The 102635-nt window shown below is 50.5% G+C and overlaps 2 protein-coding genes and 1 non-coding gene across 14 annotated transcripts; 2 read left to right on the top strand and 1 right to left on the bottom strand.

Moving 5' to 3' along the window:
• Positions 1 to 5424: 5424 nt before the first annotated feature.
• On the bottom strand, positions 5425 to 20019 carry LOC102459563 (uncharacterized). 12 transcript variants are annotated; one of them, XM_075913961.1, is made up of 5 exons: positions 16756 to 16870; positions 16091 to 16150; positions 12760 to 12931; positions 8419 to 8508; positions 5426 to 8179 (listed from the first exon to the last, which is right to left on the bottom strand). In XM_075913961.1, the coding sequence occupies exons 3-5, from the start codon at positions 12896 to 12898 to the stop codon at positions 6792 to 6794; spliced, it is 1617 nt and encodes a 538-aa protein (XP_075770076.1). In that variant the 5' UTR covers positions 12899 to 12931; positions 16091 to 16150; positions 16756 to 16870; the 3' UTR covers positions 5426 to 6791. The 12 variants fall into 12 exon arrangements, with proteins under 12 accessions (XP_075770066.1, XP_075770067.1, XP_075770068.1 ...); XM_075913957.1 differs by having other exon boundaries at positions 5427 to 8179; positions 12760 to 12983; XM_075913956.1 differs by having other exon boundaries at positions 5427 to 8179; positions 12760 to 12983; positions 16091 to 16234; positions 16756 to 16868.
• Positions 20020 to 22693: 2674 nt separating this feature from the next.
• LOC102457120 (butyrophilin subfamily 1 member A1-like) lies at positions 22694 to 82791 on the top strand. Its single transcript, XM_075913376.1, has 15 exons — positions 22694 to 23196; positions 28651 to 28761; positions 33794 to 34141; positions 41096 to 41374; positions 44668 to 44772; positions 46689 to 46709; positions 47939 to 47965; positions 56302 to 56819; positions 64555 to 64728; positions 67252 to 67347; positions 67631 to 67861; positions 71870 to 71892; positions 73438 to 73553; positions 78520 to 78594; positions 80097 to 82791. Exons 2-15 carry the CDS (start codon positions 28656 to 28658, stop codon positions 80612 to 80614), a joined length of 2637 nt encoding a protein of 878 aa, XP_075769491.1. The 5' UTR covers positions 22694 to 23196; positions 28651 to 28655; the 3' UTR covers positions 80615 to 82791.
• Positions 76522 to 76603, top strand: TRNAS-UGA (transfer RNA serine (anticodon UGA)). Its single transcript has one exon. It is a non-coding gene; the product is annotated as a tRNA-Ser (tRNA).
• Positions 82792 to 102635: the final 19844 nt, after the last annotated feature.

The following is a 102635-nucleotide window of genomic DNA, read 5'->3' as shown; positions in this document are numbered from 1 at the left end:
CACTGGCCCTTTTCCGGAACAGGGACTTTCCGTTTCAGAGTGTGATGGGATGGCCCCCCATTTTGGGTGCCACTGGATGTGCTGGGCTCACACTGAACCCACCGGTCTCTCCACCTGGGTTTACATCACTGTGTGATGCTGTGACTGGCTCTTAAGCCCCTTTCCGGCACGCGCACCAGTAGGAAACCCCCCAACTGTAAAATTACACACAAGCTGATCACCTCTGTGGGAGGACTCAGCCTGGGGAGTGGCCAGCCCACCTGTGCACACCCCCTCTGGAGTGCAGCCCGCAAATTACACTCTCTTATAGGCTGTGTCTACACTGGCCACTTATTCCGGAAAATCAGCCGCTTTTCCGGAATAACTTGCCAGCTGTCTACACTGGCCCCTTGAATTTCCGGAAACGCACTGACGATCTACTGTAAAATCATCAGTGCTTTTCCGGAAAAACTATGCTGCTCCCATTCGGGCAAGAGTCCTTTTCCGGAAAACTGTTCCGGAAAAAGGCCAGTGTGGACAGCACAGATTTCTTTTCTGCAAAAAAGCCCCGATCGCGAAAATGACGATCAGGCTTTTTTGCGGAAAAGCACGTCTACATTGGCACGGACGCTTTTCCAGAAAAAGTGCTTTTCCAGAAAAGCATCCTGCCAATGTAGACGCGCTTTTTCCGGAAATACTTATAACGGAAAACTGTTCCGTTTTAAGCATTTCCGGAAAATCATGCCAGTGTAGACGTAGCCCATATGTTTATATCCCACTGTCTCAGTCAACTCTCTTCCAAATTTGGCAGTCCGTCTAAGGCAGTTATAAAGGCTTCATTTCTCAGTGGTATTGTTTATACTGGAAATTAATTACGCCACTACATTCCTTGGCCATACTACACACGGAGCTGCCTCGTGGGAGGGGGTTCAAGCGCTCAGGCTGCATAGGGCACCACAATCTATCTGTACAGTAAGCCCTGTGCCTCCACAACTGTGTCTCTGAATCCAGACAGTCGCTCTCCTCTCTGCTGAGCTCACACAGAAAAGCCAGCCCGCTAAGTTAAATTTTGCAGGACTTGCAAGTGGGAGGGCTGGGTAGCCGGTTACCTGGATGCAGAGCAGTGAAGTTCAAATGGCTGACCAGAGTGACAGATTGGGAATTATGGGCCACTTCCTGGAGGCCAAAATCAGCAACAAATTGTCTCAAGCTGCATCTTTATCAACAACACAGGGAGGGGAAAAGATAAAAGTCCCGTGTGGAGCTAGGATTTTTCCCCAACAGAAGTCACATAGCAGTGTGAACACTTATGCCGTTTTGTCACCGGAGGCACTTTTCCTCAACAAACCTTGCCAAGATAGACAAAACCTGAGACAGATAATAGAGAATGCAAAAGGCGTAAGGAGGAGCCCATTACAGTACATTGCTATGATTGTTTTTCATCTCACATGTGACAATGTAGTACATGGACTTGGAAGATTTGCAGCGCCCGGCATGGCGCACTCTACTTGTCTTTGTCATTAAAATCTGCCCTCTCCAAAAATTACCTTTTGAGGGATTTCTTAGTGTTTTCAGACAGTCCATTGGTTTGTGGGTGATATGAGCAGATGAAGCTTTGTTCAATTCTCATGTTTTGGCAAATATCTAGATTAGACTAAAAAAATAAATGGTGCCATAAACCCTTCACTGGACTGTTAACAATCCCCATTGGTGGATTAAACGAAAAGAAAATGTTGACACCAGCCCAGGTAATTAGTTAGCCTGGAAGTTACATGATCCAACAGAATAAAGTTCTAAAAAAATAAGAGAAAAAAGTTAGAATTAAAAATTACAGTAAAAAACCTAGCAAGTGCTATACTAGAAAAAAAAGTCACTCCTAAAACTATTACTTTTGTTCTTAATGTTCTTATGTACTAGCAACTAGCACTGTTGATTAATTGCATGCCAGTAAGTCACTAAGATTAATCACACTGCTAAGCAATAGAATACCAATAACATTGACTATTTTGCATGTTTTTCTACGTTTTCAAATATATTGATTGTATGCGTAAATACTGTGCTTTTAATATTTTTTATGCCCGTGACCATAATGATACTGCATAAAATGAGGGAATGATGAACATTGAATTATGGGAAGTCGATCCCATGACCCATTTAGGCCCCAGCATGAGTTACCAACAGTTCCCAAAATACCCATGCATTGCACTGTGAAAATGATAAAACAAATAGCATTTTGCAATTCAGTTTCATACAGGTGCTGCAGTGCAATCTCTGTATGGTGAAAGCATTGCTTACAAACCGAGATTTTTTGGTTGTATAGTTGCACTCAAAACCAAAACAACAAAACTTTAGCACCAACATTTCCCCTCACTCCTCCTCCTTGGTTCAGCCATTCTCTCAGCTAAACCAGAGCACCATTACACTTTGCAGGTGATCATGCTGCCTGCTTCCGGTTTGCAATGTCCCCTGAAAGTGAGAACAGGTGTTTGCATGTCACTTTTGTAGCAGACGCTGCAAGATATTTACATAGAATTGAGTGAACTTGCAGGCTCTGAAGTTGCATGTTGTTTTATTTTTGAGTGCAGGTTTGTTTGTTTGTTTGTTTGTTTGTTTGTTTGTTTGTTTGTTTCTTGCAGTTCTACATTTGTAAGTTAAACTTTCATGATAAATTGATATTAGGTGACTTGAAAAAATACAATTTTTTACAGTGCAATTATTTGTAATCAAAATAAAACCGAGTGCCGTCCACTTTGTAGTCTGTGTTGTAACTGACATTTTTGACAGTTTAGAAAACATCCAAAAATATTGAAATAAATGGTGATCTATTATGGCTGCCAGCATCATTTATAGTGCAATTAATACTTTAATCACAACTGTTTGTCAGCCCTGTTAATAACTATTTATTTGTAAACATTTTCAATCAGTATTTACTATTAAAACATACATGAAATAGTAGAGTGACATGCACCTGCCGAATAACAAGAAAGGGAAATGATGAAGTGCGAAGAATTATAAAAACAGCATTTTCAAATATAAACAATTCGGAGCCAAAGTATCCTTCCAATGGCCTACACGAAAGGGAGAGCAACTCAGGGAACGCAACAGCAGATAAGACATTTTCTTTGTGAAGGACTAGGAGACTGTATGTAGACTTGAAGATGGAAAAAGGGGTCTTTTAAACATTCCAAATGTGTGACCATGTTGAGGGGCGTGTGTAAATAGTTAATGGAACGCCCCAATAGGCTGTACCAGAGCAGGTCTCAAACTGGATAGGGACCCCAAGGAGGGTGGGCAGCCCATTTTAAGGGGGTCACCAGGGTCAGCATTAGACATGGGGACCCAGATTACCCTGAAACCCAAGCTCCACCCTAGGGCTTTGGGTCCCTCGCCTGGGGTGGCGGAGTTGGACTCGGACCCTCCCCAGAGGGCTGGGTAGTGACTCACTTCCAGAAGGGGGTGGGCACCCCTCCCCCCTGTGCTATGAAGTCTGGGACCCTCTGTATGAGCGGGCACTGGGATTTCCAGCTCTTCGCAGCCTGCATGGTGCCATCCGCCCTGGGAGAGGGAAAATAACCCCCCTCCCCAACCTATTTTTGCATACCCCTTATTCCGCAGGGGTAACTCCTACCCCCCCTTCCCCAGGCAGCCCCTTCCCCTGGGGTTTTGCCCCAACAGTGCCTCCCCTGCCCTTCACCCAGCTCCCCGGCACCCTGACTCTGTCCTTCAGCCCCCCCCCTCCTGCCCCTGCCCCTGGCTGCGCTTTTGGCCCTGCCAAGAGCAGGCAGATGCTGGGGAAAATCAGCCAGACACTGCCCCGAGCCCGCCCCTCTCCTCCCGCCGCCGGGGTTGGACTTCCCAGGTCAGACGCTGCTGTAGCTCCAGGAACCGGCTGATCAGCTGCTCCCCACGGAACCGGCCCGGCTCCCTGCCCGCCCTAGTCCCGGAGCCGCAGGCAGCAGGTGAGGGGCGAGCCCCGGGCAAAGGGCTGAGCCGGGAAGCGACTCTGCTCCCCCCGCTCGGCCCCTCCACCCCCCAGCGCTGCTTGGGGGTGAGGGGGCGAGCCTAGTGCTGCTGCTCCCCAACACCACGTACAGGAGCCGATCCATCCTCGGGAGAGCCACCCAGCCAGGCCCGAGTCTCCCCGTCCAAGGGGGGGGGGGCAAAGGGGCAGGAGGGAGCCGGGGCAGAGCCTGGGGCAAGGATGTCAATTTTTGGTTAACTGGCTCATAGAATCACAGAGCCGGCAGAGACCTCAGAAGGTCGTCAAGTCCAGCCCCCTGCCCAAGGCAGGACCAACCCCAACTCAATCATCCCAGCCAGGGCTTTGTCAAGCTGAGACTATTCAATGAGTCGATAAGGGGCGTCTCTGCCTTTCAAATGTAGCAACATCCCCAGGGCTGCTGCTACATTTCAAAGGCGAAAGCCCCAGGGGGAGCACAGGGCCAGTGGGGGAATCAAGCAGTCCCCTGCGGGCCCCGTGCTCCCTGCGGCGTTTAAAAGCAGCAGCGCCGCAGGGAGCCCGGGGTCAGCTGCTGACCTGAGGCTCCACACCGCAGGGAGCCCGGTGTCAGGCTCCACGTGGCATTTCAAAGCGGCAGCACCGTGTGGAGTCCCCTGGGACTGGCCCTGGGCTCTATGTGATGTTGCCGCTTTTAAGCGCCCCCCCTTCTTCCTCCCCCCACTTGCTGCCTCTTTGTGATAGAGTCAGCAAGGGGGAGGGGAGAAGCAACTAGTCAACTAACCTATCGACTATCCGATAAGCATTTGCTTATCTTGTGCAAAAACTTGCTGGGTGTCTACACTGCACGCACGTTCTTGCGCAAGTAAATTTACAGTACAGCGTCAGAAAACAGGGCTTCTTCTGGAAGAGTTATTCCTCTCCCCACGAGGAATAAGCCCTCTTGCACAAGAGCTCTTCCACAAGAAGGCAGTGTAGACAGGAAACTTGATTTTCTTCTGCAAGAAACCCCTATGGCTAAAATGGCCATCAGAGCTTTCTTGCGCAAGAGAGCATCTACACTGCCATGGATGCTCTTGCGCAAAAGCACATGGCCGTGTGGACACGCTCTTGTGGAAGACTTTTTGCACAAGAACTCTTGTGCAAAACAGTTCTTGTGCAAGAAGCCTGCAGTGTAGACATAGCTTAAGGGTATGTCTATACTGCACCCTTCTTTTGAAATAAGCTTCGCAATTTGAGCTATACAAATTGAGAAGCTTATTTCGAGTTAATTTCTAAATAGAGCACTATTCCAAAATGTCCCTTAATCCTCTTGGAACAAGGTTTACAAGGACGTTGGAATAGTGTGCCCATTATTTTGTAAGCTATTTTGAAATAATGGGTGCGCTTTTAAGACATGGAAAATGCTATTTCGGGATACTGGAACTATCACGAAACAGCACCACTGCCTAAATGTACCCTAAGGGACATCCCAAAATAAACAACTGAAATTGACTTTAAATAAAGAAATATTTATTAAAGAAAGCAAAAATCAGAAAAGGATAAAGTAACTGAATCAATAAGGACAATGTGAATGATATTTGCCTTAAGACAGGTCAAAGAAATGGGTGATAAAATGTAGCAATTGTTAAAATAACCTCTCAACTAAACTTGAAATTCTTTAAAAAAAAACCAACAACAAACCCTCCCCCCCAAAACTTTGGTTAACTATATAGTGTTATACGACTGAGTATAAAACTAAAATCTATAGACATTACATTTAATGATATTAATTTAATTAAACTTCACTGGTAGTTAAGCATTATTAACACAATTCAATAAGACAGAGAAATAGTATCAGATGACCAAGTATGAACTCAGAGACTAACTAGATTAAAAGAAACTACTTAATTTGATATTAAATCTTTTCAACTAAAACATATTTGGACAAAATGAGAAATTGGATAGGACAAATTGAAAATCATGTAATTTTAACAAAAGCTAATGAAACAATGACTTCTTTTACTTCTGTATTAAGAAGATAACTTTGTGAAGCTAAGCATTATTCTGAAGGTAAATTCAAATGTACCTAATCACTATAGCTCAAAACTCAGCATTGTTTAAACACGTTCCTAGCTAGAAATGGTTGCAATGAAACATACAAAATCTAGGGGTACAAGAATGATCCCAGGGGACAATGCAACAGTACCAAACAGAGAGGATTAGCTCAGATATGATGGTATTAGTAAGCAATGGGGCTGAGATCACACCATTCTCATTGGCATGAACCATTGGCATTTGTGAATCACAGTCTACATACCTTTCTCCCCCAATCCCTTATATATAGAGAGCATAGGCTGCTAACTCAGGCTTTGGGGAACCTGTGATTTTTCTAGGTGCCTAAAAGTTAAGCATTTCAATTCTCAGTGTCACAGTCCCTTGGAGCATTCAGGTCTAAACCACTATCAGGTATAAACCAGAAGTCACATTCTATAAGATGAAGATAGTTCTAGGTTGGGGTAGTCAATAGATGGACCATGTGCCAAATCCAGATCACCAAATACTTTTGGCTGGATTTCCAAATCTTTGTATCTTGAACCAAAAATAATTGATAACATCAGAAGTAAAAGTAGTAGGAGATGGAGGATGTTCACCATTTCTCGAAAAATCACAATCAAATGCAGTCACCATGTACGACTCTTATCTCAGCCTCTTGCTCTGCATGGCTCTGTCCCAGGAAGACGATTTCATTTTCTGCTTTAATAAATATTTCACATCTTAGTTATATGGCCACTCCAGCCTGGCCTGACCCTTTGGAATTCATGGGAATTGGAAAAGGTGTCTTGCACTTGGCCCAGACCTAGCCAGGACATTTCTACGGTTTATGCCCTCTGTGGATTTTCTTATGTGTACTAAGAGTTGAGCTGTGTCGGAAGTTCTTCCCACAGTCAGTGCACTTGTAGGGTTTCTCACCACTGTGGAGTCTTTTGTGTGACAGAAGGTGCGAGCTGCCTCTAAAACTTTTCCCACACTCATTGCACGTGTAAGGTCTCTCATCTGTGTGGGATCTCTGATGAAGAGAAAGGGATGAGTTGTTATAGAAACTTTTCCCACAGTGAAGACATTTGTAGGATCTTTCTCCTCTATGGATTTTCTGATGTTCGGAAAGGGAGGAGCTTGCACGGAAGGTTTTTCCACAGTCCGAGCATTTATAGGGTTTCTCCCCTGTGTGGATCCTCTGGTGAGCGGTAAGTGTAGTTCTGCGAGTGAAGCTTTTCCCACAGTCAGAGCAGTTATATGGTTTCTCTCCTGTGTGGGTTGCTTGATGCGAACGAAGGTTTGAGAGGTAACTAAAGCTTTTCCCACACTCATTGCATTTGTAGGGTCTCTCCCCTGTGTGGGTTCTTTGATGATAATTCAGTTCCTCACTGTAACCAAAGCTTTTCCCACAGTCCAAGCAGTTATAGGGTTTCTCTCCTGTGTGAATTCTCTGATGCTTAACAAGGGATGAACTTTGGCTGAAGCTTTTCCCACACTCAGTGCACTGGTAGGGTCTCTCTCCTGTGTGGGTTCTCTGATGTGACAGAAGGTTTGAGCTCTGAATGAAGCTTTTCCCACAAGTAGGGCATTTATAAGGTTTCTCCCCTGTGTGGGTTCGCTGATGTGACAGAAGAGATGAGCTTACCCGGAAGTTTCTCCCACATTCCCTGCATTCATAAGGTTTCTCACCTATGTGGATTCTTCGATGCTGAATGAGGGTTGAGCTCCGAGTGAAGCTTTTCCCACAGTCAGAGCAGTTATAGATCTTCTTTCGTTCGTGGACTGTCTGGTGTGTAATTAGGGCTGAGCGTTGTTTGAATCCTTTCCCGCAGTCCAGACACGTGTAGGGTCTCTCCCCTGTGTGGGTTCTCTGGTGTGTGGTAAGTTGTGATCTGCACCGGAAACTTTTCCCACAGTCACCGCACGTGGAGGGTGTCTTCCCAGCGGGGACCCTCTGCTGAACTGGGTTTTTGCTTTCCTGAACCAGTGTTTTCTTGAGGGAGGATTTACACTGTCTCTGCCCCTGCTGGTCTTCCTGCTGCCTCACTGGCCTGCACTGACTCTCGCATGCATCTCGCTGCACAGGAGTCTGAGAAACCGCCCCTTCGGATCGTCCTGATGTTGTTCTGTGTGGCTCCGATGGCTCAGGATGTACCTGATTCTCCTCCTTGTTTTCATTCACCATTCCATCACCTGCTACGACAGACAGAATCCAGTCAGTCCCTATGTGGGGGAGAAAGGGGAACAGCGAAGGGCAGAACAAATCCAGGGCAATGCAGGGGAGACTGAAATCGGAGTGGAACCCTGCGCACCTACAACCCCTGCCCCAGCAGAGAGAGAGGAGGGGACCTAGCATTCAAACAGAGACCGAGGCAAGGGCTGAAGGGTCCGACATGCCTAAGTGACGTCTTGTCATGAAGATACAATCACTGGTTTTCAAAGCAGTGTAGCTGATTCCTCACCTGTGCTGGGAACTCTCAGGATCTCCCATTCCTGGAGCTTCCCCCCTCGTTCCAACCAGGAGGTGACACTGGGTTTGGAAACTGGAAACCCTGTGGGGAGGGGGACGACAAGGAAATAAGTGTTGATCTTGTGCAGCCAGCTCAGTGCAATTACTGCGTTGAGCCCCAGGAGCTAAATAACCAGCCCAGAAAGGCTCCTGCCTCTCCCCATCCCCACACTGCAGGAACTGGGCTGTCACACACGGTACGTCTACTCAGCGACATTATTTCGGAATAACTTAGTCCGCGTCTACACAACAGGCAGTTCTTCCGAAATAGTGTCAAAATACAGTCACGCTGGAGGACTTCTCACGCCAACTCCCGTAGCCCTCATTGTACGAGGAGTAAGGGAAGTCGGGGGAAGAGCGCTTTATTTCAAAATAAGTGCCATGTAGATGCTCCCAGTTTTGAAATAAGCCACGCAATTGACGTAGCTCAGTTTTGCATCACTTATTTCAAGTTAAGCCTTGCTGTGTAGATGCACCTTTGATCAGCCCCTGATAGGCTGGTCCAGACCCCTCTGCCTAGCGAATTACCAACATGTAGTTCTCTAGGGGTGTATCTAGACTACAGGGTTTTGTTGACAAAAGTGGGCTTCTGTCGACAAAACTATACCTGCGTCTACACTACCACCGAGTTCTACATAACATCGACTGAACGCGGCAGTTTTGTCAACGGCGGTAAACCTCATTTTACGAGGAATAACACCTTTTGTCGACAAAGTTCTGTCGACAGGTGTTATCGTATCTACACTGTCCTTTGCGTCTACACTGTCATGTTAACAAAGCGGCTTGCTTTGTCGACAGAACTGGATGTCGTCTAGACGCTTTGTCGACAGAAGCTTTGTCGAAAGTATCTGTCAACAAAAGCCGGTAGTCTAGACGTACCCTAGGAGCTGAGCAGATGCTGCTGCTTTCTAGACACGGGGACCATAAAACTTCCATCACTGTCAATTACACTCCCTCCCACGGCACGTGCCTATCGCTCCTTCCCATTGGGACCTTGGGACCTTGTTGGGCTGCGGGTTGTCTCATTGTGTCTCTGTGCAGGGCTTGGCACTGACCACGGCCTCTTGAGCCCTAAAACGCATTGTCAGGAAACAAACAGAGGAAAACAACTCTAGCCCCGGGAAGAAGGGCATCACATCCTCGCCTCCAGGGCAGAGAACAAAGATCCTCCCCCCATGGCATCAGAATGGACTCGCCCTAAGGCCCTATCCTCATGCCAATCACTGGCCAGTCATCCATTCTCTACCCCTGCAGGCACTGGGCTGGCTGACTCTCCCTGTGCCTCAGCCTGCAACAAGCACCAAACACCCAGGGACACCTATTCCCCTCCCACTACAGCTAAACACCTTGCACACGTAGGGCCGCAGGGACCTTCAGTGACCAAGTGCCAGCTAAAGCCATATTGGCCTCATTATTCTTCCGACCTTTCCTTCACCTTGGGACAGTTTGCTGCTGTGCCCCAAATACTGTCTCTGTGAGAAAGTGCCAGCTCTCCTGAAGCCCTGTTTCTTGTAGGCTACGTCTACACTAGAGGGCTTTGCTGACAGAGAGTATGCTAATGAAGCACTCATTAGCATTTGTCGTGCTGTCATTAGCATATTCTCTGCCCAATGCTTTTTGCGCAAGTTGTTTTTGCACAAAAACAAGCAGTGTAGACGGATCCGTTTTGCACAAAAAAAACCCCAAAACCCTTTTGTGCAAGATCCTTATGCCTCACAAAAGTAGGTATACGGATCTTGCACAAAACGGATCCACCTACACTGCTTGTTTTTGCGCAAAAACCTCTTGCGCAAAAAACCTCGGGCAGAGAATACGCTAATGATAGTGCGACAAATGCTAATCAGCGCTTCATTAGCATACTCTCTGCCAGCAAAACCCTCTAGTGGAGACATAGCCTTAGATTTGCTTCCCATGGGATCGCACTTAGTAGCTCTCTGAGGGTATGTCTAGACTACATGCCTCTGTCGTCAGAGGCATGTAGATTAGGCTACCCGGCTTAAGGAAATGAAGCCGCGATTTAAATAATTGCAGCTTCATTTAAATTTAAATGGCTGCCACACTCTGCCGACCAGCTGATGATCAGCTGTTTGTTGGCAGATCAGGGCAGTCTAGACGTGCCGCAGTTGACAAGGAAGCCTTTGTCGACCGGTGCAGGTAAACCTGGTTTCACAAGGCATACCTTGTGATTCGTGGTGGTTTGATGAATTCTGCCTTGAGTCCAAAGACACGAATGATTTTCCACCTAACATACAGATCTGCAAACATACATTCTTACGGTGCATCTACATGGCATCCTAAACTTGAAATAAGATATGCAATTTGCACTACTTAGTGCGAAATAGCTTATTTTGAAATTTGGCGCATCCACACAGCACCCAATTTCAAAATAAAGCACTATTTCGAGCTATCCCTTACTCCTTGTGCAATGAGGTTTACTGGGCTGGCGAAATAGTGGGCACGTTATTTAAAAAAAATTTTCAAAATAATGGGCAGCTTGTGTAGACATAAGGTAGCTATTTCGGTGTAAAGGCTAGTAGGGAGTATTATGAACATCTTGTCTGACCTCCTAAGCCAGTGGTCCCCAATCTTTTTGTGACCAATAGCACATGCATGTTTTCAGAAGCGTGTGGCGGGTGCCAACAATTTTTCAAGGCTTATTTTGTATTTTACATTAAATAATACGAAAAGCATCATATTTAATATTACATAATACATGAATCCATAAGATAAAAAAGGTAATTTTACATGTAAAAGCTATTAAATTATTTGGCAATTTATTCAGCCCCCCCCTCCCCCCTTGGAGAAAAATAGAAAAAAGGCGTCACATGTGCAAACTGAAGGCTATTTTCATATTAAATGTGAATTGGGTAAATTTGATAGAAACAATTTCGTTGGATAATTTTTATTTTAATGATATTGTAATTCATTTTTAAACAAAATTCTGCATTCATAAAAAGGGGGGATGTCCAAATTTTGAGCAAAGAAGCACCCCCCCCCCAAAAAAAAATCATGGCACCTTTAAATCTTACACTCCCCATCCCCACCATCTGCTGCCATGTCTCCTTCCCTTGCTCCTTCAGCCTGGAAGAACTGCCCGCATCTACACGTGGAAGTGAAATGGGAGTTGAAGTAAAGCCCTTAATTCGAATTAGCTGTTAAACCTCATTCCAGGAGGAATAACCGCTAATTTGAGAGAGGGCTTTACTTTGAACTCCCGTTGCACTGCCGCATGTAGACATGGACAGTTCTTCCAGGCTAGTCAATTTCCAAAATGGTGACCGCCCGGGAACATGCTAATGAAGTGCAGGATATTTAAATCCCACGCTTCATTTGCAATTTTGGTCGCCCTCATTAGCCTCTTTAGTTCGAACTAGGGGGCTAGTGTAGACATACCCTCAGAGAGCACCTATACAGCCATTATTCCGACTTCTGTAAACTTGATTCTACGAAAAATAACACTCGATTCCGAAATAGCTATTTCGAAATAAGGCATGTGTAGACGCTCCACTGCTGCTATTTCAAAATAGCCTAGGGCTATTCTAAGTTATTCCTCCTGGGGCTCTAAATCGAGGTAACGTGTCTACACCAGAGGAGCCTGCCTCAGACTAATTTTGAGGTTTCCCTGCAGTGTAGACGTGCTATTTCAGAATAAGCTATTTCAGAATCACTATTCCAGAATAGCTTATTCAGAAACAACTGTGCAGTATAGACATAGCCATGTAGAGAAACCCTAATGTCACTGAAACCAACCCCAGCCCCCAGGAGCAACAGCCTCTTTCAGAGAACTCAAGCTACTGGTGGGAGAAAGAAGCCGTAGGAGAAACTGGCCCCAGCAGGCTGGTAGGAGAATGAAGAACACTTTGGTGCCTCCTGCTAAGACAACAGCCTGAGACAGATCACGGGCAAAGTGCAAATCAAGCTTCTGTGAGAATCTGGACAGGTAGGCACAGCTGAGTCGTGAGACACCGGTCCAGCCCTGAGATTACAACCTGCTCCAAGGACGGAAATAACCTTATTTTAAGAGGGATAAGGGATCTTTCGGAAAAGGCTTTATTTTCCGAAAGATCCACGTCTAGACTGGCGCTTTTCTCCGGCAAAGCTCCGTGCCGAAAAAAGCAGCAGCCATGTTTATGCTAATGAAGCGGGGGAGATTTAAATCCCTGCTTCATTAGCAATTGCAATGTGTCTAATTTGCATCCCTTTTACGAAAAAGATGCAATCTAGACGTAGCCTCCAGGTACTTTTAAGGCTCCTACACCCAGCTCCTGATACCAGAGAGGACAGGAATCCTTACCCAGTGAGGCCACGGTCTCATAATTCTCCCACATCACGTCCCTGTAGAGGGCTCTCTGACCCGGGTCCAGCAGCGCCCATTCCTCTTCAGAGAAATACACAGCTACCTCCTCGAAGGTCACCGGCTCTGCCACAGCCATTTCCTTTCCTTGTCTCTCCAGGGACCGGATGACCTGGAGCAAAAAGTGTCTGTGGTTCTGCCGCTGGTCAGGGCAAGACGCGTGCCTGGGGAGGGTTCGGAAGGGATTTAGTCAGACCCTGATTCCCCCAGACTTTCTCTGTCATCCTAGGGCAATGCTAAATCAGTAGCTGGAGTTCGGATGTAGGTGTCTAAATCATGCGCCTGTACTGAAAGATCCTGGCCTTCGTCCCTTTATTTACAGCCCAGACCTCTGACCAGAACGAAACCCACAGAGAGCTTTCTTCAATCCTCTCCGCCACAGGGATGAAGTGAAATCAAGGGGCCCACAGGGAAGTTTGACATTAAACACTTGGCTGTTTATGGAACGAGATCCCAAGGTTAAATTAAATAAAATTCATGGAGATTGCCTATCTCCTAAAACTGGAAAGGACCTTGAAAGGTTATTGAGTCCAGTCCCCTGCCTTCACAGCAGGACCAAGTATTATCCCTGACAAATTGTTGCCCCCAATTTCTAAATGGCCTCTACAAGGATTGAATTCACAACCCTGGGTTTAGCAAGCCAATGCTCAAACCACTGAGCTATCCCTCCCCCCATGTTAACATAGTTTAACATGAAGGGATCCCTGACTCTTCCAGCCTGACTGTCTGTCAGGGTGCACTTAACTTGAAATCAGCTATGCAGTGAGCTATGTCAGTTGTGTAGCTCTGTGGTCGCCTGCCAGTAGATCGGGATCTACTGGTAGATCCTGGAGCCTTTGACAGGGGATCCTGACAGGTTTGGCCAAGAGGCTGTCAAGTGCCGGCACTTCAGCTGCCCCTCTCAGCACTGCCATGCTGCTCCTGCCCTCTGCCTTGGAGCTGCCCTCCAGCCCTGGGAGCCTCTTGCTGTGCAGGGCACGGGAAGAAGAGGAAGGGGCAGGAGTGCTGATGTGAGGGTGCCCCTCCCTCCACCCTGTATCCCATCTCCACAGAGCAGAGGGGGGCAGGGATGGAGGGAGTTTGCTGGCTGCTTTTGGGAGTGGTGCAGGGCCAGCAGGGCCTTGGCCCCACTGCACCACCACCAGAAGCCACCTGTGGTAAGCGGTGCCCAGCTGGAGCCAGCATTCCAAACCCCAGCCCAAGTCCTGAACCCCCTCCTGCACCCAAAAGCCCGGAGTCCCCCTGCACCCAAACTCCCCCTCAGAACCTGCGCCCTGAACCCCCTCCTGCACCTCAACTCCCTGCCCCAGGCTCAGCTCAGAACCCCTCCCACACTCCACAGCTTTTAGCTCTAGATCAGAGACTGCATCCCCCTCCCTCGCACCCCAGCTCTCTGCCCCCAGCCTGATAAAAGTGAGAGAGGGTGGCGGAGGGAGGAGGATGGAGTGAGCAAGGGTGGTGCCTTTGGAGACGGGGCAGGAGGGAGGCGGGGCTGGAGTGTTGGGTTAGAGGGGGATCCTGGATTGCACTTACATTCTAGAAGTGATCTCTTGCTTAAAAAGGCTGGAGACCACTGGCAGAGCTTATTTCGAAATAGGGAGTGTCTACACAGCACTTATTTCGAAACAGAGCTCTCTTCCTCCGACTTCCCTTACTCCTTAGACCAGGGGTGGGCCCTTTTGCTCCCCCGCCCCCAGGCCAATTAGGGCCTGGAGGCAGGGGAGCGTGAAATTTCCTCCCGCCCTGGCAAGACCACACAGCGCGTTGAAGCGCCATGCACTCCTCGCAGGGCGGGGGAAGGGTGGGAGGAGGCTTCACGCACTCCTCCCGCCCCCAGGCCAATCAGGGCCTGGGGGCGGGGAAGCTGCACAAAACTTCCTTCGCCCTGCCCTGGCCCTGCGAGACGTGTGCGGCACTTCAAAGTGTGACGTGCGCCTCGCAGGGCGGGAGGAGGTTTTGTTTGGCCTGGAGGTGGGGAAGCGTGCCAGCCCTCTTCCCACCCTGCCAGGGGCATGAGTGCCTAGTGGGAAGGGGGGATAAAAGGGCTCACCCACCCCCACATCAATCATGGCCTGTGGGTGGGGTATCCGAGAAGCATCCTGGCCCTGCCACTTCCAGGGCGACCCGGGGCCACTTCAAAAATTTTTGAAGTGGCCCCCAGCCAAAATTTATTGCCCACCCCTGCCTTAGACAATGAGGATTACAGGAGTCAGAGTCAGAAGTCCTCCAGCTTGACAGTATTTTGACATTATTTCAAAATAACTGCCTGCTGCGTAGACGTGGACTAAGCTATTCCGAAATAATGTTGCTATGTAGACGTTCCTTCTGAGACCATCCACTATAACCCAGTTAACCTGCATCAACCCCAAAGACATCTTTGTCCAAAACATATGATCTAGAAGTTATCCAGCGAGGATCTGAAGAGACCAAAGTGGTGGATTCTCCACATCTTGATCATTTCTTCCTGTGCTTAATCACTTTCACGATTCATCTTAATGCCTCCTTCTAATCACATTTATCTGCCTTCAGCTTCCAGACACCAGGGCTATGTCTACACTGGCATGATTTTCCGGAAATGCTTTTAACGGAAAAGTTTTCCGTTAAAAGCATTTTCGGAAAAGCGCGTCTAGATTGGCAGGACGCTTTTCTGCAAAAGCACTTTTTGCAGAAAAGCATCTGTGGCCAATCTACACGCGCTTTTCCGCAAAAAAGCCCCGATCGCCATTTTCGCAATCGGGGCTTTTTTGCGGAAAACAAATCTCTGCTGTCTACACTGGCCCTTTTGCGCAAAAGTTTTTCGGAAAAAGACTTTTGCCCGAATGGGAGCAGCATAGTATTTCCGCAAAAGCACTGACAATCTTACATGAGATCGTCAGTGCTTTTGCGGAAATTCAAGCGGCCAGTATAGACAGCTGGCAAGTTTTTCCAGAAACGCGGCTGCTTCTCCGGAAAAAGTGGCCAGTCTAGACACAGCCCAGCTCATTTTAGGCCTTTCGCCACAAGAGAAACAATCCGCCCTCCCCGTCAGTGAAATGCTTGGCTAGCGACTCCCCAGAAGCATTTCCACCGACAACTGGTCCAGGGACATGGGACTTGGGGAGACCCAGATAGCACAGGACAGAACCAAGCACAGAGATGGGGGGTGGGGATCTCAAGCCGGCTGCATCCCCTACATCAGCCTGGCAGCACCCAGAGCTCTCCAAGCCTCGGAAGGGGCAGAGATACCGGACTGTTAGCTGCCCACTCCTGCTCTGGCCACCAAAACACTCACCCAGGGCTCGGCCTGCCCAATATGCGCCTGTCACACTTGGGCCTTCAGACGCTCCAGAACCTACACACGGAAAGAGCCTGGAACCGTCACCGTCTGGCTGCAGCCTGCACAAAGAACCTTTCTTGCTCCCCACCGGGTTTGCCCCTGAGGACACAGGCCGGGTCAGCAGGTCACCCTCCCCCCCCCCTCAATCCATTACATTTTTTTTTAGCCAAAAACAGACCAGGCTGAGCGCCTCCCTGTTTCTCCCCGGAAGGATTTTTCTCCCACCCAGGCAGCCTGTTGGGGGCTGTTTCCTGCATGCTCTGCAGCGAGGGAGGGTCTGCCCGAGGGCGGGGGGATTATCTGCCAGTCTAAACACCCCCCTTCTCCCCCTATTCTTGAAGCAGGAGAACCGACTGGCAAAAGGAGCCAGGGGTGTGCAGGGGGGGGGGGGGGGGCTCACCGCTTTCTCATGCACCCTGCACAGTCACGGCCCAGGGGCTGCAGGCAGGGGGGGCTGGGAGCCGGAACCCCCCCACGGGTGGCTCCCTCCTGCCCCTTCCCCCTCGGGCTGGGAGACTCGAGCCCTGGCTCTCCCGGGGCTGGCTCGGCTCCTGCACGCCGGTGCAGCCGCGCTAGGACTCGCCCCCCCGGAGCAGCGCTGCCCGGGGCTCGCTGCTCACCTGCGGCTCCGGGGCGGTGATTGGGGCGGGCTCTGCAGCCGCCGATCAGCCCTCCCCGGCTCCCCCCGCAGAGGCAGCCGCAGCCTGGGGCTGACCCGGGAAGTCCAGCCCCCGGCGGCTGAGCAGTGGCAGCGGCTGAAGCCGCCGCCCGCCCCCTTGCGGGGCCGGCACCGAAAGCGGAGGGGGGAGCGGGACGCGACCAGGCTGCCCCCGGGGTGTGACATTGGGGGGAGATGCAAGCCAGGCTGCGGGGCTGGGGTCCAGGCAGGAGGGTGCCCCGCAGCGCCCCCTGTCTGAATGGTTCGGTGTCAGTAGCCCCTGCCCACTCCCGGGCACGTCTACACAGCCTGGCTAAAGCCCAGGTAGGCAGCTTGAGCCAAGGGTACGTCTACACGGCAAGGCTATGTCTGCACTGGCACGATCTTGCGCAAAAAACTCTTCAGCGCCGGAGTTCTTGCGTTAAAGTAGTTGTGCAAGAGAGCGTGGACACTGGCATGTGCTTTTGCGCAAGAGCAGCCATGCCAGGCTACGTCTAGACTGGCATGATTTTCCGCAAATGCTTTTCACGGAAAAAGTTTTTCCGTTAAAAGCATTTGCGGAAAAGAGCGTCTAGATTGGCACGGACGCTTTTCCGCACAAAGTGCTTTTTTGCGGAAAAGCGTCCATGCCAATCTAGACGCGCTTTTGCGCAAAAAAGCCCCGATCGCCATTTTAGCCATCGGGGCGTTTCTGCGCAAAACAGTCCTGTGCTGTCTACACTAGCCCTCTTGCGAAAATGATTTGCGCAAGAGGGCTTTTGCCCGAATGGGAGCAGCATAGTATTTCCGCAAGAACACTGACAATCTTACATGAGATCCTCAGTGTTCTTGCGGAAATTCAAGCGGCCAGTGTAGACAGCTGGCAAGTTTTTCCGCAAAAGCAGATGATTTTGCGGAAAAACTTGCCAGTCTAGACACCGCCCCAGTGTAGACGCTCTCGCCCAAGAAAGCTCCAATGGCCATTTTAACTATAGGGCTTTCTTGCGCAAGAAATTTATGTTGTCTACACTGGCCTCTTGTGCAAGAATAGTTGTTTTTCCGGAAAAACACTGACGGTTTTACATTAGATCGTCAGTGCTTTTCTGGAAATTCAAGGGGCCAGTGTAGACAGCTGGCAAGTTATTCCGGAAAAGCAGCTGATTTTCCGGAATAAGCGGCCAGTGTAGACACAGCCCCTGTGTGCACAGTGCCTAAAGCCAAGTTAAGCTATTTCGACTTAAGCTACGCAATTGACGAAGCTGAAGTTGCGTAGCTTAATTCGACTTTAGCCCTGCTGTGTAGAAGTACCCCTACAGTCCCTGTCCTTTCTCCCTTTGTAATGGCTTGTGTTTAAAACTTATTTCACTCCTGCTTTGGTTCTTAGCACTCCTTCATTTCCCTCCATTAGGCCTGTCCAGATGGATGCCATTTTGTCACTTCAGTTTTTGCAATACATCATCGTAGCAGTGATTTTATTAATATTAGTAAATAAAAGTTGATTGTACAGGTTAAACCTCTCTAGTTTGCCACCCTTGGATCTGACTGGTGCAGAACCAGAGAATTTGCCAGGTCACAGCATTAACAGTACTTCCACTGCTTGCTGGGCTCTTACACTACATCTAGGTTACGTCTACACTGCCATGATTTTCCAAAAATGCTTTTAATGGAAAAGTTTTCCGTTAAAAGCATTTTCGGAAAAGCGCGTCTACATTGGCAGGGTGCTTTTCCGGGTGCGATCGGGGCTTTTTTGCGGAAAACACTACTGTGCTGTCTACACTGGCCCTTTTGCGCAAAATAAGATCTCCTTTTTTTGGCACTGGTGAGGCCACGTCTGGAGTATTGCATCCAGTTCCGGCCCCCCAGAATGGTAATCCATTTTATTATGTGGACACCTGGCTGAGGGATCGGTTTGCCTTTTGTCTCTGAGGAGCTGGTTTGTCCAGAAAGGATGTGGATGCATTGGAGAGGGTCCAGCAGAGGGCAATGAAAATAATGAAGGGGCTGGAGCACATGACCTACGAGGGGAGGCTCAGGGATTCAGGCTTATTTAGTCTGCAGAAGAGAAGAGTGAGGGGGGATTTGATAGCAGCCTTCAACTTCCTGAAGGGAGGTTCCAAAGAGGATGGAGAGAGGCTGTTCACAGTAGCTAGTGATGGCAGAACAAGGAGCAATGGTCTCAAGTTTCAGTGGGGGAGGTCTAGGTTGGATATTAGGAAAAACTATTTCACTAGGAGAGTGGTGAAGCACTGGAATGGGTTCCCTAGAGAGGGGGTGGAATCTCCATCTCTAGAGATTTTTAAGTCTCAGCTTGACAAAGCCCTGGCTGGGTTGATTGAGTGGGGGTTGATCCTGCTTTGGTCAGGGGCCTGGACTCGATGATTCCTGAGGTCTCTTCCAATCCGAGGAGTCTATGATCCCCAGAAATGTGTGTATTGTACCACCCAACTTGTCCTGGACAATACAAGCACCTGGAAGAGAGTGACCAACTAGGGGCAGGGCTCTCCATACTGTTGGGGAGGATGAGCTATGGGGCAGGCACTGGGGAACAGAGAGAATTCGAACCCAGAGCGAATTAGGAGGCAGGTAAGTAGTCCCCTCCCACCAAACCTCTCTCCCCAGCCCTCGGCCACAGAGGGGAGCCTCATTCGCCAACAGACCTCCAGCCAGAAGCCCTGCCTCCCCCCCCACCTCCGGCAAGGAGTCACCCACCCACTGGCCTGACCCCCCCCCCCGCACACAAAGAGTTGCCTGCCCTCCAGCTGGTTCTCAGCCAGGGTGTGGCGGGCCCTTCCCGCCTGTCCCCCCAACACCATCTATAGCTGGCCCTTTAAGCATGGCCAAGGCCCTCTGGCCTGAGTCCATAGCGCAGTCTATAGCTGGCCCCTTAAGCAAGGCCTAGGCCCTCCGGCCTGAGTCCACAATGTAGTTCAGGGTTATAGCGGGGCACACCCCCGGGTAGGAGGACCTGGGCCCACCCTACTCCACCAGGTCCCAGCCCAGGGCCCTGTGAGCGACCGGGTAACGGGTCACTCCCTCGGCGGGGCAGTCCGGCCGAAACGCACCGAGGTTCCCTGGGCGGGAGAGGCGACTCCCGCTCCTGCCCTGGGCAACTTCCTACCCAGTTCCCGGGGGTGCCTTCCCCTGTACCTGCCCAGCTGGCTGCGAGCTCCGTGCCGGCGTCCCCTCGGTAGGTAGTCCCGGGATTACCCCAACTCGCCTCCGCGTCCCTTTCGGCCTCTCCTGGTGTCCCCGGCAACAGCTGAGTGGGACCTCCCTGCCCCGGTCCTTCTCCTCTGGCTGTCTCTCTCAACTGAGTCCTTCCCCAGGCTTTTATAGCCCCGCTGCAGCCCGGGCGTGCTCGGTAGGGCTGTGGGGGAGGAGCCTCTACAGCCAGGTAACCCTGGCTGGGCCCTGTAGGTTCAGTGAGGGGCTGCCTCGCCCCGTCACACAGGGGTACACATGCCCCTGGGTTACACAGAGATCTTCTGGGATGCATCAACTCATCTAGGGTATGTCTACACTACAGCACTAATTCGAACTAACTTAATTCGAATTAGTTAATTCGAACTAAGCTAATTCGAACTAGTGCATCTAGACCTAAAAACTAGTTTGAATTAGCGTTTTGCTAATTCGAACTAGCATGTCCACACTGAGTGGACCCTGAACCGGGGTTAAGGCTGGCCGGAAGCAGTGCCGGCAGGGCATCAGGTTAGGACTTAGAGCGTGGAGCTGCTGTCTCAGACTAGCCGAGGGCTATGCTTAAACGGATCCGACCACAACCCCGGACAGACAGTTCTCAGGGATTCCCTGCTTGCTTGTCTAACTCAGTGAGGGACAGCAAAGCAGTCCTGGCTTGGAGTGCCCTGAATGCCCACACTGGGCACATCACAGCACTCGGCCATCAGACCAGCTGCACTTGCCGTAGGCTGCCATCCAGGGGAGGGACAATCGGGGGGCTGCAGGAGAGCTTCCACCCCGAGGAGCCTGCAGAGCCACCCCAGTCCTCCCCATCGGGGGCTCGTACCCCATTCCTTCCTCACCTCCTTCCACTTACCCCTCCCTAGCCCCCCTTCCTGATGTACAAAATAAAGGACACGTGTGTTCAAAAATAGAAACTCTTTTTATTCAACAAAACTCGGGGAGACTGGGAAAAGGAGGTGGGAGAGGGGAAGAGAGAGGGTGGGAGAGGGGAGGGCCAACAGAAATGATCAGGGATTTGGAACAGGTCCCATATGAAGAGAGGCTAAAGAGACTGGGACTTTTCAGCTTAGAAAAGAGGAGACTGAGGGGGGATATAATAGAGGTCTATAAAAGCATGAGTGGTATGGAGAGGGTGCATAAAGAAAAGTTCTTCATTAGTTCCCATAATAGAAGGACTAGAGGACACCAAATGAAATGAATGGGTAGCAGGCTTCAAACTAATAACAGAAAGTTCTTCTTCACAAAGCAAAGAGTCAACCTGTGGAACTCCTTGCTGCAGGAGGCTGTGAAGGCTAGAACTAGAACAGAGTTTAAAGAGAATTTAGATAAATTCATGGAGGTTGGGTCCATGGAGTAGTATTATCCAGGGGGTAGAAATGGTGTCCCTGGCCTCTGTTTGTGGAATGGCTTGGTCATTGTCTTCGGTCCATCCCCTCCAGGGTCCCTAGGGTTGGCCGCTGTCAGCAGACAGGCTACTGGGCTAGATGGACCTTTGGTCTGACCCAGTACAGCCATTCTTATGTTTTTATGTTCTAAGGTCAGGGCTCAGGGTTGGGGTCTCACTCGATCACCTTGATTTTCATGCAAACCTGCTCCTGGGTGGCCAGGCTGGCAGCTATCCTGCCCTAGGCGGCCACTTTCCTGTGCCTAGTGTGGCGGTCGTGGATGTTGGAGGCTTCCCCCAAACCTCGATGAGGTCCACGATGTCCGCACTAGACCAGGCAGGCGCCCGCCTCCTGCAGCCCTGGGCAGGCTCCTGGGAGCCGCCAGCCTGGTCCCAGGAAGAGGCGGAGGGCTGGGTGGCAGCAGGTGGCTGGTTCGTGCCGTGCCAGGTGCAGGGTCTGCTGACTGGGTGCTGACAAGTTTGCACCTGGCACGGGCACCGTAGCCAGACCGTGCCCCTTTAAGGGCTCCGGGGCTGGGAGGGGGGCAGACAAGTTTCCCTGGTGTTGCCCAGAGTGGCCACCAGGGCAAGCTGGGGAGGGCTAGCCTCCCACTAGTTCGAATTAAGTGGCTACACAGCCCTTAATTCGAATTACTTAATTTGAACTAGGCGTTAGTCCTCGTGCAATGAGGTTTACCTAGTTTGAATTAAGCGCCCCGCTAGTTCGAATTAAGTTCGAACTAGCGGTTTGCCTGTGTAGCGCCTATCAAAGTTAATTCGAACTAACGTCTGTTAGTTCAAATTAACTTTGTAATGTAGACATACCCCTAGATATTTGCCTCCTTTTATAACAGGCAACCCAGCAAGCTCCAACCAAGACAAAAGAAACTGAAATTCCATAAATGACTTGTTTAGACTCCTCTATATACTATACACTGCAATGTTAGTACACAATTTATAGCCCCATTGGTTTCTTTTATAAGAATATGGTAAAAGGGGAAAGTCAGCCACCCCAGCTGTGACGCTTTTCTATGTCTGATTTTGGAAGCAAGCTGTTTTCAAGCGAGGTGAAACTTTATGCAACACAAGCCTGATTCCTGAAAGGGCCCAGAACAGTTGGGAGGCACCAGACCAGCCACAGACCCTCACCCTGCAAGGGCCTCCTCCCAGCTGGGCGCTGATATCCAAGTCAAGCCCCAGGGGCCCAGCCCAGGGGCTGACTGCCGATTACAGCTTTACTGGAATGTTTGTTTGGGGTTTTTTTTTTTCACAAAAGCCTCCAGGACTGGCAGGTTGCCAGGGGGACTGTTCTTCCTTAGCAAACTGCAGAGTCAGTTTCCAGGAAGGGAAACACACCCAGGCGCTCACTGCTGCAGGCGGGACAAATTTCACAGCTCAGGAAAGTAAAACTAAAACCTGTTACACTGTCCCCCGGGAACCCGGGCTGCAAAGAACCCCGGGGATAAACCTCTCGGATGAAGCAAGTTGCCCCGTCTGTCTGGAGTAGTTCACAGACCCAGTGACCATGGACTGTGGACACAACTTCTGCCGAGTCTGCAGCAGCCAGGGCTGAGACAGACTGGAAAAAGGTTTTGGCCTTGGTGCAGAAAATCTGCTCCGGCCCACCAGGCAGCTGGCAAAGGGCCTAGAACTAGCCCGGCAGCTGAGTTTGCAGGCAAGGAAGGGAGCTGGAGGGGATGGGGCTGTGTGGGGAGCCCCACAAAGTGTCCTGTGAAGAGGGCCAAGCAAAGCTCCGTCAGCCGGGTGTATGGCAGAGCTCAGGCTGCCAGTGACACTTCGCCGGAGCCCAAGGCAGGGGACTGCTGTCCGCTTTAACAGGTGAGAGCTTTGGATTTTAATCCCAGGTTAATTCATTGCCAGGTGCCTGGCCCAGGGCTCACGTCATTGTTCAACCCTGCCCAGCCTTCCCTGGAGGAACGTGACGAAGTTCATCCGGCTTGACAAAGCCCTGGCCGGGTTGATTTAGTTGGGATTGGTCCTGCCTAGAGCAGGGGGCTGGACTTGATGACTCCTGAGGTCTCTTCCAGCTCTGTGATTCTATGATTCTATGAACGTTTCAAGGCCATTGGTTGTTTTTAAGTTGTTTCTATGAGGAGTAAGCTCCGGGGCAGCGTGGCAAGAAGGGCAAAAAAAAAAAAAAATGGAGCCTGTAAAGATGCCGGCGGTGGAAACCGCTGCTTTGGGAAGCAGAACCTGTTCCCGGGTCTGTTCCTATTCGTGAAACAAGGATCCTGCCCACGCCGCAACAGCTGTTACATGCTGAGCAAGGGTTAAATCCAAGCGGTTCGGCCACATCATGGGGCAGTGACTGCGACCTTCTCCCCGGAGAAAGGGAAGTTACGAGCTGGGGCCATCACACCAGGGGCTCAGACAAACTGGAGTGTCCCCTTCCCCTCCCCCCCAGAGTGTGGGGCAGCCACTGGCCCTTGGGGGGAAACGCAGTTAGCACCCAGCCCTAGGAGCCCTTGGCAGGGCGGGGTCTGAGGGCAGCACTGTGGTTCTTTTCAGACATGAAGACGCTCCCTGGTGGGTGACCGGCGGTGGGAGATGTGAGGGGAACCCGGCGGGGTGCGTGCAGCAAGGGCAGGTGCAGTTATAAGGAGAGGGCGGGGTTCCTGCCACGGGGGGGGGGGGGGGGATGAGGCGGATGGGAGAGGAGGGACAGTGGGGATGGGAACAGGGGCCATTCCCCTCCGCTGGGTGTACCAACCTACTGCCCAGTGACCTGCGGGGTGGGGTAAGGGCAGAGCTGAACCCTGACAGCAGCACCCGATTGGCAGAATGCCGGGGCCTGGTTTGGTCCACAGCTTCTAGAGCAGTGTTTCTCAACCTTTTTTTTTATAAAGTACCCCTTTAAAAAAATTTATAAGCACCCCCCGTACCGACAGTTTTCAGACACACAATTTTTTTTTCTACCATTGCAGCACGTTTGTTTAAACAACTTAATCGTAGCCGGGCGGGCGATTGTAGTACTTAAAAGAAGTACTCGGGATCTTTTTCAGAGGGATAAGGCAACATGCCACATTTATTGATCATACATAGAATAATCAATACTTATCATATGCATATGATACATCACACTCATGCACTCTCACACACACACAGGCACACTTCATCTTGTTGTTACCAAAAGTTGCTCCCCCTAACTGCACTGGCCAGGTGAGTTAGATGGGGGAGGGAGTGGAGCCGGGCTTCTGTCGATCCGGATCGATGCGCCCATGTTAACAAGACGAAAACCCGGGGTCCCTCTGCAAGATGCCTCCTATTTATCCCTCTCATGCAGCCAATTAGTCATCACCTCGCCTTTCTTAATGCTTCAGAGAGACCTCTTTCAAGGGCAGGCACTTGCTGCTTGACTTCCAAGGAGTCTGTGTGTCCAATCTTCTTAATGAGCTCACTTTACAGCTAGGGCTCGTCTACACTGGCCCCTTTTCCGAAAGGGGCATGTTAATTTCACAGGTCGTAATAGGGAAATCCGCGGAGGATTTAAATATCCCCCGCGGCATTTAAATAAAAATGTCCGCCGCTTTTTTCCGGCTTTTAGAAAAGCCGGAAAAGAGCGTCTACACTGGCCCCGATCCTCCGGAAAAAAAGCCCTTTTCCGGAGGATCTTATTCAAAGGGCTTTTTTTCCGGAGGATCGGGGCCAGTGTAGACGCTCTTTTCCGGCTTTTCTAAAAGCCGGAAAAAAGCGGCAGGCATTTTTATTTAAATGCCGCGGGGGATATTTAAATCCTCCGCGGATTTCCCTATTACGACCTGTGAAATTAACATGCCCCTTTCGGAAAAGGGGCCAGTGTAGACGTAGCCCTATTGTCTTAGATCTGGCTCCCAGACCTTCTCCACCCTTGCAACTGCTGCCATAGGTGCTCACCTTTCAGTCTCAATTCACACCTCATTCATTTCAACAGGACAATCAAGGAAAGAGAAAAGCTCAAAAGATTTTTTTCTTACAAGATCTATATATCTTAATACAAAGTTATAGGAGAAATGTTACAGAGATTCTATAAGAACACTTAACAAAGATAGATCTAAAAGGACAAGATCTTAATACAAAATATAATATTACAGGGATTTCTCCACACGATGAAATTTTGGGGTGTAAAAAGTACAAAAAAGAATAAAGCGCTGTAAAACTTAAAACAAAAATTCAGTTTTCTCCAAATTTCAGTTGTGTTGACGTACCCCCCAGACTTCTCTCGAGTGTCCCAAAGGGTCCTCGTACCACTGGTTGAGAAACACTGGTCTATAGAAACCCAGCCCAGGAACAGGAATTTATCCATACATCTGGGATTCACCCTGCCCTGCCCCTCCCCACCTTCCCTGCACCCTTCATGTTTGACTCGACCTGTGGCATTCAACCGGGCTATTGGCTGTCTACAGTTGCCTGAGTAACTCCTGAAGCCCACTAACAACTTGCTAATTAAATGCAGGACCGTCCCTAGGAGGCGCAGAGTCTGTGTGAGCCTCTCCCCACCCTAAATGCCCTAGGCATGGGGCCCAGAGCAGCCCCCCTGCCTGTCGCAGGCCCCACTCCTGCCCTGCCTCTTTTCCACCCCATTCCTCCTCCACTCCTTCCCCAGGCCTGCCCCACTCCTCCTTGGCCCCTGCCCCCAAGTAACATGAGCCGGGGGGTTATGGGGCATCAGCAGGCATCAAGCTCCCCCGCCTGCATTAATCACGGTGATGAGAGCCAGAGCGGCCCAGCAGGCTGCTCCGCCCTGTCCCGCCGGCCTCCCCCCAGCCCGCCGCCTCCCACCATGGCTGCCTCAGCCTCTGCTGCCGCCTCGCGCCAGGCCCCCACAATTCCCCGGGTCCCTCCTATCCATACGACGGTTGAGGCAGCCACTGCAGAGCACCCCAAAGCACCAGGCCTTTGGCAGCCTCCCAGACTCGCCCTATGGGCGGGATGGCTCTGGTGAAACAGCGGAAAGCTCAGTTAACGTAGAGCTGGGGCGTAACGCCCGAGGTCCAGGATGTGAAAGCTCCCTTCCCTGGGAGACAGACGGACCTCACCCCCGAGTGGAGACAGCATAAGGGCCACAGAATAATTTCCCATTGACTCAGCTACCAATGCAGGGCAAGGAGGGTCACCGGCACCCAAGGTGGGACCTTCTGTCTATGCAGGGAGCATCTACATGGAAGCACCACAGAGTGGCACTGGAAGGGTAGCCCTGTGAGGGTACGGCTACGCTGCAGAGAAGAGCGGAGCTGCCGCTGTGGATCTTCCTAGCTGGGCTGGCCTTACCATGAGGCAAACTGAGGCAGCCGCCTCAGGTGCCCGACTGTAGGGGGGTGCCACTAGGACCCAGAGTGTAGAAAATTGTGTCTGCTGCTGGTGCGTGTGTAATCTCTCTGCTGCAGATGCACAGAGATGGTGGAGTGCTGTGCTGGAGGAAGGAGGGCACAAGAGACGTAACAGGCAAGCAGGAGAAAAGGTGGTTTGGGGGCGTCATTTGGCCTCAGGTGCCAAAATGTTGTGGGCCGGCCCTGCTTCCCAGGTTCGAATTAGCGGGTCTAGTGAAGGAACACTAATTCGAAGGGAGAGGGGCAGTCCAGTCGATGCCGGTCATCCCACATCCACAGGAAGTAAGGGACGTCGAAAGGAGAGTGTTCTCCTTTCGACTTCCTGCAGTGCAGCCAGCGCCAAAAGTCGAGTTAAGCTACTTCGACTTCAGCTACGCAATTAACATAGCTGTCATCAGGGCCGGTCCTAACAAATTGGTGGCCCCGGGCAACTGCGAGGCTCACCCGTAGTGTTGCCAGATGGTTTCAAAAAAATACCAGACAAAAATTTGTTGAGCAAACAAACAAAAAAGGGTAGTCAGGGAGTAGGGGAGTATTCAGGAGGTCAGGCCAAAATGCGGTCATGGCCCACCCCTAAGACCAGCTCTGTCGGTGGCCCCTTGAAAATGGCAGCCCCTAAGGCCAGCTCTGGCTGTAGTTGCATATCTTAATTTGACCATATGCCATGGAAGCGTAGGCCTATCTGAGTGTGGACTAGGCCTCGTGCTGTCTTTTCACTCCCTGCATTCACTCCCAGGCTACGTCTACACTGGCGCCCTTTTCCGGAAATGCTTAAAACTGAAAACTTTTCCGTTATAAGCATTTTTTGAAAAAACGCGTCTACATTGGCAGGATGCTTTTCTGGAAAAGCACTTTTTGTGGAAAAGTGTCCGTGCCAATGTAGACACGCTTTTCCGCAAAAAAGCCCCGATCGCCATTTTCACGATCGGGGCTTTTTTGCGGAAAAGAAATCTGGGCTGTCTACACTGGCCCTTTCCCGGAACAGTTTTCCGGAAAAGGACTTTTGCCCGAATGGGAGCAGCATAGTTTTTCCGGAAAAACACTGACAATTTTACAGTAGATCGTCATTGCTTTTCCGGAAAAGCAAGTGGCCAGTGTAGACAGCTGGCAAGTTATTCCGGAAAAGTGGCTGCTTTTCCGGAATAAGTGGCCCAGTGTAGACACAGCCCTAGTGTCTGTGTCACTGTAGTGGTTAGTGAAGAGGCTGCCTACGTCAAAGGGCGAGCTGCTCTACCTGCCCCAGATGTTGTCTGAAGAAGCCCTCGCATCGTCCTAGCCCTGCCTGCGCTGGGAGCTGAGCTGCAGGAACTCTGCTGTTCAGGGGCAAGGAAAACCAACACAAGCCTGTAGTGCAGATCAGGGCTCAAACACAGGCAACGTCTACATCCGATGCCACCATGTTGCTGGAGCTATGCCAGCATAACCACGGAGCATAGACAGAGGTCTAGAGAGTCTACACCTGGAATGCTACAGCGGCTGTTTCTTCACACCTGACCCGATGTGGCTATGTCCACCTGACTTTTCAGTGTAGGTCAGCCGTCGCCTGCTCCCCTGACGCAATAACATGCGCATGACATTTAGCAGCTGCTTCACACTTGTATGCAGCACATGCTCTAAGTTTGTACTTTCCCCTGCCCACGCAGGACACCTCACGTCCCTCCTGCCAGTTCTTAGAGCAAGAGACCCCTGTGATGTAGTGGGGGGCTGCGGCTTGCTTTTTCGAAAGTGCTGGTTGTAATCTAGACTCTCTTTTTCGAAAGAGGCTTGCAGTCTAATCTGTCTTAATTGTGCACCAGCTTTTGTTGCTCTAGGATGTCAAATTGAGCCTGCGAGACCCTTTAAACATCTAATATGTCCTGTTTATAATCTTCTGTCTCTTAATAGCCCCCAGTTTGCTTGCCACGATAAGTGTAATATTCACCTGCCTTTTTTTTCTCCCTCCCCCGCTCCCGTTTTGCAATTGAAGTGACGATGAAGATGAAGGTTTCCTCATTCCGCTGCCGCTGCATAGCCACTGCCTCTCTGCCCGGATTTATCATTTTCTTTTTGGATTTCCACATTCACCAGCTGGTCTCAGGTAGGAATCCCCTGCAACACCCACTGCATGCTCGACCAAACATGGCTGGGGGCTCCTTTTAAAGGGACAGGTTTTGGGGTGGGTTTTTTTTTTTTGGCTTGACAACTTTTCCCCCCGGCTCTTTCTGCTATATTCATAACTATTCTGGCTCTTTGCCTATAATGGGTTGGCCACCCCTGTAATAAACTATCTTGTTAATCATTAAAGTGCTATATGACTGCTTTTTTTTTTTTTAACCAAGATCAGACTAACATGGCTACCTCTCTGTTTATTTTGCATGGATAGGGTATGTTTGGTTTGATTTATGAAACTGGCTAATTCCCTACTAAAACCAGCCATCGATTGGAAACTGGATCTGCAGACAGAGACCCTCTGAACCGTGCCAGGACTTACTGCACGTAACTCTCCATCCCTGACAGACACACTCATCATCTCTCACCCCTTTCTGAAGGGTTTAGGGAGCCGCCAGGCCTGGCAACACGGTGACCCGAGGAGGGTAACTGAGTGCTGCCCTCCAGGACTTTGCTGGGAAAGTGCCCTGCCACCATCTCCCTCTCGTGGGGGCTATTAATTCACACCCTCCTGCTGCCCTTGGCTGTCAGGGAACACTGAGGGGAGGGTTCTGCAAATTAGCCAGGACCAACCCAAGCGTTTCTTTATCTATCAAAACCAAGCCCCAGGAATATAGTGGGGGCAGAGCCGAGCCCAGAGGAAGCTCTCCCAGTGGGGAGCCAGGCCAGATAATAGGGAGCCACGGTCTGCATCTGCAAACTCCCCAAGATGTGGAACCATCAAGAGAGGAGAGAAGCTTCTTTGGGCCCAAGATGCGCCCAAGCTGAGAACCTGGCTAACAGCTCTGGTCAGACTCCTGTGCAGACTGAGGCAAAGGTCCCTGAAACCAAAGGCTGCTCTGGGGGTGCAACTGGTTGGTGCTCAATGCTCTGCTGAGGTTGTGAGTTCAAGTCTCTCCAGAAGCCCTTGCTATAGGATCCCAGGGCTGGCAGAGACCTCAGGAGTCCCTGAGTCCAGCCCTCTGCCCAAAGCAGGACCCATCCCAGCCAGGGCTTTGTCAAGCTGGGATTTAAAAACCTCTAGGCTCTGTCTGTACTGCCCCCATTTTGGGCCCAAAATATGCAAATGAGGCAAAGCATGGACTAGCGCCAGGCCTTGTTCACATAATTAATGAGGCTCCGTTTTTGCCCAGAGGCTTTTGCGCAAAAAGGAGCCTAATTAATTATGCAAATGAAGTGACGCAATAGTCCATGCTTTGCCACATTTGCATATTTTGGGCACGAAACGGGGGCAGTGTTGACATTGCTCCCGAGATGGAGATTCCACAATCTCCCTAGGGAACCCATCCCAGTGCTTAACCACCCGCCTAGGGAAATAGTTTTTCCTAATATCCAACCTGGACCTCTCCCACCGCAACTTGAGACCATTGCTCCTTGTTCTGCCATCCATTGCCTCTCTCCATCCTCTCTGGAACCTCCCTTCAGGAAGTTGCAGGCTGCTATCAAATCCCCCCTCGCTCTTCTCTTCTGCAGACTAAACAAACCCAAATCCCTCTCTTTCTCCTCAGAGGTCATGTGCTGCAGCCCCCTCATCATTTTGCAAAAGCAGCGAGGAGTCCTGGGGCACCTAATCATTTTGGTTGCCTTCCGCTGGACCCTCTCCAATGAGTCCACATCGTTTCTGTAGTGGGGGGCCCAGAACTGGACACAATACTCCAGATGTGGCCTCACCAGTGCTGAATAAAGGGGATTAATCACTTCTCTAGATCTGCTGGCAATGCAACCTAATATGCCGTTAGCCTTCTTGGCTACAAGGGCGCCCTGTTGACTCATATCCAGCTTCTCATCCACTGTAACCCCCAGGTCCTTTTCTGCAGAACTACTTAGCTGGTTGGTTCCCAGCCTGTAACAATGCTTGGGATTCTTCCGTCCCAAGTGCAGGACTCTACACTTGCCCTTGTTGATATTCACCAGGTTTCTTGTGGCCCAATCCTCCAATCTGTCTAGGTCACTCTGGACCCTATCCCTGCCCTCCAGTGTATCTACCTCTCCCCCTAGCTTAGTGTCATCTGCGAACTTGCTGAGGGTGCAGTCCTCATCCAGGTCATTAATGAAGATGTTGAACAAAACTGGTCCTAGAATGGATCCTTGGGACGCTCCGCTAGAAACCGACTGCCAACCTGACATCAAGCCGTTGATCACTACCCAGTGGCTCTCCATAACCCAACGGCTTTACCCCCATGTTTGGCTTTTATAGCGTTTGGAATTCCAGCCCAGTGAGGAAGGGAGGAGTTAAAATGCCCCTTTCATTTCTTTTTAGTTGGGGTGGGTCCTGCCTTGGGCACGGAGTGGGACTTGATGGCCCCCTGAGGGCTCTTCCAAGTCTGGGATTCCATGGAATGGCTTCATTGTCACCTAGGCTATGTCTAGACTGCAAGCCTCTTTCGAAAGAGAGCGTCTAGACTGCACGCGGAACTTTCGAAAAAGCGGCTTGCTTTTTCGAAAGAAAGCATCCAGTGAGTCTGGATGCTCTCTTTCGAAGAAGCCCTATTTACATTCAAGAACGCCTTCTTTCGAAAGAGGAACTTTCGAAAGAAGGCGTTCTTCCTCGTGCAATGAGGTTTACTGCCGTCGAAAGAAAAGCCGCGTTCTTTCGATTTAATTTCGAAAGAACGCGGCTGCAGTCTAGACACAGGTGAAGTTTTTTCGAAAAAAGGCTACTTTTTTCGAAAAAACCCCTGAGTCTGGACACAGCCCTAGTGGAAGCCACAGCCCCAAGCCAGGCGCCCAGAGCGAGACTCACACAGGAACTGAGCGTCCCAACACCTGACTTCCAGCCCGCCCCTGAGCTCACACTGCAGGGTTAGGGGCCCTGTTCAGTGTGGGGTGGCACCTTCGAATGGAATTCCCAAGGGCCAGCTGGCTGAAGCTATGTCTAGACTGCAGGCTTCTTTCGGAAGAACCTTTTTTTGGATGAGGTCTTCCGAAAAAACGTCTTCCGAAAGAGAGCGTCCACACACAAAAGCACATCGAAAAAGCGATCTGCTTTTTCAAACGATAGCAGCCACACTGAATGGAAGAAAAAAAAAAGGGAAAACAAAAAAGGTCGCTGTGCCTTTAAGAAGCCCCACACTCCTCGCTTCCCCCCACCCCACCCTTGCCAGAAGCAGCCGGGGAATAATGTCCCCACTGGCCTTCCGTCCCAGAAAAACAGAAAATACGGTATTTTCTGGGTTTTTTTTTAAACAAACAGGGGCCAGAAATAACGCACTGACCGGGCAAAAAACCAGACACCTGGCAACCCTACTTCTAAACCTGCTGCTTGTTCATTTCATTGCATGACCCCCTAGTCCTGGCACAGTGGGAAGGCAAGAGAATTGCAGCTGGATGGGGCCACCCAGGCACAACCAGCAGAGAATGCCCCATTGGGGGCTGCCTGGAAGTGACACAATCCATGGGGGGGGGGGTGATCTCCAAGCTCCTCTGCCGAGCAGTTGGCCTCACTGAAACACAGACACAAAATGACAGGCCCAGATGCCCCCTGGTGCTTCACATGCTCTGCCGACAGCCCCCTGAGGACCCTGCATGGGGTTAGGTGGGCGACAGGTGAGCAGGCGCCTGCAGGGTGCACGTCCAGCAGCAGAAACATCTGCAGCCAGGGGACTTTTCTAGTGAGAATGGAGGCGCTGCGGGAATTTGGTCCCCTAAAGAGTTAGGGGGCAGGGCAAGCGGGGGTTTGCGTGAGCACCTACACGTCAGCTTCAGGCACCAGATGTGGCACTTTGGGTCCAGGCCTTCCAAAGGGTTTGGGTGGCTAGACCCTCCCGTGGAGGCGAGAAGCTTCCGTTCCTTCAGGGCTCTGGCCCAAGTCCCTGGGGCTATGTCTACACGATGAGTTTTCTCAGCAGAAAATATGCAAATGAGGGCCTCATTTGCATGTGTCACAATCTCATTTGCATGAGTCACAATCTCATTTACATATTTTCTGCTGATCCGTTTTTGCGCAGAAAACCCTCTTTTTCCACAAGATCCTTATGACCTGAAAAAGGAAGTATACTGATCTTGTAGAAAAAGGGGTTTTTTTTGCACAAAAAGAAAACATTCACACTGCTTGTTTTTGCACAAAAACCTCAGCGCAAAAGTGGATCGGCAGAAAATATGCAAATGAGATCGCAACTCATGCAAATGAGATCGTGACACATGCAAATGAATCGCTCATTTGCATATTTTTTCCCGAGACAACTCGTAGTGTAGACCTAGCATGTGTGTATGGAGCCCTGACTCCCATTGATTTCAATAGGACGCAGGATCCCAGGCACCACTGGGTGTCTCCCTGCACCTTTAGGTGCCTAAAAGCCTTTGAGAGTGTGGCCCAAGGCACTAAAGAGGCTCAGGCTGTCTTCACTATGGGCTGTACTGACAGACAGTGATGGATTCAGCAGGGGTTGATTTAGCATGTCTAGCACAGACTTAATAAATCAACTGCGGAACACTCTCTTGCCGACTCCGGTACTCCCCCACAACGAGAGCCGCTAGGAGGGTGCCCGCCCTTGATTCACCACTGTGGATACGCCGTGGTAAGTAGTGCTACGCGTGTCCCCTTCAGCAACACTATTCATCTAACTAGCTGAAGTTGCGTAACCTAGGCCAGCAGCCTGTGGCAGCGTAGACTAGGCCTACGTGTCATTTGTTTTCAGTGGGGTTCAAGGGCTCTTTTGGAGATTTTTATCCCTTGTCTCACAAATGGTGATAATTTGCAACAACGCACCAAAAACTGGCACTGAGAAATGCTTGCCAGACAAGTTACATGCCCGTTATCTCTGGTCTGGGCCGCTCGTGCAGATAATGGAGGTGTGTGTTTGGTTGCACAAATGAGTTACTCCTGGTAACCTCACACATGGCTCATTCCCAGAGCACTGCAATGGCTCCATGCATGTATAAACTAGAACTTGCTTTGGGTGCCTTTTATAGCAGTTTCTCTGTCTCCCTCTGAGTTTCTTTTCTTTGTGTTCTGCTCACAGCCCAGTTTAGTGTCATTGGACCGGACCAGCCAGTCACAGCCATTGTGGGGGAGGCCACTGTGTTACCCTGCCACCTGTCCCCCCAGATGAGCGCTGAGAACATGGAGGTGAGGTGGATCCGGTCCCAGCACTCTGCAGCCGTGCACCTGTACAGAGATGGGCAGGAACAGACAGAAGACCAGAACCCAGAGTATCAGGGAAGGACAGAGTTTCTGAGAGACAGCCTCACTGAGGGAAATGTGTCACTGAGGATACGCAACATCAGGCCCTCTGATGAGGGGCAATATCGGTGTTTTGTTCAGTCCTTGACATTTTATAATGAAGCCACATTGGAGCTGAAAGTAGCAGGTCAGTAGGGTATGTTTGTATTTTTTTTTGCGATGGCAGATAGAGGGTCTCATTTGCATGTTGCATTCTAGAAATATTGTTCTCTTTCTTTCTTTCTTTCTTTCTTTCTTTCTTTCTTTCTTTCTTTCTTTCTTTCTTTCTTTCTTTCTCACATATCCACTAAAAGGGACATCTCTCTCTAGCTCTAGGAACTCTGTGAAAATTCCATACACACACAACTATAAAGCAGACTATTTCTAGAATCCGCCTTCAAACACAAATCAGGGTATGTCTACACTACCCTCCTAGTTCGAACTAGGAGGGTAATGTAGGCATACCGCACTTGCAAATGAAGCCCGGGATTTGAATTTCCCGGGCTTCATTTGCATAAACTGGGCACCGCCATTTTTAAATCCCTGCTCGTTCGAACCCCGTGCCGCGCGGCTACACGCGGCACGAACTAGGTAGTTCGGACTAGGCTTCCTAGTCCGAACTACCGTTACTCCTCATTCCACAAATTCAAATCCCGGGCTTCATTTGCAGGTGCGGTATGCCTACATTACCCCGCTAGTTCGAACTAGCGGGGTAGTGTAGACATACCCTCAGTGTATCAATGACTACCGACAATAACCCAACAGCAAATTAAGTCCAGAGGAAGAAAGGACCCTTGTAGCACATCATGAGGTGAGCAAGTTCCACATCTGGGAGTGATCTCACTAATATAATTTGGGCTTCAACTCTAGCAGCTCTGCTAATTGTAACTGACAGTGTGGCACACACAGGGGCTACGTCTACACTGGCCCCTTTTTCGGAAGGGGCATGCTAATTTTGAAAGTGGGAATAGGGAAATCCGCGGGGGATTTAAATATCCCCCGCAGATTTAAATAAACATGGCCGCCGCTTTTTTTCCGGCTTGGGGAAAAGCCGGAAAAAAAGCGTCTAGACTGGCCCGATCCTCCGGAATAAAGTCCTATTCCGGAGGATCTCTTATTCCTACTTCAAAGTAGGAATAAGAGATCCTCCGGAATAGGGCTTTATTCCAGAGGATCGGGCCAGTCTAGATTCCGGAGGATCTCTTATTCCTACTTCAAAGTAGGAATAAGAGATCCTCCGGAATAGGGCTTTATTCCGGAGGATCGGGCCAGTCTAGATGCTTTTTTTCCGGCTTTTCCCCAAGCCGGAAAAAAAGCGGCAGACATGTTTATTTAAATCCGCGGGGGATATTTAAATCCCCCACGGATTTCCCTATTCCCACTTTCAAAATTAGCATGCCCCTTCCGAAAAAGGGGCCAGTGTAGACGTAGCCTGGTGGCTTAAGGAGTAAGAACACAGGATCCATGGCTCCAGGTCTTGATATCATGTCTCTGCAGGGTAATCTAAAATTCCAGCCTTTGACTTTAGTTAGGCCATGTCTACCCTAGAAGATTATTTTGAATTTACTAAATTTGACTTCTGGGCACCCAATTTTACAAATTCGAACTTCCATGTCCTCACTACAGGGAAGAATTGAATGGAGTCCGAGGCAGGCTCTGTTAATGTGGATGTGCTACCTCGGACTCAGAACCCCAGGAAGCCGCCTGGGGATGGACAGTATTAGCTCTTCTCACGATTAGGGAAGGGAGGCACCGAGAATTCAAAATGCTTGCTAATGTGGGGTGCCCAGTTCAAGATACAAAGGAGATGATTTTCCAGAGCATTTAGGGTACATCTACACTGCATGGATATTTCAGGATATCTCCAGTATCCTAAAATAGCCACCCCACGTCTACACAAGCCACCCATTATTTTGAAATATTTTTCGAAATAGTGGGCATGCTATTTCGCCATCCTGGTAATCTTTGTTGCACGAGGGTTAAGGGACAGCTTGAAATAATGTGTTATTTTGGCGCTGTGTGGACATGCCAAATTTCAAAATAAGCTATTTCGAAATGGATTCAAGATAAGATACGCAATTTGCATAGTGCAAATTGCGTCTCTTATTTCGAGTTTAGGGTGCTGTGTAGACGCACCCTTAGCATTACATAGAACTCTGCCTGTTCAGTGCACAGCTCCCATTGACCGCACTGCAGCTGTGACTGCCCAGCTGCTGCAAATCAGACCTCAGGGGCTCACGTCAGACACCCAGAAAAGGAGCAACACAAAAGTCGTAGCCACCTGTGAAAGGTTTGGATGAAGTGACTTGACTAGGACCATGCAAGAACGCTGTGGCAGAGGGAGGCAACCACCCCTTACCTTTCTGTGTCTCTGGTCCCTAACTGTCAGAAGAGATAATACCATCCCTCCCCGCCAGGGGATGGTGAAAACAAACATGTGCCTCCTTCACTACGTACCGTCCAAGAGACAGACCCCGGCGCGCCTCCACATCAGGTGCATCAGGCTGCAACCCCTCTCCCGGTTCCTCCAGAACCGTTGGCTTCAGCAGCCTCCCCTGGCACTGGCCAAGACAGCCGCTTGTCACACCATGTGGAGGAAGCTGGATGGGGGCAGTGTGCTCTGTGACCCTGCTTTTTTTCATCTGTTGTCACCAGTATTCATTTGTCACTCATCTCTGCTATCCCTCCCCGTTGGAGGAGAGGCAGGCCTTTAGCTACAGCCATTCCTCCGGTGCCACAATGGGCACTCACCTTCCAAGAAGGAGACACTGGCACGTATCTACCTAGGGTGTGTCAGGGAACCGCCCCTCTTCCAGCTCCTTTAGAGCCTCCTACTGGGTTTCTGGCTGCAATTTTCCCCACACCTCCGATCCTGCAATGCCTCATTCTTTCCCCATAAAACACCAGGACTTCCTGGTCAGCCTCTTCCTCGCACTGGTCTAGGCACCCATCTATCATACCAGGTGGGGAGAAAGCTGGACCAAGTGTGCTCTGCAGTTGTGGGGCCTATTTCTGATCCCTTGTTTGGTCATGAGTTCTTCCGGACAGTGTCCACGGCTTTCTAGGACACCCTTGAGGACAATGTAGCACTTTAAAGACTAACAAGATGGTTTATTAGATGATGAGCTTTCGTGGGCCAGATCCACTTTCTCAGATCAAATAGTGGAAGAAAATAGTCACAACCATATATACCAAAGGATACAATTAAAAAAATGAACAAATATGAAAAGGACAAATCACATTTCAGAACAGGAGAGGGATTCGGGGGGGGGGAGTGGGAGGAAGGAAGGTGAATTGACGATATTAGAGGTGGGGAGAGTGGGATGTTTGTGAGTTAATGGTATTAGAGGTGATAATTGGGAAAGCTATCTTGGTAATGGGTGAGATAGTTCAAGTGTTTGTTCAATCCTCTTTGAGAGAGTGTCCTTTCTGGTTAAAATGGCAAGAAACTGTTTTTTCTTTGTGATCTTGTCTGATATCTGTTTTGTGGGCATTAATCCTTTGGCGAAGTGTCTGAGATGTCTCAATGACTTAACCACCTGCATTCTGCTACAAAGACCTTTTACATCTGCACTTGAAAGGGAATCCTCTGAACTGTCATTCATGTTAAAATTCGACACTCTCCAAAGAGGATTGAACAAACACTTGAACTATATTACACATTATCAAGATAGCTTTCCCAGTTATCACCTCTAATACCATTAACTCACAAACATCCCACTCTCCCTACCTCTAATATCATCAATTCACAGACACTTACCTTCCTTCCTCCCCCCCCCCTGCATCCCCCTCCTGTTCTGATGGGTGCCTTGAGGAGAGTGAGCAGTGTCCGGGATTCTCTGTTTGGTGTCCTCTTTTGGCTCCTTGATTTGGCCTCACTTTCTGTTTTCTCCTTTGTTCCCCCCCCCCCCCATGATTCTATAGAGCAGATTGGACAGACATCTATCAGGGATGATCTAGATGGTCCTGCTGTGAGGGTCCAGACTCAAGGGCCCTTCCAGTTCTAGTGTTCTGTGGTTCTATCATGTACTGGGTTCATGAGCGCGGGGAATTCAGACTCAGAATCAGTGTTTTCTGTAAGGTGCGCACCCGCGCAGCTGCGCACAAAAGTTTCTAGGCCTACCCACTTTCTTTGCAGAGCTGTGCAGCAGCCCTCACCTTCCTGCTAGACCTGGAAGGTGAGTGGCGTGGCTGCTCCCACGGCCAGAGCTGTGTGGTGGGCAGGGGCGGGGCCACATTGGGGGGAGGCTGCTCGGGCGGCTCCTCTGGTGGCCAAGGCTGTGTTGGGGGCCAGCTGCTCTGGCTGCCACCGGGGCTGAGGCCGCATGAACCGCTGCTGCTGGGTTTTGGGGCCACAGGTGGGCGGCTGCTGTTGGGGTTTGAGCCAGAGGCCGTGTGGCAGGCAGGCGGGTTGCTGCAGCCACGGGTTGAAGCAGTGGCAGGGGGGCAGAGGGCTGTTCTAGGGGCTAGGTCTGCCTAGCTCAGACACTGGGTAGGGGAGGGGGGAGACGGAAACTGGATAGCCCCCTCCTCCAGCAAGGCACTGGTAAAGTGTGCCCAACTGCACAACACTGATTATACACTTAATTGGCCAAATGCACAGACAACATTTTTCACAACTGGGTGGTTGGTTTCGTTCGTCAGACACACGGTTCTGCACGGCATTTTACAGATACCTGCATCACATGGAGGGGCCTTTAGAATGCCACATAGGGGCAGGGTCTGCAAACACGGATCAGATGGCTGGGTTAGGGAGCCCATGGCTCAGTCTATCACTATATGTTACCCAGCCTGTAGCCCCACGAACAGCCCCACAACATTAAAAACTCTTCACCGCAATAGGCAAAGCGCCTGTTGTTCAGAATTCACCATAGTTAAGACTAACTGAGGTTGTAGGGGGCCCACAAGCCTAAATGTGTCATTTAAATTATTACATTCTGCCACACCCACCATTTAAACATTATCACCTCCCTGATATTCCCTTCCCAGCATTCTACTATTTAAAGAGATTCTCCAGAGTCAGGCACTACGGGCTAATGTTTGTAAAACAACATTGACAAACACTGTTTATTATCTTCAGTGGGGTAGCCAAGTCAAATGCCAGCAATGCCCCACTGCAATGTATATTGGCCAAACTGAACAATCTCTATAGGAAAGAATTAATGCACACGTATCAGATATCCGAAAAGGCAACACACAAAAACCTGTTGGAGAATACTTTAATCTTCCTAGACACTCATTAATGGATTTCCAAGTTGCCGTTTTGTTTCAGACCAGTTCCACATGCTAAATACAGAGATTGGAACTTAACTTTATTCACAAGTTTAATTCTTATGCTAATGGTCTAAACCAGGATATTGGATGGCTCGCACACTATCTTCCACCTTTTAATAACTTAACCACCCAACCAAACAATGGAGGTGCTAATGGTTCTTAACAGACTCTTGTAACTATTTGAACTATCTACTCATCATCTACATGTTTTGTTAGTCTTTCAAGTGCTACTAGACTAGTTGTTTTTTAAGTTTTATCTACTCACTGTCTCTCTTTTTCTTACTCCCCTCCCTTTTTTCTCCCCTCCCCCCCTTTCCCTTATTTATTCTTGGATCTGGACTCATTAAACTCCTGTCATCTGAGGAAGTGGGCTGTGCCCATGAAAGCTCATGATCCCATCTCCATGTTTTGTTAGTCTTTCAAGTATTCGTTGTTTTTCTAGTTTTTACAGTTTATTATGTGACAGTGTCTATATCCTTAGAAGCCTTACTAAACCAGGAAGGGGTAGCTCAGTGGTTTGAGTGTTGGCCTGCTAAACCCAGGGTTGTGAGATCAATCCTTGTGAAGGCCATTTAGGGAGATGGGGCAAAAATTTGTCAGGGATGGTACTTGGTCCTGCTGTGAAGGCAGGGGACTGGACTCAATAACCTTTCATGATCCCTTCCAGTTCTAGGAGATAGGCATCTCCATTAATTCATTTACTGATAAAACAATGAATAACAGGCTTGAGTCTCTTGTACCCTTCAACCATTTCACCCTCCAGTGGCCCAAAGGCACCCTAAAGGCAGGGATCTCACTTCCCTACATGGGTCTTATTCACAGTGCCGGTAGGACTCCCTCCCCTGTTAAAGCTCTTGGAATAGGGGCATTTTGGAGGAAAACTAGTGTGTGCTTATCCTTGGCCTTCTGTGACTTCTATGGAACTGTGGACAATGCAGGTTTGGAGCAGCCTTGAGGCTCATCTGACTGAAAACTTTGCAGTATTAATGTTCTTGTTATTTGACTTCATATTAAACAAGGCTGTCAAGTCCCGCACCCTGTGAAGTATCCCTGGTTTTAGTGTTCATTCTTCCATAACATTTTAATATATATTTGTTAATGCTGAATTAACCATTAGTAACAATACTTGTTAATTAACCATTGTTAATTGTTAATATGTATTTATCAATAACTTGAGTGCCATGGCGGCACACGTCCAAACAGGCGCACACGACCTCAACATTGGTGCACAAGGCAAAACTCACTCCGCTTGTGGATGGCAAATCTTAAAGGGAACCCTGCTCAGCAGCCATTTATCGCCTCTCTCCATGGCCTAAAACATGATGGCTGTGTCTACACTGGCGCGATCTTGTGCAAAAGCGGCTGCTCTTGCACAAAAACTTGCTGCCTGTCTACACTGGCCACATGTTCTTGCACAAGTAAACTGACGTTCTAATGTATAAAATCAGGGCTTCTTGCGCCAGAACTCTGACGTTCCCGCTCAGGTATAAGCCCTTTTGTGCAACTGCTCTTGTGCAAGAGGCCAGTGTAGACAGGCAACATGAATTTCTTGCACAAGAAAGCCCGATGGTTAAAATGGCCATCAGAGCTTTCTTGTGCAAGAGAGCGTCTACACTGGCATGGATGCTCTTGTGGAAAAGCACATCTCTTGCGCAAAAGCACATGCCAGTGTAGACGCTCTCTTCTGGAAGAGTTTTTGCAGAAGAACTCTTCCGCAAAAGAGTTTTTGCAGGAGAACGCGCCAGTGTAGACGTAGCGTACCTCTGTGTTGAATATTCATATACGTGAGGAGCAGACCACAGTAACAGCTGTGTCCATTCCCTTCCAGCTTTAGGGTCTGAGCTGCAGCTCTCTGTTGAGAGTTACCAGAATGGAGAAATACAGGTGGTTTGTCAGTCCGCTGGTTGGTACCCGGAGCCCCAGGTGCTCTGGAGAGATTCCAGTGGGCAGCAGCTACCATCACTCTCTGAAACATCCCGAGCGGGTAACGGCCTGTTTGAAGCAAAAACGACAATTGTTGTCACCGAAAACTCAAACCAGAAGTTGTCTTGTTGTGTCTGGAACAACCTCCTCAACCAAGAAAAGGGATCAACACTGTCTATATCAGGTCAGTTACAACCAAAGCCACAAACTAGTTATCAACACACACACACACACACACACACACACACACACACACACACACACATACACAAAACTAGGTAACAATGAAAAGAGTAGATATGCAAATGCAATGAAGAAATTGGACTACGACCTGCGTTCAGGTTCCAGTTTTGCTAGAAACACCCTCCATGACCTTTGTCAAGACATTTTTAAGAACATAAACGTTTGTTATAAGGAGGAGGGAGAAAAAACATTTCTCCTTAACTTGTGACAACAGAACAACAAACAATGGGCTCAAGTTGTACATTAGGAAAAACTTCCTAACTGTCAGGGTGGTTAAACACTGGAATAAATTGCCTGGTGAGGTTGTGGAATCTCTATCACTGCAGATATTTAAGAGCGGGTTAGACAAACACCTGTCAGGGATGGTTCTTGGTCCTGCCGTGAGCACAAGGGACCGGAGCTGATGACCTCTCGAGGTTCCTTCCAGTCCTATTATTCTTTGATTCTAGGTGTACAGATGCCTGAGCCCCAGACTGATGCATGAGTTGCAGGGTGCATGCTCAGAAGCAGACTAATCCGTGTCTAGAGAATTTTTATTGCAAACATTTAATCCCTGAGGGTATGTCTACACTACCCTCCTAATTCGAACTAGGAGGGTAATGTATGCATACCGAAATTGCAAATGAAGCCCGGGATTTGAATTTCCCGGGCTTCATTTGCATAAGCCGGGCGCCGCCATTTTTAAATCCCGGCTAGTTCGAACCCCGTGCCGCGCGGCTACACGTGGCACGGAGTAGCTAGTTCGGATTAGGCTTCTAATCCGAACTAGCTGTACTCCTCGTGGAATGAGGAGTACAGCTAGTTCGGATTAGGAAACCTAATCCGAACTAGCTACTCCGTGCCGCGTGTAGCCGCGCGGCCCGGGGTTCGAATTAGCCGGGATTTAAAAATGGCGGCGCCCGGCTTATGCAAATGAAGCCTGGGAAATTCAAATCCCGGGCTTCATTTGCAAGTGCGGTATGCCTACATTACCCCGCTTGTTCGAATTAGCGGGGTAGTGTAGACATACCCTGAGTGAGTGTAGGTACCCATGGAGTTTAGCAGTAGCTGAGCAGCGATTTTGTGAACTTCAGAAAGGCCTGCTTATGAGATGTAGGCACCTAAAGTGGCAGTTAGATACCTGTGTCCTTATGTGACTCTAGCCCCAGAGGTTTAAAACATTTCCAATGACACGTGTTTTTTCCTGGAGGCTTTTCTGGGCCAAGGACAGAGGGCTGGGCTCAGTTTACCCATAGGCTTTATGGTGTGATAAGAATCTTTGGTGTTACTTCTCTTGTAAATACTTTTGATCAAGTTGTGTTCACCAGTTAGGGTACGTCTGCACTGCATGCATATAATAGTACGCTGCACTGTTATTTTGAAATAACAGGCTGCTTATTTCAAAATCTGTACTCCTGCTTTTCTCGAGGAATAACGTTTATTTTGAAATGGTTATTTCTAAATAGCAGTAGTGTGGACGCTCCGGTGCTGCTATTTTGAAATAACTACTCCCCCGAATAATTCAAAGTAATTACTCCCCAGTGTTTCCTGGGGCTCTTCCTAGGAAGTAGCACGTCCACATGAAGGGAGCCTCCCTCTGACTAATTTCAAGGCTTCCCCATAGTGTGGACACACTATTACAAAATTATTATTTTGGGAATTATTATTTTGAAATAATTTCCTAGGCTGTGTCTACACTGGCATGAATTTCCAGGACTGCTTAAAATGGAATACTATTCCGTTTTCAGTTTTTCCGGAAAAGGAGCGTCTACATTGGCAGGCTGCTTTTCCGGAAAAGCCCTTTTCCCGGAAAAGTGTCTATGGCCAATGTAGACGCGCTTTTCCAGAAAAGAGCCCCGATCGCCATTTTCGCGATCGGGGCTTTTTTCCGGAAAAGACTACTGGGCTGTCTACACTGGCCCTTTTCCGGAACACTGTTCCGGAATAAGGAATTATGCCCGAGCGGGAGCAGAATAGTTTTTCCGGAATAGCGGCTGATTTTGTACAGTAGAGCATCGTTGCTTTTCTGGAAATTCAAGGGCCAGTGTAGACAGCTCACAGCTTATTCCGGAAAAGCGGCTGATTTTCCAGAATAAGTGGCCCAGTGTAAACACAGCCCTAATGTAGACATGCCCTGAGTGTGCTGGAAGTGTCCCATACTTAGCTTTTGGTGTCAATGAAGTGTTAAATGTATGGAAGGCTGGCTTTATAATGGGACAGCCAATTAACGTCTATGGTCAAGCCCAGGGAAACAGTGTAAAATTTGCATATGAAGGTCAATTCCAGACTCTCTCTGTAATTGGTTAGTGAAATTCCTATGTAGAATGACTTCTTTTAAATCCATCTTTGAGTGCCCAGGCAGGTTTAAAATGTTCCCCTACACAGGATTCTCTGTGTTACCATTCCTGATGTCTGACTCGTGTCCGCTTATCTTTTGTTGCAGAGACTGTCCAGTTTGGCCAATATACATGGCAGTGGGTCACTGCTGGCATAGATCACATTAGTGGATGTGCGGGTGGATGAGCCTCTGAGGTAGTGGTTAGGCCCTGTGACGGTGTCGCTGGAATAGATGTGTGAACAGAGTTGACAATGGGGTTTGTTGCAGGGGTAGGTTCCTGGGTGAGTGTGTCTGAGGTTTGAGGTGCGGTTGCACGAAAAGATTCGCTTCAGGTTGGTGGGCTGTCTGTAGGCAAGGATTGGCCTGTGAGAAGGAGGGCTTGTTTTCCACGATAGGCTGTAGATTGTCAATGATGCATTGGAGGGGTTTGAGTGGGGGGCTATAGGTGATGACCAGTGGTGTTCTATTATTTTCCTTGTTGGGCCTGTCTTGAAGAAGCAGATTTCTGGCTCTGTCAATCTGTTTCCTTATTTCGGGGCGGGGAATTTCAATTTTAAGAATGCCTCATAAATGTCCGGTAGGTGCGTGTCTCTATCTGTGGGAGCAAATTGGGTTGTATCTTCAGGCCTATCTGTAAACAATGGATCGTGTCATGTGTCCTAGATGGAAGTTAGGGTCATGGAGGTAAGAAAAGCCATCGGTAGGTTTCTGTGGTAGGATGGCGTTAATGTGGCCATCGTATAATTGAACTGCAGTGTCCAGGAAGTGGGTCTCTTGTGTGGACGGGTCCAGGCTGAGGTTGATGATGGGGTGGATATTGCTGAAATCCCTGTGGAATTCTGAGGTATTTCTTTGTTATCGAATCATTTGACTTTGGAAGGAGGGGCCAAGTAACGCAAGTGTTTTTGTTTTTGCAGGTGCTTTTTTCCCAAAATTCTCCATGTGGGTCGTGACTCTGTGTATGATCCTGCTGGTTTCGTTTGTTTGCATTGGCCTCCTTGCTCATCTCTTCAGAATGAAAGGTAACTCATTAAACAATAAAATACAGAGTAATAAAAAAAAAAAAAAAAGACAGCTCAATATTGTTGCCTGAGACTAGAAGGAAGTTGTACCGACTAGGGAGGGCCCTGGAGTGGGGCTTGTTAGACCAGGGTTCAGTTCTTTGCTTCTCCAGTCATTTAAGCCGCAAAGCACAATGGGAGTTAGATACTGCTGAGCCACCCTGAGGAATCCCTGTCTCCCGGCCTACACAGTGCATGGTGTATGTGCCTCCTGGGTTAGCCTGCAGCTTCGCAGGGGGTTAAGGATCTCAGTGGGGCCTCAGGTTTGGCTTTTGGAATCTACATTGGGAGTTCGGTACTAAGGCCGTTTGTGGGTCTGGGCCCTAATCTCCCTGCGCCTCAGCCTCCGTCTATTAATGTCAGTCCCTCACCAGGGTGTTGTGAGGCACCCAGATGCCATGGCAAAATCTAGGTTGGATGTTAGGAAAAACTATGTCCTTAGGAGGGTGGGGAAGCACGGGGATGGGTTCCCTAGGGAGGGGGTGGAATCTCCATCCCTAGGGCTGTGTCTACACTGGGCCACTTATTCCAGAAAATCAGCCGCTTTTCTGGAATAAGCTGCGAGCTGTCTACACTGGCCCTTGAATTTCTGGAAAAGCAACGATGCTCTACTGTACAAAATCAGCCGCTATTCCGGAAAAGTTACGTTGCTCCCGCTCGGGCATAAGTCCTTATTCCGGAACACTGTTCCGGAAAAGGGCCAGTGTAGACAGCCCAGTAGTCTTTTCCGGAAAAAAGCCCCGATCGCGAAAATGACGATCGGGGCTCTTTTCCAGAAAAGCGTGCCTACATTGGCCACAGATGCTTTTCCAGAAAAAGGGCTTTTCCGGAAAAGCAGCCTGCCAATTTTTCCGGAAATACTTATAACGAAAACTATTCTGTTTTAAGCATTTCCGGAAATTCATGCCAGTGTAGACACAGCCTAGAGGTTTTGAAGTCCCAGCTTGACAAAGCCCTGGCTGGGATGACTGAGTTGGGGTTGGTCCTGCTGTGGGCAGGGGGACTCGGTGACTCCTGAGGGCTCCTCCAGCCCTCGGAGTCTAGGATTCTATGTAACTTCTCTGGGCAGCGTCCCTCTACGCTGCAGGGCCGCCCAGCTTCACCGGTGATTAATCAGCCCCACCCAGTCAGTCAGCTCCCAGCACTGAGCCCTGAGAATTTGTTCTGCCCCTTCCCCCCCAGCTTAGCGTGATCCCTGCCCATGGGCCCGCTTCCCTCCATACTTAAGAGGCAGCTCAGTTTCCATTTTAAGCCTCTGAGGTCCCGTAACATTCATTGCAGAGGTGGGGCAGAGGGGGAGATGAAACCCAGTGGAGCGTCAGTTTGGGAGACTGTTGTGCAGAAGACTTCCTCCCCACCCCCGTCTCCTCCCCAGATGCACACCATGTTCTGGGATTCGGGCCACCCTAGCTGTGCCCTCGTTGCGTCAGGGACGGGCTCCACTGGATTGGCAAGCCGGTGGCGGGAGAGGGTCTGCACCCATCCTGTCCCAGACAGCCATGTGCACTAGCCCAGTGTTTCTCAACCAGTGGTACAAGAACCCTTAGGGGTACTCGAGAGAAGTTGGGGGGGGCGGGTATATCAACACAACTGAAATTTGGACAAAATAGAATTTTTGATTTAAATTTTACAGCGGTTTATTATTTTTGTACTTTTTACACCCAAAAATTTCATCGCCTGCTTTTGTTTAAACAAACGTATTGCAATGGTAGAAAACTGGAAGTACTGGAGGTACTTATTTTTTTTTTAAAGGGGTACTTTATAAAAAAAGGTTGAGAGAGACTGCACTAGCCTCTGTGCAGTCAGCACAGGGACCCTTCCTGCCCCGTGTCCGAGGTGCATATAATGATGCATATTTATTTCTGTTTCTTTTTCAGAGAAACTTGCAGCAGAACTTAGTAAGTCTCATACCCTTTCCTTCTAAAATAGTATATTGCCCATAAATGTGTATACTCACAGGTGTGTTTGTTTGCTTGTTTAGAATAGTATTGTTTAATTTAACTATATTTTAACGTGGATTAATATTAAGCATGAGAACATTTTACACTGAGAGTAATTTTTAAAATGCTTCAGTTCTTTGAGTAGAAATGCCCAGTTAGCCCCAACTTTAGTACCAACAATGTGATCTAATAAAGGTAGGAGATGCCACCTGTGATATGAAGGATATAATGTTATTACCTGTGACTTCAAACAGACTAGGATCTAGCTTCTGTTAAGAGTTTTGCCGTAGAATTTCAGTGCATCAGCAGGGTTATAATTTAACACCTATTCATATGCTCCGCATGAAGTTGTATAATGAAACCTGTCAGCGTCAATATAGCCTCTGAGAGCCGACTGGATGCCGAAAAAAAAATGAGAAAATCTCACAGACGTATGTCAATTATGCCAATATTTATTTTTTTCCCCAAATTGAAATGTTTTGTTTTGGGTTGGGTCAATATTAACCTATGACCGCCTGAGCCATCACCATACTCACTGGAAGTTGCAGTTGGAAAAAAATCCATACCACCTCTTTTGTATCTCATGGTGGGGAGAAGGAGTGAAGTTGTGCTTTGGTCAGAGACCTTTTAGTGTTTCTTTTCCCTTCCTCCTCAGCTCCCTCCCCCTTCCCGACTGACACTTCACCTCATATTGAGAGAGCAGTTGAGGCAGGATTGTCCTTCAAGTGTCGACTCATACATTAAACTCCTACTCTGTCCTGAAACACTTTATCTTTTTTCCCCCATCTGCGTGTGGGCAGACGTAACACACAATATCCTCTCCCATTGACAAGCACAGTATGTCTTGCAGGCTCAGATTCATGTCAGCCCAGCCCAAAACGGCATGTTTCCTGTCAGGGTCAAACATTTCATTTTGAGTCTGGAATTTTAATCTCTTTTGTCCTGCAAGAAGTGCTGATATTTCAACATTTTGCTCTGATTCAGGACAATAAAAAGGACGAAAAAGCAGAACTTCCCTCATGAACTACATTCTGTTTTAAAAATCGGCTCAGCTCTTCATACTGTGGTAACAGTTTACTAGGGTTAAGAACTCAATTCCCTTCCACGCCACAGTTTTGTATAACGTTGAGTCCTGTTTATACAGTATTTGTTCAGTTTCTCACCTCTTGTTCTGTGGTTGCTTTCAGGATGGAGAAGAGCCCTCACACATCCAGGTAAATGAGGGTCATTTACTACCATTGTCCAAATCCCATCATCCATGAGGCAATGCAACTTCTTTTCCTCGGACATGTGAATGGAGCAGGGGCTTGAGAGTTTAGGGCAGAGCTCACTCCTAATCTGTGTTTCACAGGGCACTGGGGAGAGGCAGATGTTGTAGCTCAGTTGCTGTGTCTAGACTGGCCAGTTTTTCCGGAAAATCAGCCGCTTTTCTGGAAAAACTTGCCAGCTGTCTACACTGGCCGCTTGAATTTCCGCAAAAGCACTGACTTCCTACTGTCTGAAATCAGTGCTTTTTGCGGAAATACTATGCTGCTCCCGTTTGAGCAAAAGTCCCTTTTGCGCAAAACTTTTGCACAAAAGGGCCAGTGTAGACAGCTGAGATTTGTTTTGCACAAAAAAGCCCCGATCACGAAAATGGCAATCGGTGCTTTTTTGTGGAAAATCACGTCTTGATTGGCCACAGACGCTTTTCCACAAAAAGTGCTTTTGTGGAAAAGCGTCCGTGCCAATCTAGATGCTCTTTTCCGAAAATGCTTTTAACGGAAAACTTTTCCGTTAAAAGCATTTCCGGAAAATCATGCCAGTCTAGACGTAACCAATATGTCTAGAACCTTGGTTGTCAAAGTGCGGGTCCTGACCCAGTCCTAGGTCACGGATTGTAAGGTGCTAGGTCGCCTTGCTCGGCACCCAGGGACCCAGCTGGCCAGCTAAGGCTGGGCCAAAACCCATGCTTTGAAAACCCCTGGCCAATCCCTGCTTCTTCTGACACTGTGCTGCACCCTGGAAGTGGCCAGCAGCAGGCCCGGCTCCTAGGCATCATGGGCACAGGGTTCCCCGCACAGCCCCTGCCCTGAGCACCGCCTCCACACCAGAAACCAGGCCATGAGCACTGGGGTGGGTCAGTGCCGGCAGGTGAGAGCCGTGTGTAGCTGCTTCCATGCCTCCATCTACGATCCAGACCTGTTGCTGGCTGTTTCTGGGGTGCAGAGTGGACCATGGTTCCAAGACAGGCAAGAAGCTGCCTTCAAACCTCAGCCCTGAACCTCCCCAAACCCAGAGTCTTCTGCACCCTAAATCCCTCACCCATAGCTCCATCTCATAGCCTGCATCACCAGCCCTGACCCCATCCTGCACCCCAAAGCCCAGCGACCCTCGTACGCCCATCCCCACCCGACAGCCCTCACCTCTGCACCCCAACCCTCTGCCCCAGCCCTCAGCCCCCTCCTGCACTCCAAAGCCCTTCTCCCCAGCTCTGCTGGGTTTCAGGTACCAACCATTTTCTAAAATTGGGTCACCAGAAATAAAGTTTGAAAAGCCACTGGCCTAGATGTCACAGCAACTCTTCCTCCTTTCTTCACCCATCTGGCTGGCGTTGCCCTATTTCGGCCCACAGCCATGCCCACATCACAACCAGGGCTGGCTTTACCATGAGGCAAACTGAGGCAGCCACCTCAGGTGCCCGACTGTGGGGGGAGGGCTCCCCTAGGACCCAGAGTGTAGAAAATTGTGTCTTCTGCTGGTGCATCGAGGGGACATGAGGGCGTCGTTTGAGCTCCCCGCTTCAGGTGCCAAAATGTTGTGGGCCAGCTCTGATCACAACGCCCAGCTTTAGGTACCCAGACTATTGCAGGAAACCACAGAGTTATGGGCCCAGGCTCCCTGGACCGTGACTGGGGAGATGGGCACCAGGCCCAGCGGCAGTGAGGTGCCTCAGTCTGCTTTTGAGCTTCAGCCTGGAGGGCCTCTCCTGCAGTCAGGTTACCTAAACCACTTCTTGTGAGCCAGAGCTGGGCGCCTGCTCTGCCCCGTATCAAACAGCCGGAGGGAGAAGCTGCTCCTTGAAACTTTTAGCCCCATGGGTGAGATATTATTCAAGTCCCCCGGATAGGTCTAGGCATGGTACTTTCAGAAAGATTGGAAGCCTACCCTCTATCTCAGGGGTGGGCAATAATTTTTAACGGGGGGGGGGGCACTCCAAGATTTTGGCAAGTGATCAAGGGCTGCAATTCTATGTAGGGTGTGTGTGGTCTGGGATGGCAGGTGGGGTGCAGAAGAGAGCTTGGGATAAAGGGCTGGGGTGCGGGAGACGGTATGGGGTCTGAGAAGGCGTTTGGGTGAAGGATGGGGTTGCGACCCGGGGCAGAGGCTTGGGGTGCAGGAGGGAGGATGGGTGCAGGAGAGGATTCTGGGATGGGGGATGGGTGTAGGAGGGGGTGCAGGGTCTGGGAGGGAGTTGTGACCTGGAGGAGGTAAGGGGAGGGGATACAGAGGGTTTGGTAGTGACCAGGGGCGGGTCGTTGGGGGCAGAGGGGTGTGTGTGATAGGGCAGCCTCTGGCTGGGAGGTGCTTACCAAGGCACCTCCCAGCCAGCAGCCCTGCAGGAACCGGAGACAGGCTGGCTGCCTCTTCTGGCTGGCTGCTTCACGTGGCTCTGCTCCAGCACGAGGAGCGGGAATGAGGGAGGGAGGAGGATTCGTTGGCTACCCCTGCCTCTAGCAAAATTTCTCAGCGCCTATTGGCCCAAAACTGGCCAATGGGAGCGGAGGGATTTTGGTAGGGGGTGGAGACAGTGCGTGAAGCCTCCCCAGCATCCAGAGGAATTAGCAATGGGCTGTTTAAAGCGGCCTGAGCTGCTGTGCCGTGAGAATGCCGGCCTGTTAGCGCAGGGGTGGGCAAGAGGCAGCTATCTAGTGTGGAGAAGGGATCTGAACAGGTGTTTCCCATCTGTCAGGGGAGTGCCTGAACCACTGAACTACACAGGGAGCTTCACTCCTTCCCGGGCCCAATATGGGACATTCGAACAGGGGGAGTCAGTTATTCAATTGCAATTGAACATGTCCAGCAGGACAGATGCCCACCTGTTAGAATGTCCCGTATTTCAGTGGTTGGAGCCCTCACCCGAGAGGTCGGAGATCTCCATTCAAATCCTTCCCCTCATGAGGTAGAAGGGGGACTTGAACCAGACACCTCCTGTATCCTGGGGAGTACCTAATCACTGGGCCAAAGGCTGTAAAGGCTCTAAGGCAGTGGTCACCAACCAGTCGATCGGGATCTACCGGTGGATCTTGGAGCCTCTGACAGGTGATCCTGACTGGTTTGGCCGGGAAGCTCTCAAGCGCTGGCATTTCAGTTGCCTCTCCACCCACTGTCCTGCTGCTCCTGCCCTCTGCCTTGCAACTGCCCCCCCCCCCCCCCGGGAACCTCCTGCTTGTGGTACAGGGTGTGGGGGAGGGAAAAGAGGGGTGCTGATGTTAGGGTGTCCCTCCTCCCTCCACTCCTGTACCCTGTCTCCACACAGAGAGAAGGGGCTGGAGGGAGCTTGGCCATGTGAATCTGTCACTCTCTCGCGCTGTGTGTGTCTCTCGTTCTCACACACACACAAACTGTCCTGCACTCTTATCTGCTGATTCAACACATACATGGAGGGGGGGGAGGGGGGGTTGTTGTTACTTCTGCTGCTGCTTGAAAAGTGGGTTAGTTTGGTTGGTGACTGGTCTGTGCATTTCATCATTTTCATTTCTCTCTTGCGCTTCAATTTTATTCTTTGAGGAGTGAGTTCTAAAATGCCGAGCCTCTCATGGCTGGAGTCATTATCCCGGTGGGAACTGCTGCTCCTGGAAGTGGCTGGCATGTCCCTGCAGCCCCTGAGAATGACAGAGCAGGGGGTCTCCACATGCCGCCCTTGCCTGCAGACACCGCTCCTGCAGCTCCCATGGATCAGTAACGGGGAGCCGTAGCCAGTAGAAGCTGTGGGCTCAGTGCCTGTAGATGAGGGGCGGCACACGGCCCCACAGAGCCATTGCTGTACAAGCCAGCTGCTTCCAAGAGGGGTGCAGGGCCAGAGCAGGAGTGAGCTGCCTTATCTACACAGTTCCACCACCCAGAAGCCATCTGAGTTAAGCAGTGCCCAGCCAGAGTCTGCTTCCTGAACCCCTGCCCCAGCCCTGAACCTCCTCCTGCACCCAACCTACCGGCCCAGCCATGAGTCCCCCTGCAGCCAAACTCCTTCCCAGAGCTTGCACCCTGAAACCCCTCCTGGATGCCATTATCCCACCCTGGGTTAAACCCAGAGCCCCGCCCACACACCGAAACCCTTGGCCCAAGTCCAGAGCCTGCACCCAACCCCCTACCCCAGCCTGGTGCCAGTGAGTGAGGAAGGGGGATGGAGTGAGCAGGGTGAGGCCTCGGAGAAGGGGCGGGAAGGAGGCGGGGGAAGGGTTGGAGGTAGATCTTACATCGCTCTTCAGCTGAAAAACGGATCTTGTGGTTCAAAGGGTTGGAGGCCCCTGCTGTAAGGAAACACCTTCCCTTGCACCCAACCTACCGGCCACACAGATGAGAAAGGGATTTCTCAGCCTGCGGCGTGGACTGTGGTGGGGTGTAGGTGGGAGAGGGGCCGCAGTCTGCCTGCCCGGGGTAGCACTGTAGGGGCTGCCGAATAAATTTAGTCACCTACATGGCTAGGCAGCAGGCAAGGTGGAGTTTTGTGCATGAAAGTGGCACAAAAAAATGTCACTTCAGCACCTACATCCAGAGTAGATGCTTTGTGTTCTTCCTAAAAGCTATTAGCCTTCCTGGGTTGCCACTCTCCTGTCTGGACTGACTGGATGCTATTTGAGGCAATGGCATCTGGTCTGGGAGAGTTAGCAACCCTAATCCTTCCTTGTCTCTTCGCTCAGAGGCTCCTAATGCAGTCCAGGTCAGTGGCATAGTGAGGGGTGGGCGGTAGGGGGGGGAAGTAGCTGCCCCTGGGTGCCATGCTAGGGGGGCACCAATTTAGTCCCCCTCTTCTCCCCCTGTCATCCCTCGGCTCGCCTGCTCCTCCTCCACCCACTGCCACCAGCTGGAGCCACCTTCTCCCCGCCTTTCTGCCCCCAGCCCGGCCCTCCTCCATCTCCGTTGGCAGGTTGGTGCATGAGGGGGCCCAGCCCCAAATTGGAGGGGGCAGGGGAAGATGTGGTACAAGCTCCTCCGCCCTCCTCCCAGGGTTGGGGTCAGCTGTGCACTAGGTTTGGGGCCCTGCTGCATGGCAAGGGAGGTGGGGGGGGGGCCGCAAATTTTGCCTTTGCCCCAGGGTGCATAACACCCTTGCTACGCCTCTGGTCCGAGCCAAAATAGAGAGCGATCAGGTTAAAGAATATTTTGGTCACTTAAATGTATTCAAGTCAGCATGACCTGATGAAATTCCTCCCAAGTCCTTAGGGAACTAGCTGAAGCAATCTCAGAACCACCTGTGAGAACTCACGGAGAAGGGGTAACGTCTCAAAGGGCTGGAGAAGGGCGAACAGGACACGTATCTTTAAAAGGGGAAACAAAGAGAACCCAGGGGACTGAAGACCACTCAGCCCAACTTTGATACCTGGAAAGATACTGGAACAAATTATTAAACAATCAACATTTAGAGCAGACACTGTGGGGCGCCCCACACAGGCTCCCCACTTGCCTCACCCCACCTGCATGCCACTCAGAAACATGGCTGCAGGGCAGTTTCACTTTAAAAACTGAGGGGGGAGGGAGCTTTAGGAACTGCTCCCACCCCCAGCATAATCCCATTGGCTGGTTTCTGGGAGCTGCCTGTTTCAATAACAGGCAGCCACAAAGCACAAGGGGCTCCAGAGCACATGGCTGCAGCCTGGGTGGGGGAGGGGCAGGCAGCAGTGCTCCCTCTAAGCAGAGCTTCAGCCCCGCCCAGTCATAGGCTCAGGGCTTTATGCACGGAGCTGACTGACGGGGCAGGGCTGATTAATCACCCGTGAAGCTGGGCTGGCATGCAGTGCAGAGGGAGCAGGCAGAGAGGCTGATTCAGGAATGGGCTGCTGACTGGTAAGTCTCCAGGCCAGACCCTGCCTCTGGCATCCCAGACCCTCCCTTCACCAACCCTCTGCCCCCCACTCTTGCCCCCTCCTCCACATACCCAATCCTCTGCCCCCATATCCCATCCCAGATCTGGCACCCCAATCCCCTGTCCCAGATCACAGTCCCCTCCTGTCCTAGCTCACAACCTAAATACCTGTGCCCCCCTCCTGTACTCCAGTTCCCTGCCCTATATCACAATCCAACTCTCTGCACCCCACTCCAGTGCCCCAGGTCACAACTACTTCCTTCACCCAAACTCTCTCCCTTACCCCAAGCTCCCTTCTGCACCCAACCTCCATCCCAGACCCCCACATTTCCTCCATTGATATCATGGAAGAGTGTGGCCCTCAACCACATTCCAAATTCTTGGAGTGCCCCCCCCCATCAAATATTATTGCCCACCCCTGACCTAGAGGATAATAGGTTGATAAGTAATAGCCAACATGGATTTGTGAAGAGCAAATCATCCCAAAGCAACTACTTTCTTTGACAGGATTACTGGGCTAATAGGCATGGAGGATGCAGCGGATGTGATGTATCTTGCTTTTAGTGAGTTGAGACAGTCCTACTGGGCATTCTCATAAGCAAACTAGGAAAATTTGGTCTAGATGAAATTACTATAATGTGGGTACAAAACTGGTTTGAAAGGTTATATTCCAAAAGTAGCTCTCGAAGGCTCAGTGAAAAACTGGGGGACAGATCTAGTGGGGTCCCATGGGGGTCTGCCCAGTGCTCATTGCTATTAATATCTTTATCAAGTAGAGGGAGTAGAGGGCCTGCTTACAAAATCTGTGGATGACACCAAGTTGTGAGCATTTTAGAAGACGGGCTTAGGACCGTGGCAAACTGGTCTAAAACCAGAAAGAAGAAAGTCAATAAAAACAAGTGCAAACTACTACGCCTAGGAAAGAAAGGTTGACCACACAGCTACAAAATGGGGACTAACTGGCCAAGCAGCAGAAAAGGATCTGGGGGTTAGAGTGGATCACAAATTATATCTGAGTCAGCAGTGTAATACTGTTGCAAAGAAGTGTATAATAATGGTGGTGTCCTGTCAAGGATGTTGCACGTAAGATGTGGGTGGTAATTGTCCTCATCTACTTGACATTGGTGAGGCCTCAGCTGAAGTCCTGACTCCTGAGTCTAGTTCTGGGCACTATACTTTAAGAAAGCTGTGGACAAATTGGAAAGAGCCTAGAGGAGAGCTATAAACCTGGCGAAAGATTTAGAAAAATTGGACTGATGAGGAAAGGTTAAAAAAATAGGGCATGTATAGCCTTAAGAAAAGAAGACTGAGGAGGGATCTGATAAGTCTTCAGATTTGTTAAGGGCTGTGATGAAAAGAACCGGGGTCAATTTTCTCTTTTAAATAAGACAAAAAATAACAAGGTTAATCTGCAAGAATGTAGATTTAGATTAGCTATTAGGGAAAACTTTCCGTCTGCATCTAGATTGGCATGATTTTCCAGAAATGCTTTTAACGGAAAAGTTTTCCGTTAAAAACATTTTCAGAACAGAGTATCTAGATTGGCACGGACGCTTTTCCGCAAAAGCATTTTTTGTGGAAAAGCGTCCCTGCCAATCTAGACGCGCTTTTCCGCAAAAAAGCCCCGATCGCCATTTTCGCCATCGGGGCTTTTTTGCGGAAAACAAATCTGAGCTGTCTACACTGACCCTTTTGCGCAAAAGCATTGCGCAAAAGGGACTTTTGCCTGAACAGGAGCAGAATAGTATTTCCGCAAGAAGCACTGATTTCTTACAGTAGGAAGTCAGTGCTTTTGCGGAAATTCAAGCGGCCAGTGTAAACAGCTGGCAAGTTTTTCCAGAAAAGTGGCTGATTTTCCGGAAAAACTGGCCAGTCTAGACACAGCCTCCAAGTATAAGGATGCGTCTACACTGCAGGGCTTAACTCGAAATAAGCTACGCAAATTGAGCTATGTCAATTGCATATTTTATTTCAAAATATCGTATTTTGGAACTGGGAGCATCTGCACAGCATTTATTTCGAAACAAAGCACTCTTCTTCCGACTTCCCTCACTCCTCGTACAATGAAGGTTACAGGAGTCGGAGTAAGAAGTCCTCCAGCTTGACAGGAATTTGACACTATTTTGAAATAACTGCCTGCTGTGTAGACACAGATTGTTATTTCAGAATAACGCTAAATAGAGTTGCAGTGTAGACATATCCTTAGAATGGCCCGGAGGAGGGGCTATTTCGAAATAGCAGCAGTGGAACGTCTATACACACCCTATTTCAAAATAGATATTTCAGAAGAGACATTATTCCTAATGGAGTGAGGTTTACAGAAGTCGGAATAAGCCATCCATAAATTTTCAGTAACAGAATGGCTGCGTAGACACTTGCATTGTTATTTCAGAATAACGCTAGTTATCTCGAAATAATGGTGCAATGAAGATGCACCCTCTGACCTCCGTCCAGCCTCAGGCTCACGCTCTGATTCTCTCTCCCCAGCGCCTGTGACCCTGGACCCAGACACGGCTCATCCCCAGCTCATCCTGTCTGAGGATGGGAAACGTGTGAGATGGGGAGATACACGGCAGCGGCTGCTCGACAATCCCAAGCGATTTGACTCTCGGCCCTGTGTGCTAAGCTGTGAGGGATTCACCTCCGGGAGCCATTACTGGGAGGTGGCGGTGGGGGGTGGGAAGGGCTGGGCTGTGGGGGTGGCCAAAGAGTCTGTGAAGAGGACGGGATGGGTCAAGCGTAATCCTGAGGAGGGGATCTGGGCTGTGGATTACGACTGGGGGGGCCAGTTCCGGGCTCTAACCTCTCCTAGGACTTGCTTGCCTTTGAGTGAGGCCCTCCGGAAGCTTGGGATTTATCTGGACTATGAACGGGGGCAGGTGACCTTTTTTGATGCGGATAAGGAGGCCCTGATCTTCACTTTCCCAAAGGCCTCTTTCAATGGGGAGAGAGTCTTCCCCTTACTTTGGCTGTGGGACACTGACTCGGAGCTCAGGCTGGGCGCCTGAGTTGGGTGGTAGATGGCAGATCAGCCATTAAATGAGGCCTCCGACATCCCAATGTCTCTGCCTTTGGAGACTGAACGTGTCTCAAAATCAGGCACAATGAACAGGCTGTTGAGTTCTGTGGCACCAGGTAGTACAATGAAGGCCTGAAACAGATGCCCATGTATCACCAGCCCGGTGTGAGGCCTGAGGCCTCAACAGAAATGGGCAAGACTTTACTAGTAGAAAGCAGAGTGAAGCTGTGAGCAAGAGGCAGGCCCTGCTGACAGAAGTTGGCAAGAACAGGACGGATATTACAGAAACGCTCCTGCCGAAGAGGACCTAGGCACAGGCCATGAGCACAAGCCAGAGAGGTGGTAACAGAACACCTCATGAAGAAACACCTTGGTATCTAGACTGCCATTTTTCTTTTGCAAAAACTCTGTTTCGAAAAAAGCGGCGGCCATGTTTATGCTAATGAAGCACGGGATATTTAAATCCCGGCTTCATTAGCAATTTCAATGTGCCTAATCTACATCTCTCTGTTGACAGAGGGATGCAGTCTAGATATAGCCCCATAGAGACTGTCCAGTTTGGCCAATGTACATGGCAGAGAAGCATTGCTGGCATTTGATGGCAAAGATCACATTAATCCAGGGCTACTCAACATGCGGCCTGCAGGTGGGATCCTTTGAACGTGGCCTCCAGTGGGAACACGCTTCACGACGGCGAGTCAATGTAATCGTCTTCTGCTGAGATGCGTTTTAGTAGTTAAATTCCTGGACTGTCATTGCTCATGAAAAGTGCTGTCATATGGGTGGAAATCAGGTAACTGTTTCATTTTATAAATATCAGTAGAACTGACTTAAATGGGGCCTGTGTGTTGTGTAATCTTGCCTTTGTATTCATACCCATCAGTGTGAAAGAAGCTATTTGCATATATTTGCATATATATTTGCATGTACATGTAACCTCACTTAAGTTGCGGCCCCCGGCATGTGCTGTATCATTGTGGCCCTCGGGGCTTCCAAAGTTGAGTTGCCCTGCATTAGTGGATGTGCAGTTACATGAGCCTCTGATGTGGTTGGGCCCAGTGATGAAATCGCTTGAGTAGACGTGTGATTCCATTCCCAGGCACTTGGCATTGGAAAGACATTTCTGCCTCATCATAATGCTCCAGCATGAGAGAGGTGAGGGTGGTGGATGGGTACCCACTGGGGGATGTTACCCTGGGGTGTGTCCTTCCAAGGCAGATTTGGGGCCTCTTCAGACAGACAGAAGGCAAACTGGGAGGATCTACAGCACAGCTGTTTCCCAGGATGGTGCATGTCCCCCAGGACAATGCTGCTCCAAACTAGAGCTTCACCTTTGCTTTAAATTCTGGTTTATAGCCCCTACGGGGAAGCACAAAGGGCATAAAGAGTCATAGTCTTTAATCCTGCTCGTGGTCAGGTTAACGAGATCACAAGCTGCCATAAAGGAGGGCGTGGTGGAAAACAACCCTGGCCTGCCGTAGCCCATGTGGCCAAGAATAGCCAGGATGGAACGTCTCGGTGCCCTCATGTGGGACACGACTTCCTGTGTGGTTTCAAACGTGCAGGCCATCAAACTCTGCTCTACAGGAGACTCTCCGTTGCCCTTTTTCCGCGGCGATGCAAAGGCCCCGTTCTGCAGCCTGTTTGCCCGTCGGAGCCCCCGCCAGCTGCATTCCTGCTCCTCTCCCTTATTTGATGAATGGGGGAGCCGTCAGCTCATGCAGCACCTTGAACTTGACATTTGCCAGGCCCTCAGCACGCTGGCAGGTAACGCGGCTAGTGACTTACACAGGGGTATAAACAGGGCCGTTACTAAACCATTGGCGGCCCTGGGTGATCGCCTGACTTGCCCAAAGGGTTGCCAGATGGTTTAAAAAAAAAATACCGGACCAAAATTTGTCAAGCAAAAAAAAGGGGGGGTGGTGGTTTGGGAGAAACCCGGGGGGAGGATTTGGGAGGGTATTTAGGCTCCTAACTTACATGGAAATCAATGCCTTTGGGCACTTGAGACTTTTGAGCAGCTTAGGGAACTTCCCAGGGGGGAGACTCTGTCTGCAGGGTTTCCAGAATTGAGTCACTGCTGGCAGAGGCTCACGGCACCTGTTACACCAGTACCGCTAAATGCAGCTCTTGTCTTGACCCCGTCTTGGCTCCACCGTGTTGCGCGACGGACACGTGGCAACATTTCCAGGTGTTGTGATGGACATGGGGGGCCCGTATGTCATTCAGTTTTTAAGAAACAACCGCAGGCCTCAAAAAGTGTCCCCATTGACGGTTGTTGCGGTTGTGTCTGAGAGGTGAAATGGTGTAAAAACGAACACGGGCTGCGTGGACGTGATGGTGGTGGACTCCACAAAACCGGAGCAATAAGGTGATACTAAGCTAGGGGGAGAGATAGATACGCGGGAGGACAGGGATAGAGGCCACAGTGACCTGGACACATTAGAGGATTGGGCCAGAAGAAATCTGATGAGGTTCAAAAAGGACAAGTGTAGAGTCCTGCACATGGGACGGAAGAATCCCAAGCATAGTTACAGGCTGGGGACCGATTGGCTAAAGAGTAGTTCTGCAGAAAAGGACCTGGGGATTACAGTGGATGAGAAGCTGGGTATGAGTTAACAGTGTGCCCTTGTAGCCAAGAAGGTTAACAGCATATTAGGTTGCATTAGGAGGAGCATTGCCAGCAGATCTAGAGAAGGGATTAATCCCCTTAATTTGGCTCTGGTGAGGCCACATCTGGGCTATTGTGTTCAGTTCTGGTCCCCCAACTATAGGAAGGATATGGACGCATTGGAGAGGGTCCAGTGGAGGGTGACCAAATGATAAGGGGGCAGGAGTGCATGACCTATGAGGAGAGGCTGAGGGATTTGGGTTTGTTTAGTCTTCAGAACAGAAGAGTGAGGGGGGATTTGATAGCAGCCTTCAACTTCCTGAAGGGGGGTTCCAAAGAGGCTGGAGAAAGGCTGTTCACAGTAGTGAGGGATGGCAGAACAAGGAGCAATGGTCTCAAGTTACAGTGGGAGAGGTCTAGGTTGGATATTAGGAAAAACTATTTCACTAGGAGGGTGGTGAAGCACTGGAATGGGTTCCCTAGGGAGGGGGTGGAATCTCCGTCCCTAGAGGTGTTTAAGTCTCGGCTTGACAAAGCCCTGGCTGGGTTGATTTAATTGGGATTGGTCCTGCCTAGGGCAGGGGGCTGGACTTGATGATCTCTTGAGATCTCTTCCAGCTCTATGATTCTAAGGTGACCCCAAGCACCGAGCTCTCAGCGCATTCCAGAGGGCTGTGAAGGGGAAATGACTACAGATTAAGCTGTTCGATGTAACAGCTGCCAAAGGGGGGGCTTTGGGAACTGCTTTTATTCATTAGCTATCAGCCCATTAGTCATCAAACCACCATGACAAGGTCAAATTGGGCCCAACGTTTGCATGCTGTCGACTTTGTGCCTTTTTATTAGATGCTAACTCAACAAAGCATCTGGACGTTCACTGGATCTGAGCCCTCCATTGAAACCTTGGGCTGCTGTGAACAGCTGTAGTATATTCACCCTGTGCTGGGCAGTGAGGGATTCCCCTGGGGGGACTTCACGGCTTGAGGAGTGCTGAGGGTATTGTGATAAGCAAGGCAGGGAGAAATTAGCTACTCGCTTGCACTGCAGACTATGGCCGGACTAAGAATGGGGCAAGCAACATGTTTTGATGCTGCAAAATTCCACCTTCCACTTTCACGCCATTTTATTTTAATGGAGAGAGAATTCTCCCTTCTTTCTGGCCGGGCAGAGGATCTCAGCTTGAAATGAGACTGGGCAGCAGAGTGAAATAGTAAAAGGGCTCTGACAAGGATTTCTCCTGCCTCTTGTTATGTGAAAAGGCAAAACACCATGTCTATTGAGAATACAATATAAAAGCTGACACACACACACAAACACACACACACACACACACGTGCCCTGCTGCCAGTTGGCGACTGAGGCACCAGTACAGTGGCAGGATGAACCCCAAAATTATGGCAAAAGAGCTCCTTGTTAAAGTCGTTTTCCTTCATTGGGATCTGTGAGTTTCACACCATCATGCTGTGATCAATCGTGTTTGAAGAGTTCCTGTTTTGTTAAATTGTTCTTCTCCTACCGCAGCTGTCCTGTCCCTGTTGGTAGGTACTTGCCTTATCTTTTAGAGTGGTCAGTCTGACCTTTATCCGCATCTCAATAGGGGTGTACAGCAGTCTCTTGCTGATGCGTCAGTTTCGGCTTCTCACTAAAACATCTGGTCCAGTGATGGCCTTCACACTTATCATCTGACATACATTCCTCATTCATGCACACAAAACAGAACTGATTTCCTGGTTACACAGACACAATATGAATATTGAAACAGGAACATCAAATTACAAAAAAAAAAAAAAAAAGAGAGAGAGAGAGAGAGAGAGAGAGAGAGAAAACAATCATCATACCCTTTTACTTATTTTCTCAATACTCATTTTAAAACTTAAATAGAAAATCATAAGAATTTATTCCTGCCTTGGAATCAGCTTCAGACACAAACTTCTGCCTGGTGCGCCTTTACAAATGGTAAGGTAAAGGTCCTTTCTGCTTTCAGAAAGGGTGGCTGGCAGGATGTGAAACATAATCGTAATCATAAAACACACAATACATTTGACACTTAAAACATGACGGTTTCCGAGGGGGAGCTGTGTTAGCCTGTAACTGGAAAAACTTAAAAAACAACGAATAGTCTTGCAGCATCTTAGAGACTAATTGAACATGTAGATGGTATCATGAGTTTTCATGGGCACAGCCCACTTCTTCAGATGACTGGAGTTTAAGGGGTCCAGTTTTAACTCATATATAACCTATAACAGGATTTTTCTACTACGCTCTCTCTTCTTGAGACCTGCTCTGGGAGGAGTCTATGTTCTTAAAGACTCTCCCCTAGCGGGTCAGATCAGACTCCTCGTTGCGTGGGCATCCCAGTTCTCAGCACCACAGCAACTTGTGACACTCTGAATACAAAGCCACTGGGAAGTCTGGATGCAGACAGATCAGCCCTAGCCCAGAGGCAGCCAAGTACAAACAGGGCACAACTTGTCACCCAGAGACAGGCTGCCTCTGACCTTCACCCGGCGAGTGACTGTGACTCTAACAACAGCCAAGCCAGGTCTGATCCATGTGCATGTTCAATGAACTAACTTATCTGGTATGAATTGCCCCCATTAATTGTTTTGGTGCAGGGGAAAGGGCTTGATTCTGGGACCCTGAAATGGGTCACCTCAGGTTAATTATGGACACCTGAGTCCAATTAAAGGCACTGAAAAATCCTCTTGCCGGGCTAAAGGGGGGGGGGGGATATTATAGGAGGGATGTGTTGATGGATAAGAGACTTCTTCAGCAAAAAAACTATGTTGTGTCCAAATAGGGGATGTTTTCCCAATGTACATTCATTTGCCGAGATGGAATATCACAGGAGGCTGAACCCCAACCCCCTGCCCTAGCCCTGAGTCGCCCTGCACCCAAAATCACTCCCAGGGCCTGCACCCTAAACTCCCTCCTATGCTTCAACTCCCCCCCAGGCTCAGCTCAGAACCCCTCCCACACTCCAAATCCTTTAGCTGAAGATCAGAGTCCGCTTCCCCTTCCCCAAACCTCAGCCCTCTGCCCCCAGCCTGATAAAAGTGCGTGAGGATGGGGGAGGGAGGGAGGATGGAGTGAGCGGGGCCTTGGAGAAGGGGCAGGAAGGAGGAGGGGCCGGGGTGTTTGGGCTTGAGGTAGATCCTGGATTGCACTTCAATTCTAAAAGTGATCTCGTGCTTCAAAAGGCTGGAGACGACCGCTCTTCAGAGAGCAGCGGGTGAAGCGCTCGTCCGCCTGCAGCGACATCCGTGCCGCAGACTCCGGTGGACGTACGTTACGTCGGCATGAGGTTGTCCTTCTTGTGCATACACAGGCACACTGGATGCCGTGCATTGACACCGCGCACACTCACCCAGAGTGCTTGTGACAACGCACGGCCACGGTGCAACTCCCCACCCTCCGGCACACTGCCTTCTGGGAAATGTCGGCAATGCGTGGAGGGGGAAAAACGAGTCATCTGGGGGTGAGTGGGAGCAAAGGGTCGTGTTCCCATCAGGCACATTTCTCCCCACAAGCCCGCCATGGTATCGCACTGTGATGCAGGGGGGTACATTTATGAGAACACTCTTTTTAAGGTACATATGGATTGTGGGCTGCTTGCTGGACCTCTCTCATCAGTAGCCTGCGGTTGCCCCTGCCCAGGAACTAGCAGCAGGGGCTCTCCCCAGCACTGGGCATTCGCTCCGCTGTAGCGACACAGGAAAGGTACATTGTGTTCCCAAGGAGAGATTGTTACTGCCTACCCAGCCAGCACACACACGCTCCTAACAGGCACATGCAATAAAAACTGCTGAAAGAAACGAAAGGAACAAACCCAGCAAGGGGAAGGGCCATTCCAGGCCATTCCCGCCCAGTCTGGCTCCACACTCAGCAGCGGTGGCTTTCCCAGGCAAGGGAGACAATAACTGACATTCCTGACAGGTACTGTTGTACTGCTGCCCCGGGGGAGGTCAGGGGAAGGAGGTGTGTGTGGGGGGGGAGGATGCAATATGACAATACCTGTACAAAACTTAAGTGTGGGGGGGAGGGAGTGCGGAGGGCTCAGGGCACGGATGTGAGGGGGGCAGGGAGGACTCAGCAGGGGGCAGGAATGTGGGGGTGCAGGAGTCAGGGGTGGGGGGTGAGGGGCAGAGGGTTGAGGGGTGCAGGAGTCAGGGCTGGGGGGTCAGGGGTGAGGGGCAGAGGGTTGGGGTGTGGTGGAAATGCAGGGGGCACAAGAGGTTCCTTTAGGGAGGCCGGGGGAGGCTGTAGCCCCCTCCCCCAATTCCTGCCGACATAGCTTGCTGCTTGTTGGTCCCCTCCTGTCACTACCAGGGAGCCGCGGGAAGCCCACGGCTCTGCCCCCTTCCCGCACCACAGGGCAGGGTGGCTGTTTGTTCCCGGATAGTGACGGGAGGGGAACCGCAAGCAACCAGCCGCGTTGGTATTAATCGGGAGGGGGGCGATTCAGCCCCCTCCCTCCCCTAAGGCCCCCAAGGCGGGGTCAGGGATGGGGCAGTTCTGGCCAGTGTGGAGAGCCCCAACCAGCCCCTTTTTCCTGCCTGCTGCTTAGCGTGGCAGCCTGTGGGAGAGCCCCGGGGACCCCAGCTGGGAGCATCCCAGCCAGCTTTTACCGGAGCAGCACCCCAGGGTGCCCTACTCCCTGGCCAGTGTATGCCAAGCTCATTGCTCCCGGTGTGGAGTGTGGGGCAGGAGTGTGTCCCCAATGTCCCCTGGAATGGGGGGGCAGGGACGTGCGGCACTGGGGCTCTCCACTGAATGCAGAAGGAAGTTGCGTAGCTTTTTCCGATAAAAGACTGTCGCCTAGGCCTCGCCTTCCAGTCTAGCGAAGACACGCTAATGCGGAGCGAGACGGGCGCTCCGGTCAATGCCGGTCCCCCTGCTTCCACGAGGAGTCAGGGAAGTCGAGGGGAGAGTGTTCTCCCTTTGGCTTCAGCAACGCAATCAACGCAGCTGAAGTTGTGTGTCTTAGTCGGACTTTGCCCTGTAGTGTAGACGTCCCCTTCGTCTCCACATGGGCAAGGCAGAGGGTGGGGCCAAGCCAAGCCATTCATGTCTGGACACAGAGACACCCCTTGACTCCTCCTCCTCTTAGCCCCTCCTTTGTCCTCCGGACAGGAGGGCGGGAGCTGGCAATAAAACCAGCGGCAGAGCAGCAGGCAGGGAGAGCCGGCGCTGGAGGCACACGGCCATGGCTTCCCTTCCTCCTGAACGGGCCCCCCAAGCGCAGCCCACACGCCCCGCCTGCCAGGACCCTTCGGCCGAGCCGGTGAGTGTAGGAAGCCGGCCCACACTCTGTGCAGGCTGCTCCCTCAGCACCGTGAGAACTGGTCTGGGGTGGGGAGCTCTGCCCTGTGGGCTGCCCCATAGGCCAGGGCCAGATCCAGGAAGGGACCCCCCCACACACACACTCTGCTGGGACCTGGCAGGGAAAAGCAAACCCCTGAGTGCGAAAGTGGGGGGAGGGGATGCGTAGGTGAGACTGGGGACACCTGGGGACCAGCTCCGTGAGGAGGGAGCCCTGGGCGGGGTTTGATGGAGACCCCCCGCCCCCTCCGTCCCGAGCACAGATCTCACATGATGCTGCTCACAGGGGAGCCTGCCCAGAAACACAAGGTAGGAAACGCTCCAGACCCTGCTTAATTCCCCTCTTTCCTTTGCAGCTTGACGGCCAATCTCCCCGGTGGGGAGCGAGCGGGCGGGTCTATTGGGTGGTTGGTTGGGTTTTAGCCTCTCCCACCCACAGAGCCCCCTCCCCCCCAATTTCCTGCTATTTCTGGATCTGCAGCTCCATCAAAGCCCCCTCTCCCCCACTCCCATACAATCATAGAATACTAGGACTGGAAGGGACCTCGAGAGGTCATCAAGTCCAGTCCCCTGCCCCCATGGCAGGACCCAATACTGTCTAGACCATCCCTGATAGACATTTATCTAACCTGCTCTTAAATATCTCCAGAGACGGAGATTCCACAACCTCCCTGGGCAATTTATTCCAGTGTTTAACCACCCTGACAGTTAGGAACTTTTTCCTAACATCCAACCTAAGCCTCCCTTGCTGCAGTTTAAGCCCAGTGCTTCTTGTTCTAGCCTCAGAGGCCAAGATGAACAAGTTTTCTCCCTCCTCCTTATGACACCCTTTTAGATACCTGAAAACTGCTATCATGTCCCCCCTCAATCTTCTTTTTGCCAAACTAAACAAACCCAGTTCTTTCAGTCTTCCCTCATAGCTCATGTTCTCTAGACCTTTAATCATTCTTGTTGCTCTTCTCTGGACCTTCTCCAATTTCTCCACATGGCAGGGACAAGAACGCCAGGCCCCTGGTGCCCCCGCCAAGCAGCCCTGCACAGTTACTTAGGGAGATGAGGTCTCTAGAGCCGAGTGCCAGGCTTGAAACAAGATGTGTCCATGCTACTGCCAGGCCAGGGATGGAAGGATCAGTTGCAAAAATGGGATACAGAATAAAACAGAGAATATCTTATTGCCTCTATATAAATCCATGGGATGCCTATATCTTGAATACTGCATACAGATGTGGTTGCCTCATCTCAAAAAAGATATACTGGCATTGGAATAGGTTCAGAGAAGGGCAGCAAAAATGAGCAGGGCTTTGGAATGGGTCCCATATGAAGAGGGATTAAAAAGACTGGGACTTTTCACCTTAGAAAAGAGGAGACTGAGGGGGGATAGGATTGAAGTCTATAAAATCATGACTGGTGTAGAAAAAGTGAATAAGGAAAAGTTATTTACTTATACCCACAATATAAGAACTAGGGGTCACCAAATGAAATGAATAGGCAGCAGGTTTAAAAGAAACAAAAGGAAGGTTTTCTTCACTCAGTGCACAGTCAACCTGTGGAACTCCTTGCCAGAGGATGTGCTGAAGGCTGGGGCATCTGGTATTGGCCACTGTTGGCAGACAGGGCACTGGGCTGGATGGACCGTTGGTCTGACCCTATATGGCCGTTCTTATGTTCAGGCACGGCCAGCAGGGCACCCACAATCCTAGGGGACCCTGGAGGCCTTAAGTCGGAGAGTGTTTACAGGGCTAGATTAAGGCTCAGGCAGTTTGGACCCTGCCTAGGTCCCAGCCTCTGATTCCATCAGAGCCTGAGTTTTCCTTAGCAACAAGATGCAAGACAGAAGAAAACCCTGAAATCATGACTCCGGCAGAATGAGCACAGCCTCTGCCTGAGTCTGCAGAGAGCCTGGGACAAGAGCGCGCGCTGGGAGGGGACAGCTGCCTCACACACTGAAATGTGGTGTTAACACCCAGCAGAGAGCTCCGTGCGGGGGGGAAGAGAGGGCGGAGGGTTCACGGTCATGGATTCCAATGCCCTGAATGAATTCCTGTGTTAACCACAGCAGGTCTTTCTGGAGGGGGAAAAAAAATCAAATCCTGATGGTAAAATGGTCGGTGAGGCAGAATGCACCCTCACTCCTGGTACGTTGTGCCTGGGGTTCACTACCCGCACTTACGGAGTGCTGTCTAACTCCGAAGTAGACCACATCCGCCCTTAACTCTCTCTGTGGTTGGAGGAAGAGCCTGAGATCTTTCGGTCTGTCCCTATTCGGCAGGTTTTCAACCAGTCTCCTGGTTCTTCTCTGAACCCTCCAATTTATTAGCTCCCTTCTTGAAAGGTGGACACTGGATTTAGACATAGTGCAGCACCAGCAGTAGCAGCAAGGCCAAGATGAAATAAATTCCCTACCCCTACGTGCAATCCCCGTGTTCTCATCCACGGATAGCATTCACCCTCACGGTAGGGACTGACCTTGGCTTTCTTCATTCAGGAACAAATCCTCGCCCAGCTGAAGACTCTGGAGAGGGAGAGAGAAAAGCTGCTGGGATTTAAAGTGACCGAAGAGAGGAAAATCCAGGAGTACCTGGTAGGGCCTATTGTCATTAACCAGAAGTTATTTGGGAGGAGTCTTTATTTTCTGTGTGTGTCACTGCAGGGTTGGGGCCGAGGGTATCCTTCCTTTCCTTCTCCCCCTTCTCCTGCGCCCTCTTCTCCTCTCTCTGCATTCCTGCTCCTCTATGCTCACCCCTGGTGAATGTCTCTGTGTGTGTTTATTTACTGCGCACACAGTGTCACTCTCTGGGAGCTGTTTCTCACTCCCGGTCCCTGCCCTTCCCTTCCCCTCCCCTCTCCGTGTCTGTGCACCGCAGGAAAGGACAGAACAGGAGAGGCGGAATATTGTGTCTGAATTTGAGCAGCTGCGCGGATTCCTGGAGGAACAAGAGCGACTCCTGCTGGCTCAGTTGGAGAAGCTGAACGAGGAGATCGTGGGGCTCCAGACTGATGCTGTCAGGAAACTCTCCGTGAAGATTTTCCAGCTCAGCGAGCAGATCGGGGAGCTGGAGGGGAAGTGCCAGCAGCCAGCCAGTGAATTCCTGCAGGTGAGACTGAGCCGGAGACATCCCAGCTCCCAGCCCAGGGAAAGGAAGGGCTCCTGACACTCCCTGCATGGGGCCCCAGGGAGACCCATTCCTTGCCCTAAGGAGACATTGGGGTGTGGCCAGGTCTCACGCCCTTCTCCACAGCTCTCCAAGGCATCTGTACAGGCAGAAATTCCTCACAGACCAGCTGAGCTGCTACTGAACAGAACAGCAGTGACACAATTAGTCCCAAGATCTGTTAATAATAATTAATAATTAATCCTATTTATTACCATCATAGCATCTAGAGCAGTGTTTCTCAACATTTTTTTTTACAAAGTACCCCTTTTAAAAAAAATTATACATACCCCCAGTTTTCAGACACACAACATTTTTCTTCTACCATGGCAACACATTTGTTTAAATAACTTCATCATAGCTGGGCAGGCGATGAAATTTTTGGGTGTAAAAAGTACAAAATAATAAAATGCTGTAAAACGTCAAACAAAACTTCAGTTTTCTCCCAATTTCAGTTGTATTGACGTACCCTCCCAGGCTTCTCTGAAACAAAAGACAGGACTATGTAGCACTTTAAAGACTAACAAGATGGTTTATTAGGTGTTGAGCTTTCGTGGGCCAGACCCACTTCCTCAGATCAAATTGTGGAAGAAAATTGGCACAACCATATATACCGAAGGGATACAATCAAAAAAAGTGAACACATATAAAACTGACAAATCAGATTTTAGAGCAGAGGGAGGGTGAGGGGGGAGGTTAGTATCTATGAGATAATGATATTGGGGTTCACTTTTTTGATTGTATCCTTTGGTATATATGGTCGTGTCAATTTTCTTCCACAATTTGATCTGAGGAAGTGGGTCTGGCCCACGAAAGCTCATCACCTAATAAACCATCTTGTTAGTCTTTAAAATGCTGCATAGTCCTGTCTTTTGTTTCAGCAAGACCAGACTAACACGGCTACATCTCTATTACTAGACTTCTCTCAAGTACCCCTAAGGGCACTCGCACCAAATGGTTGAGAAACCCTGATCTAGAGGACACAGCTGACTTGGGAGCACTCGTGCTAGGAGCTGTACCTTGACGCATTGTTTGGCTTTTGTTCCATCTGCGCTGATTCGGTTTGACCTGCACAAGAGAAAACCCTTTGGCTTCCTTTTTCCACAGACTGTTGCAAGTTTAATTTAATTGGGTAGGAGATCGGCTGAAACTGAGTCAGTATCTACCTAGTTTAACTGGAAGGGAGAGAGCCGGTCCCCGAGGTTGCGCTGATGGAATGAATGCATGTGTAAAGGTGGGGTGCTGAGAGTTAAACTGCCTTTGAACACAAGCAAGGCGGGTGACACATCCCTGCTCTGGAAAGCTGGCAACGCACGGACAAGCCCAACAGAGGAGCTGAGGGACACAATGACTCTGTGGGTGGCTGAGGAGATTAAGAAGTGAACCCCAGTCTCCAGAATTGCTGACTAGCACCTTAATCACAAGAACGGCCAGGCTGGGTCAGACCAAAGATCCATCTAGCCTAGTGTCCTGTCTGCCCACAGTGGCCAATGCCAGATGCCCCAGAGGGAGTGGACACAACAAGGAATCACCAAGTGATTCCCCCCTGTCGCCCATTCACAGCTTCTGCCAAACAGAGACTCAGGGACACCCTCCCGGCCTATCCTGGCTAATAAGTATTGATGAACCTATTCTCCAGGAATGTATCTAGTTCTTTGAACCCGGTCAGGCTATGTCTACACAGCAGCATTATTTCAAAATAACGGACGTTATTCTGAAATGACAAAGTCTGCGTCTACACACAAGCAGTGATTGTGACATAATGTCAATATACGGTCACACTGGAGGACTGCTCGCTCCAACTTCTGTAATCCTCGTTGTAAGGGAAGTCAGGGGAAGAGGCCTCTAACGTGGAATAACTGCTGTGTAGACACAGCCAAAAGCCAAACAAGCTATTTCAAAAATAAATTATTTCCAGTTTAGCCCTGCCGTGTAGCCCCGAAAGTCCATGTCTTCACAATATCCTCTGGCAAAAGCATCTCACCCAACACAGGGCTTGAACCCACAATCCTGAAACCAAGAAGCTTGTGTTCAACCAACTGAGCTAGCTGGATTACCCCTGGTAGGTCAGGAAAGAGAGAAATTCGTGTTTGTGTCAAGACAAGGTCCCTTTTCTCAAGGTGGCGAAACTGGAGTGAGGTGAGAAGAACCTTGGGGAGGTTAGCCGGGGGTTGTAACAGGAGAGAACAAACCTTAGTGATATAATACAGAAAAGAACAGCCAGATTTTGCTAGAGCTGGTGTGCCAGGATGTAGAAAAAGGTCCGGTGACCAGCAAAAGGGTCTGAGGGACAGGGAGGATATAGGTGACTGGTGCCTGTGGAGGGAGGGGGCGCAGGGAGGGCCACCTAGAGGAACAGGTGATGGCCTTTCCCAGCAGCAATAGGCAGGTGGATGGAAGAGTTCTTATTTTGGCCTAGCACTACCTACCGCAGGGGGGGACTTAGTTTGGCTCAACTAGGCAGCTCAGGAGTATGATTCTCCCCCTTGTGCGATGTAGCTATAACAACCTAATATTTGAGGGCAACCAGGCCTAAGTAACACACCTCCACTCCCAGGGCATCTTTTTACCTTCCTTCCCTGGTTTTCTCTTTCCCCTCCCCACTCTCACACTTCTGCTGCCGTTCAGTCAAAATCTGACTTAGGGTGCGCCTAGACAGCACCCTTCTGTTGGAATAAGCTAGGCAATTGGTGCTATGTCTAAATCGAAAGAGCTTATTTTGAAATTTGGCGCTGTGTAGACAGTGCCAAATTTCAAACTAAGGCACTATTCCAACAAATCCCTTAACCCTTGTGGAACGAGGCTTACAGGGACACCGGAATAGCGTGCCTGCTATCTCGGGAAGTAGCGGGTGCTTTTAAAGGTGCAGCGTTGCTATTTCGGCAGACTTCCGGTATCCCGCAATAGCAACGCAGTCTAGACATACCCTTAGCTGTCCAAGACACTGCTGCAAACCTGTGGCCAGCCAAACACTTAAGTGCCATGGCTTGAGCAGCCAGATGCCGGTACAAGTTTGCCAGGTCTGGAAGCCTTTGTCGACCGCTCCAGTAAACCTTATTCCACAAGGCATAACGGAGTGGTCGAGAAAGGCTTCCGTTGTTGACCGTGGGGCGTCCAGACTGCCCCGCTGTGCCACCTAAGAGCTGATCGGCATAGCACGGCGGCCATTTTGATGTAAATGAAGCGGCGATTATTTAAATCACCACTCCATTTTCCTATGTCTAGTAAACTCATCTATATGGCTCCGTCGATGGAGCCATGTAGTCTAGACACACCCTAAATCAAGATAGTGGGTCTACATTAGGGAAGCCTGCCTCGCAGGGGCAGATGACCGTTTTGCGGGGCCCCGGGCAGCATAATTCCGCGGAGCCCCCGCTTTGCCACTGCGCATGCGCGGGGCTTTCTGAAGCGCGGGGCCCGGAGCGGCCGCCCCATTCGCCCTGCCCTATATCCGCCTCTGCTGCCTCGGACTAATCCTGAGGCTTCCCTGCAGCGTAGATGTGCTATTTTGAAATAAGTTATTTCAGAATAACTATTCTGGAAGAGCTTATTTCAAAATAAGCGTGCAGTGTAGATATAACCTAAGAGCCTGTCGCACAAGGAAATTTCCATCTAAAACCTCTCTAGCTATTGGGAAAAGGCACAAGGAACGCTTTGCATTTCTATTCTAGCTCTCTCCGGTTCTTTTCCTCAGTATTTTAATAAAACACGAGCAAGGATTTAAAGGTGTGTTTGCCATGGGACTCAGCAGGCTGAAATGTTTATATCCCAACCTGCGAACCTTGTTTAAACCTTGTTTAACTCGCTTCATGTTGGACTGTGACAGGGTCCAATTCGCACCTTTGTCTCCTTTGGAGCCCCTTGATTCTACTGAAGTTAACACAACTGACCCCCCTCCCCGGGGGTAGTGGCGTGCAGGACTGAGCGTCTTTTTTCCTATCTCCCCTCTAGGATGGCAGAACCACCACAGATAGGTAAGTGGCTTCTTCCCGTGTCATTGTTCTGGCCCCAGGCTGAGAAAACAAGTATCCCAGGACACCGCTGCTCTGTGGTGAAGGTGACACACGGGGATGGAACCTCTGTGGGATTATCACAGGGACGGAATCTCTGTGGGATTATCACAGGGATGGAATCTCTGTGGGATTGTCACGGGGACAGAATCTCCGTGGGATTATCACGGGGATGGAATCTCCGTGGGATTATCACGGGGATGGAATCTCCGTGGGATTGTCACGGGGACTGAATCTCCGTGGGATTATCACAGGGATGGAATCTCTGTGGGATTATCATGGGGACGGAATCTCCGTGGGATTATCACAGGGATGGAATCTCTGTGGGATTGTCACGGGGACAGAATCTCCGTGGGATTATCACGGGGATGGAATCTCCGTGGGATTATCACAGGGATGGAATCTCTGTGGGATTATCACGGGGACGGAATCTCCGTGGGATTATCACGGGGACGGAATCTCTGTGGGATTATCACGGGGATGGAATCTCTGTGGGATTATCACGGGGACGGAATCTCCGTGGGATTATCACGGGGATGGAATCTCTGTGGGATTATCACGGGGACGGAATCTCTGTGGGATTATCACGGGGATGGAATCTCCGTGGGATTATCACGGGGACGGAATCTCCGTGGGATTATCATAAACCTGGGGATCCTGCTGTTCCTAGACTGTAAAGTTGGTTTCTAAATCACTTATCCTCTGAGGCCGTGCCTGCGCTGCCCTGTCCCTCGGTGACACTTACCTCGCTCAGGGGTGTGAAGGAGCCACCCCTCTGAGAGGCATAAGCGACACTGACCTAAGCACCAGTGTGGACAGTGCTATGTCGGGGGGAACGCTTCTCCAGCCAGCACAGCTCCAGCTGCTCACTGGGGGCAGGGAGCTCCTTCCTGTCGGCTTCCAGCAGCTACACTGGAGAGCCCATGGTGCGGAGGAGGGAGGGGGGGCAGTTGCATCTGTGCAGCCCTGCCACTATGAGCTCTGCAAAGCAGCCACAGCCTGAGGGCAGAGACGATGCCCTGAGCTCCAGGCATACAGTCCGGACCCGTCACCCCCAGGGCATGGGGGCTCTCTGCTGCCCAGGGCCGGAGCAAGCAAAGCCTGTCTGACCTACACGAGGCCCATTCGGAGGCTGGGGGGCAACAGGCTGCTCGGGGGGGGGGAGCTGATCTCGTTCCCACTTGCAGGGGGGCAGATGCCCAAGGAGCAGCAGGGTCCTTGGATTCTATCGGACACTGGAACATGGAGACCGAGGAGTGAATTGTGCCTGGGGCCTGCTGGGCTCCCTTCCTCTCCCCAGTGCTGGTCTCGGGGCCTCCGGGTGGAAGCACATGGGTGGGACGCCTCGGGGGAGCTTGCCCAGCCATTGCTGGGGCCGGAGCTATTCTGCGGCTGGGCACAGAGATTCCTTCCCCAGGCCCCTGCCTTCAGCACTGTCACTGGCGAGAAACGGAGAGAACAACGCGCCAGTCAAATCAACAATGATTGACGTGGAAAAACTGTTTCTAGATGTGAAAAGGGGGCGTGGCCACAGCCAGAGGACGCCTCCCCTGAACTGGAAATCAGACTCGGTTACTGGGGCCAGCAAACCCATGCGCTGAAGGAGACTATGAGGAAAATCAAAGGTACCAAGACGGGAGCTGGGTGGGGAAACTGAGGCACGAGTCTGGGCTTTTCGGGAGTGACGGGCTTTGAGCAACATGTTGCAATAGATCGGACTATATAGCTTAGAAATGTGCTTCTGTCTGTCTGCCTGTCTGTCTGCGAGTCCATTTGTTTGAGAACTCCTCATAAACGATAAGACCAAAGACCACCAAATTTGGTATTCAGGGTCCTCTTATCCTACCTTAAAGCAAGGTTGGGGTTTGGTTGTGCCAGAGCACTGCGGTCTGCCATCAATGTTTCTCATCAAAAGGAAAGGGAGGGGTCTGGTAGAAGGAAATTATATGAAGAATGACCACAGGCGGGCAGTAAGTGCCCCAGCAGGATACCACTGGCCTGCAGCAACTGACACCCCAGCCTGCCCCAAGGGGCAGCTGCCAGCTGCTGCACAGCCCCAACTGCTTCTGGGCCAGCCCAGGGAGTGCCAATAGACAGTACCCGCCGCCCCCATGGTCTTGGGCTGGTCCAGGGATGAAGCCAACATCCAGGATATGCGGCCACCTCCCACCGCGGGATGGACCCTGGGAACGCTGGGTAAGGCTTCTAGTGCTAACATAAAACTAAAACCAATCAGAGGGAACCAATAAATGATCATTCCTGACTCAGGGGAAATGGGTGAGGGCGTTTCCAAGGCAACAGCAACAATAAAAGGCTCCTAAACTATAGTCATTTGAATGAGATTCACTTTCCCTTAAACAAGTGTCTCTGAAGGGAGGAGAAAGGCAGGGTTCAGGCAAAGGGAGCCGGGTCCCATTGCCCCGTCTGACAGTCTCACACCTGTTTGTAAATGGAGACAAGAGTCCATTCAAAGCAGTTTAGTAAGAGCTGGGCTCTAAGGGTATGTCTGCACTACAAAGTTAATTCGAACTAACGGACGTTAGTTCGAATTAACTTTGATAGGCGCTACACTAGCGCTCCGCTAGTTCGAACTTAATTCGAACTAGCGGAGCGCTTAGTTTGAACTAGGTAAACCTCATTCTACGAGGATTAAGCCTAGTTCGAACTTACTAGTTCGAATTAAGGGGTGTGTAGCCCCTTAATTCGAACTAGTGGGAGGTTAGCCCTCCCCAGCTTTCCCTGGTGGCCACTCTGGCCAACACCAGGGAAACTCGTATGCCCCCCTCCCAGCCCCGGACCCCTTAAAGGGGCACGGGCTGGCTACGATGCCCATGCCAGGTGCAAGCCTGCCAGCACCCAGCCAGCAGACCCTGCACCTGGCACGGCTCGAGCCAGCCACCCGATGCCCCCCAGCCCTCCCCCTCTTCCCGGGACCAGGCTGGCGGATCTCGGGAGCTTGCCCGGGAACGCAAGAATCGGGCACCCGCCTGGTCTAGTGCGGACATCGTGGACCTCGTCCACGACCTCCGCACTAGGCACAGGAAAGTGGCCGTCTAGGGCAGGAGAGCTGCCAACCTGGTCGGCCCAGGCGCAGGTTTGCATGAAAATCAAGGTGGTCCACTGAGACCCCCGACCCTGAGCCCTGAGCTTACAATGGCCGTCCTGGGTCAGACCAAAGGTCCATCTAACCCAGTAGCCTGTCTGCCGACAGCGGCCAACCCTAGGGACCCTGGAGGGCATGGACCGAAGACAGTGACCAAGCCATTTGTCTCGTGCCATCCCACTCCAGCCTTCCACAAACTTTGGGCAGGGACACCACTCCTACCCCCTGGCTAATACCACTCCATGGACCCAACCTCCATGACTTGATCTCACTTCTCTTTAAACTCTGTTCTAGTTGTAGCCTTCACAGCCTCCTGCAGCAAGGAGTTCCACAGGTTGACTCTTTGCTTTGTGAAGAACAACTTTCTCTTACTAGTTTGAAGCCTGCTACCCATTCCTTTCCTTTGGTGTCCTCTAGTCCTTCTATTATGGGAACTAATGAAGAACTTTTCTTTATGCACCCTCTCCACCCCACTCACGCTTTTATAGACCTCTATCCTATCCCCCCTCAGTCTCCTCTTTTCTAAACTGAAAAGTCCCAGTCTCTTTAGCCTCTCTTCATATGGGACCTCTTCCAAACCTCTGATCATTTTAGTTGCCCTCCCCTCTCCCACCCTCTCTCTTCCCCTCTCCCACCTCCTTTTCCCAGTCTTCCCGAGTTTTGTTCAATAAAGAGAGATTCTATTTTTGACCACACGTTTTCTTTATTTTGTACATCAGGAAGGGGGGCTAGGGAAGGGTAAGTGGAAGGAGGTGAGGGAGGAATGGGGTACGAGCCCCCGATGGGCAGGACTGGGCTTGCTCTGCGGGCTTCTGGGGGTGGAAGCTCTCCTGCAGCCCCCCAATTGCCCCCTCTCCTCAGATGGCAGCCTGCGGCAAGTGCAGCTGGTCTGATGGCCGAGTGCTGTGATGTGCCCAGTGTGGGCACTCAGGGCACTCCAAGCCAGAACTGCTTTGCAAGCGGGGCACCCCTGAGAACTGTCTGTCCGGGGTGGGGGTCGGGTCCCTTTAAGCACAGCCCTCGGCTAGCCTGAGACAGCATCTCCACGCTCTAAGTCCTCATCTGATGCCCTGCCAGCACTGCTTCCGGCCATCCTTAACCCCGGTTCAGGGTCCACTTAATGTGGACATGCTAGTTCGAATTAGCAAAACGGTAATTCGAGCTAGTTTTTAGTTCTAGACGCGTTAGTTCGAATTAGCTTAGTTCGAATTAACTAATTCAAACTAAGTTAGTTCGAATTAGCGCTGTAGTGTAGACATACCCTAAGTCACGGCTTTACCTTGGCCGGGTCAGGTACCGGCTCCATGTCGCTGTCTGTACAGTGGGGATGACAACGCTTACAGGCCCCACAGGTGGGAGCTGGTTTGATGCTTCACCCCACGGCCCAGCAACGAGCCCCCCTGGGCTGTGGGAGCCAGGTTTGCTGTTTGAATTCTGTCAGGTGATGTCAGACCTGGGTACTAGGATTATTTACTAAATCTCTTAACAGTGCTGTGATGGCCCAGTGGTTAAGGTGTTGGACTTGAAATCCAATATGGTTCCCCTGCGGAGGTTCGAATCCTGCTCACAGCGAGGCCTGTGTTTTGGCCACACCCCTAAGCAGTGCAACACACTCCCTGTCCCTTGGTCCTTTCAGAAGGGGCCCTAGATACTGCTCCTGTCTAGAGTGTGAATGGAGCTCAGCATGGATGAGGGGCCAGGGAGCCAGAAAGGCTGTCCAAGAGCGGGGAAATGCTGGGATGTGACTAGGATCCAGAGGCATCTTTCGAGTGGTGGGACTGATGCTGCGGGGGGGAGGGGACTGCCTGTGTCCTGTCCTGCTCGGCTCTATCTCTTAACCCAGTGCCCTGCTCAGCCTCTGCCCCTCCCCACTCTGCCTCTTCCTGCAAGGCCTTCGCCTCACCCCCACTCACTTAAGGCAGAAAAAAGTCATGAAAACATTGCCCCGTGGCCCCCCCACAGCCGTGGGAAAGGGGTGGAGAGGCGCAAGCACTGGGTGACGGGAGTGCTGTCTTGGGGGAGAATAGGAAAGGCGTGAGGGCAGGTAGAGGGGCCTTGGGAGACAGGGAGTGAACAGTGGGGAAGTGGAGCCTTGGTAGGGGACAGTAACAGCCAGCATGAGGGCAGGGACTCAGGGGAAGAGGATGGCTGGGGGCGGGGCCTTGTTGGCAGGGGGCGTGGTCTAGGTATTGACGCGCCCCCCCCCCCCACGCCTTTTAGGGAGCTTCTGGCACTTGTATGTGAGCATCCCCGATGTACGGGCTGCCTGGGCCTCTGAGTGTGTTAAATGCTGCCAGGTCCCGGATGGAGCTTGCCCTAGATTTTCAGAGGTTCTGGACACCGACCAGTCCTGCTGGCTTCAGTTAGAGCCGCGGGTGCTCAGAAAAATCATCTGAAACCCAGGAGGAAAGTGTCTGCATAACGCCTTTACCGTTCCGGCAGTGAAAAGGGTACGTCTCCACTGCACGCGTATTTCAAAATAAGCTGTTGCAGAAGAAATGCTCCGAAATAGCTTATTTTGAAATAGAAGGGACGCCTCAAAATGAGTCCGAGGCAGGCTCCCCTAATGTGGACGCGCTACCTCGATGTAGAGCCCCAGGAGGCACTGGGGTGTAATTAGTTTGAATGGCCCTGGGGCGGAGCTATTTCCAAATAGCTATTTTGGAAGAGGCTTTCTTCCTCGTGGAATGAGGTTTATACAAGCCGGAATAAGCTGCCCGCTATTTCAAATTTATTTTGAAATGACGGAATTGTTGTGTAGACGCTCGTGTTGTTATTTCGGAATAACGGCCATTATTCCGAAATAACGGTGCAGTGTAGTCGCACCTGAAAGTGGCCCTACAGGGGCGCAAGCCCCTCTAGATCCTCCCAGAGACAGGGCCAGCAGAGCAGGTAAGGTTCAGCCTTAGGGTGTGTCTAGACTACCTAGTTTTGTCGACAAAAGTGGACTTTTGTCGACAAAACTATACCAGCGTCTACACTACCGCTGAGTTCTGTCGACATAACATCGACAGAACTCAGCAGTTTTGTCGACGCTGGTATACCTCATTTTACGAGGCATAACACCTTCTGTCGACAGAACTCTGTCGACAGAAGGTGTTATTGCCTGTAACATTGCGTCCAGACTACGGAGTTCTGTCGACAAAGCAGCTTGCTTTGTCGACAGAACTCAATGTGTCTGGACACTCTTTGTCGACGGAAGTTTTGTCGACAGTATCTGTCGACAAAACTTCCGTTGACAAAATGCGGTAGTCTAGATGTACCCTTAGCGTCATATGAGGTGTGCAAGGAAGATTGTGGAGAATGTTTAAGGACACTTTGCCCTTGCTAGAAATTCTTTCTTGGTTTTTTCCCCCCGCCCCTTCCCTGTCTCTACTCGACTCGGTATCTCTGCCCATTCCCCTGTTTGTCCCTCAGTGTGACCGTTTCTGACTAGCATAACCGCCACAGGCTGACATCTCAGCTCTCTCCCCCTCTCCTCGCTCTAGCGTGGCTGCCGTCTGAGCTGGAGAAAGAACGGGGGGCCTCTCTGGCAGAGAGCGTGAAGAGGACACACAAGAAGGGTGAGTTTTCACGGGGCTAGCCTCAACATAGGAGAAAACTGGGCCCCAAAATCCCTTCAGGGAGCAGACCAACCCACTGCCCAGGGAGCCTTTGCAACACACACAGACTGACTGGCCCTGCCCAGTGACACTGACGGACGTCGGGGCAGCCGGACAGACCTGCACTGATGGTGAGGTGTGTTCCGCCTCCTGTCTTCAGTGGTGCTGTTCTCACTCCCTGGGCCCTGTGGCCCCTCCCGGCTGCACCCGTGTGAGCAGAGAGCCCGCTGGGCCACGGCGGGGGAGGGCACGTCGCTCGCGTAGCAGCTGGTTTTCAAATTTTTTTCCTCCTGCCCCCAAATGAAGAAAATTGTTGCGGCCTGCGCCCCAGCATAATTTGACTAGAGTGCAGGCTCTGGGGTGGGGTGGAAGAGGAGGGCTTTGGGGTCTGGGAGGGGGCTCAGCCAGTGGGAGCGCAGAGTTAGCACTGGGGGCAGAAGCCGTGTGCGGAGCCCTGTGCGCTCTTCCCCATCCCTCCACCTAGGAGCCGGGCCTGCTGCCGGCCGCTTCTGGGGCACAGCGCAGTCTGCGGCGCCAGGACAGGCAGGGACCCGCCTTAGCCCCCCCGTCGCTTCCCCTGCAGCAACGAGACCCAGGCCCCGACGTGCCGCGCCCCAGTCCTGGGCGTGACCCCTCTGTTGAAAACCGCTGGTTTATTGGGCCCATTTGTGCTGGGGAGAGACACGGCCCCGAGGGCGAGTGCTGGGCAGCGGACGGCGCGTCTCTCTTTCCCCTGGGACCAACCCTGCAGCCCCAAGCCCGGAGCCCGTTCAGCGCTTCCCTGCATGGGGGCCTGGGCACTTGGATGGAAGCCTGGCCGCTGGTGGCCCCCTATGGACATGACGCAGCCTAGGCTGTGCCCCCTCTGGCGTTTGCAGGGGCGGGGGCCAGCAGGGCCCTCTCCTCATGTCTCTCGCAGCCGGGGGATGGGAGGACGCGGGCGGTCCCAGAGCTCCGGCTCCAGACCAAGCCGGGAAGTCTGCACTGCCATGAAGCAGCCTCAGCCAGCGGGGACAGGCCAGCCCCGGGGATCTGGCAGCAGGGCTGGTCCTAACCAATTGGTGGCCCCGGGTTGTCTCCTACGTCCGGGGGTCGCCATTTTTTGTCAAGCCAAAAAAAAGGGGGGGGGGCAGGGAGTAATCAGTGGGGAGGGTGGAAAGTGGCCAGCTCGCCCGCCCCAAAGACCGGCTCTGGACAGCAGCTCAGCCACAGCCAGCGAGGCAGCCTCTGCAGCCACCCTGACAGCCCCAGAAACACCCCTGGGGAGTGAAATCCCAGCAGGGAAATCCCGGCTCAGCTACAGCATCCAGGGGCCCAGAACACAGGTGGGAAATGGGGGCGTATCCCAGCCAGATCTGGGCTGCCAGGGAGTGTGAGACATAATCCCAGACCCCCGCCCGCCCTTTCCCCCCCCGAGGGCTGACCCCCGCCTCCAGCACTCGGCTTCTCTCTCCTCCCTGCAGTGACGGTGACTCTGGACCCAGACACGGCGCATCCCCAGCTCGTCCTGTCCGAGGATGGGAAACGTGTGAGACGGGGACACACCTGGCGAGATCTGCCCGTCAGTCCGGAGAGATTTGAGTCCCGGGCCTGTGTGCTGGGCTGCGAGGGGTTCTCCTCGGGGCGGCATTACTGGGAGGTGGAGGTGGGGGGTGGGGAGCGCTGGGCCGTGGGGGTGGCCAGGGAGTCTGTGCAGCGGAAGGACTGGATCCGGCATTTCCCCGGGGAAGGGATCTGGGCTGTGGAGTGTGATGGGGGCCAGTACCAGGCTCTCACCTCCCCTCTCACCCCCCTGCCCCTGACGTGGGTCCCTGAGCGGATCCGGGTTTCTCTGGACTGCGCAGGGGGGAATGTGGCGTTTTTTGATGCTGCGAACGAGGCCCCGATCTTCACTTTCCCGCCAGCCTCTTTCGAAGGCGAGAGAATCCGCCCCTGGCTCTGGCTCTGGGGAAAAGGCTCCCAGCTCAGCCTGTGTCCCTGAGACACTGGGGGAATGTCCCACTGGGGGCCGTCAGCTGCTTCTCCCTCATCTCTGGCCTCCGCATCACTGCAGCCTACGGAGACGCTCCTCTCGCTCCAGCAGAACCACCTCGGTCCCCTCAGACCCTGGCCTCCAAGACTCCACCATCTCCTGGGCCACCACAAAGCCCCGTGCTCCAGGTGCCTGTGGGACGTAGTAGGGGCTGTGTGGGCTCCTCTAGTCACAGTATTCACTCTGATTTGTATTCGTTCCGGTTGCTTTGTTGTGTTCTATGTGATTCCTATTGCCCTGTGCTGTTCTGGAGTCACACTCTGGGGCTGTGTCTACACTGGCAAGTTATTCTGGAAAATCAGCCACTTTTCTGGAAAAACTCGCCAGCTGTCTACACTGGCCGCTTGAATTTCCGGAAAAGCACTGACAATCTCCTGTAAAATCATCAGTGCTTTTCTGGAAAAACTATGCTGCTCCCGTTCGGGCAAGAGTCTTTTTCTGGAAAACTGTTCCGGAAAAGGGCCAGTGTAGACAGCAGAGATTTCTTTTCCGCAAAACAGCCCCGATCGCGAAAATGACGATCGGGGCTTTTTTGTGGAAAAGCGCGTCTAGATTGGCATGGACGCTTTTCCACAAAAAGTGCTTTTCCGGAAAAGCATCCTGCCAATCTAGACGCACTTTTTTCTAAAATACTTTTAACGGGAAACTTTTCCGTTAAAAGCATTTCCGGAAAATCATGCCAGTGTAGACGTAGCCTCTGTGTGTGTGTATGTGTGTGTGTGTGTGTGCGTGCACATGCGCGCCTCAGTTTCCCCGGGCACTGCAGAACTATCTGGATGAGAAGCGGGAGGGTGGGCATGACTCACTGTGGAAGTATCTTCAGTCTCTCCCATCCTGAGGGCCTGGTGACAGCAAGTAACCCCTTGGGCCTGAAAGCAGGACAAAGCCGGAGGCCTAGGGGGCTGTGAGCAGGGGCTGTGAGTTAGTTTGGCTGGCGGGAGGAGAAGGGAGCCTAGCTGGCCTGGGGGGCTGGGGCAGGGTCCCAGAGCTGAGGCCCCCCTTTTCCCCAAGATGGGCTGTACTGAATGCTCCTGGTTCCCGTAACAAGAAGTCTAAGTTACGCGATGTCCCTGTGAACCAATAAACCTGTTCTACTTGCTGACTGAGAGGCACATGTGACTGCGGATGGGGGGCGCAGGGCCCGGGGATGCCCCCACACTCCAGGACAGCCTGTGGGAGCAAGAAGGGCGGGGTCAATGTATTAGGAGCCCATTGAACCTCCGCGCAGAGCTGTGCTCCAACGGTTGGCTCTGGGAAATGCGAAAATAAAACCAACGCTTCCGTTCTGAGCCTTGCAGGAGGTTTTTCCCACCTGCAAGTGTGATGGTCCCACTGCAGCCCATCCCCTAGGGCCTGAGCCAGCCATCCTCACAGCTGAAGCAGAAGCTGCTCCGGGGGTCCGACTCTGAGCCGGGCTGTAGCATCCACAGCGCAGACCCAGTGACCCCCAGCCTAAGCCGGGGCAGGACATTAGAACACTGTGTCCTGTCGGCCCACAGTGGCCAATGCAGGTGCCCCAGAGGGAGTGAACAGAACAGGAAACCACCAAGTCATCCACCGCCTATCGCTCATTCCCAGCTTCTGGCAAACAGAGACTAGAGCCAGGCCAGAGCTAATGAAATCTCTGGGGAACCAAGGGACAGACACAGCCCTGGGCAGCCAGGGAACATGGTCCTATGGGAACATGGAACGTGGGGGTCTCTGTTTGGCGGGGGGAGAGAAAAGGAGCCTGTCATGATTATGAGGGTTAGCCAGCAGCCTGGGGATTAAGGGGTTAACTACACCTAGCCAGGTGGAGTGACCAATAGGAATGTAGGTGGGATTTTTCAAACTGGGACAAAGGAATTTGGGTTTCTCTCTTTTCTCCCTTTTGTCTCTGGGAGAGAGTTCTCTGCAGCCAAGGAGAGGGACAAGCATGTCTCTCTCTCTCTCTCCAAGACACCATTCTTCATTTTCTGTAAGTAGGGTAAAGTTTAGGCAGTTTCGTTAGGTTTTATTGTTTTAAGGATTGGGTACGGGATGCTTAAAAGATGTTTTGGCTTTTCTTTGTAACTAAGTTCCAGGCCCATGGAGTTTCTCCATGAGTATATTTTGTTACCTCCCTACCTAGTCATTATGGTTGCAACAGGAATATTGTTGTAATAATAAAAGTTCTTTCTTTTCTTTTATTAACCTGGCAGTGGTTAATTGTGTGCCCTGATTTTTATTTTAGGGGTGAGATTTCCCAAATGATCTTTTCCCTGATTTCTTTATCAACATTTGGGTGGTGGCAGCGGAAGTTTTATTCCCAAGATCTAGTTTTTAAGATTTGGGGGGAATTTTTATACCAAAGCCTGGTAGATAGGGCTTTGGGGTACACTTGCTGGCCCCCACTTCTGCATTCATCATGCCAGAGTGGGGAAGGAGCCATGACAGAGCCAAAAGGACCAGGGAAGTCCCAGCGTGCGTCTTTGGAGAAGAGCTTGAAAACCCCCAAATAAAAGCGCAAGGAGTTGCCCGGCCCCGCCCAGTCACCTCTAAGAAACATGCAGCTGCTGCAAAGCCCAGAGCTCCAGCGCCCCACAAGCCCCACACACCAGCAGCCCCTCGCGCACCTGCAGCCAGTGTTCGTGGCAGCGAAGGGGTCTCCCTCCTCTGCTGGGCTGCTCCAGTCCTGGGGCCCTTGCTCCGCCCCGCCCCAGGGAGCAGCCCCTGGTCCAGGCCTGTCACTTCAGCTCAGTTTTCTCGGCGGGCTAGGGTGGGATGCCAGGACATCAGTTCTACTCTGGGGTCACTGCGGCAGCTGCTCTGTGCTGGGGTCAGTGCTGCTCCTGTCAGTCCTAGTGTAAACACAGCTGTACCCCAGCACCATCCCCTCCGGCCCATTCCTCCCTGCAGGGCAGGGGCAGGGAGGGGAAGAGGCTGTCGGGGGACAGGGCTCCGGGGGAAGGAGAAGGCTGGGGATAGATGCCCAGGCTCCATCCATATCCCTGACCAGCCCTTTCCCGATGTAACCATTCTGCCAGGTTGCACCAGCAGCAGCCAGGGCTGGGTTCGATATTTAGGGGTTCCTCTCCATCCATCCCTCTGTCTCCAGCTCCCAGTGACCTGGGAAATTCACACAACAGCCCTGGGCGCCTCTGAGGGGTGACGCTTCCCCCGCTCGCAAGCACAGAGTTTGAGAGGAAAAGAAACCTTTAATAGATGAAGGGGAGTAACGTGGCATTAATTTCAGAAACCGCCACAAACAGAGTTCATACCCAAACCCGCGAGTAAACGTCCCACCCCAAGCAGGCTCGGCAGCGTCCTTTGCCTCTCCGGTTCTTACGTCCAGCAATGTAAACGTCCCCTTCACATGCCCCACCCTTCTCTGCACCCCACTCCCAGCTGCTGAGAACTCAGGGCAGGTCCAGAGTTCAGAGGTGCAGTTGCAGAGTTCACTTCCCATCCCGAGTGCAGGGGAGGTAAAGAGGCATCTTACTCAGCCCGCTGGTCACCCGCCATCTGCCTGCTCCCTGCTCGTCATTTGTCATCCCTCGCCGCGGCCGCTCTGTGGGCCGCTCCTCACGCCTCTCCTTCGCCCCCTGCCGGCTGCTCATCATGCTGCTCGTTGCATGTTCTGCTGGCTTGCGGTGGATTTGGCTCTGGGGCAAACCTAGCGATTTCACCCCAAAGCACAGTCCAGCCACAAGAGTAAATTTAAAATAATAAAAGAGCCTCCTCGTGGAGACTGCTCTAGTTTTAGCATTTGAGGTGGGGTGGGGGAAGAGACCAGTCTTACAGCTCACACCTGGAGGACGTGCAGCCTGCTGATTTAGAGCCCTGACATTTAACTTCACAGAGTTTTGGCAGGGGAGCCCTTGTCCATCTGAGCTTCTTTACACTGACACTCTCCTTTTGAACTGAGTTAAACACAGTCTGCCTGTCCTGAATCCCCACAAATAACTGCAAGCATCGCTGATCATATCTCACAATTCCTGCATTTAGGCTACGTCGACACTGCACGGTTTTTGCACAAGAAGACTTTTGCGGAAGAGTTCTTGCACAAAAACTTAAGAACATCAGAACGGCCATACCAGGTCAGACCAAAGGTCCATCTAGCCCCGTATCCTGTCTGCCCACAGCGGCCATTGCCAGGTGCCCCAGAGGGAGTGAACCAAACAGGAAATGATCAAGCAATCTCTCTCCTGCCATCCATCTCCACCCTCTGACAAACAGAGGCTGGGGACACCATTCCTTACCCATCCTGGCTAATAGACATTAATGGACTTAACCTCTATGAATTTATCTAGTTCTCTTTTAAACACTGTTATAGTCCTAGCCTTCACAACCTCCTCTGGCAAGGAGTTCCACAGGTTGACTATGCGCTGTGTGAAGAAGAGCTTCCTTTTATTTGTTTTAAACCTGCTACCCATTAATTTCATTTGGTGACCCCCCTAGTTCTTATATTATGGGAACAAGTAAATAGCTTTTCCTTATTCACTTTCTCCACCCCACTCATGATTTTATAGACCTCTGTCATATCCCCCCTTAGTCTCCTCTTTTCCAAGCTGAAAAGTCCTAGTCTCTTTAATCTCTCCTCCAATGGGACCCATTGCAAACCCCTAAGCATTTTAGCTGCCCTTCACTGAACCTTTTCTAATGCCAGAATATCTTTTTTGAGATGAGGAGACCACATCTGTGGACAGTATTCAAGATGTGGGCGTTCCATGGATTTATATAAGGGTAATAAGATATTCTCCGTCTTATTCTCTATCCCTTTTTTCAGGGATGCTTTTGTGATGCGCTTTTGCACAAGAGAGCATTCACACTGCCTGGATACTCTCACCAAGAAAGCTCTAGAGAACCTGTGCTTTTTCGGATAGGCTCTTTTTGGGCAAGAAACCCCTGCAGTGCATCCACACATGCCTTTTTGTGCAAGTGCTGTAGCACAAAAAGGTGTTATGTCTCATAGAAGGAGGCATACCTACATGGCAAAAAAGCCCTCTGTTCTGTCAATTGACTGTAGATTTTCTTGCACAAAAACAGGTGAATATCTATCAGGCCTAAGCAAACTGACTGAACTGTATTTACATGCACACATTCACAATCTCATTATTTTAACTGAGGGTACGTCTACACTACAGTGCTAATTCGAACTAACTTAGTTCGAACTAACTTAATTCGCTGTGACCCTGGAGGCTGCTGCAGGTCTCAGCTCTGTGCAGCCTTTGGCCTGTCCAACCGCAGAGAGCACTGAGTGAGCAAAGCAGAGATGCCAATCTCATGGCCCCAGGGTTTATGCAGCTTGTTTGCCGCTGTTTGCCTGTGGCCCAGGAAAGCTCTGGGGACCCTGGGCCAGACAGTGCCACTGAGACATGGGGGGAAATCAGGCCACTGGGAATGGAAAATGGGCTTCTCAAGCCACAGTCAGCCTAGCATTGGCGAGCTGAAGGACCCTGGAGCTGCAGAAAGAGCAGAGACCCAAATGTAGGGGCTGGGCAGAGAGCAGAATTAACAGCCGGGCTGGGAACAGGCAGATGTAGGGTAACAGGGACACCATTAATGAATTGGGATTTTGGGGAGAAGCTGGAGGCTCTGCACCCGCAGAGGAAGACGCAGGGGACCAGGGAGCGTTCATTCACCCCAATACCAGTGGAAATGAGCGGCTAGCCAAAGGCACTTCCTACACCCATCGAAGGAGTTTTCCAGCAGCGCAGTGAATCCACCTCTGGGAGAGGCTGTGGTTAGATCTACAGAAGGATTCTTGCATTGACCCGCCTGCCTCGGCACCAGGGCTCAGATCAACCTAGCTCCCTCACAGAGGGTGACACCTTTCACAGCTCCGAGCCACGCAGGGAGGCCAACCCAACTTTCAGGTGTGGACAGGCCTCAGGCAGAATAAGGCCGTGTGTGCGCTACGGTCGCTAATGCAACTCAACTACATAGTGCAGACGCTTCCTACATTACTGGAAGTGGTTTTTCCAGCCTTCTAGATCAGGGGATGGTAACCTACGTGGTTCATAAGCCAAATATGGGAGCCAGACTTTTGAAGCTTGACTCCAGGGCCCCCCCTTACTCCCCTCACATCAGGGAGCCCCCGCTGGTGCTACAGCAGGCCTGGGCAAAACAATCAGGCCCCAGACACTGCAGGGAGTCCCTGGCAGGCCCCCCCTGCTTGCTCCAGCCCTGCAGAAGCAAAATGCAGGACAATGTAGCAACTGCAGGGCCTCTTGTTTTTCACTCACTGTGAACAGGGGAGGGGTGCCTCATGGCTGCTCCCGCCCCCAGCACAATCCCATTGGCCCCCAGCACCATCCTAAACTGCACAATCCTGCTTTCTGGCCAATGGGAGCTGCCTGTTTCAAGAACAGGCAGTGCTCAAAGCGCCAATCTGCCCTCTCCTCAGGCTCTTGCTCACAGAGCACATGGTCTGCAGCAGAAGCAGCCATGAGGGTGAGCCTAGCAGGACACAGGCCCCCAGAGCTGGCTTCAGGCCCAGGGTTCCCGGCCCACACGGACGTGGGGCTCGGAGTAAGGAAGCTGCTGGCTGAAGCTGTCGGCTGATGTTTGTTTCTACCGTTTGTGCCTTGTGCTCAGGGCACAGGAATGTGCCCATGTTGTTTGTAAAAAATAACATTTGCACCTGTCACAGAAATCCAGACTCAGGGTTGAAAGGAGAGAAACACTTTTATTAAGACACAGCTGTGGGAAGTTTCAAAAGGCAGACTTCAGAAATCAAATGTCCACAGCAACCTTATATATCCATGATTACACACAAAAAGGAATAGACATTACATAAGCTAGTAACAGCGTTATGATTGGCTTAATGCTCGGAGCCCCCCTATCTCAATATGCATAGATAAACTTCGTGACATGAGTGTTAGTCTCATCCTTGAAGCAGAAAAGCTAGATCAGGCTGGTTTCAGTAGGTTCACTATCTCTCACACAATGCAAGGTCACATTTGGTCAGCTACATACACACTTCAACATTGTTCCTTTCAACAACATACATTTTCCTTCTTACACCAAAGAAACCCCGGACTCCTACAATCAGCGTCTCCTGTCAGTGGTAAAAACCAAGAGAGGTCCCAGGTCCTGGCTGGCAGCTGAGGCCAAAGGAGCCAGGGTACAACCTGCCTTGGGATCTAGACCTCCCTTCCCAGGCAGACCTAGACCACATTTCCCTCTGAAATCAGAGGGCCCAGGGTGGTTGCGCTTGCCCATCCTATAGAATCTGGCATGGAAAGAAGAATGATTTTGTAGATCCCATTCCGAGGCACATGTCTCTCCCCATTCAATATGAAACAAATCTTGACACTTAGCTTAGGCCTTGTGGCTCCATTTGCTGTTCCAGGGATTTTCTAGGTGCCCAGAAGTTAGGGGTTACAACACTGAGCACCTAAGTCCCTTGGTGGGTCTGGGCCTAAGCTCCTGTTTTACACTGCTCTAAGCTAACGTATCACTTTAAAGTGTGTGGTTAACCAGATGTAGTTACACTGGTAAGTCCTCCCCCCCCTCACCCATCCTAGGTGTCATTCACAGAACTTTTTTATGCTGGAATAAGAGTCTCCACATGGTTGTGAAAGTAGAAAGAATTATACTGTAAGGCTGTGTCTACACTGGCATGAATTTCCGGAAATGCTTAAAACAGAATGGCTACGTCTACACTGGCCCCTTTTCCGGAAGGGGCATGTAAATTTCACTAGTCGTCGTAGGGAAATCCGCGGGGGATTTAAATATCCCCCGCGGCATTTAAATAAAAATGTCCGCCGCTTTTTTCCGGCTTTTAAAAAAGCCGGAAAAGAGCGTCTAGACTGGCCCCGATCCTCCGGAAAAAGTGCCCTTTTCCGGAGGCTCTTATTCTTACTTTGAAGTAAGAATAAGAGCCTCCGGAAAAGGGCACTTTTTCCGGAGGATCGGGGCCAGTCTAGACGCTCTTTTCCGGCTTTTTTAAAAGCCGGAAAAAAGCGGCGGACATTTTTATTTAAATGCCGCGGGGGATATTTAAATCCCCCGCGGATTTCCCTACGACGACTAGTGAAATTTACATGCCCCTTCCGGAAAAGGGGCCAGTGTAGACGTAGCCCATAGTTTTCGTTATAGGTATTTCCGGAAAAAGAGTGTCTACATTGGCAGGCTGCTTTTCCGGAAAAGCCCTTTTTCCGGAAAAGCATCTGTGGCCAATGTAGACGCGCTTTTCCGGAAAAGAGCCCCGATTGTCATTTTCGCAATTGGGGCTTTTTTCCGGAAAAGACTACTGGGCTGTCTACACTGGCCTTTTCCGGAACAGTGTTCCGGAATAAGGACTTATGCCCGAGCGGGAGCAGCGTAGCTTTTCCGGAATAGCGGCTGATTTTGTACAGTAGAGCGTCGTTGCTTTTCCGGAAATTCAAGGGCCAGTGTAGACAGCTCGCAGCTTATTCCGGAAAAGCGGCTGATTTTCCGGAATAAGTGGCCCAGTGTAGACACAGCCTAACAGAAAGATGAATTATGCTGGAATAACTGAATAAGTTGAAGGAATACTGTTTGTCTCTGAACAGGAAGAAGAAAAGTATGTTAACGTTGTCTGTAGGTGTCGTCCCCTTACTAAAGGGGCCTCTGTTTTATTTTAAAAAGACCCTGTGTGCTACAATCCAGACTACAATTCCCATGAACAAAGAGGAAGGAGGGACTCTTGTGAGAGAGAAGAGGCTCTCCCCATGTGCTTGAGGAATGAGGCCTAGCAGTCTGGGACTCTGCCTTGCAGTTTGGAACCAAAGGGGGAGCCAGGCTGCTGCCAAGGACATTGACCCAGTGCAGGGGCTGTTGGATGCAGCTACTACATGCCTGTTGGAACGGGGAGTTAGCAGGCTGCTTCCGATAGGCACAGCATGAGGCAGTAAGTTTGGGCCTTGTTGGAAAAATGCTGCCTGGGACAGAGCTGCTGTTTAGCCTGGACCAAACCCTCACTACAGCTGCAACATCAGCGCGCCAAAGCAAGCAAGTGTCTGGGACTGAGTCTAGGGGTGTGCACACTCTGGGGTGGGGTCACTGTTGTCTAGCTATATAAGCTTCAGTTATTGTTATGTGTTTTGTTAATGCTACTCCTTGCTAATCTGTTAATCCCTGTTTAGTTAAGTAAAGATTGTTTATTTTAAAGTGTTCTATTAGATGTCTATGATTTGTAGCTGTTCTGGAATTAGATCCAGCTTTATGTTGGAATGAGTATATTCCTGGAGGCTCTCAAGGCACCAGTGTGTGTACAAGGCCAGCCAGGTGGAGGCACTGCCACTTTACATTCATTGCCAGCAAGGGACTGCAGCAAGGGGGTGGATAGGGCTTTCCCCAGCTAAACACCATCACCACTGGGGTACTCAGGATCTCTTTTGGGTTACAACACCAGGCGCCCAGGCACACCTGTGAGTGTGACCTGCTCCCCAGTAACCCAGGGAGGAAAAAGGGGGTTACATTTTGGAGGCACCGCTGGGATCCCCTTTACCACCTCTAATTTTGCTGCAAGAAAAATTGTCCTTGCTTTCTTTAATAGTGTTGGAGTTATGATTGTTTTCTGAGATCTGCTAGTATTTAAAACCTTGGTTTGTGTTGCTAATTCTGTTATTGGGTACATCATGGAGCCCCTTAAGTTACTGTCCTGGTGTAGAGATGTAGGAGTGCCACTGTCCTGGGGTACAGAGCCCCCAGAAGGGTCCAAGGCTGGACGTCAAAGCAGTGAGGCAGGAGAGAAACCTAGAAGGAAAAACTTTATTATGCATGCATGCAGTCTGACAGCTACCAGAGAGCAGTAGCAGCCAGCCTTGAGAGACAGTTTCAGGGATCCTGTATACAGTATGCTCAGACAGTTTAGTTGTTGATTGTTTTCTTTAACATATCAAAGTCTCAGCAGAAGTACTCTAAGATGTTTCTGGTCACACCAGGAGTGCTAGAAGTAAGTTTCACAGTACACAAAGCCACATGAGAACTTGAGTGGAGGAGTCTACAAGGCAAACTGTGACAAAGATAAGGGTTTACATGACAAATTGTGACAGACTAGGAGTATCCATGAACTTGAGATAGGCATTGTAAGGGTCTTGATTAGAGTTAATTTGATTTCTCTCTAATACAGCGAGAGAGGCCTGGAAAACTTTTAACCCTTACAGCAGTTTTCTTTTAGAGAGTTTTGATTTCCTTCACAGTCCCCCCCTTTAGACACAATTGGAGTTATTTGATTTTTCTCCCACAATTCCCCCCTTTAATACTCTTGTTGGAGTATTACTCAAAGTTTATTCTGGACATTCTTAGGTATTCTTCTTTTGCTAGGATGAATTCTCATCTTAGAGGGAGGTTTTCTTTATCAGTTGGGTAAATGACCCACTGCTCATTTCCTGGATTTAACCATACTCTACAATAGCAGGTATTTTCTGGGATTCACCCCAGATCTTTTACCAGTGCCAATTTTGCTTTCAAAACACAATGGAAACATAGTCCCTGATGGATGTAATGCTTGAGTAAGGGGAATCCCTGAGGCAATCAGATTTTTATGCCAAATCTGCCTGTTCCCCCCATGACTATGTACTCCTGGCACAGTGTAAAAGGCTTTCAGAACCTTTGATAAGCTGTTCACATATCCAACAGTCACTTGTATTGGTGAGGGACACAACCTTCTGCAGGGCTTCCCAATAAGGGTGGGGAAAGTTATATACTAAAGCTACTCTGACTACTAAAGAGGGAAAACAATCCTCATCCTATTATAGTATCTTAAATTTCTAAAGTAGAAAGGATAATAATAATATAGTAATTAGCTAGCACCTAGCAAAGCAGTCTCTTTAACTAAGCTTAATCAGTTAGTATTGTTTGGCTTGCCTCTGCAGGCACTCTTCGAGATTTCGTAGTCTCTTAGTTCACTCAATACTGGAATGGATTCCCCTTCTTGAGAGCTACAGGGCGCCAGGCTCACCTGTAGGTCTTTGCTGGTACAGTCCTACCTCTCAGGTTGTACCTCGAAGCTCCTGGTGGAGGCCGGTTTGGTGACAGTCTGGTTTGAGAGTCTGCTGCCTCGGTCCGCTGAACCTCGTCCTCAGGTGATTCCTCCGGGGAGGCGTCTTGGGTGACAGGGTCAATCAGCTCTGTTGGATCTGCAGTTCAGCGTACAGGATCCACGAGGGGCGCTCCTTCACCTTTACTGCTGTGTGGGTGATGAGCAGCAATTGGAACGGTCCTTTCCACCGGGCTGTCAGGGAATTCTTTCTGCGATGTTCCTTCACGAACACGTAGTTGCCTGGTTGGATGTTGTGGCACGGCACATCAGTAGGTACTGGGAGGGCTTCCTTTACCCGCAGGTGCAAGCTCTCCTAACCGTCATTTTATGTCTAGGTTTCTTCTTTCTGTGTGGCTGCTAGCCTGTGGGCCTCCTGCAACATTAAACTGCTTACAAATCACACATGAATTAAATACCCTTGCAGCTTCTAGGTGCACGCCTGGGGCGTACCATTGTTTTGGGATCTGTGAGGCCATCCCCCTTTTGCTCATGTGTGTCATTTGATGAGACACCTGAGCAAGCTGCCATGTGAGAGATTTTTGGGGCGACTGGGCAGCCATCAGGTGCAACCATTATCCCAGCTGGGGATAAGGAGCAGCCTGCTTTCTCCCAAAGATTTTTCTCTGCAGGTTGAGCAGCTTGCTGTAGTTCTATCAGGTCCTGCAAAGAAACAGGGAGAGAAAGAGAGACCAGAATCTGAAAGGGAGCCAGAGGTCCATGTGCTGCTGCATGTCTGGCTGCTGCATCAGTATTCCCATTACCCAGAGAAACAGGATCAGTGGCACCTGTGTGGGCCGGGCAATGGGTAATAGAGAGGGATGTGGGTAGCTGAATAGCATCAAGGAGTTGGGAGATAAGGGGACCATGAGAGATAGCAGAACCAGAAGAGGTAAGGAAACCTCGTTGTTTCCAAATTTGTCCTGTGGCATGACAGAGAAAGCATACTTTGAATTAGTATAAATGGCAGCAGACTGTCCGGAAGCTGAAAGGCAAGCATGAATTAAAGCGATGAGCTCAGCAGACTGAGCTGATTTTGATTCCTGGAAGAGAAAAGGCCTCTAAAACATCATTATCTGAGACCACTGCATATCCAGCCTTTAGTTTACCAACTGAATTTCTTTTACATGAGCCATCAGTATACAATACAAGATCTGCATTTTCCAGCAGTTGATCAGACAAATCTTGGGGAGGCTTTACACAGTGCTCAAGCAATTCTTTACAATTATGGGTGTGTGGTTCACCATGAGAGGGTAAAGGAAAAAGAGTAGCTGGGTTAAGTACATTACATCTTTGAATTACCACATTTGGGGAAGAGAGGATAACATTTTCATACCGGGTTTGTCTCTGAACAGACAGGTGCTGGGTGCAGTGTCGCTGTAAGAGAGCTACCACATTTGGGGAAGAGAGGATAACATTTTCATACCGGGTTTGTCTCTGAACAGACAGGTGCTGGGTGCAGTGTCGCTGTAAGAGAGCAGAGACAGCATGAGGGACCTGTAAGCTAACGCTGTGGCCTAATGTGACAGGTTGGGCCTTTTTCAAGTAATTCAGCAGCAGCTGCAACTGCCCTCAGGCAAGGTGGGAACCCACAGGCTACTGAGTCCAGTGTTGCAGAAAAATAAGCTACTGGACGAGGTGTGGGTCCAAAGGGTTGACAGAACTCCAGCTGCAATTCCATCCTGTACATGACAAAACAGAGTAAAGGTCTTGCTATAATTAGATAAGCCCAGAGCGGGTGGCTGTGAGAGAAGAGTTTTAAGGGAAAGGAAAGCAGATTCACAGTCTGGGGACCAGGTCACTGGGTCAGGAGCTAAGTCTAAAGTTAGGAATCCATTGTCTGCAATATCCTGCAGCACCCAGAAATTTGCGTACCTGATGTTTGGTGAAAGGGTGAGGAATGGAAAGAACTTGTGAGATTTACTTAGGTGTTAACTGGCGGCCATCTCCTGAAAGTAAATGTCCCAAGTACTGAACTCTGTTTTACAAAATGCAATTTGGCTTTGGAAGCCTTGTGACCCTTTTTAGCAAGACACTTTAATACATACAAGGTATCAGTCTTACATCCTCCCTCAGTTTTACTAGCAATTAACACATTATCAACATACTGAACCAACACAGAACTGCAGGGAAGAGAGATAGAATTAAGGTCAGCTTTAAAAAAAAAAAAAAACTGAGAAAACAGAGTAGGGCTTTTACAATAACTTTGGGGAAAACATGACCAGGTTAAGTGATGACCCTGAAAGGAAAAGGCAAAGAGAAATTGGGAATTCTTATGCACTGGAATAGAAAAGAAGGCAGAACATAAATCTATTACAGAAAACCATTTAGAAGTGGGTGGAATAGAGGAAAGAATAGTAACAGGGTTAGGTACTACTGGAAATCTAGGGATTACAAACTTATTAATGGCTCTTAGGTCTTGTACAAATCTATAGATTTGCTTTTTCACAGGTAGTATACGTGTATTACATGGTGAAGTTGTATAAACAAGTATCCCTTGTTCTAGGAGGGAAGAGATTACAGGCTTAATGCCCTCTTGTGCCTCCCTAGACAATAGATACAGGGGTACCTATTGGGAAAGGCTTGTTGTGTCTATATGTTATTTGCACTGGTGTTGCAGAGGCTAGCAACCCCACTTCATTCACATGGGCTGCCCACAATGTCTCTGGGACATCTGAGAGGGGTGTATGTCCTGGGGTGTATGTCCAGGAGGGGTGTATGTCCTGAGGTCTCATCAGATTCCTCTGAGAGTAGTAATGCCATCAAATTTGGAGTCTGATGGGAGGAAGGTCAACAAATATCCCTTCCTCTCTACAGAGAAGGTTTGCACCCAATTTATACAACAAGTCACATCCCATAAAGTTTACAAGAGAAAAGGGAGATAACAGGAAAGAATGTTCAGCTGACAAGGGTCCAAAGGGGGTGGGGGTTTTCAATAGAATCTTTTTGGCTAGCCATTATGCTCTGATTCTTTTTTTTTTACTGCCATATCCTCCCAGAGGCACCAATATTCCATCTGGTTAGGATGTTTTTCCTCGAGGAAAACTCTATGATAAGCAAGCTTTTGTAAGACAAAGCTCTAATTGCCATTTATTCTGGGAATTCCCCTGAGTATAGCCATTCCAAATGCTCAATAATGTCTTAAGTCTCCTTAGTTTCAAACCTGCAGGCAATACCTAGCTGACTGTAAATTTTTATCATCTGAGACAAGGGAGTCCCAGGCTGTGAGAAACCTTTCCCCTCAGTCGGAGACAGACTTGAGGGAGCAATCTTATCCATGTTAGCACTGTCCAATCCAAGGACAGCGCAGGAGCCCAACAGTACTACCCTCTCCAAGGATAGCACAGGCGTCCAGCAACACTACCCTCTCTAAGGATAGTGTGGGAGTCCACACAAACTGTCAGCTTCACTCACACTCCTTATGTGCCGGGGGAAACCGCCCTTGCTTTCAGCAGCTGTTCAGTGATACTGACAGCACTGGTGCGGCTACGGTCCCATTCCGGACTTCACTCACTCAAAACCAAGCGCTTGGACTCGCCACCAATCAGTCAGCAACACAACAACAACAAAATCCAACCCCTATTTGGCTACACCCAGTGTTTTCGTTTTAAATCTCCCTCAAGCCTCTTAACAAAAATTTTTAAGCAAAAGATGACTCTTACCGCCAGCCGGTCCAGCTGGTGACGAGAACAGGGAGGCAGACTGGGGGATTTTAAATGGATTCCTTACCCTCCAGATGCGCGCTGTAGTCTGTTCCCATTCCCCGTCATCAACCTTTCCAGCTGGAGTTCCAAGCCATCCCACTTCTGACACCAAATTGTGGGGGAAATCTCGCTCCCCTGGGGTACAGAGCCCCCAGAAGGGTCCGAGGCTGGACGTCAAAGCAGTGAGGCAGGAGAGAAACCTAGAAGGAAAAACTTTATTATGCATGCATGCAGGCTGACAGCTACCAGAGAGCAGTAGCAGCCAGCCTTGAGAGACAGTTTCAGGGATCCTGTATACAGTATGCTCAGACAGTTTAGTTGTTGATTGTTTTCTTTAACATATCAAAGTCTCAGCAGAAGTACTCTGAGATGTTTCTGGTCACACCAGGAGTGCTAGAAGTAAGTTTTTACAGTACACAAAGCCACATGAGAACTTGAGTGGAGGAGTCTACAAGGCAAACTGTGACAAAGATAAGGATTTACATGACAAATTGTGACAGACTAGGAGTATCCATGAACTTGAGATAGGCATTGTAAGGGTCTTGATTAGAGTTAATTTGATTTCTCTCTGATACAGCGAGAGAGGCCTGGAAAACTTTTAACCCTTACAGCAGTTTTCTTTTAGAGAGTTTTGATTTCCTTCACAGTCCCCCCCTTTAGACACAATTGGAGTTATTTGATTTTTCTCCCACACCTCCCAGTCGAGCGCTTATGCTGGGTGGAAGTGCCCATAGATACTGAGGATGCTATTATCTACCAGGCATTAGAAACTGTAAAAATCTTTGGAAAAACCACAATCTGTGGTCGCCGAGGTGACTCTAACACCCAGACTGTGTCAGTACTGGTGAGAGCAGCTGCTGATCTTGACCCACAGTGTGTACCCCCGGAAATTGGTATTGTGGGTGAAGTTGGCCCCTGGCCTGTGTTTCTGCCTGGGAATGTCCCAGAGGAGGAGACCACTGAAGCTGTGAGCTCTGACTTTGCAGCTAAATTGAATGTTTTTCTGCAAAAAGAGGGAAAGTCAGTGGAAGATGTGAGGACCATTGTTACTCCAGCATCTATGTCCTCAGCTGTCACAAATGAAGGTCTGATAGCTGCTTTAGGAAAAATGATGGAACAATATACCCTTCCCTCCTATGAAGGAGTTGGATATCGGAAGCTGAGATTTTTCCCTGGCATTCATCCTACCCCTGTTGGAGAGGATGACTTTGAATCTTGGATGGACCAAGCTCTCCAGATGATGGAGGAATGGCAATGCTCCAATACTGTGAAACGGCAACGACTAGCTGAAAGTCTGAGAGGACCAGCCTCTGATGTCATTAGATCCTTACGGATGAGTAAACCTTCTGCTGGTGCTATGGAGTATCTCCACGCTTTGGATGATATTTATGGGACTACTGCGAGTGGAGAAGATTTGTATCTGCGTTTTCACACCACCTGTCAAGAAGAGGGTGAGAAACGGTCACAGTACGTATGCCGTCTAGAGAAGCTCCTACATAAGGTACTGGTAAAGAAGGGGATACTTGCCAGCTGCGTGGATCAGGTGAGAATGGAACAAATACTGAAAGGTGCTTGTTCTGGCAACCTAATAGCCCTGAAGCTGCAGCTTTCTGACTCACACCAAAATCCTCCCTCCTCCAAACCGGTACGGGATATCAGGGAAGAGGCTTGAAACTATCCTTGGATAAGGGTAAATTCTGCTGCCCTTCAGTCTCTTATGTGGGACACATAGTGTCAGAGCAAGGTATTGCCACGGACCCATCAAAAATTGAGGCTGTTTCCAGTTGGCCCAGGCCTCAGAATTTAACTGCCCTACGTTCATTTTGGGGATTCTGTGGCTATTATAGGCGTTTTGTGAAGGGATACTCCAGATTGATAAGACCACTGAATGAGTTGTTGCAAGGCTACCCTCCACCACCTCACAAAAATGGCTCAAGACCTAAAGATATTCCAACAGATAAAACCTATTTCCAACCTTCTGAGCCCTTTGGGGACCGATGGAATGAACACTGTGAAAAGGCTTTTCAGAATATTAAGGAATGCTTCTCCAAAGCTTCTGTATTAGCATTTGCTGATCCTCAAAAGCCGTATGTTCTGCATGTGGATGCCAGTATGGATGGCTTAGGAGGGATATTATATCAAGAATACCCTGAGGGATTGAGGCCAGTAGCTTTCATCAGTCGAAGTTTGTCACCCTCTGAAAGAAACTACCCTGTGCACAAACTTGAATTTCTGGCTTTAAAATGGGCTGTAGTAGATAAGTTGCATGATTATCTGTGTGGAGCACGATTTGAGGTTCGCACGGATAACAATCCATTAACATATATTTTGACATCAGCCAAATTGGATGCTACCGGTGGTTAGCAGCATTGTCCACATACAACTTCAGCCTAAAGTACCGCCCAGGAAGCAAGAACATAGATGCTGATGCATTATCTAGACAACCACATAGTATCTCAGCTCCTGAAGCTACTTGAAGATACTTGAAGTCATTTGATAGCAAAGAACGGACTTGTCCTAGAACAATATATGCAAATAGCTTCTTTCACACTGACGGACATGAATACAAAGATTAAACCTTAAGCCACAGCGCCGGACCCAAACGTAGCCAATGTGAGCCAGCCAGCACTTCCCACAGGAGCCAAAATGTTGTGGGCCAGCCCTGATCTAAGTAAGCCCCAAGCAAAGGAGAAGCCCCCAGCAGCCCCTCTGCCCTGCTGCAGCCCTGACTGCTGAGCTGATAGGCTGGGAGAAAGTGGGGGGAGGGAAGGGAGAGAGAGCAATTCCTCCAGCTATTCCCTCTGCCTGGGTGAAGTTCCCCCCCCTCATTTCCTTTCCTTTCCCAGCCAGGATCCTGCTGCCATGGGGAGGAGAGGAAGGACACTGGGGCCAGCCCTCCCCCTTCACTCTAGACACCTGTTCCCCTCCCTGGGGCTGCTAACTCCTCTCCTCCCAGAATCCCTCAGGATGCTCGGCTCTGGGGCATCACACATTAAGGACCAGGTTGATGGGTTCTGGGAGGACACTGGGGATTGCATGGTGGGGGCAGCGGGAGCTAGGAAGAGCAGAGAGCTGGGGTTATCGAGTGTTTGGCGCACATGAGATAAAAGGCGAGGGAGAGCAAAGGCATAGAGAGATGCTGCTTCTCCTGACTCATCTCCTCTGCCCTATATCCCTGCCCCCTCAGCATGCCCACGCGACCTCCTTCTGGCCACCAAGCTAAGGTTTCCCACTTCTGCTTTAGCAGCATCAGCCTCTGAGAAGGAAGCAGCATAGAAGTTATGGCTAATGTCTAAGGTACTGCTTTTAGGATGAGATACTCAACATACACATGTATGAATGTACATAGTATGTGTCATAGTATGTTGAATTAAATGCACCTGAAGCTTTATCTGGGTGAGGAAACAAGATTTGCAGAGATGAGAGGTTCTGAAAACACATCTCAGCAAATAGAAAGGTTCTTACATAAAAATGGCCATACTGGATCAGACCAACGGTCCATCTAGCCCAGTATTCTGTCTGCTGACAGTAGTCAATACCAGATTCCCCGGAGGGCGGGATCACAACAGGAAAACAGAGGCTAAGGACATCATTCCTACCCATCCTTGCTAATAGCCATTGATGGACCTAACCTCCATGAATCTATCTAGCTCCTTTTTGAACCCTGTTAAAGTCCTAGTCTTCACCACTTCCTCTGGCAAGGAGTTCCACAGGTTGACTGTGCGCTCAATGAAGAAAAACTTCCTTTTGTTTCTTTTAAATCTGCTGCCTATTCATTTCATTTGGCGATCCCTAGTTCTTATATTGTGGGAATAAGTAAGTAACGTTTCCTTGTTCACTTTTTTCACACCCGTCATGATTTTATACACCCCTATCATATGCCTTCTTAGTCTTTTCTTCTCTAAGCTGAAAAGTCCAAATCTTTTTAATCTCTCTTCATATGAGATATGATCCAAACCCCTAATCATTTTTGTTTTCATTTTCTGAATCTTTTTCTGAATGCCAGTAAATCTCTTTTGAGATGAGGCAACCACATCAGTACACAGTATTCAAGATGTGGGCGTACCATGGTTTTATATAGAGGCAGTAAGATGAGTTTTATTCTGTATCCATTTTTTAAATGATTCCTAACATTCTGTTTGCTTTTTTGACTGATATGGGGATTGGAGCATATGACCAATGAGGAGCGCCTAAGGAATTTAGATTTAGTCACTCTGCAGAAGTGTGAGGGGGGATTTAAGAGCAGCCTTCAACTCCCTGAAGGGGAAGATTCCTAAGAGGATGGAGAGAGGCTGTTCCCAGTGGCAGCAGATGGCAGAACAAGGAGCAGTGGTCTCAAGCTGCATTAGGGGAAGGTCTAGGTTGTATATTAGGAAAAACTATTTCCCTAGGAGGGTGGGGAAGCACTGGGATGGGTTCCCTAGGGAGGAGGTAGAATTTCAAAACCAGGTTTGTCAAGCTTCTGGTTGGGTGGCCCTGTTTTGAGCAGGGGGTTGACTAGATGACCTATTGAAATCTCTTTCAACTCTAATCTTCTCTGATATTCCACCCTGATCTCGGGGCAGAGTCTGAGCCCAGATCCCCACCCCACCCAGAGCCAGGGGCGGATTCTCTCCCCGGAGCGGGAGCCCAGTGGGAAAGTGAAGATCGGGGCCTTGGCACCAGTATCGAGAAATGTCACCAGCCCCCGGTCACAGTCCAGCCAGACCTGGATCCTTTGGAGGGGGCCTCAGAGGCAGGAGGGTCACAGTGTCAGTGAAAGCAACCCTAGAACTGAACCTAACACCACTGCACAGCCAAGAACCCCCTCTCCTCCACCCAGGGCTAAGGCTGATCTCTCCCTTCCTGCTCACAAACTCTCTGGCCACCCCACAACCCAGAATCGCCCATCCCCCACCTTCACCTCCCAGCAATGTCTCCCCGAGGTGAATCCCTCACGGCCCAGCACACAGGACTGAGTGTCAGATCTCTCCGGGGTGTCGGGCAGTGGCTGCCGTGTGGCTCCCTATCTCACACTTTTCCAGTCCTTAGACAGGACAAGCAGGGGATGGGTCGTGTCTGGATCCAGACTCACAGTCACTGGGGAGAGGGAATCAGACTGTCAGGGGCAGAGCTCAGCCCTGAGGGTGGCTGGGGCCATTTCTCACCCTCCCCAGCAGCCCTGCTCTGGCTGAGACAGGCCGGGGTCCCAGGGAGCTGCCTCCGTCCTCCTGGGTCCTGAGACTGAGCTGAGCTGCAGAAGGCCGGCTGTCCTGAGGCTGGGGGCCGGAGAGGAGGACTCCCACCCCCAGGATCTCCCTCCAGGATCTCCCTACTGCTCAGGAAGTCCAGCCCTGCAGCCCTCAGGGCCCCATGCAGCCCTACGCACGTGGGGCTGATGCTGTTTGCAGCACAGATGGTGTTTCCTTGGGGGCAGGGAGCAGAGTCCAACTTTCCCAGCCTGCCACTTCTGGGGGAGACACATGGGTGCAGCGGGTGCAGGGGGCAGATCTGGTCCGGAACACGGGTGGAGCCAGGCCCCTGGGTCCAACTCTCCCTGCATCCCAGGGCCCATGGACCCATACAACTGGCACACAGCACCGAGGCTGGTGTCAGGGGTGTTTGTGGGACTTCTGCTTGTGTTCTCCTCCCTGGCTGGGATGGTTGAGTTGGGGTTGATGCTGCATCGATAAATCGATACATTTATCGATAAATGTCACCTGCCCCCGGTCACAGTCCAGACAGACCCGGATCCTTCATGGAGGGGCTCAGGGATGGGGTTGGTCACAGGGTCAGTGAGAGTCAGCCCAGATCCCCACCTCAGGTCTGAGTCTGATCTCTCTCTTCCAGATCACATACTCGCTGGCCACCCCCACAGCCCAGTTTCGCCCATTCCCTACCTCCATCTCCCAGCAGTGTCTCCCCGAGGTGAATCCCTCCCAGCCCAGCACACAGGGCTCAGTGTCAAATCTCTCCGGGGTGTCGGGCAGTGGCTGCTGTGGATCTGCCCAGATCACACGTTTCCCATCCTCAGACAGGACAAGCCGGGGAGTGGGTCGTGTCTGGACCCAGAGTCACATTCGCTGCGTAAAGCGAATCAGAGCATGAGGGGCAGAGCTCAGCCCTGTGGGCAGCCAGGGCCATTTCTCACCCACCCCAGCCGCGCTGCTCTGGCTGGGACAGGCCTTGGTCCCAGGGAGCTGCCTCTGTCCTCTGTCCAGACTGAACTGAGCTTTCGCTGCAGCGCCTCAGCCTGTTTCTCAGGTTTGCAGAAACTTCAGCTCCCTCCTCCCCTTGCTGGGGCTGCTCCCTTCCCAGCAGGACAGACTCCACAAGGAAGGTGTCAGAAGGTTTTAGAGAGGCGGGCGCAGGAGGCAGGTACCAGCTTTAAACCCCAGAGGAAAACTCCCTCCCCTATTGCACCCTCCGCTCCCAGGCCTGGGCACAGTGAAGAACCTGCAGACTGGGGAAGAGCCATTTCAGATCCAAAAGTGGGAGGGGAGCCCCATTACCAGTCCAGGGAGAAGAGCAGAGGCCGACATCACAGGGAAAGCGTCTCCCCAAGGCAGGGAGGAGGAAGCAGCTCCAAATGGAGACCCCAATCCTTGCCATGATGCAATAGAAGCCCCTTCCCCACACCCCACTGCCACTCTCTAGGGTAAAGGAGAGGGATGCGTCAGCCCTCAGCAGAAAATGCCCTCCACTTGCCCCTGTGCATTGCAGAGAGGGGTCCTGGCAGCTCTGGTCTCAGGCTGGGCCTTGGAGGTGAGTTCTTCCAGGTCTTCCTCCTTCTTCTTCTTGTTCCTTTCTGTGCGTGTTTCCCTGTTGCTCTTCTTCTAGCTGGTTTCCTTCCTTCCTTCTGCTTCTATCACTTTTTGGACCCCAGTTTATATAATGAAGCTTGAGTCCATCTTAGCTATCCCGTAACCAATTATTTTAATATAATTTTCCTAACCAATCATAACAGAATTACCTAACCAATCATACCCCAACACCTTAATTGTTTTACACTTAGCAAAATTAATTATACAGCGGACAAAAACAATTACAAACCAGGCAGAGATCACACGGTCAAACAATAGGAAAGTGTGATGACAATAATCATAGAATGAGGATTCCAGAACCACAACTATTGATGAGCAGTTTCTTGCCAGACAGAATGGGTGTTACTTTTCTTAACCCATCTTGAGATCTGTTTCTTTCTCTGGTGACAATGGGGAGCTATTAGGAAGGCCGCCTCCCCTTCTTACAGCCTGGTGTGGCACTATTTTAATGCAATTTAGATGGAATGTGAGTATGGGATAGCAGACTTTAC

This window comes from Pelodiscus sinensis, chromosome 32 (assembly GCF_049634645.1).
Source record: "Pelodiscus sinensis isolate JC-2024 chromosome 32, ASM4963464v1, whole genome shotgun sequence".
Classification (NCBI taxonomy): domain Eukaryota; kingdom Metazoa; phylum Chordata; order Testudines; family Trionychidae; genus Pelodiscus; species Pelodiscus sinensis.
The sequence above is the reverse complement of the archived record's forward strand: the minus strand, read 5'-3'. Positions and strand labels throughout refer to the sequence as shown.

Coding starts and splice junctions, on each gene's coding strand:
- LOC102459563 (XM_075913951.1), bottom strand. CDS start 16,979: ATGTCACACCCCGGGGGCAGCCTGGTCGCGTCCCGCTCCCCCCTCCGC. Junction 8,509..12,759: donor TGAGACCGTGGCCTCACTGG/GTAAGGATTCCT, acceptor CCCTCCCCACAG/GGTTTCCAGTTTCCAAACCC. Junction 8,180..8,418: donor CCTGAGAGTTCCCAGCACAG/GTGAGGAATCAG, acceptor TCCCCCACATAG/GGACTGACTGGATTCTGTCT.
- LOC102457120 (XM_075913376.1), top strand. CDS start 28,656: ATGAAGATGAAGGTTTCCTCATTCCGCTGCCGCTGCATAGCCACTGCC. Junction 34,142..41,095: donor ATTGGAGCTGAAAGTAGCAG/GTCAGTAGGGTA, acceptor ATTCCCTTCCAG/CTTTAGGGTCTGAGCTGCAG. Junction 41,375..44,667: donor ATCAACACTGTCTATATCAG/GTCAGTTACAAC, acceptor TTGTTTTTGCAG/GTGCTTTTTTCCCAAAATTC.